This window comes from Pomacea canaliculata, linkage group LG1 (genome assembly GCF_003073045.1).
Source record: "Pomacea canaliculata isolate SZHN2017 linkage group LG1, ASM307304v1, whole genome shotgun sequence".
Classification (NCBI taxonomy): Eukaryota; Metazoa; Mollusca; class Gastropoda; order Architaenioglossa; family Ampullariidae; genus Pomacea; species Pomacea canaliculata.
Genome location: NC_037590.1, coordinates 7,351,835 through 7,485,461, shown reverse-complemented (window position 1 = coordinate 7,485,461; position 133,627 = coordinate 7,351,835). Strand labels below are relative to the sequence as shown.

The following is a 133,627-nucleotide window of genomic DNA, read 5'->3' as shown; positions in this document are numbered from 1 at the left end:
TCATCATCATCATCATCATCATCATCATCATCATCATCATCATCATCATCATCATCATCATCATCATTATACAGTTTTGTAGCAAAATCTTTCTTGTGTCCTGTCCGACACATGCATCCCTCTAACGCCATCTTGATCCTGTGACCATCTACTGTTATGTCGCGCCCTGCAGTTCACCTTACTGTCCTTTGTCGTTTCTTGCACTGTTTGATTCTTGGTGTTACTACTTTTTAAATTAATCACTATATCCTTCCTACTTTCATTGTTATTCTAACGGATACCTTCCTGGGAGACAGGATGTCGCGAGCATACGTGTCTCTTTTGTCATGTACTTGTATGTGTCGTATCTCCACATTCCTTGCTTGTCCCTCAAATTTATGTTGTTACTGTTATTCCCTTAATGTACTTTTATGTTGCTGTGGAAAAAAAGATTTACTGAAATCTGCAGTTGCCTTGGTGGAATAAATTAAATCATTTCTTAGGACGGATGTTCCCCACCCTGATCTTCATTATACATAAGGCGAGATCTTTGTAGCGTCCCTAGCAACGATGATTTACCCAAGTTCGCTAACTCTCAGAATTTTCTGTAAGAGTTGCGGTTCTTGATTCCCAGACTCCCCGGCAACTAACGGACGCACGTTGTTATTTTCACTGGAAGCAGAATGGATGCAATCAATTATAGGAACAGTTTATATGCGTCCGGTTTGGTCATTCTGTTTGCAGTCCTTGGAATCGTAGGGGGTAAATGGCTATCAGTTGCCGGGACTTTAGTTGTATTTTCTGCAATATATTTCTTCAGTTTTCCCCAAGTGTCTCATGAGAGACTGGAGAACTTTCTGCGGATGTTTGAGCCGCCTCCTGAAGAAGAAAGTGCAGACGCTACATTTCTTCGTCGCACTATTTTACATCGTGGGGGCTGTACTGATGCTCCTGAAAATACTTTGCAAGCAATTCATGAAGTAAGATATGTGTCTGCGTGTTTATTCGAGAATATAAGAGTGTGTTTTGGTTGGGGTGCTCTGTGTGTGTGCATGCACTAGAGGGAGGAGTGTTTCTCATCCTCATTTTCTCCAGTTTTCATAAGCATGTGAAAATGCACTGTGCAAAATAGCAAGGTTTGAGTTTATGTTTACTTGAATATATGTAGATCAAAGGGTTTATATAAACTACTAAATCTCTCGTAAAAGGGCTGTTTATATCATTACAGGCATACGTACCCTTTTAATTTCAGAGTAGAGTTGTGGTAATTTTCATAGCAGCTATTATTTCAAGAAACCTCTTTAATTGCATGCCTTCATCTATACTTTCAAAAGGCTGAATTATTTATAAACTAGACACATTCAAAATTACATTGAACACACAGGCAGCCAAGCAAGGGGTAGCAGGAGTAGAGGTTGACTTGCGATTCACTGCAGATGGAATAGGGATTCTGCTTCATGATGACACAGTAGATCGCACAACAAATGGACATGGTAAAGTTCGTCAAATGACTTTTGATGAGATAAGAAGATTGGATGCTTCAGCTCAACATAAAAGCAGGTGATTAGGAAAAAGTTGATAGTTCTCTGTTATCATGCCCAAGATCCATGTTCTGATCCTGATCAATTGTAATAAGGATAGTGTTAATTACTGGCTGCATGTTTGAATGTTGCAAGTGTATGTCTTTGTGTGTGTATTTCTGTTTTCCTCCAAGCATACTACCTTGCATACATGTAAAACGCTATAAAAAAGATTAAAAATTACTCTAGGCTTTTAGCAAGGTTATTTGAGTTTTAAAGGTTATTTAAGAGGGAATGGCAGGGAGAATAGTGCAGCTTCAGAGCAAGGTCATAGGTTTGAGATCTATTCAGGCCTATGGCTGGAAAACTTCCTTCAGCTTCTCAGAAGAAGAAAGGCTATCTGATTTATCATTATATCATTGATATGTTACGCAGCATATTTATACTTATATATTTTTTACGTTTTTTACGCTCTTCGCCCCTCCTGGGGCATAGGCCATCGACTACAGTCTTAACTGTTGTCGATGTTTCGGTAGCAAGGATTTGTTTTACGGGGTGGGGGTGCTGGCCCCACGCCCAACCCTCCTCCTTTTTCAGCCGGGCTTGGGACCGTCCTTGGCAGAGGGCAGCCAGCCCTGTAAACAGATGCCACGTGCAGAGAAAGAACAGCATGCCCGAGATGAGAAATGAACTCAGGGCAGCCAACCTTCACTGTATTGGTGACAGGCGCTAACAGCGCTAACCTTTGCGCCACCGGGCTGCTCTCTGCCCCTGATACTTGAACCATAAACTGCAGAAAGTACAGAACTCCACTGCATGTCTGCTGCTTAGAGCTAGAAAACAGAACCATGTGACTCCAGTCCTTTGCTTCCTGGACTGGCTACTCATCTGCTCTTGTATTCAGTACAAACTGTCCGCACTATATTTTAATTTCTTTGCAGGCTCGTGCCCTGGCTATTTCTCTGAACTTCTCTTCCCCTGCATCCCCGCCAGATGACTATTCTTTTCGTCTAATGACCATATCCTAACTACGGTCACATGAGTTTTAGTTACTATGCAGCAAAACAATGAAACTTTCTCCCTTCCCATATCCACCACCCACCTACAAATCCTTCAAATCTGCACTGAAAATGCACCTCTTCCTTCAGCATTGTTCCTAACACAGTCTACACAATTCTAGTCTGTTTTCACCCAACCCTCCTTTTTTCGCTTATTGCTACTTTCCTACACAATTCTAGTCTGTTTTCACCCAACCCTCCTTTTTTCGCTTATTGCTACTTTCCTACTCATCTTCCTCTGCAAAATAACAATATTCTCAGTTCTTGTTACTTGGTTCCTCTTTGCATTTTGTATATTTGTCATTTATTCATCGTCAGTGTTGTTGTCTATTCTTCCATTCTTTGTATGTTGTCTATGTCTTGTTCTTATTTTAAGAGCTAAGAGCATGCTCCTTATGAGTGTGAGCATGCACTATACAACTCTTCCATTTATTATTATTATTACTGGAATTTTCACAACAATCTTACTTTAAATTCAGATATAAACAACCAGTGACGGTTCCAACCCTAGAAGAGTGTGTTCAGGAATGCCTTAAACACAATCTGCTTCTCTTCATTGACTGCAAGGATTCTGCTTATCAGGTGGGCCTTCTTAATCTGTATAAATGAACAGATTAGTGAATTACTATTCATTATTATAAGTTTTATTGTGCAAATGTTGCATTGTTAACTTGGCTAACATTCTTATTATGATCATTGAGCATCATCTGTCTTGGTGTGAATTAATTTATTAAGTTCATTATCACTACCACGAAAATGCAATAGAGAACAAAATAGCATGTTTGTAAAACAAAGCTAAACAGTGCCATTAATTCCATGAATTTACATCCTTTGCTTATAGTTCCAGGTTGCAGAAGTAAATGTTTATAGACACCATGACCTTTTTTATGCTAGATTTGCTTGTCTTTAAAAATATAAATGCAAGTGTGTCTTCGGCATTATGGAATATATAAATGATTTGATATTTATTATGCATGTTGTAGGTAAGAAAGATCTTCCAGGATATTTATACATGCAGAGATTTTACTTCTCATGATTTTCAGACTGCACGGCTTATAGATGGGCTTTTCAAAAACTATCCGCTTCTGTATGATACAGCTGCTGTTTGTTCATTCAACCCATATGTCATCTACAGGGTGTGTCATATTTAGTAGAATAGCGAAGAGAATTTATTACCTGGTCAGAGGAAGAGGCAGGACATCAAGTAACAGCAAATGACCTCAAATGCACTCATGATTCAAGCTAAGAATTGTTTTGCAGAAACAAAAAATGTTCTTCATTTAAACCTATTTTTTAACATTATTAAAATTTTACAAAAGTTATAATTGTGGTTTCATCACATTTATTTAAAGACTTTTTATGGTAATTTGAAAATTTTAATTCACAAAGAGGACAAATAGTTAAGAGAGATACAAGAGATGCAAGAAACTACTAATAGTATCTTGTGATCTTTCAGGTGAGAGCCATGAACCCAAGAGTGATCACTGGTCTAACCTTTCAAAAGCATTTTATTTCATGTGAGGGGGACTGTATTACACCAAGACGTGCAGGCTTTTTCAGTTATTTTACTCCATATTTGGATTGGATCTTCAACTGGATGACCTATTCTCTAACCTGGCTTATTTGTGGCAACTCATTCTTCTTGATAAACAAACAAAGCCTGAGCAGGTGCTTCTTCATTCTGCATGCTTCTTATTTTCTTTTTAATCATAGAGGAATATGTGAAGGACTAAGATAAAAGAAAAAGAAAGTAGACAACACTGGCTTAAGAGACAATGGATAAGATGATGGTCAAGAAGACACAAACAAGCCCATCTAATTAACTCATTCCTGTAGAGATTATATTTCTCTTTTGAATGCTGTTCCTTGAATCTTTGAGTTTAACTAATATGTCTTGAGGATGTTAACCTTTTTGCAAATCTCTCACACAATGCATTCTTTCAGTCTTGCTAATAGTTTATTTTTTTCCCCAATTTCGGATTGAACCTTCAGTTAATATATATTCTTTTGTAGTGATTATTTTGCTTTAGACTCTTTGCCATTTTGTTCTCTTTACATCTTTCTCTGTACATTGCAATACAATTTTATTGATCCCCATGGGGCAATTCAAAATAGTGCTTGTACTAGCAATTATATAATACATATACAGAATATAAAAGAAATAATGTAAATGTACATATTGAAATAGTGTCTCTCCCACACACACATTCCCAACAACAATAGATACAAATGATGACCTCAGGTTAGTACAAGATGACGGCCAGTAGAGTTTATCAAGTAATTTATCATGTTATTCATAAAACTAATATGTGGCTTTAAAGTTACTGTCATTTATTAAATGTTTTAATCTTTGAGTTGAAGGGAAAATGGATAGTGTAAGTGCTGACAATAATCTTTCTCTATATACACATTGACTTTTTTACATTATCAGAGTGGAAGTGCAATGGTGGAGAAATCTTGGAGTTCATGTCATTCCATGGACAGTGAATTGTGAAGTGGAGATGCGCTACTTCATGGATCATTTTCAAGTGCCTATAATCACCGATGGATTTTAGACGTTTGTTGAATTTTTGCAAATACAGTAAAACCCTTCCTATTAAGACTCACTAAAATTCACCAAAAAACGGGTCAATGTATAGAGAGGTCATATGAAGGAGATCAATCAGTTTTTCTATTATTCCATGAATTATGAATTCAGACACCTATAAATTTATGTTTGTTTATTTAAATGTTGAAATAATGATCTTAAAAACTATAGCATAATGTGTTTGTTATTTTTGCTTTCACTTGGTCATTCTTACTCTGCCATTGTGAGTCTGTATTGAGGATTAATAGGGGAACCAACTCTCCAGACTAGAGCAATCAATTAATACATACATACCCTGGCAAACAAAGATGCTCTCTTAAATGTTCTACTCCTGTTGTTGAAGATCAATTCATCTTTTGAGTCTGGATGGATTTGACTTTTGGTGTTGGGATGATATGGTTGCAAGAACTGAAGCTATATGGTTTGGGTTGAAATGACAGGTGACCCATAAAACACGCAGGTTCTTGTAAAATGTACTCATTTTATATGATTTCTGCAGAAAATCATAATATAGGGTAAGTGGACTGCCAAAAGCAGTATATATATCTATAAAAAAATGTACCTACATTTTTTTTTCAACATGCAACATTCAACATGCTCAAAAAAAGACAATAGAACATAAGCTGTCAGGGTTGGGTATAAGTCGGGTTGGGTCCAACCCTTTCCTTTCATCTCCCTCTCCACTGTTCTTCTCCACGTTTCATTTTCTTCGGCCGTCTTGAGTCTATCGTAGGTCGACTGCAGAGATCTGCCGTCTACTGGCAGAGCACATGTCCAATCCATCGCCAACACCTTTGTTGATCTCCATCTCCGCATCCCCTGTGTTTGACATTTTGGACCGAAAATAGGTGAAACTATCAACTTCCTCAATCTCTTAGGGGTTCCCTTGGTGTGATAAAAAGGATTATACTGGTTTCCTTCTTGTTTCAAAAGTATGATTTTTAAGGTTTTTACTTCTTTACTTTTTTTTAACTTCTAAATGTGTTCAGGTACCCTGAGGAAGATATTTATATTTAATGTGTAATAATAATTATTCAGTTTTCGGGAGGTCATCTGCCCCATGTCAACATCACATGCTGCTGGTTACATGAATGTCAACAGTGGTTGGCTGTAGAAAATCAACATTTCAGTTATGTTTGAGGTTTCAACTTAATAGTAAACAATATAATGGCGTTCATTACGGAGCAAGTATATGTACACTTCTTTACTTTTTTTACTTCTAAATGTGTTCAGGTACCCTGAGGAAGATAATTATATTTTTATGTGTGTGTACACTCGTGAGAGAGAGAGATGAAAGAATGTTGGTGTGTGTGTGTCAGTGGGGGGAGAGGAATAGAGAAGAGAAAGACCAGATGTGCATTCTTCTCCCATCATCCCATTGTAGAGGAATGTTGTAAACTATCTATGGCAAACATCTTTAAGTGTGGGACAGCAATAAATGCTACTTTTTTTTCTCCATAGTAATCTGCAAACAGTACTTAAAATCTGTCTTTCTGTCACTGTTAACATGACGTCTTGGATCTATTTATAGTTTTATAGTGCTGAATGCTTTCGTCGTAGGATATGCAGTGTTTTTGCCACTGAGTTTACTCTTTACTTCTCATTCAGATTTTATCTTTTAAATTAAGTTTTGTTGTCTTTTGGATGGATTGGCCAGCTGGCTGGTAATTAAGCTCTTTTTGCTGCTTTTATCAAATTGAGTAGAATATCACATATTACTCTCAGTATGTACAATTTTTTTTTAAAGCAGCACCAAAGTGTAAAGACACCTTCGCATATCACTGATTAACATATCAAGAAATTTGTGTATTGATAATTTGGTTGAAGAAATTCTGGTCTAGTGTTTCTTTCTTCACCAGTCAAAAAAGAATACCTGGTCAACTTATTTTGCTATATATTATCTCATTCAGTATGGGTGTATCAACACTATTGAGCTATAGTTATGAAGATATTCGCATTCATGGGTATACATTCCTCAATTATTATTGTTGTTTTTGAGAACTGGCAAGACCAGTAATTATTTTTAGTATTTATATACCAATAAATTATATAAAAATAGTTTTTTAAGAGTTGTTGACTGATCCAGGGTGTCAGAAATTCTGCCTCATCTCCTGCTTCTCTTTTTAATACTTTTTTTCTACTTTCATCTTCTCTGAACCCCCAGTCATGTGTAACATGTTCTTGTGGATGTTTTATAAAAGTAATGAATGATTTCCTTCTTCCTGCATGTGGAAGATATAACCCTATGCTGTATTGCTTTGATGAGAAAAAGGTAACCTGGTATGGTTTGGAATTTCAGGAACATGACTTCATGTCAATGCATGTTAGCTGTACATGTGTCCTAACTCTGCATTTACATAAGCAAGACAGTGTTGTAGCCATGCAGACTGTTGGATTTCTAATTAATGGTATGCAAAAACATTTCAATCAAATAAAAACCGTTCTTATAACAAGTTATAAACTGACATAACATTCAAACAATAAAAAGAAAGTATAAATGTCTCAAAAGATGAAATTAGTTTTGGGTGAAACATTCGTCACATTGATCTAGTAATCTGATAAATTTACATGTAGTCTATCCTTACTGTAAGGTGGAGTGAAGGTGTCCTATAACTTTGATGTGGTCAGGATGCATAGAAACTAAATGGTTCACCGTGGCTAGGGTTCAGCATGTTAAATGCAAAACCCAGCCCTCAACTTTCCATGCCTTTCTCTTCTCTGATAACTCAGGTTCTTAGCAGAGTGTTCATGGGTAGTTTGAACCACCGACCTTCTCTACCAGAGCCAAGTACACTTTTCACCTTTTCACATGTGTGCTGCTTTTGGAAGAGAAAGTGCTTCCACCTAGCGGTGATTATGCACTCTGGGGAAAGGGTTCGTCTTGTGCACCTTTATTCTTGAATATTAGATAAAATCTAGAATTAGAAAGGTTTTCCACCATCTTAATCACCAAGTTACGCCAGCTGTGCCGACCTGCTGTGTTTTGGGGGTTTTTTTTAATAAAGGGACGTAACTGTGGATGCACTGGTCTGGTCCTTGAAAAGCGTGGTATCTTCCCTTGAATAAGTTAACGGGGAAAGCGTAATAAAAAGAGGTTAATTAAATGTAACCCTGAAAGTCGATACCGTACATTACTTTCACTGATTTTTTCAGAAATCATGCGGTTGACAAGTTATGCCACTTCGGTTGACTTTTTTCTCCAGAAACAGATTTATTTCAACAAATCCCTCGAGCACTTCCTGTGGCCAGCTTTTTATAAAGGCGATGCCATGCATCTCCTTTCCCTCCATTGTCTTTCCTCAGGTATCGAACCTGCGCGCCTCCGGGTTCGGCCATCACTGCTGTAACCACTTGGTTATTTTCTTTCCCTTTGATAATAATGTGTGGAAAGAATTTCGTTTCGTAAACCAAATCAATTCCAATCAACCCCACCTTCGAATCAAAAGGTCGTAGGAACTGCATCTCAGAGCAAAGTTCACATCTTTCTAGCATAGAACAAAAGTCTCTTGAGGAAATGGTCAGCTATTCATGGTGCAATGACCGCAACAGCTAGGCTTTGTTTACTGTCTGTGGGTGGTTGGCCTGAACGCGGCGCCCCATGACGTTCCAGACTACAGGTGAACATGTTGACTAGTTAACCTGCTGGACATGCCACTGATGCTAGAAGTCCGTCATCACGATCAGCACGATGGTGAATGGAGTTGTTATCGTAGAACCTTGACCCCAAGACCTGACTTGTTGACATCGTGAACCTGAACTCGTCAGTAAATAGCTCTCTGCCCCGCTGCTTACTTCTCCATCAATGATATCTTCATCACTGCAAACTAACCTGGCGGAGTACCTGCATCAGTGGCACACAGACGGCAGCAGTTCTACAGATGACAATGATACAATGATACAGGTTGTTGTGGATGATCTGCAAGCTGACGTGGACATGTGTTACCATGCTCAGCTCTGTTCTCAGACTTTTTATCTGGAGGGATACTAGTGTTTGCAGACCTGTTTTGTCAACAATTAATGCAGTGAGTGATACAACAGCTTTCACATTTTACCAAACCTAGGAGACATAAAAGTCAAGTAAACCATGCTACCATTGGAAGTCAGAATGTCCACTCATCGATGGCATTGATTCGAGCTCCTAAACAAAAAACATGGTCATGTTTTAACAGCCAAGTGATGCAATACCAATTTGGTAGAAATCTGTGGATTCTGGGTTCAGATCTCGCTCAGTCGCATGTGATTTTTTCTCTGTAGCAGCTGTTAACCAATCTTAATCCTGGGGAGACGACCTCAACCGTCTTAAAGGCATTTAGTGCAAGCATGTCACAAGCTGCATGATCCCTTAGGTCAACACTAATAGCTTTCTTCTTGAGTAAATGTTTTATAAGCATGATTTCCCGGCCTTTCAATTGTAGGTTACCATAACTATTGATGTCAATATTAAATTATTTATGTCAACATTTGAAAATTACACTCGCTGTCCTGTGTTCCCTGAAGTAGAAATTAAAGTAGGAATGGTTTTCGCTCTGAGCTAAATGTATTGCAACAACTAATTTACTTAATTAAAGTTTGAAAAGCAATTACAAGTCATTCTCAAAATAATCTGTGACCAAAGTAAAAAGAATTCTGACTTATTTGCACTGGATCAATTCAACATAAATATAAATTTATCTTTTGTTGACAATATTTGTTGTACATTTCTGTTGGGAGATGAAACCAGTCACCACTTTGTCCAACAACAGATTCATATGCCATGTTTACAGTCTTTTATATTTGTTTATAATCACACTATCTTTATTCAAGGAACGAGGTATACTAACATCCATAATGCTTCTCCTCTGGCGGATCAAACTTTTAGTTTGCACCTTCTGTTGTTTTCAGCTTTTATTACAGCTGTCATTATTCGTGAGGGTGGAGTAAGAAAAAAAAATACATGCATCAAATCTTGAATTGGAAAGGTGGACCGGCTGGTTCAAGTTTACATTCTTTAGTCGGAGTGTGGCACCATGCAAAGAAAGGTATTTGCGAGAGAAGATTGTTATCCAGCTCCGTCCATTATTGTGCACCGAGACTACAGGTTCCCCCATCATGCGTGTAGCACCGCAGTCCTCCGTGTTTACTAATGGTAATTTATGGACGATGCAAAAGGGTATCTGGAATCTGAGAAAAGATGCCACGATGTTTGCCGAGATATTATTTCATCTGAAATCCGGGTTACTTGTGTTTACCAAATTTCTTTGCTATATTAATCATTCAGAGGGGTTTAAGTAGTGTTCAGGTAATGATTGTTAGACAGCACGGAGGAGAAAAGGCATCCTCAGACAATTGAAACCAAAAATTAACGAAGTGACCCGATGTTTGGAGAAAACAACAGATGTCGAATGTTTTAATTTTAGAATCAAATCCTACACTAGTGCTTTGATAAACTTATGAAAACATGTTTACCCCCTTTTTTATTTTTAATTGGTCGGGATGTTTCGATTCATCCTTGTTCGTGTGCAGCTACCTTTTCCACCTGTGACTTGATAGTTAACTTTTCATCTCTCTACTTTGGCCTTCTGGTATTTTGGGTATTTTGGGTATTAGATGCACAACATCCTTTGACAGCATAGTTATCCTTCCTATACGCTGATTCATTTCATAATATTTATTTTCCCCTAATTGTGATTTTCCAGTTTAAAAAATGAGATAAAATAGTAGAAGACCAAACCTCCGATTGTCAACCCTGTAAACATATCTCGACCTGTCCCTATATTAGTGACAACAGTTTACTGTGGATATATATTTATATAGCAGGATTTTTGAGTCGAATAATCGTCAGTCATTTTTTTTCAAAAAAATGAGCTGGAATACAGTCGTTTAGTGAATAAATCTTCAAAACAATAAAATAATCGGTAAGCTCAGGTAAAAATCTCAACACCAGCGTACTGCCTTGTAGGCAACCGAGAAGTTTTCCAACTCGCCGCTAGCACTATGCGCACCACCGACTTCCCCCTGTCTCTTCCCCTCCAACCACATCACCACTATTTTTTATTCCTGCGGTTAGTTACCGCGGTTTACATCGGGCTGCTATCCAGATATTTAGAAGGAGAGGGAGGGGATCCTTATCTGTGTCTCCGTTCAGTGTCTGCTCGCCTTGCTAGTTAGCCTCCCACGCCCTCTCGCCTTCATCTGAAAATCTTGCGCGCCGTCAGGGAGCGCTAACAATTGTTTAGATGTTTACAAACGCCGCTGCGTGCCGTGAGGCCAGTTCACTTTCCGCCGGTAGCCGATAGGATCAGCCTCATGCATCGATGCCTTGAATCGATCAATCGGTTCGCCAGGATTTTCGCGGCAAATCAGCCAGAAGGGAGGCTGGGGGAGGAAGGGGAAGGGTGTCAGGTCGGTGATCTAGTCAGTCTCACGGGGCAGGTGAGCACGGAGTGAGATGTCGTCGCTTGCTCCACACCTGCCAGGTAACCGCCAGGCGGGCGTCTCACTGCCGTACATCGCACACCGGGTGCCGCACGTGGATAAACATGAAAGGTTCGAGCGATATGGAGAATTGATGTCTGGCTTGCGTGCGAAGTCTGCGGTCCATACACAGAATTAAGCACCTTTCTGTTTAAAACGTATGGAGTCATCTGACCATGACACTGGCAGTATGTCATTGTCAGACATTGTCTAGGTAGTCTTACTGTTCACTGACAACTAAAACCTTTCAATCTGTCTCAAGAAGTCCCCTGACTGTTACATCATACCCCTACATGACAGTGAATATGTTTGGCAAATGTGAAGAATGTGATATCATATAGTCATGTATCATATAGTCATGTATAGTTTTGGTTAAATAATTTCCTTCAACTATCTTTCTGACAGAAAAGGGTAAAGGCTACAGACAAAAGTGTCAACGATGGAGAGAATTCAAGGACAGACATGAAAGAAAAAAAAATGTCCTTGAAAGTATATGATCGCGTGGGTGCGTGAGTGAGAGAGAGAAAAAAAAAGAGAGTGACCCCGCTTGAGTGCACTCAAGCCAGTCGTGAACATTCAGTTGTCTCCTCTCAAAAAATGCGGTTTGTAGCTGACAGCTAATAAATTATTGCTCTAATTTAACATCGCATTTCCCCGATAAATAATGCAAGCCGCGATCACCATCATCATTCATGGCTGCGCTGGATCCAGCTGACGATCAGTTATATGATGGACCGCCGCTACCTGTCGTCTGCTTCTGGCATTAGAGAAATGGCAACTGGGCAAGTGATGGTATGAAATGTCTCATGAATGTTGTTACATTACGTGTATACACCTTCACAGTATGCATGGCTATCTATGAGTCTATCTATCTGAATGAATTTTGTTACATTACGGATATACACCGTCCTCTCGCTCTCTCTCTCTCGCTATATATATAAAAACAATTTACTCGTAATAAATATTTAACGCAACTTCCTCTATTTATCTTAGACTTCCCTTATCTTTGTAGCAACATGACAGGCATAAACAGTGGTGTTGTATACACTTGGAGTGTCGTGTACGACTGAGCAGCCATTTAAAGGTACAAGACCAGCGCTAACCTGACCGAGGGCATGGGTCGTCTCCATGGCAAAAGCCGCGAGGGTAGAGCTCGGCTGTATCGGTCACTTGTTCGAAACAACAGTTGGGGTTCGAGAAAGCTGTATAACCTCCTCTCACATTGTTCAACATCTTTGAAAGCATCATACAGAAAACATTAGGAAATCTTCAGGTTGCAGTGGACACTGGCAGCAGGACAATCACCAACTTGTAGTTTTTCGATGACGACGACGGATTAGCTCGGAAAGAACAAAATATTAATGAAAGCCTTGAAAATGCACAGCACCATACTCCGTGAAAACTAAGTTGATGAGCAGTAAGCATCGGACTCAATGGTAAGAAATTAGAGTCTCAAAGACTCAACACCAGAGGTATTCTCCAGAAAAGAGAAGACAACCGCATTTATCGGAATGTTGACGTCTCTCTCCCCCTCAAGATCAGACTCATGCGCTTCCTGGTTATCTCCGTATTTCTTTATGTCTGAGAGACTTTCAAAAGAAAGTACAGTCAGTGTCCTTCGGCAGTGAGGAGATACCAAAGAGAAGTAGGGGAAATAATTTGGTCGTATGAAGATTTTATACTTTCAAAGCGAAGAGAGGCCACAAGAAGTGGCACAGACACATCAAGTGATGGTCAGAACTGTAAAGACGACCCTGGCGAGGACAGTGCAGGGAGCTAGAAGAGTCAGACAAAAGAAGAAATGGGCAGACCAGACAACATCCAACAGCTGACCGGCCTCTTCATCTCGCATGTTCCAGTCAAGGGGAGAGAACCGAGACAGCTAGAGAGGGTGATAATAATTATCGTCGTGCCTCTACAGCCAATTAGGACTAAAGGACAAATGATTACGATGATTATTTTTTTAGTAAATGATCAACAATAAGCATAGTCTTAAATCAAATACCTTTCAAAATATTTGTACTGTTGTAAATCGATGGCTGATATCCTAAAGAATATACAAATTATCTCTCTCTCTCCTCGTCCGTGTTTGGGGTGGAGGGAAGCGGTTGTGTGTGTCCCTGTTTCTGTACATTTCTATTCCACTAATTCTTTATTTCGCAATCTGCATCTTTGTCTACATCTTTCTTTACTTAAAACTGTTTACTTACAGGAACGTGCATGGTTGTCAGACTTTGTGATATTCTGTAGTCGAGTACATCTGTAGGAAGCATCACATGATGTTCGCCAGATTAAAAGGTTCCTGAATCCAGAATGTTCCCTGACAGCAACCATCTCCAGCAAATCCTGCCTGCGTGTCTGATGATTGACAGCAATGTTAAACGCAGAGCAAGGCTCATTAATATTTCAAACTTTCTTTCAGACATTTCTTTTTCTTCAATAACCATTATTACAGCTATTATTACTTCCTTAATGAGACTTGAATCACAGACGATAACTTGTCATGATACTAAATATAGTTTTATATATTCATCATACAGAGATCTGCATTTATTTATTTATATATTTCGAAGTAGAAACGCTTAAATTAAGAGGTATTCATTCCGTTTGGTAAATCAGGAAGAAGGACATTATGCAAGGAAGCAAAGAGAGAGAGGTATAAACTGACAAGATTATTAAAATTATTACATTTTAATCGAGAATACAATATTTTACTTGGAAAACATATTTTCTGGCAATAAGATACTTGGCCTAATCTTCTGTGTTTGTGTGTGTGAGAGAGAGTAGGGGGAGAGAGAGAGAGAGATGTAGACTACTTTTGAAAGACACATACAAAAATAAATATCTCTGACACTGGCCAATCATTCCAGACCCTAACAGCACGTGACATTTATCTCACGGCCATTTGTAACTCGCAGCAATTAAAAAAAAGGTTTTGTTTTATGTTTGTACTTTTTTTTTATTTCTGTCGTCTGCGGCCTGCAGGACAGCAGCCAGAACGACCTGGGCGCCATTGTGCGGGAGGACAAAACCCACAATGCGTTGCTGTGGCATCGGAGGCGGCTGCAGCCGGGGCCGGGGATCGATGGTGTAAAGACCTGCCATGGCGGGATGCCGGCGCAGCGGCGTGGGGTGCTGTTCCGGCCGCGATCCGCTCCTTGACTTCTTCGCTTCATGGCGCCTTTCAAAAGCCGCTTACACAACCTGAGGTTTCCCTCCAGCCGCCCTCTCGGGCCTGAGTGCACCAGGAGGAGGCTGCAGGAGGAGGAAGTAGGGCTGAGCTGTGGGAAGAGGACTAACAGCGAAGTGGGTCGAAGGCCATTCACCACTTAGCAAATGAAATGATTGGGGAGCACGGACAATCTGCATAGTTTTGTAGAAGTCCATAATTAGGAGGGCACGCAACTTTTATGTGTATGTGCCTTGACATCATTCTTAAAAATCCATGTTTGTGGGTCTTGACATCTTTCTTAAAGATCTATGTTAAGGGTCCTACACAAACGGTTCTTTGACCACCAGCATTTAGGAGCATCACACCCTTCCTTAGGAGTGTGAGTATGCGCTTTACAAATTTTCCATTTATCATTTATTATTGTCCTGTCTGCAACTGTATGCAGGTCCACGGAAAGGACACGTGATGAATGGTCTCCCTGCACATTTTGTGGAATGTTTTTCGCAATACTTCTCTGATATTTCAGATGGGTCAGCGCTACTCGTCTAACAGCTTCTGAGATTCTGGTATCAAACTTGGACAAAGAAAAAAAAAGAAGAAAACAAGTAATGTCTCCTGATTCCATTTCATTATCGACACGAACGGGCGAGTTCAGGGACTCGTCACGCCACACTAACAAATCAAGACATGCGCACACACTGGTAACAATTCACTTCCGCAGCCAGAACTTCCGCTCACAGACACACGCCACTGATAGCGTCACGACCAACCGTCACACAGGTGCATGGAGGTCTTCACTCGGCAGCTTTCACACGAGAGCACAGTTCACTGCTGCCATCACCTTCACGGTGATCACTCCTCTCTTCACCCCATTCCCCAGCATAAATATAGAACATAAATATATATGATTTGTTTGTTTGTTCGTTCGTTCGTTCGTTTGTTTGTTTGTTTGTTTGTTTGTTTGTTTGTTTGTTTGTTCGTTCGTTCGTTCATTTGTTTGTTTGTTCGTTTGTTTGTTTGTTTGTTTGTTTGTTTGTTTGTTTGTTTGTTTGTTTGTTTGTTTGTTCGTTTGTTTGTTTGTTCGTTCGTTCGTTTGTTTGTTTGTTTGTTTTTTTGTTTGGTTGGTTGGTTGGTTGGATGGTTCAATGATACACAAAAATGGTGGCCAACAAGTCTGTTAATGAGTCTTAACATTTTGTATGCAAAACATATCTAAACTTTTTATTTGTTTGTTTATTTCAATGATAAGCAAATCTTATCACGGAGAAATAAAGACAGCACACAGAATCTGCGTTGATAGTGCCAGCTACACAAAGAAAGCAGAGAAAAAAACAAATTTTTTTTTAGAAATAACAGTTCCACTGCCTTAGTTCTCACATCCCAGTGAAGCTGACGTTGCAAAGGCAACCGTCTTGCTTGAAGTAACAGGCTTCTATTGGAAAAATATCGGTTTACCTGTCCATTTTGCCAACTACCTTTTCCAGTCAACTGCCTGTGGAGAAAGGCTGACAGGAAAATGGCCGGTGGGCACTGATTGCTTTGATAAAACTGCTTTCAATATCTGGGCTTCTCCGTGTGTTGGTCTATACTGGCAGATATGGTGGCTCAGGTTACACTTTTCTTTCATGTACGCTTGAGGGAAGACCTGAAAATGATCTTGTTTATCAGTTCATCTTTCAGTGTACTTCGTGCGACGGTTATTATTAAAGATATAGACAACAACAGGGTTCGGAGTCTTCATTCCACACACTTCACTGATTGTGTGCGTGGATGTTATTTTATACACTCCATCCTGCCATCCTCAGGCAGCATGATTTACAGCTCGTCATGCAGGTGGGCACATAAGCTCCTGATGGGGGAACTGTTTTAGACTCGCTCCGTCCCTCCCCACCACCATCACCCTCCATTTCCCCTTCCCCCGCCCTCGGGTCCCTACTCTCGCCGACTCGCCCACTCGCCGATTGAAGCCTGACTAAGAAGTTTGTAAGATGGCGAGCTTTGTCTCGGGCTGACAGGGCCCTTGCTGCTGCTGTTGGACTTACCCACCACGTGGGGTGCTCAGCTGCGAGCTTTGTCGCCTCTCAAAGAAAGAACGAGCATCCGGGGCTTTCAGCATCGGGACTTTTTCTTTGGCCGGTACAGGCAGGTGTTATTATGGTTTAGCTTCTAACGGCATTCCTTGCAATCGCAAGGTAAAGTACGGCACCTTTATGAGACATTTTTCCGTTTGTTGACGTAAGCATGACGTCACTTATCAACCGGCGATTAGATACAAACGTTTATTTCCATAGAACTGTTCTCCATTTGGAAATCAATCCGCGCCGCGCAGCATGCAGGGATTTTTTTTTTTTTTTTTTTTTTTTTTTTGCGGGGTGAGGAGGCAGGACTCTGGTAAATTGAACTTGTGGCACCATACATCGCCAGTGATGAAGGCTTTTATGAAATGGATGTTTAACAGGACTAGTCTTGTAATGAAAGGTCCGTGCTTGTTCACTCTTTAGAGACGATGTGTCGATATAGATTATTCATAGCCTGTGGCCAATACCAATGGCGAGGTTTTCGCTGTAATTTTATCATTTCTGTGCCTTTTGTTCGTTGTGAGGCTCTGGTTCTCTAGCTTTTTCTAAAAGCTCCTTGGATCAGTTGAATTGTTATTTCGAATTTTAAACAAATTCAGTTCTTAAATGTATTTAATAACAAAGGTTTCATAGACTGCTTATAAAGCACAACATAATTTTAAAATATTAGATCTAAAACTTTGTACCTAAAACGAGCCAAGCTTTAGCTCCCGTCAGAAGATGCTGAATGTAAAATTTAAAAAAAATAGCGGCTAAAAGCATGAAAAGTCAACCGAAAGTGAGCACAGTGGGATGTGAACTCGGCAGAGAGCAAGTTAGATTATCACGTGATGCGACAGGTCAACTCGACCGCTTAAAAAAAAAAAAGCAACATTTGCAACTCGACAACTGCCAAGACGATAGATTTTTTTTTTTAAAGCAAAAATACCATGGTGATGTAGACGAGTACATTATATGTGTTCTACTGTCGGAAGATTTAAAACCTGTTGATGGATGAATATTCAGATCGTCTCTCACCTTGTTATATTTATATCGCGGGGTTAAGCTGTGCTTTTGTCAGTAGTCATTGCGTTCTCTTCAATAATTCTGGCGATATCGGTTAATGACATTCAAACCTCTGAATCAATTTATTATAGGGTCTCTTGTTTGTTTGTCAACACTTCTAGTTCTTCTCTGAAGCTGATTTTGAGAACGGTAATCATCGTCTTCACAACGACGGATGAAAGCTCGGGGTTCGATGCGCGGGGCGGCCGGTGTCGTCGGACTGTTTGCCCCACGGCGCTGTCCTCAGTCTGTCGCCATTTACCGCCACCACAACGACCGGCGATGACTCACGATAATGGATGCTGTGAACCTGGCAGACAGACTGTCAGCAGCTGAGCGATGGCTGTATTATACAGACACGTTAGATTACCAGTCTGATGGATTGATGCAACAAACAGCTGACAGACAGGACTCCAGGCTCTGTTATCGACAGAAAAATAATAAAAAAAACTCATAATAAATTTGAGTAACAGGAGAGAGGAAATCTTGTATGGAGAAGTTTGCTGGCATCGAGCTAAAAAAAAAAGTTATGTTAGAGAAACTTTGCTAAATGTTGTTGATTTATGTCAGGTCTGCTTTAGTGAGGACGCAAATTCCTAACAACACTGTTATGAAAATATTTCGACCTTTTTAGTTAACGAGAAACAGGAATTTTTCTCCAAAACAAGTAGTTGTAACACTAATAACAATCTATTATAAGCGCCATTGAAACACCAAGACCAGGTGTGGGTTTCGAACGTAGGAATCCTACATCCCGACAGGATTCAGGTGTTTTATTTAAACTGAGAATTTTCTGAGATTGTTTTTATCTGATGTACTTTGTCATAGTGCTGTTGTCCCAACTGTCTTAACCGCTGCAATTACCTCTGATACTCACCTGAAAAATGTCATGCTAAGCCTCACCACCAAGCCAACATCCACCCACAGAAATGCCTGTCCTAAACCATTCTTTCTTTTGTAAAACTTGTGCTAATTATTATATTACCCAGAAGCTTGTATCAACATCACAGCAGATCGCACCATCAATTATTTGCACAGCCCACCCTCGGCACCCAGGCAGCCTGCTCAGTGCTGAGATTGTATTCACTTCTCACCCGTAATGTCATCCGTGTCGCAGGTACGTCCTGTGTCTTATGACACACTCTACGTGATCTTTGCTCTGTTCCTTCTCCACTCCATGACATGTGCCCTCGCAAATGTTCTGTCCTTCCTTCTCTCTATCTCTATGATGAGACGACAAGAAAAGTCCACAGGTAAACATTCAATCAACATAATCTCCTGTACCTGCCCCATCCCACCCAGATTAGCATTTAGGACGAGTTGTGTTGTGAGGACATGGAAGGATGTGACCTTTGCTCCCTGACAAGTGCGGTGAGGTCATCTTTATGGTCACGTGCTCAACATCCTGTCCACAAGTATATACTCTTTGGTCCATCAATGGCTTGCTTGGCCGGATTTATTATTTTTCGACTCTTTTCGCCATAAAAATAAACTATTCCATCAATGCAAAGTTTCAGACCTGTACTAATTACAATAATAAAGGTAAAGGTCATCCTCTAACCCTTCCCTGGTCGTTGAGAAGTGAGATGTTAGAGAAAGGTACTGTGTTATCCATTCAACTATCCATCACTATCATCCCCATCTTCGATTTTCTGCCAGGACTGCTCTCAAGGTTTCCAGACTGAAGGAAAGGTGTCAGCGCCCTTAATTAATTATATATGTAGATTGGTCGATGCCACATTTGGTCTTCATATCGTTTGGTGGTATTAGCAGGCTTCACTTACAGACCCTGTTCTTAGGTTTCATACAGGTGAAAGTCCACTCACTGTTTGTAAGGAAAGTTCTCATCCACACACACACACAGAGTAAAAAATACTCGCACACATCCAAAAATTCTGTTATCTCAAGCAGCTTTTCACATTAAAGAAATACAGAGCAGCAGATGGAGACCAAAAGCCTGAAATCATTTAAGGTATAAAATATTTACTGCTCAGCAAACTTGAGAATCAACATCACAGTTTCTCAAAGCTTCTAATTTCAACGAGCAGGGAATAATATATCTCAAGTTTTATTGTGCATTTCGGGGTTTGATAACAGACTTCTCCTCAACCCTCCAAGGATAAAAGACAGAGAGAGGTGATGGTCTTCACTACAATGGTTGAAAGACCATGGCAAGAACGATAATACCAGAAAGCAGCTAGTAAAAGGGGGGTTGGTTGATAGATTGAGAGAAGGACAGTCCTAAAGTCCCCCCATGATCCCTCCATCGGGATTCGATGAAAGAGCAATTAGCGCTTTTAGGTCCGGCTCGACCAAGTACCCGTTGATCGCTCGATCTGTGAATGTCTGTTGAATGACGAGTGCTTGGCTGCTCTTTGTTCTTCCTGGAAAGTGAGTTGTCTTTTCATACAAGTAAAACGTTGAGTAACTTAATCCTCCCCTTTTCTTTTCCTCCCCTCTCTCACTCTCTCTCTCTCCTCTTTCTCCTCTGATACTGTCTTGCTCTCTTTGTTCAAAATCGTTCAGATAGTAACGGTTACTGGTCTTAATGCTGGAAAATATTTCATTCTGTCTTCTTTTCCGCGTGGATGGGACACTGACCGTGACTGACACTCGTACAAACTTTCCCGCTCTTATCCCACGCTCGCACACTCCATGCTGCTTCAAAGGCGGCAAAGTCGAGATCCGATGTGTCTTTAATGATGGAAATGGCGGTGTAGGAACTGTGATAAAAATAATGGAAAATAAAGAAAATAAAACATTTAGTCTTCTGCAATACGAGTCAAAATATTTACTTGCTTATTGTCACTAGTTGGTCGCAAGGACGGGACGCAGGTTGTCCCAGTGACTAATGGCTGACTGTTGTGTCGGCATGGAGCCATTGATGTCATGGTGATGCATGCGTGAGATGGGAGCGGACTGTGACTGACACGCATCACTTGCACGCATGTCATAACAGGTAAACCTGACATGCTTGTGTCTTGTACTTTCACGCATGACGTCACTCCTGGCCACGCTCCGCTGAGCACGACTGTGACCGTCACGTGGTTTACTGACGTGGCGCCCACCTGGTGCACAGGTAGTCAGGTGGTCTCACGAGACGCAGACAGTGTGATGGGGTGTGTGTAGGGTGAGTGAGTGTGGAGGGTGAGTGTGGGTGGGTGAGTGGGTGGATGAGTTGATGGTGGGGTGGGGAGAGTGTGGGGGGTAGGTGGGTCTTTGTGGTTGCTGTTGTGGTTGTTTTGTCTGGTTTGTGGTTTTTCTTTCATTTTTTCTTCCTTTGTCTTCCATTTTTTTACTCTAAGAATTGCTTCTCCTGGCTGCTCTGCTGGGTATTACAATAACAAGAGCCAAGCACCCGTATCTCAGTCTGATGTATAGGCTGTGGTGTCAGTAGAGGGTAGAAGGTGGTGTCAGTCAAAGTGCCGACTTCAATGATGATGCTAAAAAACGATCGGCAAAAGAAAAAAAAAAACAGGAGAAAACAAGGAGAGAAAATTTGACAACAAAAACTATTGCTGTTAAGGCACAACAATGACAATAAAGGAAGACAATGACAGCAAGGTGCATTGAGATAAGCTTCAAACCTTGTTAGTGAAGCGGTGAGTCTTCTTACATTCTGCACTGACACCCGCTCAAACAAATAATATAAAACAATTCAATATAGAAAAAACCAATGTCTGACGCCCATACGTTTCAAGTTATAAGTCGAGATTTGTCGATAAGCCATCATTGTCAACAGTTAAAAATAATTACAAAAATCGAAATCACTTTCCAAAAGCTTACACAAACTGTTTATAGCAAAGCCGGAACCCGGGGTACCTGCCTTCAGTTGACTCCTCATCTGCTGCAGGCGCTGACAGTAAACAAAGGGAGATGGAAATGTTATGGAAGCTGAAGCACTCAATATAAATAAAATTCATTAAGCACCCAATATAAATAAAAGTCATCAAGACAAAAGAGAGACATCAGGGGTCATAGTGATGATGTAGAGGTAACATTACCCCAGGTTAGATATGGACCACAAGTGTTGTATTGTGTTGCAGGTCCTGTAACTGAAAATAGACAACAGACCTATCAGGTCAGGGTAATCCAGAGGTTCCTGCTCTGAGTAAGAGATACAGTGTTTTCACAGTGCATTCTGAAATAAGGGATCATGGGGACTTGCTAAAGTTCCAGGTATACAAGACAACTCCATTGTTTCCTGCTTTTATTTTCCTGACAGACTTTTATAGACAGTGGCGGTCATATTTCAGAAGGGTGTGTTCAGACATGTTTCATATTGAACAGAAATAGATGGTTGCTCTCACTCGCCCCTCACATAATATTTTGTTGGTGGTGGTGATGGTTTTGAAAGGAAAAGTGTTACACCTCGATGTGATTTCGCACTGTTGGATGTTGGGGGAATGTGAGAGATGGGTGATGGGAGGAAGGGAGGAATTGGGGGAGGTGTGGGAGGAGGGTTGCTTTTTTGTGGCGATGCAGGTATTATCTACTCTTGCTCATGCAATTTTTACAAACTTCAAAAGCATGTGTTAGTGTTTTATTGCTAAATTAGGAACGAGAACTGGAAATAAAGAAAGAAGAAAAGAAAGGTAAAAAAGGAATAGTCAGACTCCAAAAATAATTCACACTATTCTGCTGTCGCTAACCCTTATCAAATGGCCATCAAAAGAAGAAACAGAAGGAAGGTCCAGGGGATGGCAGGCCGGCTCAGGAGAGAAAGTCTCACCACGCGCAGAATCCAAGTTTGACGAGGGTTTTGTTTGGACAACGGCAAGAACTTCCTCTGGTGGCGCCGGCCTGGGAAAAGCCGCACGTGGCTGGCGTCACTTTTGACGCTTTGTGACTAATGGAGGCAGAAACGGGAGGCCGTTGACAACATCCTTGTTGACAGCATCCTTGTTGATTACGGGCCCCATGACAACCTCGTCCTACAGAAATCAGGACTTACAACTGGGAACAGAAAAATGAAAAGGACAGACGATGATGACGACGGTGACGAGAAATTTAGCTCCTGACCTGGCGTTGTTGGTGCAGGACATGAAGTCCCTAGCTGGTGTAGGCAACGTCCCAGTTGAGGTGCTTGAGCACAGAGGAGAAGAACTGATGAATGTCCTCAATATTCATGAAATTCTGAAATAAAAAGTTCTCAACAAATTCACACAGAAATGAAACTCTAGGCCTTGCAGAACTACATCGCCATCAGCCTGATAAGCTGGCCCAAGGGAAATGATGATGAGATCCTCAGGTAGGTCAAGACCACCTCTAAGGAAATGACAGAAGAGCAGGCTGGCTTTGGACCATGAAGAAGCATCGCTTGAACACATTGCCTCGACCTGATGGAAATCACCTGCAATTTATTGGAATCTTTTCAACAACTTAATTTATTTGAATAAGGCGTTTAAAGAATCTGGCCCGAGGGACTGCGGCATGTCTTAAGAAAGTTAAATATAGGCAAGGTCTTCATTCAAGTTCTTGAGGACCGGTACAACAGGTCAAACAGGACAGCGATCTTCAACGGGCTTGCTAACCTGAGAAAAAACAATCCAGACATTTGAGACTAAGTATCCGAAGAAACCTCTCGGAATTTCTAACCACAAACACAAAGCGATTGACCCTGTGTGAGCACGGTTACTTTACTGGAAGTCCAGCAAGGATCCTTTCTGGCAACAGCTTTCTGGTGTGACGCGGCGAACCACTCCAAGACAAGTCCTCAAGACACACCTCTAAGTCTCCTTAAATGGCTGAGGACATATGGGAGTGGAGAAATCAAACATGTCGGATCTATCAATACTTATCCCCATTCCATTCAACAAAGGCTTTTCTGGCTTTGTCGGTCGATCGCTGCATCCATACAGACCCTCCTCCCTCCTTGATGACCAGTACGAGTCCATCAATGAAGGTTAACCAATCCCGATCAAGGGACTGACTTTGGAACAAAAAGCTGACTGAAAAAATAAACATAGTCAATTTTAGTTATCCACAGATGACAACGGAATTTCCTACTCTGTTCGTCTACCACAGATAGTGACCAGACCTGTTAGACAAACAATGTTGTTTACAAGACGAGCCACAAAGACAGTAAACAGCAAGTCAACATGGACTATAACGACTGCTATAAGTAACGGTCTGTAATTTTCTCAGCACTTCCTCTCCTTTGATCCGCTGCATTAAAATTTAAGTTTGTATAAAAGCGCGACTGCAGCGCCAACAAACGACTGGTTCCATCGCACCACTTCAACTGCTTCAAACGTGATTTCTGCCTTCGCCGTCACGGGGCGCTCTGGTGGCACAATGAATAATAAATAATGATGCCTCCCTGCCTACTCACACATCTTTGTGCTGCTTTGCCACTCGTTGCTTGGCTGTCCACCGGCGTCTCGCTTACCCACCTTTGTGTCCTGGGTGTCGTCAACATGGCGGCTTTGTCGTCTGGAGGCGCGACACTGCGCGTGGTGGAGGTCAAGCTGCAGTCCTTTGTCCCTCAACAAAGAATAAACAATGCTTCTCAATGGAGAAAACCAAACAGAAATTATCGACTTGCGCGCTACTGTTTCTTTGTTCTACTTTGTCTTCTGCTTGATGTAGTTTTGGCCGATGTTTCTTTTCTTCTCTCAACATTTTTTTTCCCTAACGAGTCGAAGGACTTGCAGAACGACTCACGGAACAAGTATATCGATGAGAACAAATTTTGTGGAAGGCCTTGAGAAATTAGTAATACACAAGGCAAGAGACAGCAGTGTGGATAACTACAATCGTGACTATAGCTGGACGTTGTCATGATTCATGATCGGTCTTTATTTCTTTCTTTCCTTCCTTTCGTGACTTTCTTTTCCCTTCTGGCTTTTGTAAGAAAAAAAGTGTGTAGAAGAAAAAAATTTGAGAAAAAAAGAAACGTTTGACACGCATAATAATAAAAAATAATACTAAAAAAATGATGATGATGATGAGGAGGAGGAGGAGGAGGAGGAGGATGTAAAGTAGTCCAGTTTTAGACCACGTGCCACCCCGTGGCCAGCACCGACCGTGGTTGTTGCTCACACCCGAGATAGTTTGTCAAAAGAGTCCATAAACCAGTTCCACAAAATCCTTGGCCCTGGATAAGGAAACATCTTGTGGTTCTCGCCTCACATCCGGGCTACGAACAATGATGGACATAAAATGAAACCCTGCTCCGTGCATCCAACATTTTTAATGGCAGCAACACGTCCGTTAGGCATGTTTGCACGTGAATGTGTGTGCGTGTGTGCGAGTCTCATGTCCCTTGTAACGAGAGTATACAGTCAGGCGCAAGGTCTTCTGGGTAAAACTAATCAAGAAATGTAGGGTAAGTATACTGTTGACATCAAAGACCTCGGTACAGTCTCTGCTCGCTGTGGCTCCGGATGTTGGGGTCCAAAGGGCTTGCCGAGACTTGAGAAGTTCGCTAGAGGATGTGTTGGTCTCGGCTGGCCGCCAATATTGTTTTATGTAGGGTCCATGGTGAGACCTGCAGCCGACTACAATGACCATCAAGGGATCGATTGGACATTAGATGAGGAGATATATCTCGGCCCCACGCGTGTCTTGATTACATCTCCATGAATTTTCACCTGCGTGTCTCGTTCAGAAAGAGATCAGGCTCGTTCGATGTTATATTACCGCCAGTTTATGGTGGCTGAGGCTCTAAACTTCTGACGAAGTGAAGGAGGACAAAGAGATGGAGATGTGACAACGGATTTTTAAGTATCGCGTTTGCAGGTAATGAAAAATAAACATGTGTACGCCTGTGGCATGTTCATTGTTGGTCCTGTGGTCGTCTGACCTCCTCTGTGGGGACGTGGTGCTGACATGATAACACAGCCATACACATCACGAGAAGAATTTCACTGGGGAAAATAAATTCTCATTTCTTAAAGTCAGTTTTGCAAGCATACCTTGAGTCTGAAGTCCACTTGGGCGATAATGAGACACCTGGTGTGTCATGAGACGGGGATGAGACCGGTCACCTGTCATGGTACCCCTAAATGGATCTTCTACGGTCACTCGAGACACTTTGAACTGCTCAACTATTTCAAGCCCGATAAAATATAAATGTCTGCTTTATATATATATATATAAGAGATCGACTAAAACTTTTCACGGCTTAGACCCCGTTTTCGCCCTCAGACTCATTGATTGGATCGCTGTTCTCAGGACAGGTAGCTGAAAAGAATGGGACAATAGCAGCTCTCACCTTTCATTCAGGTAAACAATGAAACCAAAATGAATGAAAAAAGGAAATACAAATGTATAAACACGAGAAAGAAAACAACAGAACCAGACGAGAAAACAAAACTCAACCGTTGGAAGTGCAGGTGCCGTGGTGTGGTGGGGAGGCGGGGGAGGTCCTGGTGGAGGTGGCACAGGTATCGACTCACCTGTCCAACCAACGTCAGCTGCACGATGGTGCTCAGCGACCGTGACTGTCTCGCTGGTGACCATGGTGTGTGAAGACAGGACTGACAAACTGGTTTCGTGGCACCACGGACCTTCATCCTGGATAAGCCAGTCATCGTAACCACTTGATGACACTTTTATTTTCGATGAAAACAAATATTTTGAGTAGTTTTGAATAAGTAAGCTTGAGGTTGCTAACATCAGTCAACTTTTGCTATCTTGAAAAAATGTTATGAATAAAACAATCGTTTGGAAAATAAACACTCATAAATATGTCTATAGCATTAAAAAGTTTGTAAATATGATGATAGCTTCCTTTATTAAATTGTGTTTTGTGATGAAGCTGTAGCACTGTGAGATGTGAGTTCAACTGCGTTCTGAACATAAAAAAAACACTTTTAAAAATTCTGATGAAATGAATTGTGTATTAAGTTCCAATGGATTAATTTTATTGCAAAATACAAAGCACTGTATATGCAGTTCGTCAAACCTCAGCTGTCTACAAACAAAACTAGTTTAATAAATTTTATGTCACCTGAGTCAGTCCAAATATGTCTTCTATACACAAATATATTGTTCGAAACATTTACATCTACTCTAAAAAAAAGTTATTTACTGCCTCTAAATCGTTCTGGAGATTTGTCATTTTGAAATCCAAACGGAAGTGACTACCCATGACTAAACTTTTCGACTTCAATGATGGAGACAAAGAGACTGCGAATGAGACACTCATCCAGTAAATGAAAGTCTGTTGATGGACAAGGACTAATTGTAGATAAGGCATTAATATATTATAAATAGGCAAAGAGAGGTTGTTTTTTTTTTTTTTTTTTGAAATGCTAAGTGTTAGCAATGGCGTGAAACGAATGTCTAGACATGAATGAATAAACATTCAAAGAAATAAAAATTAAAAAAAATCAACAATAGTGTTTGGTAAACAAACAAAATCGCTAGAAGCGACTCCAGGCCTAACGTTCCTTGAAAGTATTGCAAAGTTTTCTGGGACAAAATAAAACTGAATATTTCTTTTCTTTTTGTCTTTCTCTCTCTCTCTCTCTCTCTCTCTCTTGCGCAATTTTAATATTTCTTTTACTACCTTCCTTCTGTATTTTCTTTTTTCATCCTTCCTTCCCTTTTGTATTTCTTTTTTTTTTTCGTTCTTTCTCACGTTTTCCTATCCTCCCTTATTCCTTTTATTTGCCAATAACTCACGAACATTAATGATTTTTTTCTTCATAGCGCACTTCAGGTTAGACACAGTTTAAATTATTTTTTCTTTGTTTATAACAAAATTTACTTCGGCACTTTCAATGCAATTGTAATTTTAATTAAGTTGTGGTATTAGGCTATTTTTCTGTACCCTTGTATTTTGAACCAGGACAATTAATTTCCCCCTCCTACCCCAGAATCCGTTATGGGCAGGCGCCTGTCGAAATAAAGCAAACATCATTGTCATTGTCATTGTCATTGTCATTGTCATTGTCATTGTCATTGTCGTTGTCATTGCCATTGTCATTGTCATTGTCGTTGTCGTTGTCATCCATTTGTTTCTTCTGATTTGTAGAGAATCGTATAATATCTTGATGTGTTTGAAAGTGTCACCCATGTCATTCGAGACTATTATGAACTCACTGCTCAGATGACATCCAAGTTCCATTTACTCGATTCCCGTGTTTCTGTCTCTTCATCTCCTCCTGCCACTGCTCATGCGTGCAAACTTATCTTCTTATGTTTCTGTCACTTTGAAAAAACTTCGCTAATTTTTTTTCTCTGACCCAGAAAGGATGTTTAAAGTTTCATCCACCGTCGTCCTAACACCTCTGTCACAAACTTCTCCCAGGCTTTGTTGTCCAACAGAATGCTGAATGACAGGAGATTTGGGTTCTGGTGTAAATATTAGGGTAAGAATGATAATATGACTTTTTGTCAATAAAGAAATGATTATAGATTATATTGTCAATGAAGGATTGATTATCGGTTTTACTGTTAAGGAAGGAATAATTATAAGTTCTTTTGTCAAGGAAGGAATAATTAGAAATTCTATTGTTTCGTAATTTGTCAGGACGTGTTTCGCTTCTACCCGACCGATACAATAATGCACTCGCTTCCTTTGATGCATTGTTCTGTCAAGAGTCTTGTAAATATTTTATTCTAGCTATCAGGTTTTTTTTTTCGTTGGGACTGGAAAAAATGTTTGTACTTGTGTGTCTGAAAATATAACGTATATAGTTTGTACTTACACAGATAATACGATACAGGTACAAGCTCGGGATCCATCCAACTCCATCACACACACATATCTTCTCTCTCTGGCTCCTTCTTTCTTTCTCTCTCTCTCTCTCACACATGCACAGGCACGCGCGTACACACATAAAGTGTACAGTAATTCAACCGTTAAAATATGCATGAATACATCCTCCTGACAAAACTCTCTGCTCTCCGAATCCTCCCTCCATCTCTCTCTGTCTTCTGTCTCTCCCCTCCAAAGGAAGGGTATCTTCAAGGCCCACCACTCTAAAGACAGGGGAGGCAAACAACTGCGTCATCGCGGCCGGCAGGGTAGGAGATGGCGATATCAGCTCAATTATCGCCGTTCACGTTTGGTGCAAGATTGCGCGCGTGCCCAGAGCGCTCCAAACATATTGATCTCACGACTTCACAGTGTTGTGCCTGCTGCTAGTGGGGGGAGAGGGGAGGGACACGGGTGTGAGGAGGGAGGGAGCTCGGAGGCCACAGCAGCCACTGTCCCTTTTACAAGCTGAGTTTATAGTTTTATGATCCGCACTGACAGCCATACTTTAGTGGCACTTGTTTCTCGGGACAAGCCAGCCAGGCTGGCCTGTGGCGTCATGCCAGCGCTCAGGATGGCCTCCCTGGTGACACCCAGTCACGTGGCCAGGTGGCAGCCAATGAGAGTGTGAAGAGACGTTCTGCGAACGCCGCAAAGTTGCTGCCAGCCCCCGGTGCGACGAAAGGTCAAAGCCAGAAGCCAGATGAGAGCTGGTCAACATCAAGCACCACACCGGCTCTCTGCTGCAACTTATGGCGACAACAAACTTTACTGGAGTTCTCGCTCTGCTGGTAAGTTTGGCTTCAAGTTTATACATTTACCTGTTTTTACTTCTTTATATGTTACCTGATTTCTACACGAACACCCCCATTTTATTCTTCCACCTACCCACCCATCCTCCTTCTCTTCCACCCCCCCCCTTCCGCTTCTTCCAGTCTGTCTAGTCTTTATCGTTCTGTCTTCATTTCGTCCCTCTTTTATCTCTCCCCTATGTCTTCTTGTTTTTCTTATCAGTTAAAGAACATTTTTTCTCTCTAAACCGATTCTACACTTGAATATGAGTGACAGTCCAGTCAAACTCTTTCTTTCATACATAAAAGTGTCGTATGACCCATTTTTTTCTTAATTTATTTGCCCTTTTATGTCAAGAAAAAAAGTTCTTGGAAGACAAGCTTTTAATTCCCGATGTAGATGTCGGTCACGTGACTATAACAGCATCTCAAACTTTCGATGTGTTGTAAATAATAGATTGAGGATATCTTTCTGCCAAACGCTCAGGATATCTTATTGTATTGCTAACTGCCAATAAGTTTTACTCGATAATAATTAATAGCGCAGGTGAAAGACAAAGATAACTAGAATGTAGTCTCGCCTCACACACACAAGAGTTACTTTTCACATCCTTGCGAACAGGAGTGTTTCGCTAAAAGTACACTCAGTCGTTTGGTTGGAATACTATTGTTGCGAGTAAACATTGATATCGTGTGAAACCAAGCATTTCCACCATTGATTGGGATAAATTTCGTCAGTGGTTTACTCTTACTGATGGCGAGGTCCGCTTGTAAACAAAACCTACATCAGCCTATCACTACATTGGATGGACACCATCACACCTGCTCAGGTATCAGCTCTGACATGCAGGCTCCCAACCACCATAAAAACTTCTGTACTTTATGCTCTCTCATCCGATAACTCAAAAGAAAATAGAAAAATATTGTAAAAGTGTGTTCCGACTAAGAAGTTTCCCGAACTTTTTATATAGAACGCTTCATGTTTATTCGCGAGTGCTGAAGAAAACAAATTGTGTTTTCGGATTTTCGTAATCTCGTTTCCTGACCTAGATGTATCATTTGGTGGTGTTGTTGCACCATCATTTATTCACGATTTTTTTCTTAGTTTGCTCTACTTTGCTTTATGTAAGTCGCTTCTGCTTCTGAAAAAATTAGTTTTGACTTGGATTAGAAATGAACTTGTTAATATTCCTTGTAACATATCAGCAGTCTCGTCACATGTGAAAAATTAGCCATTGTGTTTTGTTGTTAAAATATTATATATGTGAAAATATGATTTTGTCAGACCATGAAATACGAGGATTCAGTGCCGAGAGGATGTTGTAACATTAGTCGGGTGACCTACAGGGGGTAGTTAGGAAGCGAGAGTAAGTAGTTTCCATCGAATGAAATCGGACTCAAGACAAGGTGTCTTGTATTCCAAGTTTTAAATTTTGTCCAGAGCGGTCATTACTCCATGTTTCTTTACCCCCAGAACACCCTTGCCACCGCTTATAAACTACTCTAGAGATAAACAACATCTTGTCCAGATAGTTTTTTTATAACTTCGGAAATAAGACCTTTGTGTTCCCCATGTTGCCCCGGGGCAGCGACTTACCCTCGCTTCATCACCCCGGACCCAGGTAAGGTTTAGAGGGAGAGACTGCATTATATGAGCAATTTATTAAATATATATATATATGAGCAATATATTCATTAGTTATGAGCAATATATTAAAATACTAGATCACTTTGGCCATTGGCTTGGTCTCTGTGAGATATCATAATTGATTTAAACGGATATAGATGACAACTCGTTTTAGACCAAGTGTTCACGAGCAGCATGATTTGTTACAATTCTACAGTTGTATCCTGTGTCAAAGTTAATTTTGCTTCTCGTGTGGCAGGTGGCATTGTTCCAGACTTCACAAGGAAGTGAGTACGATCTGTGTGATGTCAGACATTTTGTGTGAGTGTGACTGAGTGTACAGTGTAAGGATGTGTAATGGTGGTGTGACGTGTAGTGTGGTGTGAGATGTAATGGTGGTGTGACATGTAGAGTGGTGTGACATGTAGAGTGGTGTGACATGTGGTGTGGTGTGACATTTAAAGGTGGTGTGACATGTAATGTGATGTGACATTAGTGGGGTGTGACATGTAGGGTTGTGTGACATGTAATGTGGTGTGACATGCAGGGTGGTGTGACGTTTAAGGCCAGACACCGGTCGAAAAATTGTCAAAAATTTTTCATTTTGGCCATTTTCAGATTACTTCATACTGTCAAAGTTTATCTTTTGTTCTATTCACTCACCAAGTGGTTTTTCATAGAATAATCTAGAAATATGTCTATTTTGTCAATGAAAACATCTACTTCTATCCTATTTACTTTTCCCGAGCGCAGAATTAGCGAGAATAGAGAATGTTTGAGACATAGCAACACACCTCGCCACGTGGGGCAACTGTGTCACATCGTATATCGGTCGAAAGGTCAGGACATGAATTTTCAAACAAAGGCTGAGTCAAAACCCTTAGAAGGCCCCAAGCTATGATACAAGCTCTTTTCTAGACGACACAAAGGGTCGGAACTTCCTTATATGGACGCATGCGTAACATACTTTGCATATAGCCAATCAGAATTCACTAATGCCGACCTAGACGGGGTCATAGGGCACACGAACACGCTTCGGCTGTGCTCGGGTATCCCACAAGGCAACTGTCATGGCCTCCGGATGTATAAACAATGGCGACAGCAAGTCAAAGCTTGTTCTGGGATATTTTCTTTTCTAAGACATTAACGTAATATTAAATGTTTATTGTGACTGTCAGACGCTCATTTCTTCTCACAATACCACGTGCAAAAAAATAAAAACCACGTGGACATTCTTAGACCGTCATAGCAGCTAAAAAAAGTAACTTAGTGAACCGAATTCGGCTGTCGAAAACACCATCAGTCATGTGGTAAGCGAGCTGAAAATAAAGCGAAGTTTTAATTTCTGCTGCAAATCTCGGTAGTAATCAGGACTAGATGCGAACATTTACACATTTGAGTCAACTTGCAATGCTAGTTATTTATGTACTTTGTCAGGAATGTAGGGAAACAGAGCTTACATCATTTGCACAGAAAACAAAGGTTGGGTGGGGGTTGGATGGTCTTACTCCAACCAAATGTAACAAACAGAATGTGAAGACAATTATGTGTAGCATTCTTAACAAACAATGAAAACTGCTATCTAGTCAAGTTTGAAGCCATTCAGTGTCTAGAGAGCACATCATTGTCAGCCCCTAAAAGGCCAGACAGCTATAGTGCTTTTCCCAGAAATCTTTGACAGAAAATAAGATACCCCCTAGCCACAAAAATCAACCATCTTTAATCCATGTGACTACAGAGGTAATTCATAAAATAATCCTAGCATACAGAGGAACAGAACATGAGCAGCTGCTTAAATTCTGGTGCACTCAGTGATGTATCTCTAGATTTCATGAATAGGTTATTCTTATTCCTATTTGCCCCCAGTATAGCATAGGGCTGCAAGAATTGGTTATACTCCCCTATAAGCTGTTGAAATAATTTCTTTAATTGATGTTCATCCCATCACCCTGCAACTGAAGGCTAAGAAAGATGAGAGTGTTTCCTACTAATGCTGCTACTTCAGTAGATGCTCGCAAAATTGAAGCAATATGCGACATCATCACTAAATGTTAGATAGCAAAAGACCAAAGATGGCAAAAACCATGAAGCTAGTGGACACTGAACTTTTATATAACTAACTAAACCTATAACTGTGTTTCTCAATGTTTGCAAACACCATTGTTGTTATTACTGTGCATTTCTCTGAAGCCTGGTCAGCAGTTGGGTAGACAACACAACCATGTTGACTTTTCTAAAAGTGAATAAAATAATTAATTTTATTAGTAATGTTAAAGTTATATGTAGTAACACATTGAAAGATGGTTATATTTTTCATTCAGCAGGTAAATTACATGAAAGGCTTAGATAAAACAAAGTTACTAAGCTTGATATTTCTGCTCGCGCTTTTTCCGTTCATTGTTTTTGTTACAGTTTGTTTACTTAAAATCCCTATAACTTTATATTGACATGTGATACAGGCCTAAAATTTGAATGAAGTTTTCTTCATACATATGTAAACATTTCAGTGAGAGCTTTTTAAAAAATATTTAGTGTTAGTAGTTACTAAGCTTTCACTTTGTTTTCCTTCGCCTTTTCAGTTTCTTGTTTTAGTAAGCTTGTTTAGTTCAAAAGCTTATAACTTTATATTGGCATGTGATACAGGCCTAAAATTGGGTTGAAGTTTCTTTATTCATATTTAAACATTTCTATGAGAGCTTTTAAAAAAATATTGAGTAGTTTAGAAGTTACTAAGCTTTAAGTTTTTCTTTCCGCGATTTCTCAGTTCCTTGTTTTGGTTAGAGACTGTTTACTTCAAAGCTACTCCTTCTTTTGACAAGAGATATAGATCTGCAATTTGGTTGAGCTTTTCTTCATACAAATTTAAACATTTCTATGATAGATTTTTAAAAATTACTTAGTAGTTTGGTAGTTATACCGTTTTACATCAAAATTTTCTTAAAATTTAACACACTTTTTTACAAAAAAAATTATAAAAAAAAAAACTAAGAGGAATTCGCAAATTCTTTATCATAGAAATGTAGATCTGTCTTTTAGGTAACTATTTCAAAAAGAATTTTGAGTCTACTCACAAAATTGAAGAAGTTTTTAGCTTTTAAAATTGTTTGTTTTGGCGCCATTTTGGATTGTTTCCATGGCAACCGATAGCGCGACGAGTGCAGTAAAACCATTTTTTGAAACTTCATTCAAGGGCTAAATAGCTGATACAAAAAAATCCGCGCTATCCCGTGAAACAAAAAAATTTTTTTTTTTTTCGACCGGTGTCTGGCCTTAAGGGGGTTTCAACATGTAACGACAGTGTCAGGGTGGTGTGGCATTTACGATTTACAGGACTGCTAGTTGGCTTCAAATACGAAATGTCTTACGAGTATGATATTCTCTACAGTGAATCCTCAGTGCCTAGGACAGTAGTGTTTCATAGTATGTTTCAGATAAATGAGGGTCGTAACCAAACACCTCTACTCCGATTTGTAACTATTCTCGGCAAAGTTTACAAAATTATTTTCTGAAAAATATACACCTTGGTCACATGTGTGTCTTTTGTTCATGAAGCTCTCCGCCTTGGCTAGCTATTCTCACGATGGGTAGGCTTCAATGTTTAGAAAAGATTCGCGAAGATAACATATCTCGATAAACAAATAACTAAACAAACAAGCAGAGAAGCAAAATGCGCTGCTATACAAATAAACAAAACAACAATATGCCCAGATATGTATGTGTGTGTATGAGAGTTGAAGAAAGACAAATCCGACATATCTATAATAACCACAATAGACAATCGACATTTTGAGTAGTTCTTAGTTCAGATTCACTAAAGGATAAAACACCTACAGGTATCTTTTTTTTGTAGAAATGAACGATTTTTATTTTTCTATTCATTACTTTCGCTTTAAAGTAAAGTTATTTTGCGTCCTTTAGCTAAGTTAACCAACTTCCGAGAACAGAAATTGTCAGTTTGTCCAACACTTTTGACACCTAAGAAAATATGGGGGAATGAAACTCCCCCACTACCAAATCCCTCGGAGAAGAATGATGATCGAGATAAAGAAGAAAGCTAAATAATTACAGATAGTAAAAATTAACAAAAGCAGAAAAAGCTGGCAAAGAGGTTAAGCGCATGTACGATGGAGAAAGAGAAAGTCTTGTCAAAGCTCGTTTGTCGACGAGCACTCTTACAGACTCATTCTCCAAACAATTAGGTTGTTCATCATTCAGCGACAAGTACCCGGGTTGTTGTTATCACAAGAAGAACCCTCCACTTGCCTGGACTCCAGATATCAAGTTGGCCTTTTAAAATGTTTGCGTTACTAACGCACTCGGGTGGCAGACAGAGCGTCTGTGTATCGACATTGTGATGCTCCTACCCTCCACCCCAACCCTTCTATCATCGTCATCCTCTCATCTCTTTGTCCTAAACATTTTAACACTCACCACGTCTGTTTACATTTACTTCAGTTTACTATAAACTGTATTTATATAATAAAAACCACCCATACATTATTACATCTGTCCTTGTATCCCTGTCTGTCATTTTTACATCTCTCTTTCCTTTTCTTTTGTCCGTCCGTCTGACTGTCTGCAAACATTGGCACACTACCCTATTCCAAGCAAAGTCTGTGCGATCGAACTCCGTTCTGTATCATCTTACTTGTGACTAGGACTTTGAAAGCTGTGCCACCGATGAAATCGCCGATAACTTGCGCGGCGAGTTCAAAGACAAAAGACCGAGGCAAATCAATCACGTGAACGAACGCTGATCGATCTCCACTGCACTCGCGTAACTCGTCCTGGCCTGAAGTCGTCGGACCAGTCGCCTCAAGTACCCGTCACACCAACTGTATTCCACATCACCCGTCACCCCGATACCCGGCCTTAAGCACCCGTCACACGATCACAACACTTGGTGAAGAGCGGGCGCTCGGAGTTCAGATCTTGTCTTTGGATGACTGTCGAGGGCTTGCTACGAGTACTTCGGTTTTACCACCCTCCTTGTTATCATTCCTAGCTCCCCCGCTCCCAGAAATCGTTGGCAGGTGGAAGCACTTTCCTGGTAAATAAACCTACCAACCTGGCGGGCGTCGACCCCTGAGCATTCCGTTTGTCGAAGACCCGAGTGGTTCATATTTCTAGAGGAGATTAGCGTGTAAATATGTACACGTGGCAGAATATTATAGTAGCTTTACCTTCACCAAGCTGGGGATGGTGAACTTTTGAATCTGGACAGTCAATAGGATCGAAGATTGAGCTGAACAAGGTGCAGAGATACCCGCTTTTGTTTTACCGCTAGAAGTAGTTAATCATGCACCCAGACAGAGATAGATAGATAGATAGATAGATAGATAGATAGATAGATAGATAGATAGATAGATAGATAGATAGATAGATAGATAGATAGATAGATAGATAGATAATGTTCTCTGCGAGGTTGTTACTGTGAATGAGAGAGGGCCTTTAAGCATTGTCTGTGAAGGTGTCATTAAGCTACCTGGCTTGTAATAATGTCTTTTTATTTCATTTCATTTCTATTATTATTCCCTTGAGGAATAACTTTTAGTAAACAATCCTATTTCTCTTCTCTTTCTCTGCACATCGTGGGGATGTGATGAAAGCCATGAACAGGAACTTTATTCAGGTATTGCCGAGCTTTGATGAGTGCTGCCATTCACATCAGACCACCTCTTGACCAACCGGAGTTATTTACATTTCATTTAGACTACCCAAGTCGCTACAATAGTTTTATTTGTTGTGTAGAAATTCGTGTTATGTATGACACAACTAATGCACGTCCTCTTATGGGAAAATAGTATCTCACTCAATGTTGCACAATCATTAGAAAAATTTTTTTGCATCCCACAAGTTCTGTAGTAAACAAATACGAGGTTCGGAAAAATGTCGGTATGCACCTTTTTTTTTTTTTTTTTTTTTGACTAATGTGATTTTACTTCTAAAACATTTTTTCTTTTCTATTTCAACCAAAAGTTCTTATGGATGTGCAGTTGATATTATTGCACATATACAGCGAAAGTAAGTTTACAAATCGTCTGATGCTAATCTCATCCTTCACTTTTTAACCTCTCAGAAACAGAAGTGTGTCTAAGACTGCAGCAAGTCGTTTAAGAATAATACAAAAATACTGCATTAAATGTTGATGAAAGCATCTCAGTCAGAAATCGATTCAGCAAGTACTAAATTTCCAGAAAGCCATTAGCTTTGTTGTGAATAAATCCGGAACACAGGCCGGTGGCAGTGCGTCCAGCGGTTATATACCTGTGTGTTTACCTGTGTGGCAGCAGTAACGCGATGGAGAGATTTCCTTTGACAGGTGAAATCAATTCCTGCTCGTCACCTATCCGGTGCGAACTTGACTGCGAGAGGAGGAGGAGGAGGAGGAGGGAGCAGGAGAGTAAAATACAGTTTTACAGGGAGGATCATCCAGTATCCCTGTATGTTAATGTCACAGTATGGATGAAAGGATGAACAGAGAAGTTCCTTTCATTAATTCCACTGCTCGCGTGTGCAGGTGCCTGTGTGTGTGTGTTTGCATGATTACACATACTAAAGCATTATTTTGGGTGCATTTGGCGGGAAATGTGGGGATAATGTGTAGGGCGTCTATTTCTACTAATAAAATGAAAATACAAATTAATGTTCTTAAATAAATAAATTTTGGGGTTGGTGGATTTTTGTTTGCTTGTTTGTTTGTTTGGTTGTTTTGCTTTTTTAGTTTTTAGGTTATTTTTTTTTATTTTTGTCTGTTTGGGCTTTTGGTCGAGGTTGTTGTTTTTTTTTTTTGTCGTTGTTGTTGTTGTTGTTTTTGTTGTTGATTTTGTTTTGCTACTTGTTTTGTTTTGGAAATGTTTAGTTGTTTGGTTGTTATTTTTGTTTGGAATTTTATGTTGTTGTTTGCTGTTTTGTTGGCTTTGGTTGTTTTTGTTTGGCTGTATAATTGTTGTTTTGGTTTCGTTTTAGTTTTTTATTGTTTGTTTGTTTGTTTGTTTTGTCCAGATGTTTTGTTATAAGGCAATTTTTGCTTTTGTCGTTTCGTTTTGGTCGCTTTTGCTTGTGAATGTTTTTTTTCACGTTTTTATAATAAATTTACATAATTATTTTGACTTCTGTTCTTTTAAAATAAACTTGCAGTCTGTTTGCCTGCCTGTCTGCCTTTATTTTTCCGCGATTCCGTTCTCTGCCCGTGTCTGTCATCATCTGCGTTTCCTACAAACTGCGTGAACACCTTTCCTCGGCAAGTCACGGCACCGAGCGAAATGTCGGCCAGCAAATGTTTGTAAAATGATAACAGAAGAAAGCAATCATCAACACCATCTTCCTTTAACATTTACTTTGTGACCACATATCATGCTCTTGCGTAGGCCTGTTGACTACTGCACTGATCACGTGACCAGCACGTGACGCAGCAGTTTTGCTGCCACCTTCTGTCCCTGTGACAGCCTCCACATCGCATGTGACTCCGCTTTTGATCAGATTTTCTTCGCTTTCTTCTCTCCTTAGAACCACACTGTTAGCACACAGTAGATATTCAAGATGTGTTTACTCAGTATAATACATCCACGTACGAAGCTCATAATCATTTGTTTTCTTTTGCAACCATGAAAGGATTTTGATTGTCTCCTAGTCTTTGTCAGTATTGTGTACTTGTCACAATGACAGTGACAATGACAATGACTGGACAACTCTGGATTCAAATCTGTGCCATACATTTCCTTATGAAGACATAAAAACTTATTTCAGTTACAAATTAGGTGAGGTGTGTGTGTGCGATATTTGATAATAAGAGAAAGCTGAGGGATTTTGTTTTACTAGCAAAAACCGAAGAGAACTAAAAAAAGTTCGTTTATACTTAAAAAAGCCTCAGAGTGATCTGATTATACTAACATAAAATGAATATTGTTAAAAAAAACTCTGCTGAAAAGAGAAAACTACTTTTAGAGGAATTTGTTTTCTCTAATAAAAGAAAATGATATCCTTCCGGTGTTTTGAAAAACAAATGTCGACCATGAACTAAGAAGAGTTGACATGATTAAATAAACATTTGATCGTGAAGACTAAGGGTATGGACTGTAAAAACACGAAATTAATGTCAGAAGTGGTGTTCAGTTTAAAAAAAAATGTGCCTCGTTTTCTTAAAAGCAATCGCAATGTCGTATGGGAAGGAAGATAACACGCGTTCGTACAAATCAGCCAAGGATCCCACAATGAGGTTCAAATCAGCCAAGGATCCCACAATGAGGTACAAATTAGCCAAGGATCCCACAATGAGGTACAAATCAACCAAGATCCGCACAACTGCTGTGTTTTCTTTGTCCATGAGCACCCCGCTGCACGCTGGGATTTTTAAAGAAGTCTTTTAAATAAAAGTCTTAAAAAGGTTTCCATAAAACCACTCTATGGCAACAGCACAGCCTCAGCCTCAAGCCTTTACCATGTAAAGTGATGCCGATTTACGCCAGGCACACACAAGTTTTCAAAAAAAGATTTCGATTCAATCCCAGAGAATGCAGGAAGCAATATCCTGCCCGGTGTTTCCATTGTCCTCCGGGTTTGTTCATTTCGTGGCTTTCTTCACCTCCAACAGCACGACCTAATGCATCTCGCGTGCTGCTCGCCGTCTCGTCGTTGATGCTGGAGGAAATACCTTAAAATGTGTTCGATGACCGGTTCGATGAGTAGGCTTTAAAGGTGTATTAGGTTGCAATTTTAGCCTACTGCCTAGGTTCACTCTGCAGAAATATCTTCCCTGGGTTATTTAATGCACGCCTATAAACATCATCATGCCCACCAACACACATTAGGGTTGGTTTCATTTGAAGCCTGAAAAATAAGTCTCAAGTCGCCGGTCTCAAGTGCAAGTCGACTTCGTTGTCTGGTTGTAAAAGTTGATTTGAGACCAATGCCTTGTGAGACATTAATGCACACAAGTCAACAAAGATTTCAAATAGTTAAACCGAAAAAACGGTGTTTCTTCTTGCAAACAAACGCAGTTGAGTGTGGGAAGGGCGATAACCTGCGTTCGTGTGTCCGAAGTTCGACTTAAAATGTCACATTGTCCATGGATACCTTGTCAAGACTTCCACCAATACAAGACCTGGGACCATATAACATACCAGTGGACCAACCTAAGGCCATGACCTCTTTCTGTGAATTATAATTTTTGTAGCTATTTAGAACTCAAGTGAGACATTCATTCAAACTTGGGGTAGAAGTATCTTGCATTGAGTTGTACCCAGGGATGAGACAAATTGCACTATACTAGGTCTTTGAGTTTGAAGGTTCGCCGAGACGTGTCCAGGTAGCCGCGCTGCACTCTGCGGTCCAACCTGCTTCTCGCCCAGCGCCAGATGGAGAACAATAGGCGGTAAAACACGCCATGGAAGGGATCGGCGGCTGGACCCCGCTGCTGTGGTAACCCTCCACGCAAATCAATGGCTGGCCATTTTACAAGGCACGGCTGTTGTTTTTTATGGATCATACAGGGCTGCTGTCGGTGGGAAAAATCTTCGCCGATTGATTGGACCTTAGACCTGGCGAGTCGGTCAAACGTGACGTAAATACCGCCACCTCTTCTTGTCCACCCCTCGCCTCAACCCCACCCCTTCTTGTCCCCTCGACCCCACCCCTCCTTGTCCTCCTCAACCCCACCCCTCTTGTCCTCCTTCCCTCAATCCCACCCTTCTTCTGTAAGCAATGGAACTTGGCTTTGAGGGGACGTGTGCGGTTCCCGACGGACAAGAAAATAAAATTAGGTGTGGGTCAGCCGAGAGCTGCTGTAGCCACCCGTTCTTGGTTTGGGACTGGTGATGGAGAGAAAGAAAACTTTAATCTGACAGGTACAAGGGACGGTTTAAATCAGCACCTGGGTGGTGAGCGCGGGCTGAACGATGACTGAGGTGTTCGAACTCGTTGTTGGTACCTGGGTGTTGCCGGCCTCGCATTAATTTTGTTGGTGGGAGGGAGGTTGAAGAGTGGAAAAGGGGATGCGTGGGTGAGGTCAAGCCAAGTAGACAAGGTCGGGTGGTGTAAAGATTCGAAACATTAAGTCTGTTTGCATGTCACTAGTCTTTGCTTCTGACCTTCTTTCTCTTGTTGTCCCACTTCTCTCATTCACCCGCTAACCTTTGTTTGTTTCTCTTTTTCTGTCTCCCCATCACACCTCTCCTTTCTTTCTTTTCTACTCGCCTTTCTCTCTCTCTCTCTCACACACACACATTTTCTTCGTCTATCTAGTGAACTTATCTCTCGCTGCTATTTATTTCATCCTGGTCTCCCATTGCTGTGATCTCACCAGTCACCACCCGACTAAGGTCCAGCATTTCCAAGCCGGCGATGAGGTTTGTGTGTAATGAATAATATTGTTTCTCTTCAAATAAAGGTCGGTAAAAAGATCCGTGTGAATATGCTCGCGCATGTATGTAGATGTAGGGATGTGCATGTCTGGATACGTGTGTGTGTGTGTGTGTGGATTTGTGTGCGTGTGAATGAAAGCATATCTGTGAATGTGTGTGTGTGTGTGTGTGTGTTGTAAGTAAGCCTGTAAATCTTTTCTACCGTTTTAGAAACCTATTAATAGTATCGGTTCTGTGTCGGAAAAGTTTCAATACATACTACAAAAATTGCCTCAATGCCACATTTGTAATTAAAAAAAGCAGTCCAATTGGCAACACATGTTAAACGATCAAAATGTTGCCCTAAATTACAAACCATGGGTCAAGGTTTAAGGTGTTTCTTGAGTTCTAGCATCATAAATGTAACTGAAAGAAAGCCGGCTTCATGTCCTGTCTTCCTTCTTGTCTTCTCATGTTCCTGCTACTCTCCCCGAAACATTCAACTAGTCTCCAACAACCTTGACAATATCACCATAGACCAGCAAAAGGCACCTTTAACTTAAAATACGATTTGCAATGAGGATTATCTCAACAATTTAGAATGCTGGGTAATTGCTAAAGTGATTTGTGATGATAAATTTTACGAAGCGCCAGAGAGGACTAATTCCGGTTTTTTATTTATTTTCTTTTTTATTATTATTTTTTATTTGCTGGAACCTAGCTACCAAGGAGAGCAGCAGCTGGGTCTGTAGGCGGATAATCTTCCCTGATTGCCGTGCAGGCGCCTGGTGCCGAAAGAAAAATAAGCCAAACCTTTTATTTTGCGTTGATTGGCCTCACGATTCTCTCCCTTTGCCCTCCCCCTTCCCCCGCATTCCGCGGTGGTGAAGTTGGTGACGACGACTGATGTGACGACCGCAAGTGCTCTCAGCTCTCCGCAAATTTGGTGCAATTTCCAGGTGAAATCAATAAACCAATAAGTGTTCACCACACGTACGAAACACTCATTCGTCGTTTTCCTCTGTTATCACCATGCGATGAGGTTCACCTCGGACACCCTCGCCTGGCTTCTCGTGACTAGGAAGCAATTAATTGTGAATTTAAAAAGGTGAAACTATAAGTACACAGGTGATGTCAGGTGATGACTTAAGCAGACGTTAGTTTTCTTTTTTTTAATAGTATTTATTGTTATCGTTGAATTTTCCCCCAAACTGAACATATTTTTTTGGGGGGTAGAAGGTGTTGATGTGATGAGATTTTTTCTTAATTTTTGCTGTTGATGTACGAGAAACACAGTTTCGTCGACTATTTGTCAGATCATTCGTGTTCTGAATGGTGTTTATACTTTTGTAATTCACGCTTGTAATTGAAGTACCACTTGGACTGGAAAATGGATTAGCTCGCCAACCACTCCATCAGCTTGTGTTTAATCTGAGCACGTGAGGCCCGAGGTATGAGCAACAAACAACAAGCCAACATTTTATAACAAACAACGCAGTATCAGGACATGTAAACTACAAACCCCACTCTAGGGTATTGTCGTCTGTCAATCATTACTTTAAATGATCAGTCCCATTGTTTCAGTTTGCAAGTTTTTTTAATGTTCCCTGGAGGATAGCTTCCTCCACAAAACACGAATTTCGCAGTGACTAGCTACTAACATGCGAAACTTGATTGTCAGTCTGGTGGCGTTTATTTACTCAGGTGCCAAACACTGGCAAGGGGCTCGTTCTAGCTTAAAATTCCTGTTTGAGTGTGCAAACAAACTTCTTTACAGCACTTGTCAACGATGATTGTTATCCCACAAACATTTTATACAGACTGTATTTACAATAATCACCGTGGAGAGTCCACAACGTCTTGCTACGTCTTTTTTACGGTTGTAAGCCGTTGTACGATTGTTTCAGCTGCCAGGAGGGAATTCATCCTATCCACAACTTTTAGCTAATCGGAGTTAATCACTAATTTAAACCCTCGAAAGAAACAGTGCTACATCATTGGTTTATTAAACTACATACATTATTTATGGCTCAGAACTTCTTTATAAACTTTACTTTCTTTCTAAAGAAACTCTTTTCTTTGCCGTTTTGGAATTCTTTTGTCATTTACATTTTGTTCATTTGATTGGTTCTGGGCTCTGTATCGGGTAGATTCTCTTATTGATGTTTCGATACTTGGCCACGTGCTTTATTGTGAACAGAATTTCCCTCAGACCACGAAAAAAAAAGACCAGTTTATCTCGTTTTACGAGTGTCGGTGCAGTTTATGGTGTTGAACATAGACATGTTCACACCGCCATGTTTCGTTCTGCTCAGTGAAGCAAAGCATTGTCGTCTGACAACATGGTCTGCTTTTGTTGACTGAGCTCCATGAGAGTAAACAAGTGAGGACAACAGTGCACGTGCTTCGTTATGGTTGGGTGAGCGGCGGTCCTTTCATCTGTCAAGTATTGATGATGATGATGATGATGATGATGATGATGATGATGATGATGAGGAGGAGGAGGAGGAGGAGGAGGAGGAGGAGGAGGATGTAATTGCCTCAGATAGCATTCTCTCCTTCACTTCCAAAGACTTCTCTGTTCATGGATGACTTGTTCTACCCCAGGTTCTGGGTTTGGCTTCAGACTCATAAATAAGTCACTGCCTTCTCACATCCATTCATCTAGATTTTCTTTCAACATCTACCTGGTCATTGTTAGGAGCGATAAGCTCTAAACACAATCCAAAACCGTTTGAGTTTCTGATATACAATCCCTAAGGACTATTCAGGGGACAAAATCAATGTGAATATTACTCAGTCATCGTTTACACTTTGTTAACGGCTTTGCTGTGAAAAAATCTCACAGGAACTTTTTTTCACCCTTTCCTGCTCTCTACTAGAATAAATACAATAATATTTTTTGTCGGCGGTTGAGTGCGAGACACAGCGCCTAGAAACTGTTGAATTTAAAACTTATTACTGTCTTTTGTTAGAAGAGGTTCTAGCAACGGCTGAAAGAAAGAAAGGGGGTAGGAGATATATTTATATAACAACACATATTGTGTCACATGATGAAGCTATTCAGTTGCGAGTGTTACAATGTTACCATAGCAACCATACAGCTGTCATCAGTCTGCTTCTGTTCTCAACTCGCTTTCTCTGTATTAGCATCAGGTGGAGTGTTTACAGCAGTCTTGTTTTATGTTTCTGGTTGATTCTATATTAATGGGTTAGCTTTCTTGCTTCTGACTTTTCAACACAGCTACCATATTGATTCGCTTTGTTTGTTGTTTGTCAACATTGTGTGTAGTCATGCTTGCCCGTGTGGAATTTATGGAATATACCCCTTCCTCCACCCGTTTAGTCCTCGTGAGGACGACTGGGGACATCCGACAGTTCTGGTACGAAATGGTGTCCATACTTGTGACAACGACTGTGGATGAAATGCTATCTCGGGGATTGTAATTATTTGTGTACGGATGTCGATGGGACACACTCAGGTAAATGTAAAAAGGAAATCAACATGGCGGCGACATGGTGGGACTGTCATCGCTCAGCAGGACACGGAGAGAACCACTTGCCACTTCGTTTAGCCTGACCGTTATGCTGACATTGAAAGGGTTTGAATTTGAATATTCCAGCTGTGAAAGTGAGAACTTTTCAAACAATAATTGCAGCACATCCCCTAAATAACTGGGACATGTCCGGACTGTCAGGAAACAAAGAGAATCGCTTTGCCACTTCACTCAGCCCCACGATTCATGTTGGTCTCACTATTAAGCTGAGTGACCCTTGATGACAGATTGATTTTAAACTTTATCGATGTCATCCTCAGAACGGACCTAATGGTGCAAAGCGAGAGAGAGCTCACTTTTTAGTTTGTTTCTGTATTTAGAAAGTTTTTAGAAAGCCTTGAGAAGAGGGATTTGAACGCATTCTGTTTTTCTGTCAATGTATAGTTTCTATAGTGTGGTCTGTACATTCTGTCCAGCTCTGTAAGTCAAACAGTAATACAAAAGTACATGACCAAATTTTTATATACTACAGTAGTGAAATAAATAAAATAAAAAGCCAGTCAGGGGGAGAAAAAATGGAGAATACCTTAGTAACCTGTTTTAAAAGTATTTCTCTTTTTCTCTCTCTCTCTCTGCTTGATAATCCAAGACAATTTATCTGGAATTTTAAACAGTTTGAGAAAATGGAGTGTGACTCTATAGCGAGAATATCCTGATGTAGCAAAGAAAATTGTATATAGGTCCAGGAAGTATATTATTCTGAAATAGAGATTTCACGCAGCAATAAAATACGCTGTTGTGGTGCTTATGTATAAAATTCTGTTCTAGTGCTAGAATTCTAATATTTTGCTAAAACTCTGCTTTCACTGGTGTTGATCACGTGCTGTCGGCCATTTGAGAGCCTGGGGTAGCCCCGAGGGCTTAGTGTGTATTGATCAAGTTTGGCGTCGGGTGGACTACAGTAGTCCGTGGCAGCAACCCAGCCACCCGTTCCTACAAGCTACAGCCACGGGGTAGGGTGTCTGAAAACCTAACGAAACATTTCCAGACAATAAATTAAATCAAGATAGCATCTTTGCACACAAATTCATGCCTCCACATACAAGTACACACAAATATAAAACACACACACAAACATACACAATCACACGCTACCTATGAGAGGAGGATATTCAAAGGGGGGGGAGGAGAAAACCTACAGTACCCAGAAAAACTCTTCACCAGCTCCCCATGGTATCTAAACTCAGGACATCATCATTCCCATTCAGGTGACGACTAGCAAGCGCTTCACCGCTGAGCTACTCGGGATCCTCTATCATCGGTGATTAACGACGATCCTCGTGTCTCTCCTCCATGCAGTCGGTTATTCTTGTCTGATGGAGTCTAGAGTTATGTCCTTTTTAATTCTCACCATCGTCGTCAGGTTTCACTACAAGTGCCGACACTTAACGATTAGTTGGGAGGAACTGAGAAACACCCACAAACAGCGCTGACACCTGCAGGGGGCGGGCAGACAACTCCCTCATGTACACACACAGGATCGCACGCAAGGATGCACTCGTTAGCTGACAAGAGTAATGGTGGGAGGCTGGAGGGTACATAGCCAAACAACTATAAACCTCGAGGTGACACATTCATTGGTTACAGAAACACGGAGGTTGGGTCTGTGACGAAAGCAAATGGATTTTTGTAATTTTTTATAAAACTTGAAATGCGACTGGATTGGACGAGAATTCGTTTGTCATCACGTGACAAAGGTAACGTTGGTCCTGTACTACATGTAGTCGCTTGTTGGTGAGGGAGACGATGGAGATCACACTACTCGGAGGCTGCTAGCTCAACCACTCGGCTCTCCACTTTTCCAGCCTCGTCAAACCACAAAAAGCTGACCTACACGTGTACCTGGGGGAGGTTAACGGGGAGTGTGAGAGAAAGAGACAATGACAATTCTTATTAATGAGAGGTAAAATAAGCAAAAACAAACTTTTTTATATTTATCCCTCCCCCTTTACAGGGGAAAAATTAACTACAAAAATGAAATAATTAAATATTATAGAATAATTTGTAGTAAACATAAAGGAAGGTGGATATGTACAAAAGTAGTGGTTAAGAAAATATATGTATACGTATATATTTACAAGGTTTTGTGGAGTTGGGAGGTATCTCTAGAGGCTTCATCTATTTGTCTTGAAAGTATTTAGGTAGATGGCGTCGAAAGGGAGAGAGAAAAAGAAATAAAGTGTATTTTAGTTGTTTGTTGTTAATACCTTCAACGTTTATGTTTTTCATCTCCATCTGGTTCACTATGTCTCTTTAACAGGAAATATAATCGATATAAAGACTTTTATATATATATGTGTGTGACTTTGTATGCATCTATGCCCATGCATGTGTGTATGAGAATGTGTGTTGTTTTTGTTGGTTTTTTTCTCTGCTTTTCACACCTTTTATATTTTCAGGTTTTTCGTCTCCATCTGCTACACCATATTTCTATAAATGGAAAAAAAAGTTACAAACATTTTCTATTTGTGTGCAAGCATTTTTTTATTGTCTGCATCTATGGACATTCATGGGTGTAGAACAATCTGTGTGTATGTGTTTCTTTATTCCTACCGAAATAGATATTCCATCTGACCTTTCAGAACTGACCTCTATTCCGTTTTGTGTGAGTCCTCATAAAACATTTTAATTCCGATTGGTTTCATCTTTTCAAACAGTTCGAGTATTCCGTTATCACAATGCTCTGTATTCAGTCGTTCCGGAACAAAGGTCAGCTCGGTCTGTATTTTGCCGCAGATGAATGAGCTTGCTATCCCGGTTTCACCTCACAGAACACGCGGCGTGAAAGTCGTTGGACTTTTTCTCAGCAATGACAACAGTGGTCCCCCCATCTCACACCTTTGACAAGTTGTCTTTGTTCTCACCGACAGGAAGTACGCGGAGCGAGGATGACAATCAAGTCTTTGTGACCCACGACTAGTGTGGCTGGACGAATCAATGACCCCGGGTGTTGTGCACCCGACTGTTGTTGTGGAGAGTATTTGTGTGCACTGGACTTTGTACATTGTACTGCGGGACTGTCGGCTATGGTTCAGTGCCCTCGTCTGGGCAGTTTTTATCCACCTTTGTTGTCATCATTTATCCTTTTCCTTCTTTCTCTTTCTCAACCTCTCTTTCTCTCTTTTTATCACTCCATCTCAAAGGCACTTAACCTTTTCGTCAGCGTTCGTTCTCTCCTTATTTCTATCATCTTTTGATAAGGGGTAGGAGGTTCAAGTACTTTTATTTTCCTCTTCAAATTGGGACATACTTTCTGTCTTGAGAATACCAATATTTTTTTTTCTTTACCATAGGATAGAGGAAATGGCAGACCTGCCTTCAGCCAAAGTTCGTTCGTAACATTTCAACTCAAAATAACAAATTCCAGGAGCATTTAGCTCTGTGTCCGTCTCACAGAACCACGACAGTTCTTTTACCGACAGTAGACTTCAGTCTGTTGACACTAATGACATGACACACCTTTGTAAATATTTCATTTTAGGATTTGATAACAACAAAGAATGTTCCCATCCGTCTACTTTTAATATGTAAAACTCATGTGACACAGTTGCAAACCATCAGACAAACAGCTGCTTCATGCCAGTCATGTCTCCCGAGCCAGTCAACAGGTGTGTCTGTTTGCAGGCAGGTACGTGGGTTGCTACGAGGAAGACAGAAAAAACAGGTGGTTCTCCTTCAACCCGGGCGACTATGACCCCGAGAGCCTGACCCCGCAGCTCTGTGCCGCCAAGTGCGGCCTCTACAAGAAAAACTACGTGGCGCTGGCATTTGGCAGGTAGGTGAGGCTGTAGAGAGATGATTACAGGTAGGTGAGGCTGTAGAGAGATGATTACAGGTAGGTGAGGCTGTAGAGAGATGATTACAGGTAGGTGAGGCTGTAGAGAGATGATTACAGGTAGGTGAGGGTAGGTGAGGCTGTAGAGAGAGGATTACAGGTAGGCGAGGGTAGGTGAGGCTGCAGAGAGAAAGAGAGGATTACAGGTAGATGAGGCTGTAGAGAGATGATTACAGGTAGGTGAGGGTAGGTGAGGCTGTAGAGAGATGATTACAGGTAGGTGAGGCTGTAGAGAGATGATTTCAGGTAGGTGAGGCTGTAGAGAGATGATTACAGGTAGGTGAGGGTAGGTGAGGCTGTAGAGAGATGATTACAGGTAGGTGAGGGTAGGTGAGGCTGTAGAGCAGACCTGGGCAAACGACGGCCGCGGGCCGGATCCGCTTCCTGTCTCTGACCGGCCCGCTTACAGTAGTATAGGGGTAAAACTGAGCTAACTATATTAGTCCCCTCTAGAACCATTCCAGTTGGCCCCTTGGGAAAATTAATTGCCCACCCCTGCTGTAGAGAGATGATTACAGGTAGGTGAGGGTAGGTGAGGCTGGAGAGAGAGGATTACAGGTAGGCGAGGGTAGGTGAGGCTGCAGAGAGAGAGAGAGAGGATTACAGGTAGATGAGGCTGTAGAGAGAGGATTACAGGTAGGCGAGGGTAGGTGAGGCTGGAGAGAGATGATTACAGGAAGGTGAGGGTAGGTGAGGCTACAGAGAGATGATGACATGTAGGTGAGGCTGGAGAGAGATGATTACAGGAAGGTGAGGGTAGGTGAGGCTACAGAGAGATGATGACATGTAGGTGAGGCTGTAGAGAGATGATTACAGGTAGGCCAGGCTCCAGCTGATAATTGATGACAGTTCAGCTCTATTGCAGCAGGCAGTCAATGATAAATGATGAATTTTCACAGGTTTTGCTTCTGCGCGGATACACTTCCGGCGACGAACGTGTCCAGCAACAGCCAACTGTCAAAGTCTGTGCTCGGGGGATAGCGGGACGAAATGTGGGGGCATCGGGTACGTCAGCGTCTACTCCGCCTCTCAGCCAATCACAGGCCTCAGTCTCACGAGCGACAAACAGGACGTCATAGGGACAGGTGATCTTGTGACCTTTAGCGTCAGGTGAGGAAGTTCATGACATTAAGTTCTGACCCGACAGATTCATAATTCCCTCTTCAGCATCTTGTGTGTCCGTCATCAGCCCTCTCTTTGTCTTGTTGAATCAATGTTGAATTGAATAATTTTGTACTAAACAAATTTAAAAAGTAAACAATTTACTCAAATGTCAAGAACTTTGCTGATCACATCATCAGACATATAAACTGCTTTCATTCTTATTTTCTTTTCTCCTCTCACGGACAGAGCTTGATCTCCGCCCATGTTCTTCCTTCTGTCTCTCCATTCAGCAGTGTTATTTATCTGCTTTATGTCTTTCGTGAAATTCCGTCAAGGCTGGAAGCCTGCATCGAGAATTGAGAATTACAAGAAATACTAACGACATGTCGCCTGTCTCGCAGCATCACTTCCGGTTACGACGTGTACTACCAGATGGACTACGACGACGGAGCTGGTTTCTCTCAGAAGAACGCCACCGGCTTCGATACCCAGACCTTCCACGTGCCGGGTGTCTACAGCGTCATGGTGGACGCCAACGACTTTAACGACACATTGCTGGTGGGCTAGCATTTCTGTTTAGTTCCTTCAAATTGAATTTTGTTTGGAGTTATTAACGTTTTTCGTTCATAAGCTGCCATTGTCTGAAACTTATCTACTTTCTCGCACTTGAACAGACGGCCAATGCCGTTACCACGGTGACGGTGCACGCGCCTGTCGCTGACGTGGATGTCGAGTGCGATGCAATCTTTGCCACGGACGAGGAAGGAGTCTGTTATGTCACCGTCTGGCAGGGCACTGACCTGAACCTCACTGTCCAGGTGCAACCTTCTCTGATGAGACCTTCAGCATTGCAGGTGAGAGCGGCGCGGTCTATGGGTGAAGATAATGTAGATGATAAGAAAAACGACAACAACAAAGAAATGATTATGATCTCTGTAATTAAACACTACGGTTAAGAGAAAAAGGAAGGAAGAAGTTGACGGGAGGAGAACTGAACTCGCCATCTCCGGAAAGGATAACCTAGTGATTCACTCATAGAAAGTTTCTGTTCTTCACAGACCCAGCGATACACCGGGTGGGCGCCGCGATTCCAACAAAGAACTCTTACCTCTCGCGCACCTACACTGGCACCGTGCTTGCACCCACTGCACTAGTGGAGTGGGCTGGACGGGTGGTCGGCTGGGAGATGGCCGTCGAGACACCGGGTACATTCAAAGTTTTGGTAAGTTTTCTTTCTGAACGATTGACTCACATATAGCTACATATCCGTAGACAATGACATTCTATCTATCCCTCCAAACATTATAAATATTTTTAGTAATATTTGAATTTTGCAGAGGGTGAGTTTTGACTTTGTAGGATGGAATGTCTTTTATTCTTGTAAAAGCTCTGCAATGCTTGGCATTCTTCATGGACAACATCTTGACACTTTACCTTTGAGTGTTTTTTGGTGATTCTGTTCAGATTATATCCCCGTCGTGCGGTGGTTCGTACTGTCTGAGGACCAACAAGTGCGGCGCCTCGTGCGTGGGGTCCAGCGTGTCCTGCACCACCACCGCCTTCTGTCCTCGTCGGAGGCTGTGCGACGACGGCGTCTGTACCTCCGCCAACCGCTTCAACGTCACCGGCCCGCTGGTGAGGCCACCACTCAATAGGTTGTTGTTGTCCGCGGTGGTTATTGAAAACAACTTAATTATTTTATAACGTTTACTGTAAGTTTCCGTTAGGGATGGTGGTTACATCAACCGTGCATCCAAACGTCTTGGTCATGAAGGACAGTCACTACCACCAACAGCACTGACGACTAACAAGACGACCACCAGATTTGACTTAAACAGTAGTTGTGTTTTAGACCATATTGGATATTGGTAAAGATTTTGCTTTTGTTTTTGTTTTTTGAAAAAAAAATTCTTCAAGTTAGAAATCATCTTTCAAATAGTAAAATAATCTTGAAAGAGCCGAGTTGTGATCGTACGCGATCCTAAAGGCTTAAATAGTAAGTAGTTGATGTTGTTTACTTCATTCTGCAGATACCATCCTACGTAGTCAAGCAAATAGTCAATGTGGTGGCGACCTCTGTCGGCTACCAGTACATCGGCGAGTCTACCCTTGTTTCCGTGGCTCCAGGTGACATTCTTGGGGTAGATGTGACCAACTCTGCACCCGCTAAGCTTTATTGGTTCGATGTGTCAGCTGATCTGACTAACTTCAAAGTTTCAGGAACGTACTCAACAGGAAGTACGATAACCAGCGGCAGTTCCTCCACAGGTGAGCGGCCATTAACAGACACTACAATGAAAAGGTGTTTCAGGAGCATTCTGTGAGTACATGTACCTCCTGTGGTACTAGAAAGTCAACAGGACTGGCGTCAGCCTTGTACATGAATACGTTTACACTGAGAAGTCCTCATCCAATGGGAGAGCTAGGATCTTTATGTTAATTAGGTGATTGATGTACAAACGTGACGTCATGTTTGACCTCTTCTGTGCATGTTGATGTTTTTCGGTCCCGAGAATGGAAGAGGCCATTCCCTTAGATTTAAGAAAAGGGTATATTGCCCGTACCTTTTCATAATAAAATTTTAATTTAAAAAAAAATTTGTTCTTTTAATGATAACAGAATATTAAATTCTTGATTCTTAGTTCCTCGTCTGCAAGAGCATCTCAGGAGGTTTAGTTTTCTGATGAATCAGAGAACACTCAATCGTTCAATAATGTCCCTTTCATCTTTGTACTCGAATACTGGAATTATTTATTTATAAACAATGATGAGTATTCTTAACATCTTGTCCAAAGTCTTGACACATAAAATTACTGTTTAACCCTTGCATTCCAGGGCCTGGAGATAACATCGCTTTGAGGGCAGTAGTTTCTGAAGGGTCAAAAGTCTACTTACCTCGCGTGTTCAGTACCGAGGATACCTACATCCTGACGGTTACAGCAACCAATAAGAGGCTGGCAGGGATTCCCAGCGCCGTCAACTCCACCACCATCTACGTCCTGCAAGGCGTCAACTTCACCATCATCGATGCCCCAGACTTCGCCAAAACAAACACTCCTGTCATCTTAACCATCGAGCCTCACACAGGTATGAAGCCAACTCTCGGTTCGGAAATGAGGCTTGTCTTGTCCTCTAAAACAAGACTGTATCTCTAGAGAGTATCTGTACTTCTAAAACTAGCTTGTATATAATCTAAAACGATGCCATAATCGAAAATGAGGTTATTTTACTTCTCAAACGAGACACATTGAAAAATTTATTTTTAGTGTCTTATTAAACTTTTATTCAAGTTTGCACACGCTGGTGAAGTGAAACATGCTAAAACTGAGCTCAGAGTTTGGTGAATGTAGGATTTATCAAACATACGGGACCTCTTATGCACATGAGATTTTATTTTTTATCTTTTTATTTATTTTATTTTTTTTTTTTTTTTTTTTGCACATCTTCCGCCATTGAAATCCCTTACAAAAGCATAAGAAATCTTTCAAGGCTCCATCTTGCCAATTATTATTTAAATATTGTGTCGTCTGAGAAAGTTGTTCACCTGAACAGGTGCGCAGGCCTTTTACAACTGGTCCATCTCCGACGGGTTCGTCTTGGACTCCTGCAGCAACCGGAGCATCACCCACGTGTTCACCACTCCCGGGGTGTACAACATCACCGCCGCCACCTTCAACTCCGTCAGCTTCAAGACCAACAGCACCACCATCATCATAGAGGACGAGTTGCTGGGACTGAACTTGACCTCGCCCACAGCGGTGTCCGGCGAGACACACAGCCTGAGTGTGAGTAGAGAGACAGAGAGATGGTGTTGTTTGTTTTTCTCATCCATTCAATAAAATTGTCATAAACACTATATTAATAAAATATTTCTCTGATGGTCGGTAGATGACCTTTCGCACAACGACAGCACAGCAGACATATTAAACGATATAAATAAATGTTGTTTATACATTCATAAATTAATCTCAAGATTTTCTGGATAATTTTATATTTATCAATTCACAAGAAACATTACCTACGAGGCACTACATGACCGTTTTTTCAGATGACACTAACTGGAGGATCAAATTACACCTGCCTGTGGAATTTCGGCGACGGCACAGCGACCAATACTAGCGACCCCGTGTCCACACCTGTGGGGACCACGTCTTACCTGCACACCTTCCCCGCACCTAACGTCTACATCGTCAACGTCACGTGCACCAACCTGGTCAGCGCCCTGTCGGTCAGCCTGGTGCAGAGAGTTCAGGAGCGGATCACGGGGTTAAGGTTGACGAGGGAGGGGCAGGACACCATGCTGGAGGTCATCGTGCCCTGGACGCTAGCCACAGGCTCTCACGTGACCTGGGTGTGTCTGCTGGACGGGGTAGCCATGGGGGTGGACTCCGCTGCCTCCAACGTCCCGCTGAAGCTGTGGCAGTCGGTCAGCATGGGGAAGAAGCCTGGGGGTGCGAAGATTGTCAACATCACCGCCTCCAACGAAGTCAGCAACCTCACCCTGTCCACTACCTACCTGCTGGTGACCAAGATCGTCGGCCCAAGGGCTACCGCCAGCACGAACAAAACGACCACCGGAAATGACATCATCTACACTGTCGGCGTCAGCACAGGTTCTGATGTTGTCGTCATTGTTAACTACAACGATGGGAGCGTGGATAACAAAACTTACTCAGGTGACCAGGGATTCTCTGACACCTTCAAGCACAACTTCTTCAACGGGGGCTTGTACGTCGTCAACGTAAGTAATTCTTTCGATGTTTCTTGTTCTTTCTTCTTTGCTTTGCACTCATTCTCGCTGTTCTTTTCCTTAACCTCACAAGAGCAAAGACTAAGCACACACAGGCTCTCTCTCACACACACACAATATATCTATACAATTTAAAGTAAATGTATTCGTTGCCTCTCCTGTTCTTTGTATTTTTGATTTTTAGTTTGTCTTGTACTTTTTTCTTTGTTGTTGTTTCCTTTTCTTTTTTATTGGTTTGTATTAAATTGTCTGTGTTGTTCTTTATTGTTTCTTTATTCTTTTTTTCTCGTTCTTGTTTTCCCTTTATTTCCGTTTCTGTCTTGTTCTTTTCTGGTTTTTGTTTTGTTCCTTCTTTATTGTTCTTTTTTGTTTCTTGTTGTGTTATCTGTTTTTTATTTCTGTCTTTTATCTATATTTTTTACCTCGATATTTTTGTTGGGCTTTTTTTTTTCTTTGGCTTTTTCTTTTTTACTTCTCTGCGTTGTTATTTTATTTTATTTTTGTGTTTCCTTTGTCTCTTTCTATCTTTGTATCACTAATATTGTGGAAAAATGTCCATCTTTATTCTCTGTTTGGAGTTAAATGCTTGTTGAAAGCTTTAATACCTCAGAGGTTCTCAACGCAGCCATCTTGTCCATACTAGTCAACCCTTGTCTGATTTCATTGTGTTTCTCTTTACTTTATTAAAGAAAATGTTTTTTTCAAAACGCACGTAAAGTGTTGGAGCGAAAAAGAGCAATGTCCACATGAATTTAAGGTTCAGGTCTACAAATATTTAGAGGACTCTATATCTTTCTATTTTAAGCTACATCTTTCCAATGTAGTCTAATCTTTCTAAGATAAAAATGTCTTTATTACCTTTATTAAATGTCGTTTTACTTATTAAAGAAGCTTTGCTGCGCCCAAGCTCCTAGAGTGATTCTCTGTGTTGAGTGATTGGAAAATAAAGTCAATCTGTAAGATTTTTTACAGCACGGAAGAGGAAACAAATATAAAAATATAGCTAGCAAATGTTTTGAACCAGGTTTTAATTACACTTGTAATTATTTAAAAGACCTTTAGATGATGTTAGATATGAGAGATTCTTGTTGAACCCTCGACTCGCGCCTCTGTCGACCATCAGGTGACGATTCAGAACCCTGCTGACACCTACACCTTTGAGTTACCTGTGTTGGTGGCACAAGGTGTGTCGGACATTCGGATGGTGTGCGAGGACTACGCCCTGTACGCTCCTCCTGCCTACGTCAACGTCTTGTTCGAGGTTCCCCCCAACCGCTCGGCGCCCTCGCTACCCAAGCTCATCCTGGACTTCGGGGACGGCGAGGGTCCCAGTGAGTCTCCGCTGGTCCTCGGCAAGAACTACACTCGACGGTTCGACGACACCAACCGCTACACGGTCTTTGCTACCGTCTACAACGACCTGGACGGCAAGGTAATGAATGACAGGTGATGAAGAGCTGTATACAGGTGTGGTATGTCTTGCAGGTGTAGACTGAATGTTAGAACAGTAAGTTCATGGAGAGAGACAGCGGATGAATGGACGTGTGATGATTGAAAGACAAGATTATGGGATGGATGGGTCTAAAGTCTCGTTTTTACTGGCTTTTCTCGGTTCTTCAACATGTACCCTTGGTGGTTACCTCGTGTCCAGAACTTTACCAAGGACGTGGTGATCGTGGAGAAGCTCGTTGACCCCGTCATCGTCCCCGACTTCCCCAAGGCGCCCGTCAACAAAGCCTTGAATGTGACTTTCTTCCTTTTCCGCGGCCCCAGCGCCCCCCTGGCCAACCTCACCTGGGACTTCGGTGACGGGCTGGGGAGTCAGGTCTTCGGAAGGACAGGTATGGAGTTGGGGTTTTGTTTAGACCTACCCTACCTGTGTAGATACCTGTTGTATGGGTTACATTGGCTGGCAAGCTTGGGTGGCCGCCAGACTTGAAACATTTAAATCTCTTCTTTCTTTCTGTGCAACACCTTCACTTGGACACAAAATTTGGTCGGTTTTAAATTTAAACTATCATCACGGTGGGTCTGTGTGTCCAGGGAGTGGTATGAACGGCTCCGATGTGCGGTCAGTGACCTACACGTCCATTGGCACCAAAACTATAACCGTCACGGCCACCACGCCGCTGGAGACTGTGTCCAGGAGCCTGACCCTTGAAGTCATCTACCCTGTCCTTCAGACCGACATCACCATCACCGCCAACCCACTAGCAAGCGACTTCAACAGTGAGTTTGAGAAAATGATAACAGTGAGCGGGACTTTTGATGCCATTGCGTACAAAAAGAGTTCTTTGTATTTTCAAAAATTTTTTTTAATAAATTATACTAATGAGCGTGAAATATTTATTGCGTTGTAACTAATTGTATTTATTTCGGTGTTCTACCGTTGTGTCTAATACATATATCGTGTCTAATGAGTGTGGAATCGTCTATCTGTGTGTCTCTCTTCATATTTTATTTCTAGTTTTTCGTATTTAAATCTTGTTTGCTTTTCTGTGGACTTTGTTTTCCTGCTGAACGAGTGATGATGTGTCATTTTTGAGTATTATTTAATAGAGGGGACTATTTGGGAGCTTGCATTTGTGTGTGTGTTCGTTTAAAGGAGTAAATGGTTCTGATGAGTCTTTGTTGTTTTTGTGTGAGGGAGGATGTAGGGGTGTCGGTGTAGGTGTGTCGGTGTGGGTGTGGGTGTGGGTGCATGCAATTTGCTTTACCATTATTTACCGAATACCCTTGAAATATACATGTAGTGTTGCATTTTGTATACGAAGGTGTTACCTGCCCAGCGTCTGTACCTGATTCTGACATACCTGGAATGTTTCAGGTCCCACAACTTTCACAGTCACCTGGAATGGAGCAGCAGGTCAAGAGCCAAAGAATGTCAGCATCTATGTCACCTACGGCGACGGCCAAGTTGAAACCATAACCTTCAACATCGCAGGTCCCGGAAGTCAGATTTCTCTCAGTCACACATTTGTCACAGACGGCGCCTTTGCCACCAACATCACCGTGGTCAACCCAGCATCTGCTGTCTCCTTTATTTCTTCCGTAGGTATCTTGGTGTGAATGTAGTGCCTAGTCCTCTCCTTGGACATTGGTTTCAGCTTGGTGCAGTACTGTCCTGTAATCTGGTGTTACAACAGGTTCCCCTGTACTGCCCAGTCACCTGGTTTTACAACAGGTTCCCCTGTACTGCCCAGTCACCTGGTGTTACAACAGGTTCCCCTGTACTGCCCAGTAATGGATGTATTAAAATCCATCTTTTCTGAACCCATTTAACACCTCGGTTAACAATCTTCTTTCAGTACTTGGACTAAGGTGGTAGCCATCCAGTCATTTTCAAAACCAAGTTTTGTTTCTTAATTTCCAGCACTGAAGTAATTATTTTTACACACAGGTTGGGTCATTTAAAAACTTTCTCAACCCGACTGTCAGCATGTGTTACAAGCCAGACATCCCCGTCAATGAATTATGCAGAAACGGCGTCAACAACGCTGGTCAGCAGTATCCCCTCGACAAGGACATCACCTTCCTCGTCTACACCTCCAACAATGGTGAGGACCGTTTGGACTGCTTGCGTTTGGTAGGTCCGGATGTAGCTAGGAGGCTGTTGTCTTTTCTGGTTGTATTGTTGTAAGAGAAAGGTGTCCATCTCTCTCTCTCACACACACACACACTCACACTCACACTCTCACTCACACTTATTCCTCACTCTGTGTTTTCTGTGAGGGTGTTTGTAAGTGTAAAAGGTTATGAACATATTATGTGAGGGATGGTATCTATACATGTGCCATTTCTCATTGCTGACAATCCACATTCTCTGTCCTGATAATATTATAGTCTCATGTTCTTACAGCTACTGCATTGTGGTACGAGATCACCGCCACTCAGGGTGTGACGACACACGTGTGCAACCGAACTACCAACCCCTTCATCCTGACAGAACTCAATCAGGTAAGACGAAATCACTCAGACAGCAATGGGTGCCATCAAGCATGTCAGCCCAGAAAAATTATTATGATGAGTCGCACCAAGTGAACAACATACCGAATGAAATGTTTCATGTATACATGTTTAAATTGGGACCACCATTTGTCCTGCTTAGACCCTACTTCAACACACTCGGACTGTAAAAGGGTTCTCTGTGTTCATGACAGAAAATGTGCAAAAACTAAACCACTTTTGGCTTCGATATTGGGGATGTGTTTGTTCCAGACAGGCAACTGGAGTATCACAGTCAAGGCGGTGAACCCGTTGTACCAGGCGACCATTCCGACGAAAATGACGATCGTCCAGTTTGTTGAGGGTTTTAACATAACCCATGACCCCAATCAGGTTGGCAGTGGTCTATGTTCGTGTTGTAAGTTCCACAGTAGCAAGTGTCATAGACTGATTGCCTGACAATAACAAGTAATGTGCAAAGTTTGTTCAGAAGTAGCAAAATTCATGTATGGGATGCTTGGTAGTAGCAAGTGTGACCAGTCTAATAGTCTGTTTGAGGTGAGAGAGTCGACTAACTTTTAGAAGGTAATTACAGAGTTGGAGCCAACGTACTGTGCGCATAATTTAAAAAAAAAAAACAGGGTTAGAGGTTTACCATCAAATGCATTGTTATTAACATTTCTCAAACTCTTTTTTTCTAGAAACGAGGCAATGTACCAAAGAGGTTCAACATTTCTTTCACATCAGTTGGCACCAGCACCTGCCTGTCTGTTGATTTCGGGGATGGCAATAAGGAGTTTTACGCCGACATAGACAGCAGTTGCAGCTTGTTTGGCGCCTCAGGTTGGTTCCAATGGCTTTTGTTTGAAGGTCCACCGAAACCACTTACAATAGAAAAGACAATAAACTGCATCTGAGAGAAGGGTGGCAACAGGACATGTTGACTGAAATCATTTCAGTATGAACTTAAACTCAAGACATGCTTGTAAATGTCGATACCAAAACTGAAAGAAAGGGGGTAAACGAACAAAACTTTTTTATTAGAGCCTGGCATCATGATATAACAAAATTATGCAGAGAAGAATTATGATCGAAATATTGGCTTTGATGTCATATTATGATAATGATCCTTGAATTGATCTTTTATGTTGTGAACTTGTATCAAGCTTCAGACTTTGCATGATGGTCTTGGTGCTGGACATTAGTAACTCTTTTGAGATTGGCTTGGATGACAGCTGACATGTGGACCTGAATAGCTCTAAACACGAAGCTTTAAAAATACTTGACATGATGTTGTCAGGGCAAGAAACAAGATGCCTTGTACTACACACTCAAATGACACAAAATATGCTTCGGAGACATTTAACATGTTTAACCTGACTGTTGTCTGACAGTTGTGCCCAATGGGAGACTGGGCACCTTCATCGAGCACACCTACATACAAGAGAAAACCTTTACTGTCAAGGCCGAGGCCAGGAACCCCGTGTCCAGTGTCACCTCGGAAGTGTCCTTCGAGATCACTGGAATGAACTGCTCTCAGCCACAGGTAGACGACTGTTCTCTGTCAATGAAATCGTTTTACACTCTTAATCCACACACTCCACTCCTCCACACTTTCATTTACCGCATGTAAACACCTACTGACGAGAGCTGTTGGTGCAGGTTCGAATCGACAATGCTACCAGAGACTTCCGAGACCCGATTCTTTTCAAGAAAGGTGACTTCAAGAACCTGCGGGGGATCCCCGTGATTACGTGCACGGTGACCTACGACAACGTCAAGGAGTGGAGGATCGAGACCATCAACCCCAACAACGGAACGGTAGGCCACGAGCTGGGTGGGGAGTGGTTCGAAACCTGCTAGCGCTCGCCATAGTTAAAATACTTAATATAAAAGAGAAAGTTTGCTTGCTTAATTGGTTTTGTTTGTTTGTTTCAAAATATTACAAAAGCATGAAAAAAAAAACTTTTTAATTGTAAAATATTTTTTTAATGAAAACATTATTGGCGATGAAGTTATTGTGCACCTTTTTTGCATTGTTTTTGTTATTCCTATTGTTGTTTTTTTTCTTTTAGTCCTCGGGGTTGGTTTCGTTGCCGGGTGTAAGACTCGACACAGCCGACCTCACCATTGGGCGCTGGCAGCTGGAGTGGGACACCTTGTACAAGGCCACGTTCATCATGTCGATGAACAGTACAGACCCCAGGTTAAAATTTATGGCCTCGGACTACAGGTAATCGCTCTGAAACGATGTTTGTTGCTTTTAGCTTTCGTAGCTCGGATGGTCTTGAGGTCACATTGAGCCTACCACCCAGGTATGATGGCCGGTAATGTCTCTGGACTACCACTCCTTGATTTTCTGTAGGGTTCTTGCGGACAGCTTATCGCATCACTAATAACGATGATGTGTGAGTTAAGGATGCCTTTGATAGTCGCCTTGAATGAATTTCACCTCTCTGTAAAGGTCAAAGGTCGAATGTCTGCACAGCGGTCCTAGTCAGACACTGTTTGGAAGACGTCGATGTGGTTTCATTCACAGAAGATGCTGACTGGCTGATGTCTCTTGTGTTGCAGTTATTTCAAGATCATCAGGTCCGATCTCGTGGGTCTCGTTGTTTATGGAGGAGCCAGCGAGATCGTCAGAGGATCCGCCAGCGGGAACCTGGAACTGCGGCCCTTGAAGTACTCTTACGATCCTGATGTACAAAACAATGATCCAGCATTGTCTGTAAGTTGTCACTGGATTCCTATCCTAGAAAAAAAAAGAGATAAAGCAACAGACTGGGCATTGTAGTGTGATCAATCCTTGGCTACAATAGGTTGTCCTTCATTTTTCGTTCGTTCATTTCAGAATCTTGTTATCGAATCGTGGATTTGCCGCGAAAGAGGAAAACCAACTATCATTCTGGCTGAGTGCACGCAGCTGGAGGACGCTGCCATGAAGGACCCCAAGAGAGAACTCGCGTCTTTCCCAATGGCCAGCCTCACCGTCAACAAAACCTACAATGTGACTGTCTTCCTCACTAAAGACACCCGGCGGGTGGCTGCCTCCGTGGAAATCACCGTCACACCCGGAGATCCCCCACAAATCATTATCTTGTGAGTGAATCCACATCTGTCGTGTTCATGGTCCATTTATTGGTTGCTACAAGAATGCAGAATAATAAACTTCTGGGACCGTAATCACTAAGCGAGGGTAATCCTTGCCCTGGAGGTAACTGTGGAGGAAATCAAGGGCAACCATCTTGTTACCAAGCGGTATCCCTACCCCGCGCGTACTGCTTTAAGTTACTTTACCCCAGGGTATCTTTACCACTAATTTATAGCTAAAACGAGGGTGGTAGAGCAACATCCGCGGGTAATAAATAATTATTTGTATTATTAAATAGTTCAGAAGGTATCTATGAAGAAGCTGTGTGTCGTAGTTACCCATGATGTCTCGGGTGTTGTCAGCTGTGCGGCGGGTAGCGTGTGTTACCAGCAGACCAACGGGTACCTGGTCCTGGAGTCCGAGCGCCTCAGCCTCGATGTGGAGTGCGCCAACTGCGCCAACGACTCCCTCACCTACTCCTGGAACATCTCCGTCTCCGACTACCGGTGGCCCAACTCGTGGCGCCCCCTGCAGCTCAAGGACATGGGCAACACCGTGGGTGAGTAGATGAGCGACTTGTGTGTGTTAACGACGATGTAGATGTTGAGAAAGATGATGTAGTTGATGAGTAGGGTGGAATACAGGGATTCAGCCACCGGCCAGCGACTTTTCGCACTTGCCTATGATGATACGATGAAATAGGTTGTTTTGGTTTTGTTTTATTATTTAAATGTTGTGAAGCCAGTGCAGTAAAGGGTTTCATTATCACCACAATTATCTTTAATTTACTTTTATAACTACTTTTTATTCACTTCATTTTTTTAGATTCTAACTTTTATCATATTTATAGTATTATTTTGATCCCCTCTGTATATTTAGGTTCGAGTTACGGTTAGTTAGGACTATTGATTGGGTTTGAAATGGATGACAGAATGTAAGAAATAAAAAACTATCATATGAGTTTCTCAACACGATAAGAAAAACAAAGTCGTGTTTAGAATACTGAATTCCTGCTAAATGTTTACCTTGCTGTGATGACAGATCGTTGACTACTAAACTGATGGATTTTATCGTCAAACTTATTCAACAATTTTGGTTTTACATAGTTAAAACTCATTCTATTCTTTTGCATTATAAAAAAACTATTTGTTTATATTTTATTTACTTATTTATTTTATTAATCATTATTGCGGAAAACTATAAGTTTATAGATTCGTCATGCTGAAACTTTTTCTTTTAAACTGAAACATACAAATTGTACTCAAGCGTTTTAGTGTTTGTTTGTTTGTTTTTGTTTTGTTGTGTTTTTGTTTTTTTGTTTTTTGTTTTTTTTGGGGGGGGGGTTGTTTGTTTGTTTCTGTTTTGTTTTTTTGTTTTTTTGTTTGTTTGTTTTTTTTTTACTGTTATTTATGTTACTAATTTAGGGACTAAATAGCGTGGCCTGCAAATTATGAGGATTATTAGTTAGTAACTACGAGTCAGAAACTCAGATGATGTCAGTTTTTTTTTATCCCAAATGGCAGCTGCTTAGTCTTCACAAACATTATTCACCTGCACAGTGATGCTAGGACCACACCTGCACCTTGCTCTAACTCGACCATCGCACAATAAAAGCGCTCTCGACCGTTAGAACTGTTCCTAGCTGAGCTGTGTTCAGGCTCTTATTGCCACTAACTAAGATCATACCCCGACAGGAAAAAAACTGGGATGCTGTCATGGGAACAGAATTCCTCCATAATTGAGCCTTGTGTTGTGTGTAATGTGCACGTGATGGCGCCCTTAGTCTCTCTTCCCAAACCTCATTTCTGTGATCATTCAAAATTGTTATGGTTCTGCGAAATAAAATCTGCACCAGCATGCATCAGTGTCGATTTTGCCCACATGGTAATGGGTAATGAGCACAGTGTTAGTATTCACTGGAGGATAATTGTGTGTTGAGGTGAGTGGGAACGAGTGAGAGTAAAACTTGATGGATGCAGTTTTGCATGAGCGTGTCTGACAGAAGGAGAAAAAAATTAATCGACTGAAAAAGTAGTTGCAACCTTTCAGGCTGTGCGTGTCCACGTCCATGTGTGTATGTGTGTTTGTGTGTGTGTGTGCTCGCGCTGGTCTTTCTCTATGCGTGTATGGCTTACTAACAATTTTCTTTGTTTCGATGTATTCGACTAAAATTTTGTCTAAAAATGAAATGCTTGTTACTAACAATTTTTCTTCAGTGCATTTGCTGTAATTTCCTCAGATTGTGACTAACAAACTGTTACTTTGTTTATTTTGCGCGGCATCACATGCTGGTGTCACGTGACTACCCACCTGCTGCGCTTGCGCATTGCCTCATCTCGCTCACGCACATGGCGCGCGCCTGCTGATCAGGAGTTTATGGTAAGACGCGGCTGGCGATGGAGAGTACAGTCCACTACAGCAGCAACACTCTGCTCTAGCGTGTGACAGACTGACCTAGTGTGTGACAGACTGACCCTAGAGTGTGACAGACTGACCCTAGCGTGTGACACTGACCCTAGTGTGTGACAGACTGACCCTAGCGTGTGACAGACTGACCCTAGCGTGTGACACTGACCCTAGTGTGTGACAGACTGACCCTAGCGTTAGCCTGTCTGCTGCCGGAAGTAGTGTGTCCTCGTTAAAGGCTCATCTACATAAAAGACTATAAAGCCGCTAAAAACTCTTTAAACAGCATCAGTCTCCTTACAAATCCAATGGCAGAAGCTCTCCTCATGATCGGACTTTGCTTCAGGATTAGAAACTTAAAATATTCATTACTGCTGCTTCCTTCTGTCTGCATTTTTATCTCATGTTATAGATAGTCAAAACTCTCAGCTCCCCTCTCATCTATTCTCAGCTTCTTCATTCTTTCCACGGTTGAAATAATGGGACAATAAGCCATACTGCGCGCTACTCTCCTCAGTTTAACATATGATGATGATGAATATATTTTTAAATTATTAACATAATCTTCTCATTTTTGCTAAATTTCTAGTCTGATCTGTCCATAACTGGCTTTGTTGTAGTTATCCAATATTGTCATGGCTGTTGTGTCGTTTCTGTAGTTAGTTTTATGGTGTTCCAGGCAGTCTGATTGTTTTTGCTGTTTATCCCACAAGTGTTTTGATTGGTGTTGTTTCTCTTCTTATTTTATATACCAAATGTAGCAAAACACAGAGGCTACTAAATGCTTGTACTTATATCTGAAATCGTTATCAGATTATATACTTTAATATGTACATATATGTGTTAGTGTGCATGCATCCACTTTCTAAACTAAAGTAATGGCGATGATAAAGTGTATCTCTGGCACTTATTGACTTCGATATTTGTACATCTGAAATGTAACACCCGACTCCCACTTCAAGAAAAAAGCACATACCCATTTAAATTCGTTTATTCTCTTTGGGTGTTGATGAGACATTTTCTAAACCTAGCGGCATGAACCAAACAATTTTCATGATCGTTCTGCAGATTTTATATTTCGGACTTCGCATGGTCTGTGTTTATCTATGGATGTGTTGTGTTTGGCATTGAATGTAACTAACACTGAATGTTCTTTATCTTCTGTATCTAAGTGCAAAAAAATCTTATATATGCTCTGGTTATGCCTCATATTTCGCCTTGTTCCTGTTCCTACTATCATTGTCACCCAATGTTGTTTCTATTACAATCAAACTTTAATGTATTTTTCTGATTGAAACCCTCTCCTAGTGTTGTTTAATATAATGAAAACCCCACAGCCAGATGTTTCTTCTGCCTGATCTCCTTTTGATATCTTCTTTGTCTTTTCCCAAAAATCTGCCAAAACTCGGATGACAGTGATTGCACCTCTAAAACTGTTTGTGTGTATAGTCACGAACTATCAGTGTTTCGTCCTATAGTCTACCTGTGTGGAGGTGGTGTCGGCTAAAAAGTCTTCGAGACAAAATGTTAATGATGCTGTGGAAGCAAATGAATTCCAGATCTTTCGGTATTTTTGTCTTTAAAAACAAAAATAATTTTAAAATTATTTAAACAAAGTAAGACAGTTACTTCATGAAGAGGTAAATATGTAACTAACAATGTATTTTCTGTAAACGATGTTTAAGATATTGCACATAAATGTTATTGAAAAAGTTACAGAGGCTGGGTATTCGTTGTACGAGGATGCTGCAGTATTAGTGAAGAAACGGATACTCTGACCTTCTTTCTCTCTCACACACAATATATATTTGATAAAGAGAGAATGTATATAGTGACTCCATCTGCATGCATGTATTTGTATAAAAAGAAAAAAGTAATGAATAAAACAAAAGAAAAAAAGATGAGATGAAACAAAGGTACCAATGAAAGGATAGATAGATAATTAAACCTAGGCACCAAATCTTGAACTTCATCTTCAAATGTTTGTGAGTTTCACCTTCGAAGACATCCTCACATGTGTCACATGCTGCTTCCTTGCAGGATTCCAGTCCAAACAGTTCGCCATCCTGCCCAGCCTGTACCAGGCCTACCGACCCGCCATCGTGTTCAAAGCCGAGTGCTTCGTGTCCCGCGGGGGTCAGACGGGGTGGGCGTCCACCGTGCTGACCCTCAACACCCCGCCCTCGGGGGGCAGGTGCTCCGTGTGGCCGAAGAACGCCACGGTGTCCACCGAAAAGATCTTCACCATCAACTGCACTGGCTGGAGGGACAAGGAGACTAGAGTCGATCTCTACACCTTCTTCAGTAAGTCCTCCTTTTCCTCACCTTCTCCTGTCTTTTTTTCTTTTCTTTTACATCTCATTGTCTATGAACGGATCTTTGCGGATCTGACTGTCCTTGGGTGGGATCACGTGATTGTTCAAGTCAGTGTCCATTAGGAATGCAAGACTTTGTGCCGTGTTTTAAGTTCTGATGCATCCACTTGTGTGAGTGGTTTTAGCAGCTGCTTCTCCACCTGAATGCAAAGGTTTGTGCGTGACTTGTTGTTGTTCCTGTGTGACGTGTTGTTTCTGTGTGACGTGTCGTTGTTGTTCCTGTGTGACGTATGGTGGTTGTTTCTGCTGCTGCAGCGACGTACGACCCAACGATGGTGAGGGTTCAGATCACCTCCATGCAGCCCACGGAGTCGGATGGCAGTGTCGTTGCCCAGGTGACGCTGGCCCAGGGTCTGAGCCAAAGGAACTACAGCAACACCGTCAACGTCTGCGTGCGCGACACCATGGGTGCACAGAACTGCACGGAGATCGAGACCATCCAGGTGAGAGACAGTCCAGGTATGAGACAATGTGGTGGACAGTCTCCGACAGTCCAGGTGTAAGACAGCCCAGGCGAGGGACGGTCCAGGTGTGAGACGGTTTAGTATAAAATTTCATGTGGGTGAGAGTCGAGGGGGGAAACAAGTATACAAACTTCTTACTTTCGATCTTGTCTGACAGAACATGATGATGATGATGACAGGTATATCCGGTACCCGTGGCAGAAGCGCGGGCACTAGTCAGCCTGCTCCTCACCACGAACACAAACCCTCTCACCAAGGTGATCCAGGAGGGCGACTCCATCAGCGCCTCTCTCTTCATCAACACCATCGCCACGGTGATCAACTCGGACAGTAAGAGGAGCAGAACAGGTGCATGCTTCCGGCTTGGCTTCTCACCCTTACTAACACCTGAACCTGGCCCCTCCCCATTGACAGTAAAAGTCCCAGACTTAACTGAAAATATGTTTAGGAACGAAAAAAAAAAAAGTAAACTTTTCATCTTAAGCAATATCTAGAGCATGACAATATTTTGTCAAATATTTTTCCAAGTGCCAGTAATAATGTCAGTAACTGTATATATTAATTTTTAAAAATCTTATAATTTTCTGGACAGTTGTTTGCGTCCGTGTTTACTATGTTTACTCAATTTTTAGATTTATCGAATATTTACCATTGTTTTCAGGCAATTAAAACTAATTAGTACTTGTTTGTACTGTGTCAGAGAAGAGTTAACCGTGATAAACAAACACAAATTTCCCCCAAAGTATGATAGTGATTGATACTTTTTTCGGTACTTTGGACACATTTCTGTTGATAATCGGGTACGTTTGTGGCGATAACAATGACGAAGATAATGACAATAATAACGATGACTTAAAAGCCCCACGGTGATGACTATACGATGAAGGTAATTAAGATAAGAGGTGTCAGTGCCAGATGTCTTTCAAGGAGATGCATTGTCTGAAATCACACACCGACTCCCGAGAGATAAGTACCCTGTTCTTTGTTCCCTCCGCTCACCGTCGCATGCTGCTTGATGTACAGCCGTGACGTGCACACCACGTGATCTCAGTGGCTCGCGCCGCGCGTCACCAGCTAACCACATTATTTATCGACACTAACAGCAGTGGAAATGACGTATTCACACTAACACCTGCTCACATTGCCTGTCTGCGCTAACACCCACTAACGTACTAACTGCCCCCGCATGACCGCCAGCTGACGTGTACTAACAGCATGAGTTGTGTCGAGGGCCTGACTAACGGTTTGTGGTGTTGACACTTGCACTAACCTGATGCATGTAAAGTTTTTGTGTACCTTGATGAGCCTGTATTGTGACGACCGAGAACTTTCTGAGTTATATCAATCACAACTTCATTTATGCGTATAGGTGTGAGCACCTGTAATGGTTGGTATCGTATCTCCTCTTTATAAAGCAGCAGGAATTAAAATAAAACTTTATAATCACTTTTAATGTATCCTTTACAGCTGTAAAGAAAATTCCAATGAGATAATTAGCGGGTGATCGAAGAATTGAGATGGTGATGTCCAGAATGCGTGGTCATAAAGATTCTCTCTAGACCTCGTTTGAAATTATTTATGCAGAAGAATTATTCCCAACTTAAAATCAGGATTTGGGGGAATATTTGTAGTCACATTTCACATCATGGTGATCGCCTTGTCTGACACTTTCACAGAATTCCAGAGTCAAGGAATTTCCAGCATGCAAACTGCCTCTGGTCTCAGCAGTTATGATGCAGACAGAACCAAGGCATTCCAACAGGTGAGTCTTCCTCCTTTTTCCTCCTTCTGTCCACTGACTGTGTGACATCATTCTTACTCTTCAGAAGTTGATATATAAATAGATGATAAATAAAGACAGGTGATAGATAACAGAATAGCTAGATGGGTGGGAATGGTAGATGAACTTGTGCACATTTGTGTTATTTAATTCAAGACCTCTTTAATGTAGGTATATATATATACACACAAACATGCTGAGAGAGAGAAGGGAAGGGAAGGCTGTTGTGTATGTGTTTGTTTAACAAGCAGGTAAGCATGATGAGTACGTGCTTGTAAATTAATCTCTGTGTATGTGTTCACTGACTGAATGATGTTAAAGGTTATAAACAAAAAAATAAGAAAAAGGAAGACGAAAGAGAGAAGAACACTCGTTTTTTTGTGTTACAGGCAACTAATGATTCAGTGGAAGCGAAAGCTGAAATGGAGGCACTGAGAGACAATCGAGCTCAGGTATCACCGCAGATATTTTCCATGACATTGTTGTTGTTGTTGTTGTTGATGAGGCTGTATCCTTTATTTAATTAGCACCACGTGAATTGTTGTCAACGTATATTTGTTTGTGAGCAGCTTCATACAAACACGAGCTGCAGTTCATATAAGGTTTCTTGTGGAGGGAGGGATCAGACATGTACTCCAGACATCGTATCTTCTTTAAGATGTTTTGTTTGATGTTTTCTTGCTACATTGAAAAGCACTCTTTCGTCTGTGTATATATATATATATGTGTGTGTGTGTATAACAGTTGCGAGAGATGGCAGCAGTCAACATGCTTTCACTACCCCGCAACTCCCCGCGTGTCGTCAAGGAGGTGTTGTCTGCACTCGATGGTCTGGCCAAGTACCCGGATGAAATAACGTCCGACTTCCAGGTGAGAGACAGCTACAAGCAGACAGAAATAAGTAGAATATGTATATGTGCGTGTGTATGTGCGTGTGTGTTTTGCTTTTTTTCAATGAAACGTGTCGAAGAACTACAATGCTGAAATAAAATGAATGAAATGTTCGGCCTGGCAGTGATTTAGACTTGGAGAACGATTCTGACTTTACAGAAGTAAATGTCCATGAAGTCAGCCATCACCTGACATCACATCAGTTGATGATTGTGGTGTAGCATTATATGTATATATTTTAATAATAACATGGATATCAGTTACTAGTCAACTCAAACGAAAATACAAAGTGATGATGATGATGATGATGATTGAGGATTGATGATTGAGGATTGATGATAACGACGATGATGATTATTATTATTATTATTTCGTAAAGGGGACAGTGCTTAGCGGACTGAACGACATGGCGAGCCAGGTGGACATCGGGCCCGAGGTGCCTCGCGAGGAGAAGATGCAGATACTGTCCTACATGCTCTCCGTCGCCTCTTCCGTCTCTGATGTAAGAACCTACAACCTCAATACCTGACTCCAACATTCCTCCTGATAGTTGACTGAATTTTCTATTCTTTCTTCTTCTTTTTTTTTTATTGTATCATATTGAATCACGTTCTTCAACAACAACAACAAAAATTAAAAAATAAAACACAGAGACACACGCACTCTCCTACAACTCATGAAGCTGAGACATGATCAGAGCTTTACAATGGAGCCCCGTCCAAACCTTAAAGCACAAGACAACCGTTACACGCCTGCAGACGAGCTAGTCACGTGACCTGTGTTTCCTCCTCCCAGGGCGTGGGGCTGAGCGGCCTGTTCCCCACCAACACTGCCAGGAACAATGCCAGAAAGTCAGAGGAGTTCAAAGACTACGATTCCGAAAATACAGCGCCATCAGATGATTGTTGTAAGTGGATGCCCTTCTTCCTGCAGAATACAATTAAATTTACTCGGCAGATGTTAGAAATGAAACTTAAGTAGACATTAGAGAATCCCTTTGACAACACACAGAAGATATGAAATAAATACAAACAGCAGATATTATAGACTATAAAATAAATATACACAGATGGTACGGAATACACTTAAATATGTGTAACGCGCATAGGATACATTGCAAAATATATTTAAATTATGATAAAGTACACTTAAATATACATAAAATATTATGAAATGATTTAAATGCAAACAACATGTAGACTACCTTTAATGTACGTATACAAACTTTTCTGGAACGCACTTAAATTTACCTCACACGTGCTTTATACATATATGTATATTCACAGTAGATACAATGTGGTTGACATAATAAACACAACAGAATACATGGCAGTTAATAAAGAATATCATCATTATGAGTTTGTCACGTGGATTCAGTTAGCTGTTGTATATCACGAGGTCGCCATGTTGTTCCAGTGCTGTCCGTGCAGTATCCCAGAACTCTGGAGGAGGCGGACGTGTACTGGAGTTCTGTCACCAGCTGCCAGGCTCAGAAAAAGAAGGTGAGTGTTCTCGGGTGGTTAGTCAAGGGTGGTCGTGATGGTGTCTCCATGGTTACAATGAAGACGTCATGCTACAGGTATTGACCGTGATGACGACACGTGGCACGTGGCACGCCTGTCATCAGGATGGACACGGGTCAGGTACTTTCACCTGGTCACGTCCTCCTTCCTCCTCCTGTACTTACTCCCTTTCCTTCTGCTTTTCAATCTTCTTCTCTTTTCTCGTTACTTCTACTTTTTCTTCCTTGTCTGTTGTTGTTGTTGTTGTTGTTGTTGTTGTTGTTGTTCTTCTTCTTCTTCTTCTTCTTCTTCTTCTTCTTCTTCTTCTTCTTCTTCTTCTTTTCCTTCTACGTTTTTCCTTTTATTTTCTCCATTTCCTTATCCTTTTCTATTTTAATCGCCTTATCTTCTTTATCTAATTTTCTTCTCTTCCTTCGTTTTCTTTCTTTTCTCTTCTCTTTTTCCTTTTCACGTTTCTCTTTTTGCTTAGTCTTATTCTTGTCCTCCTTCTTTAACCTCTTTTTTCTTCTCCTGCTCTTCCTCTAATTTCTTCTTTCCAGTGAATGGTTTTCTGATCGTCTTCACAGGCCCAGGAGATGGAGAGACAGGTGAATGAAATTCGGAACAAGGTGATTCTGAGTTTCTCCAACAACTCCATCCCTGGAGAAAGCCAAACCTTTGCTTCTGATCGCTCCATCACCACGTTGAACAAAACTGAGGCAGGCAAACTCTTCGGGTGAGGAGACTTTGATGGCGTTTGTTGGATGTGTGAATGGTGAATGGTGAGTGGTGAATGGTGAGTGCACTGATACCTGTGTCAGTGTGGTGTGACTATTGTCTGTCTAGCATGACTAGTACAGCAAATGTATGTGACCTCACCTCAAGCACCATGTAAGTATTTTATTGACCATGTCTGATTATTGTCTAAAGACTAAAATGAGCACAAAGTTCCAGACTTGGATTCTGCTTTGTCCTCTGTTCTTTGCCACTCGTATCGTAGCAACAGAATAAACAACATTTTTGACTATTTTCTCTAAAGACTCCTTACTGAATTGTCAACACCTTCTACATGTTTGCTGTTTGACAGTAGCGAGAGATTATTTGTTGTGTGCAGGGAAACACAAAGGGTGGGTAACTCCACGGCGAATGTGAAGTTCCCGTCCCTGGGTAACCTCTTCCCTAACAACTCTGTCGGCGAGAACGACACGTTTGTTTGTGCGGTAAGCGACACTTTTACCTGTCTACTTTATGTGAATAGGAATGGTCATTGAAAGCCTGTATGTGTGTGTGTGTGGACGTACAAGTGCGTTTGTGTGTCTGTACACATGAGTGGCGCGTTCGTGGTCACGTGATATGTATGTGGTCACGTGAATGTCTGGAGCGCAGCAAAGTCTGGTGACAAATAACGACTAAACGTTATTTACACTGGCACTTAAGAGTTCAAGGACTATAGTTACTCATCTCTCTCTCTCTCACACACACACAACCTCTCAACTTGCCACGTGCAGATATCAGAAAACACTTTCCTCCCTGACTCGTACTCTGAGGGGGCCAAGGACATCCGTGATGCCAAGACTCGTTTCGTGACCATCAGCCTGTATGACAAGAACAACAAGCCAATCACAGTCGACAACCTGAAGGAGCCAATCAAAGTGACCATACCTCGTGACCCCAACATCCCTCGCATATCTGCTGCCAATGTCGAGTAAGCTTTCTACTTCCTGTTGCCTCCCTGACTGCTGCCAGTCTTGTCCACGTGTCTGTCTTTATTCCCAGTCCACTCTAACCCAAAGTATTCCTTTTCCGAACACTTTTCTGTTACAAAGACAACCATATAAAACACCCTGAATGTGTTTTAGAATTTCAATCAAATAAATATCCTCAAAGTATGATGATGATGATGATGGCAAGAAAATGTGCAAAAGATGTTTCTGTTTCCGGCAGCCCCAAGCTGGCTTACTGGAACGCGTTTCAATACCACAAGACCAACATCACCAAAAATTTCTCGTCCCTGCACTGGGAGATCTGCATCAACAGGACCGACCTCCAGATGGTGGTCGTCGTCAGCCTCGGGGCTCTGCCGGACATCAAGAACCAGACTTGCTCCGCCGCATACCTTGTCCCTCCCAGAATGGATGGTCAGTGAAGGTCTTTGAGTTGGTGACGAGTACACTATGATGATGAAGCAAACAGTGCTATTAAAGCGAAAATATTATGAAAAAAATGTAAAAATTATATACAAAATGTTATAAACCATGAAAAGCCTGATAGTTTGTTTACCTCTTCCAGTCCCAACCATCGACCGCCCCTTTTGCACCAGAGGGATGCTGGACAACCTGCAAGTAAACAACTTCAAAGGCACCGCCTACCTGGGCGTGAGGCAGCTGAAGGAGAGCGAACACGACCTGAACGTGACTGACTGCCGCGCTCTGCCCAGGTGGGAGGCAGGTGCAAACGAGACCGAGTTCACCACCACCTACAGCCTCAAGATCTACACGTCCAGCTGCCTGGCCAAGAACGAGGCCAGCAACACCAGTGACTGGAGCGCCTACGGACTGAGGGTGAGCTTGTTGACTTGTTTGTGAAAATACTCTCCCTTTGACTTCACTATGACACGTTGCTAAATATTAAAAAATAAATGTTCAAATATTTCTATCAACAGGTGAGTCCTGAGACGGACGAGAACAAAACGGTTTGTCTAGCCACGCACATGACAACGTTCGCTGGAGGCTGGGTTGTGGTTCCAAACACCATCGACTGGAACTTCGTCTTCAGTAACATGGACTTCTACAAGAACCCGACTCTTTACATCACAGAAATCGTCATCGCCCTCGTCTACATCCTCGCCGTTGTCTGGGCCCGTCGAAAGGACAAGAAAGATCTGGAAAAGGTAGCCGAGACTTAAAACTGGCTCAGAGCTTTACCTGAGTAATCTGATTAGGAAACAATGAGCAAGTAGTTTATCTACTTCTTTCGGGTGTCAGTATTCCGGTTGTGAGCCTGTATGTTTTGTAAGGCTTGTTTTTTTGGGGGGTTCTCTGTGATATCTGGTTAAACGGTTGGTTAATGAGTGGATAGATTCTTTGATAGCTGGGAGTGTTTTGAATGAATATGACAGTGGTGGGTAAGCAGGTTGGTATCCAGGATCACCTGACTGATAAACCTTCAAACCCACTTGGTTGCAATTTCATTATTCGCGATTTTTTTCAGAAGTTACAATTCGGTTTCAAAAAAATAAACCATAGTTCATGACTTTGAGAATTTCCTTTTTTGCCTTCTTTAGTTGGGCATCGCACCTCTGATGGACAACGACGCTGCAGATAACTATTATTATGAGATTGTCACAGTCACGGGCATGCGCAAGAACGCCGGAACTGACTCCAAGGTAGGAATGTAGTCTTAGACAGCATCACTATTGTCTCCGCTGTCTTTGTCACTGGACCTTCTTAATTAGTCACAGTGTCCTCAATCTTCACAAGCAAAGGTCCCTTAGTTACGTTTACACTGACAGACCAGAGACATGAGGGACTGAGACAAGGCAGACTTGTTGTCATGTTGTGCTTGTCGCAGAAACATTGGCCAAGCTACAACTGCTTGAAATGTGGTTTTTAATCATGACAGTTGAAAATGAGCAATTAAGAAGATTAGGACAGATATACTTGTGTTTTATTTATTTTGCTTCCTAAAATAATCTACGATTTAAGCGTCCTTTGGAATGTTACTGGGCTGTACAGTAGTCGCTCTTAAAGCTGTCAGCTATGATGTTTTGCTGTGGCAATTAGTCACAGAGAAATGTCGTCTTTTTTAGTCCATGAAGTTGCCTGTCTTATGTGTTCTATAAGCTACAAAATGAAACACATCATTACAATCTTAATGTTCCTGCTGTCCTCCCCATCAGGTGTTCTTCATCCTGTCAGGTGAGGAGGATGAGACAGACGTACGACAGTTCAGTGACAGCAAAAGGAAGATCTTCCGCCGCGGGGACACCAACGGGTTCCTCATGGCAGTTCCTCGGTCAGTTTCTCTTTCTTCATCTCCCTGTTGACTCAGTTCTCTTATATCCTCGTATGTAATTATTGTTTGACCCGCTAATCATCTTTGTTTCGTGTGCAGGCCGCTAGGCTACCTGAACTATGCCCGTGTGTGGCACGACAACTCCGGTAAAGGTAATTTCGGCAGCTGGTATCTCAACTACATGATCGTCCGGGATGTGCAGACGGATCAGAAGTGGGTCTTCATCGCCGACAAGTGGTTCGCTGTGGAAGAGGATGATGGCCAGGTAAGAATGTTGTGTGCATGTTTTTGTGGAGTGTATGTGTGAGGTCTAAGATACAGACAATAAAATAAAATCCAATCTTCAGCTACTACTAGAACAAGGCTAAATTTGTGGATTGAACGCACGTGCAAGAGAAAACAGGTTTGTCCTTTGACCGACATCCAAGAATGTCTTCGAGTCTGTGCTGGCTTCGTGTTTTTTCAAAGAGATTAGAAATGGGGAGGAGAAGAGGGAAAAACTGTTACATCTTTTCTTTAAACTTTTCTCTCTATCATTTTTTCCCCTGTGCAGGTGGACCGCATCATTCCCGCTGCCACGCACGAGCAGATGACGCAGTTCGGTCACGTGTTCGCGGAGCGGACGCGGCGCGACCTGGCGGACGGTCACCTGTGGTTCTCGGTGCTGGCGCGGCCTCCGCAGTCTCGCTTCACGTGCGTTCAGCGCGTGTCCTGCTGCCTGTGTCTGCTGTACGCCACCATGTTGGCCAACGCCATGTTCTACAGGACCTCCTCCAAGAGCTCGGAGACGTCGAGTGGCTTCAGCGTGGGACCTTTCACCCTCACACCTGAACAGGTGATGATGCCTGCTCAGTCTGTTTGTGCGTGGGTGTACGAGTGTGTGTGTGAGAGAGAGAGAGTTTGTGTGTGTGCACGTGCTAGTGTTTTTTTGCGAGGGGTTGGTTATGTTCGCAAACGATAGAACAGTGCACCTGTGTACCGTTAGATTCCCCATAATACCGTCGTCACTCACCTGCTCATAATCTTCATGTCGCTCCGCTGCTCATCGTCTTTATGTCTTTCACTTGTCCGCAGGTCTTCATCGGCGTCGTCAGCAACCTCATCGTGTTTCCTGTCAACTTCCTCGTCGTTTACCTCTTCCGCAAAGCCCGGCCACGCCGAAAGAGGCCCTCGCGTGTCGACGAGGCCATCAAGCACGCCTACGACAACCGCCAGGAAGCTTCTATCGTTGACGTCAAGCCGGAGGTGATGTGTTCGTCGATGTGCTTAACGTCTGCTCGCGCCTCAGCCTTTGTGTTTTGCAAGTGTGGACTCGCAACATGTCTGTTTGTCTGTTTTGTGATCTCACAGGTCGGGAGCATCTTTACCATGAGCCGCGGGGCCACAATGATTGACGAGCCCAGACGTCCTGACTCTGCAGCCTCCCGCCCTGGTACCTCCATGTCTGCACGTGCTGACCCCAGCCTGCCCACGTGAGTGTTTTGACGCTGGTCCCGTTAACACCTTGTTTGTTTTTCCAGCTGTCTGTCTACACCTGTCTCTTGGACATTCTGTTGACAGTTTCCGTTACATTTTTCTGCTTGCCACGCGCACTCTGGCTGTAGTTCCCATCCATCATTTTGTACTAAAAATAGTTTCTTGTTTTAATCTGAGTTACTCTCTTTTTTTTAACCTACTTTCCGTCTCTTTCTTTCTCTTTTTTCCCATCTTTGTGTGTGTGTGATTCTTTGACACTCTGTGTGTACCTTTGATTCTCACTCGCTGCATCTTTGACTCTTTGCCTTCCATTCTCTTTCGACCTGATTCGCTTTTCTTGCTTAGCCTCATCTCTCCACCGTTTTGTTGAAATAATGTTTTTTCCATATCTGGTTTTTAACATTGTCTTTCTCTAAAAGAAAATCTTTTTCTTTTTAATTTGTACCTATTATCATCTACCGACATCTGGCGACAGGAAGAAGAAAAGCAAGAGCCTGCCCTGGTGGTGTCGGATCTTGGCGTGGGTCGTGCTGTGGGTCGCCACCATCGTCTCGGCCGCCTTTGTCACCTTCTACGGCATCAGCTTCTCGGAAGACGCTTGCCGCAAGTGGATCACCTCTCTGCTCATCTCCTTCTTCATGTCTGTCCTCGTCACACAGCCCATAAAGGTGTGTAGACCATGATTTCTGGGACTGGGTGCCTTCATGGTCTCATTGGCTAACCAACCTAGTAGAGTGGATGGAGGGTGTTATTATGATGTTGGTGTAAATATGTTCCCTTTCAAGATTGAAAGATGTAAACTAACATACCTACAGGCCTGGAAACCATTTTGAAGCCAGAGCTGTGGTGATTATCGAACATTATTATTTGTTGCTTTTATTGTTTTTAATTTATTTTTCTAAATTTAGGACCAGTATCCAACACCTCTGTCTATAGTTAACTCTGGGGTAACGTACACACACTCTCACACAAACACACTTAGACACACACAGAGATACACACACACACATACGTGTACTTACATAAATATACAGACGCATGGAAATACACGTGCACTCTCTCGTTTCTCTTGTCGCAGGTTTTCCTGATGGCTATCTTCATGTCACTCATCATCAAAAACCCAGGCGACGATGAAGATGAAGAGGAAATAGACGAGGAGACAACCAAGCTGGCGAGCGATGAGATTCCCTTGCACCCCATGAACAGCGAAAGTGAGGCTTTGCTAGACAAAACACACTTCTTTCTCTTGACACTCTGATCGTCCAGCATGTTCTTTGACAGAGTTTATCATTGTTCCTGTATCCTCCTCATGTTCTCCTCATGCCTCCTTATTTTCTACAGCCTGTCTCTGTGACTATCGCGGCACTTTAAACGCAAAGCTTGATTTTATTTATTGCTATTATTTTTATTTATAAATATATATTTGACTTGTATATTTTTCTGATGTATAAACCAATAATGTGATAGATGCAGATAGGATTCGAATTAAGATTGTTCTTCAAAAAGATTGTTCTGCCGATGTTTTGCAACCTGTTTTGCCCCTGTTTTGCCGCCTGTTTTGTCGCCTGTTTTGCCGCCTGTTGTGCCGCCTGTTTGCCGCCTGCTCTCAGGTCATCGTCTTGTGCAGGCTATGGCGCGGCGAGGCCGCGGAAGATCGGCTACAAGCCGCCAGACCGACGCGAACTGGAGGCGGCTCGCGACCGCCGCATGAAGGAAATTCAGATGTGGTCCGTGGTGAGGGAAGTAATCATCTACTCTTTCTTCCTCTGGATCCTCATGCTCATCAGCTACCGCACCAGCAACTCCAACACCTTCCTGTACAAGGACACGATGGAGCGCATCTTCATCACCAACGTTGACACCGACGTTGACTTCAGCTCGGTGAGGCAGACGTGTCGAGTCACCTTTCCTTCTTTAATCTTCATTATTTTTACCTATTACAATATTTACAGTGAACTTCTTTAAATGCATGTCTGTTGTCAGAAAAATTCGTGTATAAACACAATAAACGCCTCGTTTTATGAAAGTCGTTTCTGCAACTGAAACTTGGCCCGCGAAATCATTTGGATCATTTCCTTGGTTCTGGCATGGCAACAGCAGACGGGACTCAGAATTCACTTAAAATTCTAGAAGTGTTTTTTCCTGTCAGCAAATATTTATACTAAGTGAATCATGAACAACATAAATTTTGAGAGACAAGCTAGGAGCGTCTATTGCGGGATAGACAGGACACATCGGAGTTCATAACAGGACAGAAAGACTTTCTTGACTAAAGAAGAGAACTGTTCTTTATCGTTAGCTCCCTTCATGTCTGCAGATCAAAAACGCTGACGATTTCTGGAACTGGACGCAGTCAGGGCTTGTGAACGGGATCCGAGCCGGCCCCTACTACAACAACTACCCGCCTCTCCTGCTGCGCGGCTACGTCAACGACAAAGTCTCCAAAATCTTAGGTTACGCCGTCATGAGGCAGCTGAGGGTCCGCCCCAGTACGTACCCTGATGACGTCATCGCGATGTCATCGCCCTCCTCCTCCTCTTCCTTCTCCTCCTCCTCCGTCTCCTCCTTGTCTTGTTTCTAGACTTTTTTCTCGATCAGTCGGTCTGTCGGTCGGTTTCTGTTTGTTTTGATTTTTTTCTGTTATGAGGAAGGGGGAAAACGGCTCCTGTGACCGACAATGTAGAAATTGGAATTCTCCTCAATTATTTCATATTTATTTCTCATTCATCTTCATGACTACAAATCGAGCTGATAGACGCGTAATTGGGAAATCATAAAAACTAAAAGGAAAACCGCAGAGTCGTAACATCAGAGAATCTGACAAAATATCTGGCTGATGTTACTAATTTGATCGAAATTACTGATTGATTTTTAAAAAAGAAAATATCTTAGTAATAATAAAAGTCATATATACGTGTGTATTCATTGTGTGTGTGTGTGTGTGTGTGTCCGCATGCAGATTTGTGCGAACTGGACGATCGAATGATGGAAGTCATCAGGGAGTGCAACATCGGCTATGAAATACTGAAGCAGGAGGAGGCAGACTTCGATGTGGGTTGGCAGCCCAAGACCTCCAGCAGCAGCTCCAACAGCACCGAGTCCTGGTACCATTACACCCCAGCCTCCGATATTAACGGCTACCCGTACTACGGAAAGCTGGCTATTTACTCGGGTGGCGGGTATTTAGCCCCTCTCAAGGGCTCCAAGGATGAACTCAAGACCTTCATGAAGAAGCTTGAAAATGAGAAATGGATTGATCGCTACACCAGAGCGGTGTTCGTAGAATTCACCACCTACAATGCACAGGTATGTATGTAGAATTTATCATCTACAACTTTTGAATTTTTTTTGTAAAAATATGGTGGACTCCACCCTCTCCACACGCTCACCCCTCATTCTCTCTACCTTGCGTTCTGTTGAAGTTAGTATAATGTATTATTAATCTTCATTTGAATTTTATTTCTCCGCCACTCCTTCTGCTCAGACTGCTTATATATATTTTTTACAGGTGAACCTGTTTGGAATAGCCACGATTTTGGCAGAATTCCACGCAACAGGCGGCGCTGTGACCAGCTACCGGCTGGAGCCGGCCATGTTGCTGCCCTACATGTCGTCCGCCATGCTGTTCCAGCTCGTCTGTGAAGGTGTCTTCTGCCTTTTCATCCTCTTCTTCGCCGTCAACCTCATCCGAGCGTTCATCAAGGAGAAGCTAGCCTTCTTCACAGGCTTCTGGAACCTGGTGGAGCTGGGCATCGTGTGCATGTCTCTGACAGCCATCGTCATCTACTTCTATCGGCTGATCGAGACCAACAAGCTGACGGCCCGGTTCAAGGAGACCCAAGGCCTGGACTACATCAAGTTTCAGTACGTGGGCTACTGGAATGAGCTGTTCACCTACATGGTGGGCTGGACGGTCTTCTTCGCCACGCTCAAGTTCCTCCGACTGCTCCGCTTCAACCGCCGAATGTCCATGCTGGCCTCCACGCTGAGGATGGGGAGAAAGAGCATGCTGCACTTCGGCATCATCTTCGGCATCGTCTTCCTGGCCTTCTCTCAGCTCTTCTTCCTCAACTACATGACCGTCGACATTCAGTACTCCACTTTTGTCGGCTCCGTCGTCAGCGGAATCCTCATGATGATGGGCAAGTACGACATCTACACCCTCATCATGGCCGAGCCCGTCTGGTCGCAGGTGAGACGCGCAGCAGTCATGTGACATCTTTCGGATGAGGAAGTTGGGGTCTATGTGCAGAATGACTAGGTTGATGAAGACTGAAAGTTATTCTTGGATTTTAGGTTTCACCTGCTGGACCTTTTTTTGTTTAATCTATATTCTGCACTTAATTTTATTCATTTTTTTTTCCTTTCCTTTCTGTTTCTGACCACCGTTTACTTTCATCCAGATCTTCGTGATTCTCTTCGTGGTCTCGGTGGCCTTCATCCTGGCCAACATGTTCGTTACTATCCTGGAGGAGACGTTCGGAGCGGTTCGTGACGACATCCAGAAGCAGAGCAACGACTATGAGATCGTCGACTTCATGTTGTCGCGCTTCAAGCAGTGGACCGGCCTGGCCTCCAACAGGCCCACCACCCTGACCCCGGACGACCTGAATGAAATGCGTCACCGCCAGGTAGGCCCTCCATAGCCGTTAGCCATGCACCGGAGGTTCAAATACCTAGAGCAGACCTGGGCAAACGCCGGCCCGCGGGCCGGATCCGGCCCGCCTCCTGTCTCTGACCGGCCCGCCCGCTGGCTCGCCCACCAGTAAATATACTATATATACAGTATTGGGTAAAACTGAGTTAACTATATTAGTCCGGCCCTCTAGAACCATCCCAGTTTCTCATCCGGCCCTCTAGAACCATCCCAGTTTCTCATCCGGCCCCTTGGGAAAATTAATTGCCCACCCCTGACCTAGAGAGTAACTAGGTTTTTGTATCTCATTACATTCAACTTATAAAAGGTTTCATCATCTGCTATTGCTGTTCTTAGAACGTGGAAAAATGTTTAGAACTTCTGTGCGCGTGCGTACGTGCGTGCGATCGAGTGAGTGAGTGAGTCTAAACGAAGGAAGATTTTCATAAGTCATTTTTCCCCCACAGTACGCCAAAGAGGGAGCTCTAGCGGGAGGCGACTCTAACGTGGACAACTTCCCGAGGCGCATCGACCGTCTGCTGAACTCCATCTCCAATGTGTACATGAGCGACCAGGAGTCGCTTGGCGCGCTGCTCGACAAGAAGACCTTCCGGGGCAGCTCGGTGGCGCCCTCTGGCACGACCTTTGTGCGGTCCGGTGCCTTGCCTGACCCCGGGGCACCACCAGGTGGAGCGAAGCCTCGATCTGGGAGCCTGGCTAAGGTGCACACCCACTGAGCTGCCAATGAATCCTGCAAGCCACTCCTGAGCCAGTCAAGCGGATCTTACATGTCCCGCGCTTCTGGACAGTGGAAGATGCTGTCCCTGTACACTAATAAATGCTGAGGACTGTTCAACACTGAATACTACTGGATCCTGTCAGATGCACACTGAACACTGCTTACCATTGAACACTTTACTGGACACTAATTGACTCTGACACTGCTAATCACTTGACCGTTAACTGGACACTGCATACTGCTCCTCTCTCTCTTAAGCAAGGGTGGGGAACTGCGGTCCGCTAAATAATTTTATTCGGCCCGGCCAAGGCAGCAAGTTTAGGAAGTCTATGAACTTTTTCATAGTAACATAAATTTATATTAAGGTAAACATAATTAAAACGTAAAGTTTGATGGGCAAGAAAGGAACATCTATTATGGGATAGACAGGACACATTTGAGTACAGACACCGGTGTTTCTAGTCGGGTGTCCACGCCCGATATGGACGACATTGGAGAATTATGGATGTATTTTCACTGCACAACCACAAACAGAAAACTGTGCTTTAGGAAAGAAAGATTTTGTTATTATATACTCTGTTTCCTCTGGGCACTTTCTAATTATAAACGCGTATTGACAGACTCCAAACAGTTGTTTCGATGTAATTTTCATTTGAGTAGAGCATTTTTTTATCACACATAATTACAAAAGTCAGATTGTGGTGATTCAGAGGACAGCAGTGCCAGGCAGGGTGGGATTGTATACGTTATAGAAGTCTTAGCACACTATGACAAAACTACAGAAATATAACCAAACGTAGCAGGATAATATTTAAGTAATTTTGTATGGTCTACTAATGATATTATAAATATAAAAATATCCCTTTGATGAAGAAAGGTTCCCCACCCCTGCTCTAAGGACACATAATTCTGCATGGCTCTCTTCTCTGCCTACTAACAGACATTTTAACGGACACAGCAGGACCCTTCGACTACTGGACTCAGATTGTCAAAGACCCAAGGACAGCTTCTCTTGTTATTGTAGGCGCGGTTCTTACACAGTGGATTGACATAGATGTATAAATAAAAATTAGATAAAGTAGACTCACTGCAGGCGGTAATTGTTGTATCATAAGCGAAGAAGAATGAACCTTGTCTTTTTATTCCTCTCCTTTCCACCTCCCCAGTAGATGTAAATAGACTCTTCCTTCTCAAATCCTCATCAGCAAGAACCATATCCGCCATATTGATACGTGCCGGCACTGCGCATGACAATGATTACGTCACACAAGTACTTAAGTTGTCAGCACAGACCACACTGACAGGTGGTTCGTACCTCCACACTGACAGGTGGTTCATAAAACGGGTAGCAGGCCAGGTGTACGCCGAACTGGGGTATTGTCAGGCAGAAAACGGAGTCGACCCTCGACTGCCGACAACAGATTACTTACTCTGTATTCCGACTAACTAACGGTCTCTCAACGTCTCAGAGGCAAAATCTGCTTGCAGGCTTGGACAAAGCAAGCTTTTATTCCTGCCGATATTACCGCCAACCCATCTCCTATAAACTCACATGTACATGTTTATGAAGTTTGAAACATATCACGCTTATAAAGCAATGTATAAGGTTTACAAAAGTTGCAGTTATAAAAAAATTCATATAAAGTTTGTAAAAAAAAAATATATGTGTTAAGTTTACGACATATCGAGCGTCTAAAAATATTTGTGAAGTTTACAACATATCGAGCTGATAATGATATTTTTAGGCGCTTGCAAGATTAACAGATAGTCAAATGGATGAGTGGACTGACATATAGGAATATTCCTCTCTGCAGGACCTATGTTTTAATTAGTATTTTTTTTCTTATCGTGTGGTAAATTTAATTTATTGTCATTCGTTACACCAGACAGACATTTAACTTCATCTTGAATGAAGATTCAATAGGGGTTTCAAACTTTTGGGTTTTTCTCCTTTAGTCTTCAACAACGAAAGGTGCAATCCTGGATATCGTTTGTATTAGTTACCACAAGTTAGAGACTAGTTGGCCAGTTTGAGTTGTATGTGTCAAATTGTATTCAATGCTTCTGTATCCTGAAACTACTTCTCTCCGTCCGCTCCTTTAATGACCAGACCATTGAAGACGAGTTCAACATCTGTGCAATCTCTCCGCCGTCCATGTTCTTGAGCCACACACTACTAATTTCTATATGACTTTTTGACTTTTGGAATTTATATTTCTGAAATATTTTACGACCTGTATTTGAAATTACAGTGTACCTGCCTTGACAAGATCTGTCCAAAATATTTTGAATATCGTGTCATCATGACTTAGGAGTATGTGGTGTATTTTCGAGAAAGATTCCTCTTATGGGCATACTACATACAAAAAACGGATTTCTATGAAAACTTTCTGGTTATTCAAATGTAAAATGCACAAAAGCATCATATATGCTGGTAGGCTGTATAATAAAGAAGCTGTTTTGTTTAAGTTATATTTTCCCAAATTTCGGTTTTCCGTAAATCCAGTCTCATAAACACCGCAAGCATGCATATACACATCTGTCAAATCGCTGTTATTCACGTGTAACTAGGTGGGTACATTTACAGTCACACCCGGTCACACTAACGGGCTCACTCAAATACACACAAATCTCAAATCACAAAACCAAACACACGCACACGCGTACGTATATAAAAAAAATTATAATGCATCGGAAATTATATTTTTCCTGAATTCCTATTTTATTTATTTATTTGCTTTTTCTTCTTTGCAAGATGGTTATTTCCTGTTCCTTCAAATTATAAACAATGTCTTCACAAATAAGTTGTTACTTATGTAATTCTATTCGCTGTTTGATTTTAATTTTAATGTTTTGTTTTTTTTTTTGGTAATCTTTAGTCTTGATTGCATTAAAATAGCGCATAACTTGAAAAAAAAGCAACTAAATGTGTGACCATAGGGTCAGTATCTGTAGTATATGCTTTCCTGCTTGTTATCAAGACTATAAAGGTTTTGTTTGTTGTGATCGGATTATTATTTTCCTTAGAAAAACTTCGCGACAGTTGTAGTGGTCTGTTTGAAATCGTGAGATAATGAAGAAGTGACCTTTATCGCTCCGTCCAGTTTGTGTACAGAAAACTGACAATGTATGTAAAGATTGCTCTATGTGTGACCTACGCGCAGACTTGATTGTTCTCGTCTAGCCGTTAGTTCGTTGATTGATTTCCCTCCACTTGCATGTGCATTACCTGCACGATGTGCACAAGTCATTCACAACCTGCCCAACGCAACGAGGTATTGCCCTCTTTTTTTAGTTTGTTGTCTCACTCCGCCAGCTGCAAAAAAAGTTGTGGCGGAAGTCGAATCACGACAGGTGTGAAGCGACCAGAATTTTCTCTTCAAAAAGTAGTTCTACGCCATGTTGGCAAATGCATTTATGAACTCTGCTGTCTGAGTCCACCTTGGTTGTTTGTTTTTGTTGTTGGGGTTGCGGTTTATTTTATGTGTCTGTTCAATTCAGGCATCTCAATTAAAATGCGTTCCAGCTTTTGAATGACATTGTGCAGATGAGTAGAACATCACTTGATAGTTGTCTTTGTGTTCACCTGCATCTTGTTATTGTACCACCACCCATGGACCTCCTACCCCTCGAACAGTGGTCTGTCTGCTGCAGATGTACATTTAGGAACAAATATATATATAACTGTATATGTTGTGTGATTTATGTATACTGTGTACACTGTGTTACTGCTGTGTAGGAACACGTAAGAAAAGTGTTTAAAAACCATGTAAAATAGTACATAAAGAAACAGTACATGTTAAGATTCTCACTTATTGATTGTTGAACTGCTGAAATAAAGCAGCAATATAAAGAACCCAGTTATGTTTCTACTAGTCATGTCAAAACAGGTTTCTTTTGCTCTTGCATGTGTATGTGTGCGTGCTTGTGTGAAAGTGTGTGCGTTCGTGTTTCTGTGTTGCGCGCGCGAACAAAAAGCGTTTGTGAGTTTTTAATATTCCTTGTTGGTTAAAACTCTGACGATTTATGAAGAATAATTTGGAGGAAGGATGGGAAACGAGGAAAGGGGAGAAACGAGTGAAATGCTGTTCGGAAATGCCTCACCGTCACCTCGTGTCGACAGGTAGCCAGTCTCAATGACAGCCATAGGTAAAGGGGAGGTAAGGACATGCTGGAAAATACTCGCTGGGATTGAAGGAGTGCATTCCCTTGGCTAATCATTTCCATCAACTGACGGAAACCATCTGCCAAGTGTGAAAAATCATCCCATCTCTTAGGTCGCATCCAGGGCAGATATACCTCACATTTAATGGCTTGGTATGCCTGTCTGTTTCATTCATTGCACAATCACCAACGTTCCACAAACAGTGAAGGTTCAAAATAAACATTTTATTTTCAATAAATACATGTATAAAGAACAAAAAAGTCGTAAAAATAGAACAATGCTACTTTAAAAAAACGGACGTAAGGCAAAGGGAGAAGATCTTTTGTTTATCATTAAAAGTGGTGTAACAAAAGCACTCTTCTTGCCAGTGAAAAAAGTCTGGGTGAGTGAAAACCGTAACATTATCAACAAAATCTTGCACCTCAAACACAAAGATGGTCATTGTCAGCAGAAGACTGCTATGCTCAATTAAAGCCTCTGGGTCGCTATTATTATCTCTTTCTGAAGTTAAAGGTTTACAGTCACGTGCAATTTCACCCCTCAGGCCATTGACTTTGGAACATTGGGACTTTGGCGGGAGGTGGGGAGGAAATTCGGTGTTTCAATCCTATCGCTTCCCTTTAGGGGCGCTAGCTAATCTGTGGTTTCGTTACAAATTTATTGCAGAAAAAAACACTTTGCAATAAATAAAACATATCTTCTCTAATTTCGCAAGAAATAAACAAATGCACCCATATAAGAATTAACTAACGCACTGACGTCTTTCATCATTGAAAACCGCTGTTTTATTCATTGCTTGGACCTAATTCTGATAACAAGTAATTCTAAATAGGTCTAAATCCACGTAAACATGTCAAAATATGCACAAACATTTTATCTGAGAATTATGACAAAAAATCACTAAGGACGACATATAACTGAAACATTGTAGGGCTAGCGTCCTGCATTCACATGGCCGAGTAACGAAAAGCCTTCAGACCAAAAGATCTTTTTCAACTTCAGGAATTCGTTTTCAAAATGGGACGATGTGGTCTAATTGTACTCTGGGGTAGAAGGATTGGTCATGGCTGTAAGTACACGTTTGCCGAATGTTACAGTTAGTAGAATGTGAATTATTTGGGTTTATCTTGACTCTTTTCGTGGTTGCGAACAAGCTTGCTATTTGGGGAATGTAGAGCGAGCCACTCATGGCTCTCAAGCATTTCAGAATCAGAGGTTGTTTACCTGTACACTTTAATAATACATGTGCCTATACGTTGGTTCTAATACCTAAGACGATGTACACCACTGACGCAAAGGTTTTGTACTAAAAATACTAATTATGTTCTGTTGACACCATAGCAGCTATGAACTAACAGGTGCTAACATTTTAAGCACAGTGCAGTTAGGTGGTACAAACACAAGAACACTATCTCCCCTGCAGTGACATCCATCCTTTCTACGGGTCTATACTGTCAAAGGTCACCGAGGAAACTCCATCGCAGCCACTGTCAACCTGGACTCTCACCTGACCACATTTTGACCAGGGCTTTCCTATCTCAACAAGATTTTCTGCAAAACAGCAGACTTAGCTGCCCTAAGTTTCGTATCATACCTAGTGAGGATTGCATATGTTGACTGTCTTGTTGCTGGAAATAAATACGTATAAAATGTCTACAAGATAGTAAACGGTTCTTGGCACAAACCTTTGCCAAACCCCTCCCGCAGTGCCATGCCCTGCTGTTAGAGACTGATTATAAGATCACAAAGCTCCTCGTTTTCCCTTAACCCGCTGACTTGTTCTGTGCTAGTTCTTGTGTGCCTTATCGTAGGTACCCGCGTTCTTGTAGTCCCCGACATACCCGGAGCTGTCTACAATGTCCTTGCGGCCTTCAATGCCCTTGCCCTTGCCGGATTCGTCAAAACGGCTTTTGTGTGAACCGGTGTACTGACTGGAATCAGTCAGCCGTTTGACCACATCAGCATCGCCGCCACCCTGGAATCATTCAAAAGGGAGGGTTAATAAGGTACTGTACCGACTAACCACAGTCAGAACACCCTTTTATCCAATAGGTCTTTACATACCCAAAATAGTTCATGAACGCTAATCAAATTAAGAAAAATAAACCTCTCACAAATATACAGATCTGAAAGTTGTTTCCCATACCGGTGTATTCATGAGCTTGTAGTGCATGCTCAGTGCGTTTTTAATGTTGATCGATACTAAAAATAGCAACTAGAGGATCTGAAGGAAGAGGGAAAAGAATGAAAGGAGGATGAAGGGTCGACAAGCCGTGGAAGAACTCACTGTAGGAGCGCTTTCCCATTCCTTGCACTTGGCGGCCATCTTGCTCTTGAACTGAGCGAGCTTCTCCTGCACTGCGGGGTCGCTGTGTTCTTTCTTCTTCCCGCCTTTCTTGGCCAGGGCCTCCGCCGCCATTTCCGGCAACATCTTGGTCATGAAGGTCTCCAGGTCTATGTCCTTCCTGTGACCACAATCAACTGAATTATGGGACTGGTGTGACACGGCATTCATTGCGCCCTGTCGTCTGACAACATCCCTTTTGTGCCCTTTATGAGTAAAGCATCATTTTAACTAAACTCTAAAGTCCAAAACAAATGAATGTTGTAAAATATGATACGTAATTACGGACAAGTCCTTGATGTAATTAAACTCTAACGAGTAACATAAGCGAGAAGATCGAGGGTGTCGCGAGGTTGTAAGACTTACTTGCCCTTGGGGCAATACTTGGAGAAGGCAATATCGGCGGCGCGACAGTCGTCCTTGCTCATTCCCAGCGTGTCCTGGAACACCTTGGTGGCCGCCTTGTTGTTAACCTGCTTCTTCTCTGCCTCTGACAATTTCTTGCCGCCAGCGGCCTTTTCCACGCACATCTGAACTACTTTCCTGGACAGCTGCTCCACATCACCGTCTGAGGAAGCCATTTTGCCGGGATGTCTCTAGAAACTGCAATAAGTCAAACCCAAAATACGATTGTTCATTAACAAATCTCTGCATTTTCTTCATTTGTATAATCGAGCCGGCTTAACGAGTGCCATTTTGCCTGATGTCTTTCGTAACTGCGAGAAATAATACCAACAACACGACCGCTCACTCGCGAATCTCAATGAATTATGGACTATGTTAACCATGCTCATTTATTCACGAGGTCAAGGTCACAAAGGGTCAACAAACGTCCCAGGAGAGGTCGTTCCCTTCTGAGTGCCAGTCCTGTTCACTCTATGTCACATATCGATTGTCCGGTACATTATACAGTCGCGATCCGTCTGCCAAGCACTCTCTCCAAAATCCATTTCCCGCTGACAGATATAATCACGAGTGAGGGATGACTGACAAAAATATGTCTCACTGATGCCGCCTCGGTACAGCCTACGTGACTTCTTCCAGTCGAAAGAAAGTCAGATTAATCGAGAGGATCATTGATGTGATTGGATGGAGGAGGAATGGCGCATGTGTGCAACGACCTGCACATCACTGCCTACATTCTGTAGTCTGAAACAACGACCCTAGAACTGAAAAAAAAATTAAGTATACATTGGAAAAAGAAGAAGAAACTACGTGTCTTTATATCTTTGAGTGAAAAGGTCGTCTTTTAATCTTTTCTTTTTTTCTTCTTTTTTTTATGTTACTTGGCAGTAAGGCTTTTCTTGGAGCCAGCTATTTTGCGAGGGCGGTGCCCACTTCCTCTCCTCGTTGTGTGGCACTTCAGCACTTCACTGTGCCCGTAGCAAGCGAGCCACAAAGCCAACAATGCCAGCAACAGAATAAGCAACAAAGCCAGCAACACGTACAAACATATTCTGCACCGTGTGGAAGGTACCCGTTCATTCACGTCTGTCGGCGCTCATTCTTCAGGCGGCAGCCTGATCTTTCAGCGGCCCGCGGTGAACATTCCTGAGAATAAACTGCCACATGTTATTCCTCCTGCGGATGAACACACGCTCGCGTGCATTCCTACCGAGTGCAGTTGCCGGCCCACGCCCACGCCCACGCCCACAAGGTGAGGCTGCCCTGTCAGATGCTGTTGGACAGGCTGCATGGTTGTGGCGGCAGATATCGGAGCATGCGCGCTGCTGCATGGCTGCCAAGGTCGTCTCTGTTTCAACTGATAAAGGCACTGCTTTTTGGCTGGCTTGAGGTTTTCTGATTGTATCAACCTCCTCCAAAGCTACCGACAGTCTACATTGCTGCCATGTTTTCCTGTTCCTTTTCGTGCATCGCTTTTTAATTTTTGCTGTCATTATTTGTTTGTTATTGTTTTCGTTGTTTGGATTTTAATCATATCTGAACGCTATTGGTCCAGATCTTTTCTGTAATTATTAAATTACACGGTGTTTAAATCAAATGCATTAATGGTTTGTTTACGCCAGTCATTATCTTCATAAGGAATCTGGATAACCAGTGAAGCGAGGGTAAGTTGTTGCCCTGACAACCTGAATAATTCAAGGACAAGTGTCCTATTTCCAAAATTATAAAGCGGTGTCCAAACCCTGCAGATACTGTTTTACCCCTGGATCCGTCGTTTTAAGGTGGAGGCAGAGAATCCCAGGGGTAAGGAAACCTGAAGTTATGCCTGCAGGGTCTAGACACCGCGTTTAACTTCAGAAACAACTGAACCAGCTGTGAGAAAAGGTACCTGGCCCTCTACAGGGCTGGAGAACTGGGCACCACCCTCACGAAAAGGCTGACCCTGAGGACTGTGCGGTCTCCAACATCTCCATTCCAACGCAGAATGTTTATTGAAAATCTTTGTCTGCTATACAAATGTATACATATTGTTCCAAACTCTTGCATATTTATTTAAATATTTGTCTAGAAATAGGAAGGTGTGCGTTATACAAACAGAATGGAAAGTGTTGGCAAGATCGTGTCTGAATCATTACATCACGTTTCAACCCTTACCACCTTCGTTAATGTTAATTCTGGATAGACCCTACATTTAATTTTTTTTTTTTTTTTTTTTGTACCGAAAATGTTTAATGCATTTTGCTTATAACTGGAATCCCAACTAAAACTTCGCCGCGCGACTGCAGTCTGTTTACTCATGTGTTAGACACGGCCGCCCTCCAGCAAGTTGTAGCCGGAAGTAAGCCATTCAACATTCCACACATGTAATGAAAGCGGAGAGTGTACTCAACAAGCATACTCCACGCCTTGCTTAGACAAATGCTGGTAAATTGTGGTGAGCTATATAAACTGTGCTGTCGTCACACTTCGAAAATCAACAACGACATTAGGCAGATGAGGTGTTGTGGAAAGTTCGCCATTCTCGTGTACATGCTGTCATCGACACCCTCTCACACATGCTTAGGGTCTGCTACATGAAGAGCAGGTTAAGTAGCCCCAGCACCCGGCTGTTTGCCAACAACCATCTTCACCCCTACTCGTGTAGAATCTGTGCTTTTTTCTTATCTGCCACGACGGCCTAGTTGAAAACATCTCCTTGAATATTCTAATTACATTCGTGTTTGGTTTCTAAAAATAGCGCGGCCTTCGCGCGCAAACACTTCCCCGAGCACAGCTCGATCAATAAAAGTTGATTATTAAGGGATATCACAGCGTGCGTGATATATATACAGCTAAATCCCTGTTCGGTCTGCCAGAATCCTTCATAAAGATGTTTATCTACTACATTATTATGGGGCTTTTAATTAATATGGTTTCAATTTTGTATCTTTGCGCCCTGCGAATGGACAAGAGATGTGCAGCGGACTTGAGCGGCAGACGACCGTTTACCGAGTGTGTGACGTAGTGAAAATACCAAGTTGCTGTCAAACAACACGGATTCTCGCTGTTATTTTTGTTTACGCACGCGCACATGAAGGGTAAGTAAGCAAAGACCGCACACGACTTACCTCAGTGATGTTAGCGTCGACGATGTAGTAAAGGCACACACACAATCTCTTGCCACACGCACAGACCACGGCCGACAGACACCAACTGTCCGCTTGGCGCTCAGCTTGAGTGCCGGGTGCAAAAAGTCGTCTGCACGCTCTGTCGCCAACGAAAACAATCCTTCCTGCAACTTTGTTTACAAGCGTTGCCACGCTGGAAACACCACGTGATAGGTTGTAATTTTTGTTCCTCTCTCCCCCTCCCCACTAACTTCAGGGTTCACACCCTCGAGAATATTTTTATTAATACTTGCTATCGAACGGTGCTGTTTTTAGGAAGGCAAGATGGTGGAATACTATCAGATTGTCAGATAGCAGGGAGGTAGTGTGTACTGAGAGGGACCCTCGAGCTTAGTATTTGTCAACTGTGTCCAAAGTTATGGATTATATCAGCTCATTTAAAGCGAGTTGGTCACACAGTGGACATAGAAGTTTAAAATGCTACAACCCTTTCGCATGCAAGTGATATTCGGCCAAGTGACTATGATTTGGCTAATCGACAGATGATTTCTGTTCATGCCACAGTTCACAGCCGTTGAGGCTGGCCTTCTCCCTCCTTTGTGTCGGTGCTGTCCGCTACACGTCCTGGCAGTGGGTGGGGCATGTGGGGACTTGCTCACAGTTGTTTACATCGGGCGTTGGCGGAAAAATACTCTATTGTAGCCCAGTCGACTATGTCTATACAGCTCCCCGTGTTATGCTCAGATACGTGTGTTTTGGCACATACCCCTTGCTATTGTGACTCATGTAAATTGTATGTAGAACTTTGGCTGACATGGGAGAATTGCTAGTTTGCATTTCGCTGTTTTATTTTTTGCATAAAAAGTCAGAGCTAGAAACGACTGGTGCCAACAACAACACAGTATTTACAGCTGTTTATTTAAAATGGTTTTGACAACGAGAACACTTGTTGTGGGTGATAAATCCCTAATCTAGCAAATTGTAATTGCCTCTAGAATGGTTTGTGTGACTGATAATTGCCATTACAAATTAAAGCTTAAAGTTTGGAATCATAATATTGGAAGATGCGTAGAAATGCGACATGGTTTGGGTTAGGGTTAGGGTTAATACAGTGGATCCCTGACTCATGTGAATGTCTGTCTGATGTCCGGTTTCTGACATCTTTAAGTCCCTCCAGTAAATGTTAGAATGGGTGCCTATGTCCATACTGTATGGCTGTGCGGGACGTACCCTAGCTGTGTTTACCCACTGTATGGTTACACAGGGTGCTTGCCTGTAACGACTGCCTGCACATTCAGGGAACTTTCAATCTGTTGTTTACTTTAGCTACGTCACATCTTATGAAAATACGACTGGTCCAGATCCCCTCAAATTATTCTCTCACAAAGAGAAAGGTATCAGCGAAAGGGGAAAGCACACTAGCAAGTCAAACTCACACGACTGCCCCACCCACATTCCGAAAAGTATGCTTTTGCGCTAGAGCGCGCGCGCGCGTGCCCAAACAGAGAGAAAAGTAGATGATGAACAGTGATAGATAAGTGATGAGCAGAAAGAGACAGAAGGATATAGGGAAGATATATATATATGAGTTGTTGAAGTGAAGTCGGTACAGAACTGTCTATGGAAGTCACATCTCTCCTTGCACCTTAAGACCTGGGCAGGGTCTGTTCGTAGCCCAGCTGGCGACAGCTCAGATTCTTCTGAGTCATACTTCGAACCACTGACGTCATGGTTCACACGCCCAAGTCTGCACCGGTCGACGAATGGATAAATAATAATCTGCTCTGTGTTCCTGCCATCTGTGAAGAAAATGCGAAGGAAAACAGATCTCTCTCCTCCTCGTTCTGGGTTTTCAGATGTGTGTATTTTTTTACAGATATGATATCTACAGTTTGTTCCATTTTTCTTTCAAGAACTGCTCTGTTATCACCTAAACATTTTGCATTATACTCTCACGATCCAGGCTGGTGAGACTTTGTCACTCAAATCCTGCTAATAACCTACTACCGAGATTACCCCATTGTATCCCTCGCGCGAGACAGCTGTAGCTGAGAAGCGTGTAAGTGTCAGAGGTCACACAACATCAAACAGCATGGGAGCAGATGGTTCTTGTTTCTAAAGCTTCGGCGTAGTTCTTTCCCTTCACAGTCGTGAACACGTTAGATAGCGAGTATAGCAAGTTTTTATCAGGAAATTACTGATATACAATCATATATCCATATGTATGACGATTGTATTTGTATCTGTGTGTTATATCTAGATATCTATATAATCAGTATCGTTTGAGGTTTTTTAGAGCATTTCCTCTGATAAGTACAAACAATACGTGAAATGTTCTCGTAATCCCGAAGGGTGTGGAGGGTCTCTTTGTCATCAAAAACAGCATGCATTAAATAAAGTCAACATATGCTGAGGTTGTCTCTCAATGTGACGGTTATCACCCAGTAATCTCTGCGTGGACAGCAGCTGATACAGTAAACAGCTCAGTGGATCGTTGCTTAGTTTCCCGTTGCCTTCATCAAAGATTCATGTTGTGTGCGTCCTGCGCATACACTCTCAGGATGACTACCAGAGTAGCAGACAACTGATACAGTGACAGTGTAATGACAGGTAATGCCGCGCTGCATACAGCAACAAGACTGGGTCCTTAAAAATGTCATTTCGTTTGAGGTGGTGTTATGTGTTCTCCACCTCTCAAGTGCTTAAAGATTAGAGTGAAAGGAGAAAGTAAACTTTCTTGCAGTGGACAAGTACCCAAGAGAGAGGCAAGTTCAGACCGAGCACTGCCGAATTGTTTGCTTTGGCTGAATTAATGCCTTATCAGATTTCTCGTTTAAAGAGATGAGTAAACTAATTCTTTTTAAACTGTTGATTTCTGCATTTAACTGGCTTTTGTTGTGTAAGTTGTGAGATAACCTTTTAGTACAGTTTTCGGCCTGAACTTAAAGGACAAGCCTCTCATCCACCCACCCACAAACCAAACAAATAAGTTGTATTTCTTTGCACACGTTCAATAGAGTCGCATTTTCTTTATAGGCATGTTTAAAATTTGCAGTGTTGTCCATAGGAATGGGAATCCCATGGGAATCCCATGGGAAACGTCCCATGGGATGGGATGGGATGGGACAGCACACATTTGTATTTCCCATGGTAGTCGATACTTCATATTGTAAAATAAATTTACGCTGAAATTTGCATTGTCAGACTTTTTAATCACAGGAAAAATACTTTTTTATTCCAGTTTCATTATGCCATGACTTTGTTAACATGTGTGCAATGCGCAGTGTTGTCCATAGGAATGTTATTACCATGGGAATCCCATGGGAAACGTCCCATGGGATTGGCAGGGTTGTCCATGGGACATATTTTTCTATCCCGTCCCATGGCAATTTATGCCTGTCCCATCCCGTCCCATCCCACGGGATGTTTCCCATGGGATTCCCATGGTATTAACAATCCTATGGACAACACTGAAAACCACTTTTCGGCTTTTGTTCTATAATTCCTGCTACTTCACATACAATAGATGATTCAGAGGAAAGATTTAAATCCTTGATGGATGAAATAACAGTAAATTTATTTTGCAATATCAAGTATCGACTACCATGGGAAATACAAACGTGTGCTGTCCCATCCCATCCCATCCCATGGACGTTTCCCATGGGATTCCCATGGGATTCCCATTCCTATGGACAACACTGGGGATTGGATGGGATGGGACAGGCATAAATTGCCATGGGATGGGATGGGATAGAAAAATATGTCCCATGGACAACCCTGAAAATTTGTAACCCATGTGCTATGTGTTTGTGCTTGAGAATTTTGTATACAACATAATTTAACTGTACATAAAAATTTGATAGAAAAAAGAGTGTGTGAGTGTTAGATCAACCTGTTTGTGCGAGAGAGCGTTTGGGAGGGAAGAGTGTCTCAAAGAAACACACACACATATGCATGCCTTGTGAAGCGAGACAACAGCACTGTGATCCACACATAAAAATCTGCTGTTTCATGCCGGCACTACACACCAGTAGGTTGTACCGGACCACGCCTACACACCCGCCTGCTGTTTTGACTGAGCCATGTTATTCTGGGGTCACGGCATGAAAAATATCTGTCATATCAGTTCATATCGACGAACAGGCCCTGGCTTCTATTTACCATCTCGGGTGCTGGTGAAAGCCATGGCTTGGACCTTGTAGCAGAGCTTTGAACGATGTCGCAGAGACTCTGTGGCATATTGTTTTGCTTGTGTGTCTGTGTGTTCTTGTTTATAGACGAACGTATTTGCTTTGTACAGGTATGTAAGGGAGATAAGTAGGGCGGGGTCTGGTGGGCAACGTTGGCAAAATATTTTTAAAAATCCGGATGTATATAAAATTTGAGATGGTTTGCTATAAATTCACTAACGCCAGCGTAATTGTCTCCAGCATAAGGCCTCTCTTTCTGTCTGTCTGTCTGTCTGTCTGTCTGTCTGTCTGTCTGTCTGTCTTTCGTTCTCTCTTTCACTAAATGACATATTATCATGCTCCTTTTTTTATTTCAAGTTGCTGCAGACGTTGCAGACCCTCTTTTAGCCGTATAAGTAGCTGAGAATAAGCATCATCGTTCGCACGACCGGTATGCCCATCAGAGGGAGGAACATGGCGAGACACTGCAGCAGACTCAGTGTCCACACCGTAGTCAAAACCGGAAGCGGCAACCACTTGATGAGGAGCTCGAACCATTCAGGCAAGAACACGGGCATCATCAACAGAAACAGTGCCAACACTGCCATGGTGGTGGTGGTGGCGGTGGTATGTGTGAAATCTTCAAAGTTGTCAGCGGACTTCTGGATCGACAAGCTGGTCGGCTCAAACTATAACTGTGCGCGTGACGGCGACTAAGCAGGTGAGTATTGGAGTGTTGGAAGGATCTGGGCATTAAGAGTTCCTCGACGGTTGATGATGACAGCAGAAGACGCAGCGAGGTGGTTGGGGTCTGAGGAGGATGGCAAGAAAGGGGTGGTGCGTGACGTGACTTGGCGCTCACTCAGTGTGTCTTGTCATAGGTGCCTGCTCCTTTATAGCCACCCACGTAGCCCGTGTTGTCGGCGCGGTCCTCCCGTCCCTCCGCCCCCTTACCTTTTCCCGTCTCGGCATCGAATCTCTCCTTGTGGGCACCTGTATAACCCTTGACGTCCGTCAGCCGCTGAACCACCGCTGAATCTTTAGGTTTCTGCAAACGACGGGGGTGGGGGGTGAGGGGTTGTTGCGGTCCTTGAGCAGTGAGAAAATCTTAACATAAGTCAAAGTCAGTGTTTTGCCTCTAGAACATAATTATGGTCAGACGGGAGAGGGGAGTGAGGGTGTAACGGGATGAAACTTCCAAGCAGGACTAAACGTCTCGGTATAGTCTGCGCATGCGCATGAAGCGAAACTTCACTTCGTTATAGTTGCTCTAACTGCATAGCCATTTTTTTCTGTTCTTTTCTTCGCCGATTTACTATAACATTTTTACTTTTACTATTTTACTTGTTAACTCGGCGAAGAAAAGAAAAAAAATGGCTATGCAGTGATAACGAAGTGAAGTTTCGCTTCATGCGCATGCGCAGACTGTACCGAGACGTTTAGTCCTGCTAGGAAGTTTCATCCCGTTGCAAGGGTAGAGTCCTTCTTCTCTCCCTCGCTGCCTTACCTCCCATCTGTAGTCAGGCAGCCACACTCCACAGTTGGATAAACTGCGGGAAGTAGCTCTGCGTCATACGGGTATCTAATAGGATAGCGTGAGATAGGATAGTGCCCTAACCTCTAGGCCATCTATTGGCCTGTCCCCTTATTAGCAAGGTAGAAGCTATTGAAAACTCATAGAAACAGTAGCTACCATAGCTACCATATCATAGAAAAACTCTATAACACAGAGGCTGCGGAATATTAATGACACCACAGCTGTATAAAAATAAAGAAAAAGAAATGGCACCTGTTGAAAAAAACCAACTGGAGTGTGGGTCAGTTGAGGAAACGAGGAACATAAAAAAGGAATATAAGGAACATAACCAGGGTCATGCAGCGCGAAGCTTCTCTACTGAACCTTCAGCCCACATGAAATATTTACTTCTTTCGTCTCTAACTAATTTTTAAACAAATGGACTTGGTAATTATAGATCTGGTGAGGATAGGTAGCCCTTCTGGCAGCGTCGGTGTGCCTTTCCGATTCCAATGCATGACCAAAAGTGTGGAACTAAAGTTAGGTTTTGAGTATACGTAATCTTCGTGCCTATGCTTGCCTATGCTGGCCATGCGATGGACCGGAACCTTAAAGTTGGTTTTGACATAGGTTTCCTACAGAACTCACGTTATCAGCAGATATCCACTCCCGGTACTTGGTGCTGATCTTAGTTTTGAGAAGGTTCAGCTCCTCTTGCACAGCAGGGTCATCTGGTGTGGGGCTTTTGCTCTTCTTCTTCTCTATAACCTGATTGATGGCCAAGTCAGGAAGGACGTTGTTCAGAAACTGATCAACCGTGAGTTTCTTCCTGAATCACACAGCCCGAGCGGTACATGGACATCACACACAGAACGAGTGGAGCATGAACAAGTCACACATATCACCAGTGAAGCATGAAAAAGTCACATCACCAGTGAAACATGAACAAGTCGCACACATCACATACACCCACTGCGCCCCCACCCCTCACACACACAGCAGGAGGGTCACAGAAAAATGTCCTACAGAAGCGTAGATCCATGGACTTGGTACGGCGTGGCATTCGCTTAATCTGTACGCAGCATCAATCTCACGCTAAATAATACTGAACAACGGCTAGTTACAATGACGACTTCAACGATCGTTCTTGTATCTTTCTGCGATTAAATGAAGCGATTTTGTTGACAGAGATGTTGAGATTGTCACATACAAAACAATGCAGGTACATCGCAGTAACACCTCCCTTGATGGATAGTTGGTCAGACGGTCAGTCAGTCGGTCGGTCATTCGGCTGGCAGGTTTGATATGGTTTTTCGGTCGATTCGTCATATATGCCACTTGCACTGTATTGAGTGTGTGGGCGCACATTTATTCATGCTCTTTTTGTTTTTCGTGTTTGTGTTATGAATTTTTTGAATGCGAGTGTTGTATTTGTTTGTCTACAGTATTGTTTTCATGACTCGCCTGTTGCTGTCAAAAGCTCCTCTCACTCTCACCCCTCGCTCCTTCTGACCTTTCAAGTACTTACGTTTTCTTATCGCAGTACTTGCAGAAGATGGTAGCGTCGACGATGTTGGCGATCTTGGGGTCGAAGGTCTCCTTCAGCAGCTTGTTGACGACATTAGATTTGCCCTCCGATTTTTCAGCGTTAGGCAGTTCCTTGCCAGCGCACTTCTCCGCGCACAGCATGAACATCTTCTTGCAGTCGCCGTTCAAGTCTTCCGAGCTGCCGGACGCCATGATGAGTAGTGATGTTGGGGATACCACGGCGTCACGACAGGAGGGAAGACGCTTGCGACTTGCTGGATCGTGGCACAGAGACTAGGGATAGAGAAAACAGGAGAACTGGACGCAGAGCGACACAATGACTAAAAGCACTAAGAGAGAGGAAAAAAAGAAACAAACAAAAAAAGACCGAAATGAGTCTATGTGAATCATAATAATAGAATTTGTATAGCGGATTTACCCCTCATGGAAGCGAGCTCAATGCGCCTCACGAGACAAATGGGGGCTCGTGGCCTCGATTGAATGTTTAGGTTGAATATCTCGAAGTCAGGTCCTAAGAAGAGATCGGAAGTGCGAGTGTGTTGCCTTGCGTCTAATGCCGTGTCGCTGTTTATGCATGACATGTTTTTGCTGTGAATATTTCCATGTGCATTGATGCATTTTATAATTTGAATCTATGTTTGCTTACTTTTTGATGACCAGAAGGTATAATTATTGTTTACATAATAATTGCTGATTGTGCATCAGTGAACACCTATTATTGCCATTGTAAACAGATTGCAAGTGCCCACACAGACTTCTCGCTTATCGGCTTCTGCAGATGATAATTGGTGGTTAATAAGCCTCTGGCTCTGCTCGGCTTTTTTTTTTTTTTTTAAAGAGAATTTTCGCTTCCTCGGTTTAATTACTTTCGCTTTTGGGTTGCTCCCCTCTTGCATCAACAATACTGATAAGCTTATTTATAAAGTGCCTTTCTCCAGCATCATCAGCCCTTTACACTAATAAGAGTACAGTTGTACAGCGCGCTTCCCCATCAAAACGACGAGCTCAGTGCGCTGCACAATCTCATGAAGAAACAAAACTCGAAGATGGGTCGGTAATGTGACAATGCGGTGATTAATCATAGCTCTCGGGAAGAATGCATTAAGAAGATCAAGCCAGGTGGAGGTCATCTTGAAGAATACGATGTAGAAAAAATAAATTTTCAACCTGAAAAAGGGAGATCACCCTAATCAACGACAATAGACTTTAGATCTAAATATCATCGTTTGTTGTTCAATCGTTTGATCAGGACATCCAAACAAAAAAGAGGAAGCGGGACTGAAGCATTACGTCGTTGAAACATCGTCGTGTGAGGCTTAACACCGACCACAGATACAGTCACCGCGGTTACAGGAACTGTTTTCTACCTCATTTAGCTCTCATGTTCTATGAAAACATCGCAGTCGTCTCTCGAGCTGCTTATCACAGTTGCCATCAAACAGCATACCCTCCTGTCAATGTTAATTTAAAAGAAAAATGCCTTTCAAACCTAGAAAAGGTTTGGGCGTGTGTTGTTGTTGTTGTTGTTGTTGTGTTGTTGTTGTTGTTGTTGTTGTCTAGCCCGTCTCAGAAAATTTCGGAATCTAAGGGCTGCGCTTTTTAAATGCTCCGGGAAGAAGAAAGGGGGAAAAATAACGAATGCAAAGATAAACAAAAGCGCCAATTAATGAAAAACAGTCTGATATTCATTTTGTTATCGTCACTTTGAAGAATAATGCAGACGCCAAATACAGTCGTTTAAATCTCGCTTACTACTCTCTTCATTTTTCTTTTCTCGCCATCATGAAAAATATCAGTAAGAAAAAAGTTTTGATTCACTCACGGTGTAACTAGGTAAAGAAACTCCTATTACGGGGGATGGTCATGAGAGGGGGGAGAGACCGTTGGGTCTCCAGGTTTCCAGGTGAAAGGTGGTGTTATTCACTTCTTCTTCATCCGACGAACTGAAAAGGCTGTTTGACAGAACTCGGTTTCCATGGAGCGTCTCGCGTCACGCGTCACATCGCGATAGGTGCGGTGCGTATTGCGATACGATGCTTGACGACATCAGTGAGAATCTTCACAAGGAGCAAGAGAGGAGCACCAACTTGTACTAGCACATCCGTGGAAGGAGTATATTCAAAATCCACTGAAGAACTGATGGGAGCTGGAGAAGGGGCTTGGTTGTTTCTTGATTCTCCGTTAAACCTCCTCAATGCAGACTCTTGTCAGACATATTGTGGTTTCGGCTATTTCCGTCACCAAATAAATCTATTTCGAAAACAGACTACATCCAGATATATTTAGTTCTTATTTGGGGCTTTTTACGGTTCAATTTCAAAATTTTCTACAGTTGTCTGTTGTTGTTCTTTTTGTTTTGTTGTTGTTTTTGTTTTTTTGTTTTATTTTGGGTTGTTGTTTTTTTTTTTTTGGGGGGGGGGTTGCTTGTTTTGTTTTGTTGTTGTTGTTGTTGTTTTTAATTTTATTTTACTGCGGGAAAGGCCTGTTAAAGGGGAGGAAACTCGCAAATCGATACGAGAAACAGCTATGATAATGTACCCTTTGTTGCAAAATCTTATTTTCGTGGTGAACGATATAGCCAACTGGAACCAAAAAACTACAAACTTTTTAGCCGTTAGAAGAGGAAAAAAATTGACAGTAACAATGTTTTAAACAGCAGCTCAATGGCACATGTTTGAGTTTTGACTCAACTCGTCTGCGCTGACAGGTCAAAATTAACTCCCTAGCAACTTGAAGTGGCCCCTGCACTGCTATCGCAGAAGTAATAGAGCGTTGTGAAGGGTAATCTAAACAAGAAATATCGATTTGGCCATCGGCAACTACTCCGCCCTGTCAGTGGTGTCCTTGTGTTGACCAGGGGAGGGAGTAATTGAGGAGTATGGGAGGGGGGTTAAAAGTTTCTCACTACCCTACCGAACTTCTAGGGTTTCGTGGATGTAGAGTGAAGGGTACTTCATTGCCATGGCCAACGGGTCAGTGACGGAGCCACGCACCCACAGCACGTCCACGGATTGCTCTTCCTCATAAGGCACCGTGTTTGTATCTTTCAGTGTAATGTAACAACCAATGTAATGTGTATCAGAACGGTGTTATCATCTTAATGGTGTCACCATTTACTGTACAACAACGGTGTCGACATTTTATCTTTAGTCTACTACCCTTTCTTAGGGCACAGGGCGTTCTCCAGTTATCTCTATTTTGTGCTTTTCTCTCTTTCTATATCTAGTTGTAATCCATCTGTTTCATGATTGTTTCTAGGTCCCAGAGCCAGGTGTTTCCTAAACTTTCTCTTTCCTTAAGGATTTCAAGTGAGGCCTGTCTTATTGTGCTAGATTCTACCTTTCGTAAAGTAATACCAACCCTGTTTCCGTTTGTATATTTCTACGTTGTGCATATGATAACGCATATTCCCCGATGTAAACTGCAGCAATAATAAACTTCAGCTACGTCAGATGTCCCTCCTGCTCCCCATTTCCGTACAAAGATTTCGAAAGTGTGGTCACCTTCCACATTTTAGGTGCATTTGACGATAAGCTCGAGATCCTAACTCTCATTAAGCCCGACTATAGATGTCACTGTAGCTGTTGTAAATATAAGTGCTAACAAAATGGATGCTTGAGTGTATGTATTATATACTTTGCAGTAATGATGTATGCAGCGGCGGCGTTAGGGGGTGGCAAATGGGGCGGCCGCCCCAGGCCCCGCTCTCGAAGGGGCCCCGCGCTTCAGCCCCGAGGTCATCTTTATGACTTATTGCTAGCTGTGTTAAACAAGTTGTGACAAAAAAATTGACGTTCAGAAAACACTTCTAAGTTCTAATTAAGCAAATTATTTAACCCATGCATGTCTTCACGTTAAGCCCGACAATAATAACAAGCAGTTTATTAAGTTGTCGTCACCATATTATTTCGCTTTAAGAAAAAACCGCTTCTGTCACAAACGGTTACGAACAATTAAAACGCTAAATTCATTCGTTATTTCGCGAAATTGATCCAGCCTATCTAACTGTATATAAATCAGTGCTTCCGGCATCACATTAATAGGGATGTTGATACACCTACTCCATTACCCCGGCCCCGCGCGGATGGTCGGCCCCAGGCCCCGCGTGTTCCTAACGGTTCCTAACGCCGCCTCTGGATGTATGGTTACGGTTAGCAGCAATTGTAGTTGTAGCCTGGATTTAGCAACTGTAACTGTTGCTTAACGGATCTGGCTACAACTGTTACAGTGACGAACCCTGGATTTCTAACTGACGGAACCCCGGATTGTTACAGTAATAGACCCCAGCATATGGCCCGAACACTCTCAGCAAGCCGTAAAAGAGTCGTGGCACTTCAGAGTCATAACTCGTTGTATTTTTACAAATGGCAGGTAACACAATCGATGATCTTGCGATAAGATGTGGTCCATTAGCAGCGACGGTGATAAAAAGCATGGCTATGACGAAACAGTTGTTGTTGTCATGATTTCCACACTGAGCTTTAGTAGAGGTGGGCAAGGAGTAATGGTAGGGGTAGGAGTCGTTTGTGGCAGAAGCGATGATATTGGTGAGTGAGAAAATAAATGTTACTAATCCCCTTCTCTCTCCCACTCTCATCTCAAAACACACACACACGCGCTGCCTTATTCAAGACAATGTTTTTGGCGCCTTCAAGATTGTGACATCACTCACGAGTGCTTCCCGTCGTAAAACTCATAATGTAATGTAATAAAGCACCATAGAAAGCAAGGTCGGGTCCAAGTTCTTGTCATGCTGCCTGTTAGTCATTTTCTGGCGGTCGAGTTCATACAGGCACAAAGCATGGCCTTGAACGTGTCTCAACTTTGTGCTATGGTGTTCCGTACACACCTGCACTCACAAGTATGCACGTCACACACACTGTGCCTTTTGCGGGAAAGTAAATTTTGCCCCCTAAAATACAGTCCCAACTTGAAAAGAAAAAACAAACAAACAGCTAAGTACCAATACTTAACATCAGAGAGCGGGATAGCTGTCTAGCAAGTACAACAAGCTGATACTCGTCCTGTGCTCCCAGACAGCGGTAGGGTGTGCTTGGAATCTGCCAGTGACTACAGCAGTAATTAGTTCCGTGATCACGCAAATCCCAACAGTTAAAGTGGCGCGTAACTAAGTCGAACTTCGCTTTGATCCCCGCGAGCAAGTGTCAACAGCTCTGCCTGCCTCCTCCACTCGTCCAACGCCAGAGACACTGTGTTGTAAGAGACTGCAACTCTCATTGTCATGTCAACACCGATTGATTTGTAAGGGGATATGCTGGGACTGCCATTCTTTATGTCAGGTTGATACAGTCGGAGTAGTTGCCGGTTCTCCGAGAAGGACTAAAGCGATAAAGGCCGTGGTCTGTATCGAAATAGGATAAGTGGGCAATAATTCGACATATCGAGATTATCGAGGATCATACGTTGCTTTGTATTCTTGGTGATAGTTTATCCTACTCTTGCTCTCCTTCCACCCCCACCACGCAACTCCGTTGGGAAAAAGGGATTAGGGGTGGGGGTCGGAAAAAAGAGTTAAAATTTTTGAGCAATGATATTAACCAAATAGACATAGACTCTTAATAAATATTTCTTAGTCACATGTGAAACTAAATTTTGTTAATCATATATATTGGAAATATTATAATAGTTAAAACAAATATAGGTGAAAACAGTACAGTGCTATCAATCAAAGCTACTTGAGACTTTTTTTTATACATTAAAACAAAAAACGGAAGACTGTCAGAAGCCATTTGAAGCTATCGAATTTCTGAGGACGTTCACATCCGAATTCCCATCAGGATTATCACTGAACACGCCTCAAAAAAGTATCCCAACGTTTCATACGTTTATTAATTACCCTACTTCATATTTGTAGGATAGAACGAAACGACCTCGTGGTCCACCTGGGCGATAGTTTTGACATTTGGATTTATTACCCTACTGATGTAGGGCTGAGAAAAATTAGTCTATAGACTCATTAAATTGTTCCTCTCCACGGAAATCTTTAGTAAAAGGCGAAAGATTTTCTCGTGAGTTGAAGAGAAACCAGAGTAACCGAATATGGCGAACGACCGGACGGTTGTAAGAGATTTGTTCTGTATTAATAGGTGTCTTTTGAATAATAAGAAGAAAATACAGATAGTTACCTAATATTTTTAATCGTTGCATGAGTTTGTTTAATCAAAGGCTTTCAAGAATTTTCTTAAAATACATATCTACTTTGCTGACATTTTATATTTCAAAACAGGTTACTTATTGTTTAAATTGTTATTTTCAAAAAGGGATGTTACTCTGTTGCAAATCTTTTAGCACAATTACACAAAAGATAATACTCGAAGAGAAGAACAGAAACAGTGCATAGTCTGTGAAAACAATACGGGTTTTTTTTTTATAGTTTAAAAAGAAAAGTATTCGAGATTGTAAAAGTTCTAGAATTTTATTCCAGATAATAACCGCTCGTTTCACTTCACTCCCTTGACCTAAACTGATCATATCGAGTTTGGGACCGGGCCCGACTAAAAGCCTAGTCTTTGTCTTAATAGAAATATTTTACTACAAAGGTGTGCCAGCTTAAGATTCACCAATACTTCATTTGTTTAAAAAAAAAACAAAACTGATGGTCCAGCCTAATTAATCATGTCCAGTCTGTCACTTTGGCCAGCCAATTCCTCCCCTATCGATCTCGGCGTTGGTCTCCCTTTAACGTGCCCTGTATAATCGGTTGTTTCACTGAATTACTGCCTGGTCCAAAAAAATTTAAGCAGTTGCTCTCTCTTGAATGCCTCAACTCCCGCACCTTTTCACAGCTAGCACCGTCCACGTTTCGTACTAGTTAAGCAGGATAGAGAATTCTAGGAACTTGTGCAGAACTTGTCGGTTAAAAAATAGAACTTATTTCACATCTGGGAAACTTATCATTCATTTATGTAATGCAGTCAGGATAATTTGTGGACTTTAAAACGATGAGCAGCATAGTTCCGACAGGGGTTAACTTAAGTGGGAATTGGAATTGACATTTTGGTTTATTACCCTACTGATGTAGGGCTGAGAAAAATTAGTCTATAGACTCATTAAATTGTTCCTCTCCACGGAAATCTTTAGTAAAAGGCGAAAGATTTTCTCGTGAGTTGAAGAGAAACCAGAGTAACACACATTGGCGAACGACCGGACCCGTGTAAGAGATTTGTTCTGTATTCGTAGGTGTCTTTAGATTAATAGAAAGAAAAAAAGAAATACTCTTAAGTTTGTCATGTATTGTAAATCTTTGCTTTCTTATAGCTTTTAAAATATTATGTTAAAATATTTGTTCCATATTCTTAAAGATTTTATCCAAAAGTATTATTTATTGATTAAATTATTATTTTGTAAAGGGGTATAACTCTGTTGCAAACCGTTTCGCAAAATAACATCTAAAATGATAACACTCGGAGAGAAGAACAGAAATATGAACATGTCTATTCTACTTTTTTCATTGATGAGGTAGACAAACGGATATTATATTAATGCTCTGTTCTTTTATTCTAAATAATACAGCATATCCATGTGTGTCGTTTTTACATTATACCCGCTAATCCAAGTAACTTCTCAGTTCGCTTAACTCCCTTACTCTACACTTACCTCTTCGAGTGAAGGGAGTGATCGGGGAGCGAGCTGAACTAGAAGCCTAGTCTAACATCGATCTTTCTGTCGTCACAGAAATGTTCTAATGACAGGGTTCGGCAGCTTATAAGATTCGCCAAAACGACCTTTGTTTTTTTTTGTTTTTTTAAGTGCTTGTCGAGTCTAATTAGTGCTGTCCACTATGTCACGCTGCCCAGCCTATTCCTCCTCTATCGATCTCGGCGTTGGTCTACCTAAAGGATGCCCTGTATAACTGATTGTTTTACTAGTTTATCTCGCATATGGGAGGAAACCTTTTAATCATTCATATATTACTCCTTAAGACAATGTGCACAGACAAGAGTCTTGGAAACGACCTAGTAGTTCACCTGGGCGGTAGTTTTGACATTTTGGTTTGTTACCCTACTGATGTAGGGCTGAGAAAAAATAGTCTATAGACTCATTAAATTGTTCCTCTCCACGGAAATCTTTAGTAAAAGGCGAAAGATTTTCTCGTGAGTTGAAGAGAAACCAGAGTAACCGAAGATGGCGAATGACCGGACGGTTGTAAGAGATTTGTTCTGTATTCATAGGTGTCTTTAGAAGAATATCTAGACTATCACAATCCAAAGAGTGTACGATATAAATATATTTGTTTATATTCGTATAAATGTGTATTAAAATTTATTGTTTTATATGATTCAATGTTTTTGCAGTCTTTCGCTACGAGTAAATAAATTATTGAATGAATTATTTACACAAGGGGCATAACTCTATAGTCAATTACTCTATAGTTCATTACCAACGAGAGAGATTCTTTTTTGCCTAAAAACACATAGGTGTAGTTTAGGCTGTGATATTATTCTAATTGATGTAGTTAATTACACGAGAACATCATCACTCAATGTATGTAGTAGTTCATCTCCCTTTAATTTTGCATCCATACGCAAGCAATAATCGTGGGGTGTGAACTTGTCCTTTTAACAGACTACTACACCTTTTAACAGATAATGTCCTCTTTGCTAATGATAAGCACAAAGACATCTTATTTATTAGATATTGAGAATGACTCAGGCTTTCGATCTCCATCTCTGTCTACATATAATTTTGAGTTTGTTTTTTTTTTTGTTTTGTTTTGTTGTTGTTTTTAACTGCATTTTAAGGTCTTATTAAATATTACTGCGTTCAGTAAACATTTAGGTGTGTTTCTATATGTGGAATGTGGGTAATATGTCTGTTCTGGATCATACTTTCAAGACATTTTTATGAGTGTATAGTCAGAAAGGTCTAAAATGGGAAGAAAGCCTAATATAGCCAAACTGTAACTTCACTTCATGAGGGATAATTTTATCAATGCAAATTATCATTACTAGGCAGTTACCTGTACTTAAACAAGAAATACTTCCATTGAACGTTTTGACACCAGCAAGCTGTACTCCTTACACTCCATCACAAAATGAACGAAAGAAACAAACTATTTTAGAAGGCAACAAAGATTTTATTTAGATAAAAATATGTTGATTACTGTTTTATTTTAAGTATTTTGAAATCTTGTTTTGTAAGGAGTTTGCTTATTCTCATTTGACTAAAATTCATGGGGAGGTCCAAATGTTTGATGACTTTCAATAAATGTGTTATAAAGGTTTTGGGAGGGAAGGGTTTGGAAAACTGAACCCAAAGGTTTACTTCATTTTAACTTCACATCACCACCTATTGCAAAGCAGTTTTAATGCAATTAATTTAAAGCAATTCTCAAAATGCTTTTTCTTTCAAGGTTAGAACATTTAAATGTCTAGTCCAAGACAACTTCATCAAAGTTACTTCCACTTTCATTTCTCATCTTCAATGTTTTTGTTCTGAGGGATGAAATGCTTTTTATATACAGTATTAAGATTCAAAACAAAACAAAAAAATCACGTCGACAAAGTTCTGAAGCAGAAATTCTTCAAACATTTTGACCTTCCAACCTATTTCCCCAGCTCTCTTTCCTTTTGCATAAAAACAAAATTAATCCAGATATTAACATTTTTGGAAAGTATTTCTTTTTTGTCAGCATTATGTTGCAAATACAAAATAATATATTTGGTACATAAAAGTTACTGCATTTAATGTAAATTTGTTTATCTCCACTGTTTATTTTTTAGGAAGCATATTTTAAGATAACAAACTGAAAATATGATTTAATGACTAGAAACATTTTCAGTGACCTTTACTATTATGGCTATCATTCCTATATTTCTATCTGTATCAAAACATCAATACCAGTGAGATTATTATAAAACAAAAATATAACAAAGTACAGTATTCAAGTGGCAAAAAAAGTAATGTTTACATCAGGTTTCAAGCAAATGAATGAGGCAAATTTATTTTGAATATGCAAAGTTGTGCTTTTCTAAGCTGTCTTAAAATTTCACCAAAAGAAAAATAAATGAGACATCTGATGCTCTGTTAAAGCAGTTCATGATGTAATAATGCATTTAAGTTTTTGGAGGTGAAATCTTTTTGGAAAATGTTGCCCTAAAATTCTTGTGCCACATATATTCACTTGTATATATGTAATTCACTTGTGATAACCAAAGCTTTGCTGTATTTTTAGCCCTACAATAAGGGCTTTTCATAAATGTTGCAATGGCAGTATTACCTTTATTTTGTTTAGCCTCTTCCATGCAGAAGGTATGGTAACCAACCATATTTTGCGACTTATATTTACCAAATATAACATTGTCTTTCAGTCTGACAAATTTCTTGACAGTGGAATCTGGGCTCACAACAAGCTAACCCATAAAACTGAATCATCACAGTTTCATAACGATAGTATGTTAGATGTTTGAGCAAAGCAGCAGCTCCACACAAATTAAATGCTGATGCTGAAAATTTGCTGTCAGTGGTGTGCTGATCTACAATCATCAAGGATTATCAGAGAGATTGCATTTGCTTCATGAGTTCCTCTATACTCAGGTCATTATCTTGAATAGTGGCACTGTTGTCTCCATCCTGCAGAAATATTAAGCAGAAATGTCTTTTGTGAAATCAGTAAATATCTTTCATGAAATAGTTTTATTGAAGTTTACACTAAGATAACACTTCATTCCTCATCCTGCATTAAGTTTCACCTGCAATGTGCAGTGTTTATCTTACTGATCCAACTATCAATAGGTAATGCATCAATTTTTCTAAATCTGTGGTTTCTAAAGTCCCCTAAAAGAGGTAATATTTCAGAGATTAGTTGCCTGACCCCACAGTAAGCATTTTGTAAAGATTTTCAGGTCAGATGATGCCACTAACTTGTCAACATTCGATGAATGCCAAAGTGTTTTACAATTAACATGCATAATGATTGCCAGTCTCTGAAACAACCTAATTCTGTAAGCAAGAAAACCCACAGGTGATGAAGCTGGCTTGGTGTATGCTACTGTCACTCCCTTTGTCAGGACTGGCTTATCTCCTTCTGCAGCCTGAAGCTCCTCTGCTGTTGTCTCAGACACCAGTTCAATTTCTAGCACAATAAAAATATTTTTTCTTCAACTTTACCAGATAAGTTGTTGACCAGTGTCACTTCTAACTAGAATTTAATCATAGTAGCTACTCTAAGAAAGACCAACAGCTATCTTCAAGAAAATGTTTTTCTCAGTGAATGCTTCCCACCTAAAAGCACAAAGATAATATATTTTAAATTAGTAGTTAGTAAGGTCCTTTTCTTTTTGAAAATCTCTCACCCCAAGGATTTTCATCATGTACAATCTCTTCTTCTTTCTTGACCTCAGATTTTTCTTCCTTAGGTCGAGTTGCCTCTCTGGCCTACATAAAGCAAAAACCATAAACCATGATATCTGAAGAAATTTAATAAACTTGTCATTTCACTTATACTTTTTATTGTGTAACAAATGGAGATGGTTTACTGTGATGCAGTTTTATAAATGGGTCACAAGATAAAATAAACAATTAGTTACTGTCTCCTAAAAACCATAAAACAGATTGCATCTACATAGATAAAAGTGACAGTTCGTTCCTTTCAGCATCATACACTACCTACCTGGTATTCCTCCTGCCGCGTCCGACAAAATCTGTCATCACATTGTGGATTGGGCTTCAATGCCATCGTTGGAAAAAAGTCTTGCAGAGCATTGTAACCCAAATAGTAAGAAACGTCTCCAAAACCTAGGAGATATCTGAGAAAAAGATCTTACAGTACTTGAGTCATGTAAAAAGTATGTGAATCGTGTAATACCAGTTTAATATCCAGTTCCCAGTATTTTCTTATGAAGACTTTAAAACAATCTTTTCTCTCGAGTCACAGTTAACAACACAAATATAACTTTCATAGTATTTAGCAAAAAAGGGGACACAGACAATAGTATGCATGATGTAAAGAAAAAATTGAGCTTTTGTTACAAATCATTGATTGTCCAGCATTTATTATTTATTAACTTATAAAATATGTATAATGACTGAAATGGCACGTAATGTAGTAGAAATCCATACAATCAACTGAAAATTTCTCTTCAGAGTCAATCATCTTCTTGTAATTGAATCTATTTCTGTGCTTGTGCAGGGGAGAGAAGGTTCCTACACTATAAATTTTTTAAAACCTTTCTGTCAGTAAGCCACTCGCTCTCTGCACTGAACGGTACTCACTTCAGGACAATCTTCCCTAAAATACTTTAAGAAATTCTGCAGTAGGATACTCACTTTAGGACATTCTGCACTAAGAAGCCAGCCACAACTCCCATGGTTGTGGGCAGACTGGCTGCACACACTCCTTCTCTCTTCAATGTTTTTTCATCTGTGTTTGTTGCCACCACTAGTGGAGGAGCACACTATCAACAATAGTCAAAGGATAATATATGTTCATGTTCATCTTGTTCTATCTGACCTACGCTTTAGGACAAGTCAACCACTAAATGAATATATTATTTCCATTTGTATTATTTTTCACAATGTCCGAAGAATATTGTTTCTGAAAAAACTGTCAATGACTGCTTCAAGGTGAAAAGCAAAAGTCAACTGATTCACCTACAATAAGGAACAAAATTTCAGTGTGATTTTTCAATCTAGACCACATCTATGGTAAAAGGGGGGGAGGGAAGGAATGGCAATCTTTTCAATTACATAAAACTAGTGAACAATGAGGAAGGGAGTGGGGCATTGGTGTTTGGTGTTTGGTGTTTTATGCTGAGCCAGCAACTGTATCAAGCCAAGGCATCAAGCCCTGTAAAGCGATGTCACATACAGAGAAAGAACAGCGTGCCCGAAATAAGAGCTGATAGGACAGTGAACCTTCACTGTATTGGTTACAGATGCTAACCATTACACCATTGGACCACCCCAGTCAATAATGACAGACAAAAAAATTAAAATATAAGACAGAATTCTCTTTATGACCTACTCTGAAGATATGACAACTGATGGTGATTTCAATTTTATCTTAGGTGAACAAAACAAAAAATTCCAGATAGCATGTATAGTGAAGATAATAATGCAATACCAACACGTTTAACTTCCCATTTTTATTTCTTTCATCTGCTTCCTTTGGATAAAATCTTCAAGCAGAGCACACTTTGAACTTAATTTAGCACAAGTTTTATTTTTCTCCAAAATAAGGAGGATCCTTTCATTTTATATAACATCTACTATACTCACGGCAAAACATGATGTTTCTCCAGGAATAATGAACTGTATGTGACCTGACACAGCATTCTCACTGACTCCAGACTCAAACCACTTCTGACATTGCTCATTGCATGCCTGAAAGTACACAATAAGTAGAACAGCAGGCGTTCCATTTATATTCTGTGGCTTCCCTGTCATAACTCCTGCTTGCTGTATTAAATATTTCTCAACAAGTATTGCTTTTCATTCTCAGTGTTTTAATCCATTGACATATCTTAAAGGATTATATATAGATATAATGCATAAGGATTTGTTCTGTGAATGGAGTAAGCTAAATTATTAGTTAGCTACGAGCTATAAAATGAAAATGTTTCATAGCACAAGTCAAAAATATTTTGTTTTAAAAAAATCTGCAAAATATAGCAGACAAGCTTAAAATAAAACAAAGACATGAAAAGTTGCAAATGGTGAAATGTATGGCAACTTTAATAACAACAATAAAGAATCCCACTCAAAGCTTTTACATGACAAATAAACACTTAAAAAAAAAAACGAAACATAGCTTCGCTCAAATTGTGTCCTCCAGTGCTAGTTTATGCATCAACAAGCTCAAAGGATTTCCTATTCAATTCATAAACTGCCCACGAATTCAAAACTGCCCTTGTAAATTTACATATACTATTAAGAATAGAAACTTTATATGATTGTCATTTGGTTTGAAGAAGTGCTAATCTAAACAATGATCCCAGAAGTTTGGAATAAATGCGAAAAAAATTAAAATACAAAAGTCAATAGTTTTTCAAATATTTAAGATAACTGCTTACTGTGTTGATAGCCATGCGTGCTTCAAAGTTGTCCACACAACTCAGCACTAGGTCAACAGGTTTAGCTCCTCCTATACCACCATTCCTGCAAAAAGATAACAGATACATAGACATTGGCTTATACATCATCACAGCATGGGGCCAAGTTTTCCATCCTTTATACCCCTGGAACTAACATGCAAGTTCATCCACACTTTAACCCCAGTTTACACAAGATAACATTTTCAGACTAGAGCAGAAGTAAGTCTCTGTTAACCTGATTCGATCCATAAAATGCTGGAAGTTGTCCACTGTGGTGATGTTGTAGTTATACACTTCAAACTCCACATCTGGGTTGATCTCCCTAATAAATATACACTTCTTCTTTTATCATAACCACCATCAGGATGGCTGGGAAATAAATCATAAAATACAACTTTCTAATGTGTAATATCGAATAGTTAAACTTAAACCAACAGCTATCTAAAAGCAAGGCTAAGTGAATCAATAATACATCAACTATAGAAAGAAAAATAACTGATCTCTTGCAAGTTGATTTTCTTTTTTGTTTTTTGCTTCTGTATTTTGGTCATAGTTCAATTGGATATCAGTATTAGATCTCCATGCTTGTGTGTATCTTGGCTGCATTTTGCTTAGTATTTTTTTTTTTGCAGTTGGATTGTATAAGATGTTCTCTACTAAATAAAGCGCAAACTGATTGGACAATTGGCCACATTACCACTCTGGCATACTTCATTCCTTTCAGCAGTGAACTTAATTGAGCTGCAGTAAATAAACTCATCTTTTTGCTGTTTTAAATGATGTCACTAGTAAATATTCTCTGACGTCACTAACCTTGGCTTTCTGGAGATTTTCAGCAATGCATCATCACTGTTAAATTTGCAGTGATCACCTTTACTACCAGAACGCAGAAAGTCTTTGCATTGGTTTTTTTGGTTTTGTTTTATATTGTCATTGTTTCATGGATGCTGTCAATACTGTTTAGTGAACCTGCCTGTTGGCCTGGACACTACGCTATATAAATCAACTTTATTATTATTTATTATTAAAATTTTTTAAAAGAATAACACACAGAGATTATCCTGACCATTCATAGATTCTCTGTTTGGGGATGATGCCACAGATGCTCAATATAACTAAAAAAAAAAAAAAAAAAAAGGCAATCAACAAAACAATTACTAAAATCCAAAAAGAAAACAAAAGAAGAAGCAAAAGTCCACAGACCTTAGTGTTCTCTCAGCAGCCTCTACTTTGCTCATGCCAGCTTGGTGTGGTTGGTAGAATAATCGATTCATGTTGGCAAGTTCAACTTTGTCGTAGTCAAAGAGTATCAGCTACAAAAGGCAAACATCTGCATCAGTTGTGTCCTTTCTTCTGTCGGTCAAATCAAGAAATATAAACAATAACACTGCTTTCATTTATAGAAAAAAGTGGAGATCCAGCCGGAGGAAGTAAACATACATTAAGTCTGCTCATAAGCAGGGCACAAAGTATAATATTTAAATGCTCTGCTCTTGGTAATGCATAATGTAGGTTTTCATTGATAAGGATAGCAGACAAACAGTTTGTACAAAGAACATGATGTGTGCCACAGAAGTACTGCACATTCAAGTGCAGGCCACTAGTCTGAAACTAGAGACAGATACTAGCTGGCTTTAAGTCAACTAGCCTCTATTTTACTACTTGTAAGGCAATACTCTCTCTGTGTATTAAGCTTGCCCTCCCACTATAATTTCATATTTTTTATCAACTATCAACACAGCATGCTTTTTGCTTTCTTGAACTGCTTTAGTTATTTTTTAAGGAGGTATGTATCGATATGTTCATTTTTCATGCTGGCGTGGTGGCCTCGTGGTGGCTTCAGCAAGTTCTGTTAAAGTGTGCAAGTGTGTGTGGTAAGAACATAGCGCTCATTTGTACAGTGGAAATATATGCTCGATAAATCCTGCTGTTGTTATCATTGCTACTTTCTGAATCTGTAACCTATAATGTTGACTAATATATTTATATAATAGTATATGAAATAATATACTATTGATAATAATCTATGATGAATGATATATTTTAAGTCATCACATTCAGAAAATTGCTGGATTACCCAAAGATATTACTAATCACCTACCTTTCCTATACCACACCTGGTTAACATTTCAGCAGTAACACTGCCCACTCCACCTACTCCTACAACTGCCACAGAAAATTCTCGAATCCGCTGCAATAAAAACACATTATAAACTTATCTTGCAAAATGCTTCATTTCACTTATACCACACCATATTTATGCAGCATGTGTGTGTGTGTGTGATTCTCTCTCACTGTGTGTTTGTGTGTATATGAGTGTGTTCTCACAACAGCAGTAAATCTTGCCACGCAATTCATCTTCTTTTAGAAACAGATTCTTGCTCTTCACAGATTTTTAACAGCTTTTGATACAACTTATGTGATGAACCAACCAATAATAACAATTTTAAGTATAGCTGATGCAGAGAGAAATTACTTTTAGTTTACCTCATAATTGTCAACTATACCCATCCTCTTCAGTGCCATCAATCGGCTGAAAAAAGAATACACAGAGTCTAAAATAAACACTCCTCAACATTCTTGGCTTCTAAAATAAAGTAGTTCAGGTCTAAATATTATCAGAATGCATATTTAATATGATATAATTACTCAATCTTTAAGCTTTCTTGTTCACCCTTTTACAAAGATTTTGTTAATAAAGTATGCAAGGGTAAGATGTGTGAACGAATGATAGATAATCAATTAAAAAAGTGAAATGCGTTTAAAGTAACGAAAGATTGGAGAAATAACGCAATGTAAGCTTTGAATGCGTTTTTGTCTAGTAGTATATAACATGGAACACTACTAAACAAAGTCCGTATGGCATATGGCTTCACAGCCGATGGAAGAGGAGCAATAAATATCAAACATTAGAATAGGCATGCTATGTAATAAATTATTAAATGCGTACAGAAAATATATTTCTTCTAAGTGTGAGCAAAAAGTAGTACCTGTACGGGTTAGAATCAACGACTTCAGCGCTCATCGCAGAGATCTTTCCTCTGGATGAGACATTTTTCGTCTGCAATGACTCTGCCAGCTGTTTTTCCAAGTTTGCTATTCTCTTCTTCAATTCTTCTACTGTCTCCATTCCGCTACGTTATAGCTTTTAAAGAGATTAACAGTGTGTTTATTTTGAAAACTTCGTATGATCCAGAGGTTAGAATATGAATGCAGCAGACTGAATTCACAAACTCGACGTGTAAAACAGAGTAATCATACCGTTCAAGGGGATGTCAATCTAATCAATGAAGGGAGACAAGTGAAATTAACTAAGCCTCAAAAATATTATATATATAAACTTAATTACATTTTAATTTAATCTAGTCGATTAGGATAGAAAACGTTCTGTTATAGGTAACAAAACATTGCTTTTCTTCTAGAAATAAAGCAAATCATGGAGTAAATTGTATATATATACTTATATGACATAATCGCCAACATCTGAGGCTCGTTGGTCTAGGGGTATGATTCTCGCTTTGGGTGCGAGAGGTCCCGGGTTCGAATCCCGGACGAGCCCTGATATTTTCTTTTAACTAACAGTTTTTAACATTCTGCAACAAATAACAAAAAATAATATGAGAAACTGCCCAAAATTAACATCTTTTGACGACTTTCTTTCGGTCTGCGGCCAATATCTTTTAAATAATCTTTGGGTGGTCTACAGTGTCGCATAACAAAAAAAAAAAAAACCCTGTATGAGACGCATGCTTCAGGATAAACCAAGGAGAAAGTGTCACTTTGCAAATAAAGATCATGTCTTGGTGCTGTGTTCATGATCTCGTTTTTATGTTTAAAAAAAAAAAAAGGAACACTCACGATATTGTAATACGTGCACCATATGGTTATTATGGCGACCAAGAAATTTTCTAGTGTTAAAGGGAAGGAAAGGAGCAAGCAGTAAAAGCAACAAATGAATGAAAAAATGAACTTACTGTCATTAAGTGTCACAATGGTATGCTATACTTAAGTCGAGGATATCCACAATACCAATACTGAACATAGAAAGTCCGATAAAACTGCTGATGCAGACGAAGCAAAGGTCTCAAATAATGAAAAACATGGAGAAGGTTAGTGTGAATAAATGAAAAAAATCCGGAAATAAATCCATCTTAACATATGTCGTGCTATAAAATACTATGAATATTTCAAAGTAGCTATAGTGGGTGCTGGAGCCTATTAAACCAGTTAAATGCATTTGCAAGGGCTCGGCATCGTACTGATCGGCCCTCGACTAACTTTCCAAAACGAATTGTGGCGATACGTACCACTGTGCTGTTATGTTGTTGTTGTAGTTTTTTTGGGAGGGGGGTTAGGAATTTGGCTTTTGCTTTTGTTTTTGTTTTGTTTTTTGTTGGGTTTTTTTTTTATTGTTTTGGTTTGGGTTTGTTTTTGTCATCAGCGCCCAATAAAGCCAGACAAACTGTAAATAACATCGAAATCTTTCTCTGCTATCTAACTGAAAAATAAGTGCAAAACTTTTAAAATATCAATTATATAGCGAGTGGTATGGAGGAAACAAACTGTACTGTTAACACTACTGTTCATAAGAATGTGTCTTCTCGTATAAATAAGATCCGAGCTTGGCGTTGTCGTCGCGCTGGTCTGTGCACGGTCCAGTGCATGTGAGTGTGACGTCAATGCCATCTCAAGTGGTTGTGAATGAACTCTTGAGTTCACCAACTGTGAAACTGTAATCCGAATGACGACGGTTATCTCCCTATCGTATAACCTGTCGTGCTTCGTTCAGTCGTCTTTAGTAAATGAGCAAGATGTAATTCCAAAGACTGTCAACATGGCATTATAAGTACGGTCTGTGGCAAGATTAACCCAGGCACGTGTAAAACACAAGTTTCTCATTAACCGAAAGTCATCAAAAAGGTCATCTATAGATGCTGTATTTTCATCTAAAGCACGCCGAGACAGACTTGGAAAAACAACTTAATTTGTCTGTACCCACCTACTCAGAAAAGCTGTGTATTTGAGTAACAGACAATGAAGAAAGGATCTTTTCTCTAGTAGCTGTATTTCATAACATGAGTGTTCTGTCTTAAAAGCTGCAAACAGCCTTTCCGCTTGTCATCTCAAATCAGCTCTAAACTAAGCAAAGCGGCAGAAGTATGGTGCTATAATTTCTCTCTCTGTCCCTTTGTGTGTCAGGTTTTATTGCACGAAAAAGCTCATCTGTGTTTAAAAAGTAAGCTCCTTCACAAGAAGAGGTTATTTGTTTCAGCAGATTGTCTAGAGCACGCGCATATTTTTGTGAAAATTTTTCTTTTTAATTTGTTGTTTACAGTTTTGACTTGTCTCGGTATGTTTTACCAACACTAGTATTATTATACATTCAGGCGAAAAATACAGTTGGAAACCCTGTGTTAGCTTACACTGTGGTTTTCATAACATCTTTAAGAAAAAAATCACTTCAAGTGCACATAAAGGATGGTCATAACATTTAGAAACAATATAAATCTGCATAGCACATATTTTATTGAGGTTACACTGTTCATTATGGGTGTGTTCGTGCGTTGTTTCTATAGTAACCCATAACTAAACAGGATGCAACGCCTTGACACAGCATGTCAAAAGTCATCTTCAGCCTAAAATAAAGCAAACAATGTAATTATCTGTGTTTCCACAAGTCGTCGCTGCACTGTAATTTCATCAGGTTCTGTGGGCGCAGAAGTTTACATCCAACAGGAACACTAAATTAAAATGGGGAGAAAAAAAATGTAAAGTAACTTTAGGGTATGTTAGAAACAGGTTGGGCAGGTTTATCATGGCCGAATCTTCTTCTCAAGAGAGCGGGGTGATCTAGCTAAGTTATTTCAAGCAAACTATACGACCGTGCATTTTATGGCAGTCGTAAATAAGATGTTTTAGAGTGTGGCCTGCGGCATGGAGTCTGTCAGGGATGTTTGGCGTCGTGATTTCTGTGACAGATTTCCACATACCGGTGAGGGGCGAGGGGAGGGGGTGAAGATATTAACTGTTAATGCACGTAAATGCACATGCATGCATTGTGTCGGTCTATGCATACGGTTTTACAGGTGTGGGTTTCTCCCAGTTCATGCATATTTCCATGTGTTCTTTATTGCCCCTGGATGTGCCAGGGGGAGGGGGATTGAGAGAAAGAAAAATAGCAAGGCTTTTTGTGAGTATGCTATATTTTTAATTGCATAGCTTTTGTTCGAATACAAAAAAATGTGATTATATTTCATTTCTGTGCACAATCGTGCAAAACTGCTAACGCATAGAAATACTGTATATTCAGGCGAGTATAACTCCTTTAGTATCACTGGCGGTTTGGTTTTTTTTTATTATTTATTTATTCGGTGTGTTTGTGTGGACGTCAATAAATATGTGCTTGTGCCCGTGTGTGTGTTTTTTTAGTTTCTCTTGTCGGCACCATTTGTGAATGTGCTCAGATGGACAGAGGATTAGACTGGCGCGTTCCCATGGATTTCGTCGACGTCAGGACTGAGAGAAACAACTATAAGCCCTTTGCCGAGCTGTAGCTACCCGCTTTCTCTAAAACACCCTGTTGTTATCACCTACCCACATCTATACAATCGTGTCACTGAAGGCGAACTTCTTGCCCCCACTAACCGCGGACTTCGATTCCAAAAGCCACTTGTGTCACCACGGCGTCAAGGGGCAGGTTGCATGACAACACAAAGCCACAACACGATAAACACCTGGCTTTTCTGTGAGCCCGTCCATTGCTTTTACATCCTGCTCAATGAGACTTTGTAAACCTTTGTGTACAGGCAGTGGAGGGTGGCAGTTAGCAGTTAGATGGATGTCAGGTTCTGCCGAGAATTTCACTAGTTGGGGAGTAGGGAGGGGAGAATGCCAGATCCTGACTTATTTCTAAACGTGTCATCTACATCCCCAGTGGGCTTTCCTCCCCTCTACCGACACCGCTTTTGAGAGGTCTCTTTTCTCTCCCTATTAGCATTAGCATATCTGTATATTTTTATATACTTATGGTTTGGATCTTGCGTCAGGCTTTCATACAGAGCTGTCATTCAGTGCAGCCGACTGTTAAGCCATCAATTTCTCTCTGAGTAGGTGGTGCACGGACGCATAGAAAATATATATATATCGCTCGCTAATGGTTTTTTACTTCTTCTGGGCTTGGATGTTTTCTGCTTTTGGTTAACTCTCCTCTTATCAATTGCAAGATGTGTCATTTTCACAGAATTTGTGCACTCTGCTTCGCTTAATCTTAGCCGACAAAGTATATTGTGTTTTTGCGTTGTTGGTGATCCGACCGTTTTACAGAAGTCATCAGCTGCACTTAATTCCAGAAGTTAATCAAAGAAGTGTAATTTTAAGTTGGACTTTGTGAAAACTGAATAGTTTTCCTTATTAAAGCCTACTTATATTGTTTTAACATATTTTCCTTTAAATTATCGCATTTTGTTAAAGTAACGTTTTTAGTTATGTTTTGAAGACTTGCTGTGCACAGACATTGAAATAAACGATAATCTACCCGTAACGCTGGACTATAGTACTTATAGCCACACCTTTGATGTAAAATAAGACTGCAACCTATTTCGATCATTCTTTGTTCTCTTTGTTGTGCCAGAGGATGGAGCTTAGTGTGTTGGAGGGGAAAACGGAGAATAACAATGTGGAAGGGGAGACAATTCTTGTGCGACACCTGCACAAAGAAAGGTGGTTTTTTTTTTTTTTTCGTCAGAGTTCCCACGACCATGTAAGGGTTAACGAGGTAAAAGATACCTTTAGGACTACCCGTACAGGCGACTTATCTTCGAGGATAATGTCTCGGTTGAAATTCCTTCTGGTTCTGCGTTATGCAAATTCGGTGGAGAATGTGAGTCAACCCCAGTTTTTATGTTTTTCAGTCTCTTTTTTTCTTTCTCTCTCTCCTCCTCCTCCTCTGCGCTTCATTTACTCCTCTATTTTGTTTGCATGATTCCTTCTCTCGCTCTCTTTCTCTCCTTTGTTATTTCTTTCGATGGAAATCCTTAAATGTCTCGCTGTTTTGCAGGCGGGCAATCTCTTTAGCAGTTTAACATATTGTTCCTTCTTTAAATTGAGGATATGTGGACAAGTGCATAGTTTAGCTGATCCTCTCAACTATATAAAGAAATTCCAGTGTCACTCTTACGGCCACTGCCCCTGCCTTGTTAGGTATGCATATTTTAGTGTTTAGTGGCGCTATAGTATATAGTCCATTGTGCTATAGAAATTTAATTGTAGACTTCCACCATACACACTTCTGTCCCGGTCACAATGGACACAGTTGACGTCTTCATGAATAAGACCATTGATTAAAGTTTAGGCTAAAAGCATTTATAATGTAGCATGAGATTTTTCTTTGTAATGTAATAATACCATGACCCGAGTGGTTGTTCATTCATTCATTGACATTGTCGATTAGTTTTTGTTTCTGCGTCTTTGCTTTTTCCTAACACACTTACACACACACACACGCACACTCATATTCACAGACATGCAGGTCGCACGGATTACAACTAGTTAAGCCATCATTGAAAGTTTCCTTTCGAACCCGATGCAACTGGATTAGACACATTAGCTGTAGAGCCTACAGTGATGTAGGGACTACGCCGGAGAAGCTAATGAGGCGAGGCCAAAACCCTCGCTAAAATGGCACGTGCAATCGATGGCAGCAACCCGGGTTGCGTGCTCGTGCAACAGGACGTTGCCAGCCATTTTCTCGTAAAGGCACGCTCGCCCGATGGACGTCGCGTGAGTTGATGACATGTTTAGGCCCCAATCTCAACAACCGTGAAAGGCTGTGATTTCAGTACTGCAGAAATGGCGAGCACATGCGATTCGCCGCGGAAGATTTTCGAGGAGAATACCGCTTTGCTTCCGATGTAAAAAAAAAAAACAAAAAAAACAAAGGATGACTTATTGTCTCACAAAAAACAATCCGTTGTATTATTAACTGTGGCTAAAGATCGGTATAGAGAAAACATTTATTTATTAAGCTTTTTATTTTACTTTCGTTCTTAAATGGAAAAAATCTTTGTGCCTCACGGGCGTTCTGTCCATTCAAATTCCCATGGATCATAACTTTTTTCTTCTCTCTCTCTCTCTCTTTTGATCTTTTATTTCTCCTCTTCTTACGTGGATAGATCTTGGTATCCAAATGCAGAGGAATCTTTTCCATTCTTATGTGTGCTTTCTATTTATATTATTTTTATTACATCAGTATTGTTTGTCAACTTTATATTTCCCCTCACTGATACTTATAGAAGCATAAATAGTACGTGCTCGGCAAACGTTTGACTTTCGCGTTTGTCTGTTTGTGTGCTACAACTTCACAGAAAAGCAGTCAACCCTATAAACAGATGCCACATGCAGAGAAAGAACAGTGTGTCTGAGACGAGAACCGAACCCAGGTTAGCCAACTCTCACTGTCTTGGTGACAGGCGCTACCCGCTGCGCCACCGGACCGCCCTATTGAGACGAGAACGAGGCTTGAAGGTCGAGCGTAGGAAGATGGCGCCCTGGGGCTGTTTGTTTCGCATGGATAGCTAGAGACAATAAACTGTTTTATTGGTCGACTACCGCTCGAGGTGTGCAGATAAATTCCTGTGAAATACCTGGCAGATTTCTCGATCATGCTACAAGTAATCTTCTCACATTTGAGAATACAATTTATAATCTGATCGTCTTTACATTCTTCAGACGCAAATAAAAAAAAAACAGCATTTATTCTGCTCGGTGAAAGAAAATGCTGCAGTTGCCGGGATTTAGCTGTCGTAATCTGATTACAGTTTGTTTTATGGTAATGGTGGTGCGGTTGTGGTATTGACAGCGATTTATGTAGTCGATATTGTCGATATCCAAGACGAACTAATTCGTTCTATGAATAAAATATGGAGTAGCCACTTAAAGAATTTCAACAACTTATTTCTCGATTTTTCATTCTCTCCCCGCAGCATCCCGTATCTCAATTTTTTTTTAAAAAAAGCTATAAAGGAAGCTTTAGGACATTAAAAGGAAAGACTGACAGAGCGACATTAAGCGCTTCTTTGCGTGTTCAGAAACATTTTTTTATCGAGTCCGATGCCAGACGATTTCCCGGTGGATGACTGGCGGTCATTGCGATGTAGGGCTGGCGCTGTCTGACGCTGCTGATGGGCCGGGGAGGAACCACCAGCAGCACGCCATCAGGGCTGAGTGGTTCCACGTCACGTCAGGTCCACTGTGATGTGTACCTGAGACGGCCCTCGCAATTACATCGTTCTTCCTCTCGTTATTTCGTCGTTTTCAAAATCACATCATCTCTGCGAATAATAGGAATAGCTTAGCACCTGGATTGTAAGGGAGGGGGATATCTGGGGTCTGTTTGTCTGTCTGCGTGTATGTCAGTGTGCGTTGGTCAGCTTGTATGTATTATGATGAAGATGATTTTTTTAAAGACCCCGGCCACAGAACACTGGACAAAAATAATAGTGGCAGATTTTCGATAGGCGTAATCTTTTAGCAGGTATGAAATGTGTTTCAGCGTCACTCAAGCCATGATGCATTGTTTCCACTATGTAATTATTTGTTGTTACATTTGTTTTGCAGGACCAAAACTTCATTTGTCCACGATACTGGCGTCTCTGAGATTGAGAAGGCGCCATCTGTTAAAGAGGATTGCCATCAGAACTTTTGAATGATGAAAAGTAAAGCAGAGATACTCGTGGGACGTTGCGGTGTATAAACAAGCGAAGATTGCAATAGAGATAAACAAAATTGCATACAATCATCCAGGCTCTTTCCTTCTCTCTCTCACACACGCAAACGCCTACAGACTTTCTCTTCATATGCACCGGTCCTTAGACTTGAACTATTGAAAGATTTATCGCCAAACATCTGATCATCTCTATTTAATGTTTCATGGCTTTCATTTTAGAAGTCTAATAGTTAAGTACATCCTACGTAGGTTGAGGATTATAATTATGTTTTAAAAGCACTATGGCTTGATTTTTTTTTAATCATCGTGAACAGAGAATAAAAAAGAAAAAGAATCTAGCATTTTTTTTCTCTCTCTCTCTATCTCCACTCCGAATTGGGAAAGGGAGGTTACCAGGACGTTCCAACGTGCAGGGGCAAGACCAAGAGACGCGAGAGGAGCCGGCAAGTCGCGATGCATTGTGGGTAAGATAATGTTAGGTCGCGAACCTCTCCCTCCCTACCTGTGTCGCTGTGTGCAACGTCACGTGGCCTGACCCGACTACAGTCAAACGACCTTGACATTTTATCTACGTTTGTGCCCCAAAGTTTGCTTTCAGCCTGCCCTTCCCCTTCTCCCCTCCACCACCCCTCCACACACACCTTTGAAGGCAGGGAAGTGGTAAATACGTCAGGTAAAATTGATCGAGAAAGCTGTAGGTGTGAGGGCTATGGTAATAGTAGTACTGGTTTCAATTTGAAAACATGTTTGGTTGGAGAGCAACTTGTTTATGGAAAAGGAGCAGAGTTGTTGCGAATTTGCAAATAAAAAAAAAAGAAAAGCTATAACCGCATTAACCGGTATACTTGAGGGAGAGGGGGGGTCTCGTGTCGGGTGTTTATGAAATGTCGCGACTTGCCTGCTCGTGAGCGCGTGTGTGCGTGCATGCAGGATCACGCTCGTGTGACAAAGATTAGAGGCGAAAATCGGAAGGGGGCAGTGGACCAAGCTGACCGTACAGAAGCAAGGAAGTGTTTATCTGTACCGGGTGAACCTCTATGAAACGTCCGATCGTGTATTTGTCCCCACTGCATGAGCAGAGATGAAGGTGGGATCAGGAAGCAGGTGAAGGTAATGAGGGAGTGAGATGAGGAGGGAGGCAGCGGGAGGAGACGATGAGGGACACGGTACACACACAGAGTCTCTCTCCCCTCATTACATACCCACACACCCATTCTTACACTGGTACACACTTTTACAAGCTAAATCAATGTAAATGAATGTTGTACTGGAATGTACGTGTTCGTGAGTTGTGAATGAACGTATCACTCACCACACACACACAGAGATAAATAAACAGATTGACAAGTACAGGACCATTCAAGATTCTCTTAACCTTAAACAAAGAATCATATCTACCCTAGCTTGTCCGCAGTAATGGGAGTGTTTGTTTACACCTTCTGACACATTCTTGCTTGATGATTGGTCAGCCATGTGATGAGCAATAGGAACTTTGCTATCAACGTTTCGGTAAATTTCTGACATTCGTCAAATTCTTTTGCTTGTGTTGGAGATTAATGACCTATTCACTCATGAACTGACCACCCAACACAATCTATAAACATGTGTTTTTCGTGAAATATATGTTGTACACGTTTGAATGAGCTCATGCTAGTACAGCCATTTGATTGACTCATTCATTCATGGATTCTTTTATTGACTTCTGCCTGCCTTTAGCTTAGTACTGCCATCCAGACACCAAACAGCTGTTGTAACATAACAATAGAGCTGGAGTGGCTAGTTCGCTAAATGGAAAACACTGTTCTTACAAAAATTGTATTTGCGCATGCGTATTGGAAGCTAATGTAAAAAGCAGAGAAAGAAACTGGAAAATCCAGCTGGTAAAACAAAATAAAAGTCAGGGGTAGGGTGGCCCACTTGATTCCTTGACCCGGATGTTGTACCTGAAAGGCTTTCAACAGCTGGTTTTCTGCATACGGTAGTATCGCTGACACTTACAGCCGGCAATAAATAAATACAGTTACATGGACGGTTGGACCTACCAGCTGTTACGCGTTGATTCTTCGGGACTAGTGAAATACTGGAATGAAATACTTCCCGTTACCCTGTTACACAGACATTCCTACGTACGTATGTGCACATATACACACATATGCCCCATCCCATTTACAGTCTCAGTAATTCTCTGAGATTATTTTTAAGTTTTGCTCTCTTTGGAATCAATGATAGACACTCAGGGGAGCCGAGATGCCAATAGCCTTAATGTAAAACGTATCTCGACTTCCGTATGTTTTGTTCACACATGCCCAAAGATGGTCTTCATTTTCAAACCCAAATCATTCTGTTTCTTCAAATAACGTTTCGTGTTTGAAAACAGACATTTCAACCTATCGCGCGATGGGAGTATGCGTGTGTTTACACTGAAACGATTGATAGAGGAAGAGGAGAGGGAAACCAGAAACACGGCTACAGTGAATGTTTGTATATCTCTTTATCCCGAAACTAGACTGAAAGGGCTTTACATACACGAACATGCACACGCACAGAGGAAAGAATACCCGGCGAAAACAACCGGCAGTCCACCCTGTAAACAGGTGAGAGGGGTATGTCACAGCTAAGGTATAGAACATGATCCCCAAGTCTCACGTTCTGTCTTGGTGACAGGAGTTCTAGTCACTCTAAAAGAATGAGTTCCCCCCACACACACACCACTTATAATCTTTTTGGCTTGAATGGAGAGGGGCAGGCTCCATGCTGACAGTGAACGACGCTCATACTCGTATTTTACGAACAAGGAATACGTGAGTGTGGCCATCCAGACACTGAGACACACATACATACACACGTGCACACAGTGGTAGCATCATAACATACACTGCTTTCAGTGTTAAACTACAGAGCAACAGACAGAAGCAACACTCACTGAAAAATAACTCACCCGGTTATCGAAAGTATCTACTATTCTGAATAAGATAAAGTTTACAATCATATTAATCACATGCAAGGTTAGTGTGCCCCAAAAAACCGTTGCGTTATCCATGATGTGATGATGGATGGATGTCTTGCCCCTCCTCCCTCAATCCCCCTCCCCTCGGGTGTGGACCACTGACCGCAGTGACGCTGACGTCCACAGACCACTTGACATAATTTCTTTGTCGGTGGTCAGCGACCTGTGTTTGTTTGTTTGCCACCTGTTTAGGCAAGTGGACCGATCAGTTATTTCATACTGAACCACTCCCGAGGTGGCTTTGTACACACCTGCACGAACAAAGCACAGCCTTTAGTGTCTAGCTACAACGAGGATGTTTTTATTTTATATACAGAGTAATATTTATATCCTATATACTAGTAAGTTACTGACAAGTACGGTCGATTCGAGGAAAACAGATCAGTAAAAGTATCAACTAAAACCCTCCTAAGGAGATGTTTGTAGATAAAAACTGTAGAGACAGTAGGACCACTAATAATAATAATAGGACAAAGTAGATGATGAATTAGGGTCTAAGATTATTTTACCCTGCACCCATCTGCCCATCCCACGTGACCTCACAGCCAAGGGAAGCAACTGTCAACGATCTATCAGAGTGATCTCCCCGTGCGTACGTGAAGTGCCAGGGATGGCGTCTGCCCGGTGGGGGTCGTTCACGTCCGGGACTGTCAAGTCGTATCGACCGCATGACGGCTACAACCCTGTCACTCATCTAGACATCTCCAGTGAGGATTGTAGAGCTCAACGACTTAAGCCGAAATTGTGCTCGAACGGAAACTGGTAATTAACTGTTTTTGAGATGAAAGAAGTTTGCCGGCTTATGTCGTAGTGGAAACCAGGACAGCCACAGAGAGAGAAAGATTATAGAAGTCTGTGGACAGCCATCTTATACATGGAAACAAATAACTGACGAAGCCCACGTGCTGGATTAAGCTGTGCACTTGTCTTTGGAGGTTTTCATTTGCACGAAGTGTTCTAGAGTTACTGTTCTTATTTTGGGCCTTTACTAGGGGGAAGAAATTCGAGCTGTTCCGCGCACAAAGGTCGACACAGAGAAAACTATTCCCGTGCGAATTAGGGTGGGTTTGGGATAAATCCCATTAGTTTTAATGCATTTCTCTACGGTCATAAACTCCATGAGATAAATGTTGCTAATAAAACAAATTGGACATGATCTCAGTACCTACTATCTTCACTACATGACGAGCGATGAAGTGAAAAGACCATGTAAACGTACAACTTTATTTGTCCATCACATTGTACAGTCAAAGTTTCCACTGTAGCTAGCAAATTCCTTTACAAACAATTTTACATTTAAATCACCAAGTTGACCAAAATTTCAGTGAACGTTTACTCCCCAAATCATGGATTTACTGTGACCTTCACAAACAACTTTCCCAAACCAGTTAAACTTTAGACATTTACAATTGCCTTCAGGGAAATTTCAGGCTTTGAGACGACAGCTGAATTTTCACGCAATGTCTGTAACCCTGACTTCAAAGCCAGGGACGTGGACGCAGAAACCTGATAATATAATGTCCCCCAGGCAAAGATATTAACTCTATATATATAAAAACAGCAATGTCTTGTCGACATTTTAAGCTTTTGTTTCCCTGGAGACTTGTACAGTTATTGCCGTGCAGTCCACAGACCAACTTTTAAACATCCAGATAAAATTTGTTGTCGGTGAACGTTATCGGTAAGCGCACTCGACGAACGCTTGATAGATAAACTTTGACCTCTAGTGTCTAGTGTCTAGTTTACTGTCGTGTGCAGTGCAGTTTATCATGAGAGTTGACTGCATCCTGGTGAGTGTCTCCTGAGGTAGGAAGGTAGGAAAAAGTGAGTCATCGTGTTCTCAGTGTATACAGGTGTATACATACAGATGTAGGTTACAATGTGGTTGAATCGTGCAAACGTGATGAGCATAAAGATATGAATGACATAAACTGGGGTATTCTTTCACTTTTCCTATATCCTACCCTGATCAAACCAGGTAGCACAACAAAGTTTGTTTTTTCAAGTGCATAAACGCACTGTAACTGCTGCAGGTTTTTGACTATTAAAATTAAGCTTACAGGACAACAGGTCGGGTGTAAATGTGAAACTTAGAACCGCGAGGCAGGTGCATAGCGAGGGTTTATGTCCACGTGGAGCGTGCAATTTGCGGTCGTTTCGTTTCTTTAGAGAGAATATCATTACTAAAGAAGGATGGTGGAACGAAAGACAGATAACAAATTACGGACTTGTTTAAGGTGCATGACAGTTCTTCCAACAACAAAAAAAATAATAATGTTTGTACATATCTACATCTGTGCAAATGTATGTGTTATGCGTGCGCTCGCATGTGTGTGTGCGTGTGTGTGTGTGTGCGCGTGTGCGTTTATTCCCTCAATCTCAAGTACTAGGCTATCTTATCTGCAGTGGGGTATGTGGTGTAGGCTGCAGTGGGTACCACGGACTTGTATGAAGCCCGAGATGAGTTCGCTTGTACTTCAGAAACTTTTGTTTCTGGACACACAAGCTTCGAGATATGTTCCTCTCTGTTTGAAGTATCTATAACTACAGTCTTCTGACAGTTATCCTTCCAGTTCACCCCAATTCTCAGGTCATGTTCTACTCTTGGAACTGGTGATAATCAGACTGTATTAGGTAAATTGTAAGAGATTTAAGCGCATGTAAATGATTTTTGGAGATGGTAAAATTCCTCATAGAAAGACAATGTAACATTTATTTTAGGAGACTCAGAAATAACTCTCAAGTATAGTATATGACTTTATGTCTTCCTTCACTCTCCTACTTCTCTTTCATTCCTCTCTCTCTCTCACACACAGGGACCGGGGTGAGGAGTTAGAAGGAGGGTAGAGTACCTAAACGTACACATGCAATTTATCTGAGAATCGATTTCTACCCCTGAGGTACATCACACCATTGTTTGCTATTCACTTTATTATTTTAGTGTTCATTAAGTGATCAGTGCAGCTGTTGCCGGTGACTGTGTACAGCTGACACAGCTGTTGCCCATTATTTCGTTATTCCAGAGCGCACCACATTTCTGTCTAAGCGTTTTCAGGAAAAAGGAGGCAGCTGTTGTTTCAACAAGTGAGACATTGAAAACCTGGTACTAATAGTTAAACTACACAAAGAGACAGGCAAGACCATGAATGACTCATGACCTTAACATAGCAAGCTGCTGTGGACACTGTTACACCTGACTCATTTCCGATCAAATATTTAAGGAGTGGGTGGGCAAAGTGTTTGTTAACGAAGAACGAGTTGTGATCTTCTTCCTTGTGTATTTCCAATACTTTTCAAAAATGAACTGCTTGTCCATTGCAACCAGGAAGGTGTTGTCATCATAGATGGCGATAGGATTCGACACGTCAGTAGAAGGTCCATCAGCTGGACAGTGCTCTTCAGTAGAAGGTCCATCATCTGGACAGTGCTCTACCCTGACCTCCTGAAGAAAATGGCGATGGTGGAAGGCTTCCTAGAAATACCACGTGACTGACAGTAGACCTGGGCGAAATATATCGAAGACAGAAGTGAAGAACTTACTGCTAGCACCATGACCCATTGGGTATTAACTGTGCAATTTTCAGTATTGAGATTTTCCTTGTGTCTTGTTCTCTGCGATAAAAGACAGTTGACTCTAAGAGAAACTCAGTGCAGCGGTGTGATGGCTGAGAAAGGATCTACAATGGTTCCTGTTGTCAGGCCTGACGAGAGTGGGGGACAGGGGGTCTGGTGTACCCGGGCCCGCGGCTGTCAAGGGGGCCCGGCCTTGGTCAGTGGATTTTTTTTTTTTCTTCTCCTTTTCTTTTTCTTTTAAAGAAAGGTCTAAGGACAAAATACCCAAGCATTACACATGCAGAAGTTGAGTTTCAAGTCTGTAGAATACAATTTCGGGGTACTGGGGCCTGTCGTGAGAAGTGTAGTCAGCGGAATTTACAAGTACAAGGGGCCCGGAGAGGTCGTCTGTCCCGGGGCCCGGGCTGGCTCTCGGCGGCCCTGCCTGTTAATTGTCTTTAATGATAAAAAGTATTCAATTCACTGAGTAAACCTTACCTGATTCCCACCACGAGTTAAAAATAGTAATGGAGTAGGAAACTTGAAAGAGGCATTCTGATTTCTGAAGGAAGAAGCCACGGTGAACTATAATTACATATACTCAAGCATTACCTTTACGTGAGGTTACTTAAAAAGAGTCCTCCAGCACTCGGTTGTTGGTGATGGGGATAGTTCAGAAAGGGGTGCAAGGTTACCGCCTACTGAATAGCTGTAAAGCCATCCTGGGGAAAGAAGTATGAAAGGCTGGTGGTTCTGCCCTCTACACAATAAAGCCCTCGGGAAGCCCATACAATCTTTCTCCGCCCGGTCCCGCTGTCCCCGGAGGACACTCAACCATCTTCAGCGAAGCTCTCGGCTCCGATTTCCCTCCGTTTCCCAGGCACTACTTTTGGAGACGAGGCCATGTCCAGCGTGGGAAAATGTGGTCTTCGTCTTAATGTCAACGATGGTGACAATAATACTCCGACATCTCTCTTGCCATGATATAGCCTTAGTTGCTGGCATGGCATAAAACACCAATAAACAAACAAACCGACATCTCTCACTCCGGGATGGGAACTTTAGATGTGTTACAAGCGCGGAGTAGCTGCCTATGAGATGACCGGGTCAATGATCTTCAGCACAAAAAAGTCAACAAAAGTTTGTTTATTGCTAACGGTCACTTTATGTGATTTGAAACGAGTGAAGCTGCAACTTGGTTGGCAGGGCAGGGCAGGGGCAGCTTGTAGAACTTGTGAAGTCACTGCATCCAGGGGTAGGAGCTACTTAGTATGATGGTAGTACTCTTGGACTATCATCACTATATATATTTTATTAGTATTTTCTTCTTCCTTCCTTTTATTATTATTATATCGTCGTCGACGTCTTTCTTTGTTTCTTACTATCGTCCTATTACTATTTCATGCTTTGCTGGTCGTCAGACACTGCATCGAGACACTGGAGTTGTTAGTGAAGATCACTACCTTCACGTACTCGCCATTTTGAATCGTTACATATACATTAGAAGGGTCGAGCAACGGACTGTCTGCTTTGAAAGATGTTTTTTCCAGCTATCGCCCACTGTGTTTGCATGAAAGCTTTTATCAGCCCCACCTACCGACAGACAGCAGCACTCGAGAGAAAAAAATAAATGGTGTGCATGTGACACTCGCTGTCAGCAGATAGCAGCAAAATGTTGACACTCGTTTTCATTGTGGTGCACTTCTTTTCGTTAGATGTAGGTTAAAAATTACAAACTACAACTACAAGTACACTCCAGCATGCGGAGTAAACAAGTCAACACTCAACCGACTGCATCCCCATTCGGGACACCTCAACGACAACTAGTCACGACTGGTAAGTGTTGGGGCAAACCAGCTCCCCACCCTCCCCCTTCTTCAAACAGGTAGTGACCCACTTACCCAGCGACACCCTCCCACTTTCAGCTGTATACCTGTGCAACTTTTCCTCCTCTACTTGTAGACGCACGCACGCACGCACCTCTAGTATTGCTTCACGGTGAGTGGGTTTGTCTGGGGCACAGCAAAAATGCAGGGAAAATTTTTTATTGAAGAGAAGAGGTCATGTGAGACGTGTTATAATCATGTGTCTTTTTGCAGGTGAACCTATTAGGATGACAGTTCAAAAATGTTTCAAGGAAGAGTAGTAACCAGGCTATTTATTTTCAATAAGACATTTTTTACCTCGCCAATACATTTTTTGTGTGTATAGTATGATACAAAATAAAAGAGGCAAATGTGAAGGCCTGGATGTCACCAAGGCTACCAAATGTAAGTCTAGGACAAAGCCAAATACTCTAACTCACATTAGTTACAACAGTAATTCTTGGATCTTTTAGAATGTTTAAGGGGGCAGCACGAAATCTTTGGTTGGGGAAAGGCAAGAAAAGTCTCTTCTGAATTAACAACAAAATTTATGGTCTGGCCGAGAACCCTATACCCCTGTGCATCGTCTTCAGTCGTCACCTTACACCATCTTTGAAGTGTGTAAGATTCAGCGCCTGCAGGTAACAAGAGGTGAGGGGTGAGGGCTGGAGGCGGGGCGTGGCTACACCTGACGTAGCTCGATGGACGACAGGTGACCTCGGTAGTAGAAATGTAGGTTGCGCCACAATGGGTGGCTCACTTTTCTTCTTCTGACGTCACTTGCATAAGTCTCAGCGTACAAACACAGTAGGTCAAAGGTCAAAGCGCACACATAGACGTATGTACCTAAACACACACACCGACAGGTTAATAGCAAAAAAGCAAAAGCAATAATAATACAAAAATGAAGCACGCATGTAAACAATTACAAAAGATCATAAAGTAGTTGACTTTGCGTTGTTGTTGTTGTTGTTGTTGTTGTTGTTGTTGTTGTTGTTGTTGTTGTTGTTCACTCGTTACTGGTGCAGAAGTTACCGAGTAGCGAAGGATCCGTAAAAACAAACATTTCAGAGCCACTAATGTAGTAGCTTTGGTAGTCTATTTATTTGTAAATCGTAATGTTGTCGTCGTTGTTGCTGCTGCTCCTCGTCTTCAATCTTCAGCCATGACCGTGTATCGTGTGTGGCGAACACGACATTCAGTGAATTCTTCTCATTCTTACACCTGTGGTAATAACTTTCCTGACG

The 133,627-nt window shown here is 41.5% G+C and overlaps 5 protein-coding genes and 4 non-coding genes across 14 annotated transcripts; 3 read left to right on the top strand and 6 right to left on the bottom strand.

Annotated features, from left to right (window-relative positions):
- Nucleotides 1-589: 589 nt before the first annotated feature.
- On the top strand, nucleotides 590-7,202 carry LOC112571396 (glycerophosphodiester phosphodiesterase 1-like). 2 transcript variants are annotated; one of them, XM_025250333.1, is made up of 6 exons: nucleotides 590-959; nucleotides 1,364-1,539; nucleotides 3,037-3,139; nucleotides 3,601-3,693; nucleotides 4,014-4,225; nucleotides 4,989-7,202. In XM_025250333.1, the coding sequence occupies exons 1-6, from the start codon at nucleotides 663-665 to the stop codon at nucleotides 5,110-5,112; spliced, it is 1,005 nt and encodes a 334-aa protein (XP_025106118.1). In that variant the 5' UTR covers nucleotides 590-662; the 3' UTR covers nucleotides 5,113-7,202. The 2 variants fall into 2 exon arrangements, with proteins under 2 accessions (XP_025106118.1, XP_025106122.1); XM_025250337.1 differs by lacking the exon at nucleotides 3,601-3,693.
- A 21,369-nt stretch (nucleotides 7,203-28,571) lies between these two features.
- Nucleotides 28,572-83,012, top strand: LOC112567446. Of its 5 annotated transcripts, none has more exons than XM_025244163.1 (56): nucleotides 28,572-29,393; nucleotides 31,280-31,307; nucleotides 48,542-48,692; nucleotides 49,652-49,862; nucleotides 50,258-50,414; nucleotides 50,531-50,710; nucleotides 50,915-51,078; nucleotides 51,321-51,491; nucleotides 51,887-52,124; nucleotides 52,692-52,943; nucleotides 53,409-53,641; nucleotides 53,905-54,597; nucleotides 55,730-56,038; nucleotides 56,258-56,447; nucleotides 56,650-56,835; nucleotides 57,434-57,657; nucleotides 58,007-58,163; nucleotides 58,466-58,563; nucleotides 58,825-58,944; nucleotides 59,253-59,394; nucleotides 59,946-60,097; nucleotides 60,214-60,372; nucleotides 60,627-60,784; nucleotides 61,126-61,279; nucleotides 61,403-61,650; nucleotides 62,005-62,201; nucleotides 64,013-64,021; nucleotides 66,089-66,352; nucleotides 66,679-66,866; nucleotides 67,067-67,217; nucleotides 68,564-68,649; nucleotides 69,057-69,119; nucleotides 69,412-69,537; nucleotides 69,938-70,060; nucleotides 70,354-70,465; nucleotides 70,975-71,060; nucleotides 71,648-71,796; nucleotides 72,175-72,280; nucleotides 72,569-72,765; nucleotides 73,005-73,198; nucleotides 73,350-73,621; nucleotides 73,723-73,950; nucleotides 74,344-74,445; nucleotides 74,959-75,074; nucleotides 75,174-75,339; nucleotides 75,628-75,909; nucleotides 76,149-76,319; nucleotides 76,425-76,546; nucleotides 77,026-77,218; nucleotides 77,629-77,761; nucleotides 78,178-78,431; nucleotides 78,868-79,039; nucleotides 79,510-79,856; nucleotides 80,059-80,742; nucleotides 80,954-81,181; nucleotides 81,654-83,012. In XM_025244163.1, exons 7-56 carry the CDS (start codon nucleotides 51,043-51,045, stop codon nucleotides 81,921-81,923), a joined length of 9,711 nt encoding a protein of 3,236 aa, XP_025099948.1. In that variant the 5' UTR covers nucleotides 28,572-29,393; nucleotides 31,280-31,307; nucleotides 48,542-48,692; nucleotides 49,652-49,862; nucleotides 50,258-50,414; nucleotides 50,531-50,710; nucleotides 50,915-51,042; the 3' UTR covers nucleotides 81,924-83,012. The 5 variants fall into 5 exon arrangements, with proteins under 5 accessions (XP_025099948.1, XP_025099924.1, XP_025099941.1 ...); XM_025244139.1 differs by having other exon boundaries at nucleotides 67,067-67,235; XM_025244156.1 differs by lacking the exon at nucleotides 64,013-64,021 and having other exon boundaries at nucleotides 28,573-29,393; nucleotides 67,067-67,235.
- A 3,281-nt stretch (nucleotides 83,013-86,293) lies between these two features.
- LOC112565812 (tubulin polymerization-promoting protein family member 2-like) lies at nucleotides 86,294-92,104 on the bottom strand. Its single transcript, XM_025241617.1, has 4 exons — nucleotides 91,947-92,104; nucleotides 88,801-89,037; nucleotides 88,378-88,555; nucleotides 86,294-88,065 (listed from the first exon to the last, which is right to left on the bottom strand). The coding sequence occupies exons 2-4, from the start codon at nucleotides 89,013-89,015 to the stop codon at nucleotides 87,877-87,879; spliced, it is 582 nt and encodes a 193-aa protein (XP_025097402.1). The 5' UTR covers nucleotides 89,016-89,037; nucleotides 91,947-92,104; the 3' UTR covers nucleotides 86,294-87,876.
- Nucleotides 92,105-96,466: 4,362 nt separating this feature from the next.
- Nucleotides 96,467-101,186, bottom strand: LOC112574689 (tubulin polymerization-promoting protein family member 2-like). The gene is made up of 4 exons (XM_025255921.1): nucleotides 101,002-101,186; nucleotides 99,160-99,452; nucleotides 98,280-98,460; nucleotides 96,467-97,163 (listed from the first exon to the last, which is right to left on the bottom strand). The coding sequence occupies exons 2-4, from the start codon at nucleotides 99,369-99,371 to the stop codon at nucleotides 96,978-96,980; spliced, it is 579 nt and encodes a 192-aa protein (XP_025111706.1). The 5' UTR covers nucleotides 99,372-99,452; nucleotides 101,002-101,186; the 3' UTR covers nucleotides 96,467-96,977.
- Nucleotides 101,187-105,112: 3,926 nt separating this feature from the next.
- On the bottom strand, nucleotides 105,113-105,233 carry LOC112553803. Its single transcript, XR_003097112.1, has one exon. It is a non-coding gene; the product is annotated as a U5 spliceosomal RNA (small nuclear RNA).
- Nucleotides 105,234-106,205: 972 nt separating this feature from the next.
- Nucleotides 106,206-106,326, bottom strand: LOC112553798. Its single transcript, XR_003097110.1, has one exon. It is a non-coding gene; the product is annotated as a U5 spliceosomal RNA (small nuclear RNA).
- Nucleotides 106,327-107,197: 871 nt separating this feature from the next.
- LOC112553813 lies at nucleotides 107,198-107,318 on the bottom strand. Its single transcript, XR_003097115.1, has one exon. It is a non-coding gene; the product is annotated as a U5 spliceosomal RNA (small nuclear RNA).
- Nucleotides 107,319-108,255: 937 nt separating this feature from the next.
- LOC112571761 (ubiquitin-like modifier-activating enzyme 5) lies at nucleotides 108,256-116,521 on the bottom strand. The gene is made up of 12 exons (XM_025251038.1): nucleotides 116,224-116,521; nucleotides 115,721-115,766; nucleotides 115,335-115,424; nucleotides 114,437-114,546; nucleotides 113,469-113,555; nucleotides 113,213-113,297; nucleotides 112,419-112,523; nucleotides 111,468-111,595; nucleotides 110,812-110,947; nucleotides 110,495-110,576; nucleotides 110,162-110,274; nucleotides 108,256-109,772 (listed from the first exon to the last, which is right to left on the bottom strand). The coding sequence occupies exons 1-12, from the start codon at nucleotides 116,361-116,363 to the stop codon at nucleotides 109,695-109,697; spliced, it is 1,200 nt and encodes a 399-aa protein (XP_025106823.1). The 5' UTR covers nucleotides 116,364-116,521; the 3' UTR covers nucleotides 108,256-109,694.
- Nucleotides 116,522-116,720: 199 nt separating this feature from the next.
- On the top strand, nucleotides 116,721-116,792 carry Trnap-ugg. Its single transcript has one exon. It is a non-coding gene; the product is annotated as a tRNA-Pro (tRNA).
- Nucleotides 116,793-133,627: the final 16,835 nt, after the last annotated feature.

What these genes read in the sequence shown, in the direction of transcription:
- LOC112571396 (XM_025250333.1), top strand. Translation starts at nt 663, where the DNA reads ATGGATGCAATCAATTATAGGAACAGTTTATATGCGTCCGGTTTGGTC. An exon ending in CTTTGCAAGCAATTCATGAA is followed by an intron (nt 960 to 1,363) that starts GTAAGATATGTG and finishes TTGAACACACAG; the next exon opens with GCAGCCAAGCAAGGGGTAGC. An exon ending in AACAAACAAAGCCTGAGCAG is followed by an intron (nt 4,226 to 4,988) that starts GTGCTTCTTCAT and finishes TTACATTATCAG; the next exon opens with AGTGGAAGTGCAATGGTGGA.
- LOC112567446 (XM_025244139.1), top strand. Translation starts at nt 51,043, where the DNA reads ATGGCCGTCGAGACACCGGGTACATTCAAAGTTTTG. An exon ending in TCGCCTCTTCCGTCTCTGAT is followed by an intron (nt 70,061 to 70,353) that starts GTAAGAACCTAC and finishes TCCTCCTCCCAG; the next exon opens with GGCGTGGGGCTGAGCGGCCT. An exon ending in GAGGCAGGCAAACTCTTCGG is followed by an intron (nt 71,797 to 72,174) that starts GTGAGGAGACTT and finishes TGTTGTGTGCAG; the next exon opens with GGAAACACAAAGGGTGGGTA.
- LOC112565812 (XM_025241617.1), bottom strand. Translation starts at nt 89,015, where the DNA reads ATGGCTTCCTCAGACGGTGATGTGGAGCAGCTGTCCAGGAAAGTAGTT. An exon ending in AAGTATTGCCCCAAGGGCAA is followed by an intron (nt 88,556 to 88,800) that starts GTAAGTCTTACA and finishes TTGTGGTCACAG; the next exon opens with GAAGGACATAGACCTGGAGA. An exon ending in AATGGGAAAGCGCTCCTACA is followed by an intron (nt 88,066 to 88,377) that starts GTGAGTTCTTCC and finishes GAATGATTCCAG; the next exon opens with GGTGGCGGCGATGCTGATGT.
- LOC112574689 (XM_025255921.1), bottom strand. Translation starts at nt 99,371, where the DNA reads ATGGCGTCCGGCAGCTCGGAAGACTTGAACGGCGACTGCAAGAAGATG. An exon ending in AAGTACTGCGATAAGAAAAC is followed by an intron (nt 98,461 to 99,159) that starts GTAAGTACTTGA and finishes TGTGTGATTCAG; the next exon opens with GAAGAAACTCACGGTTGATC. An exon ending in AGTGGATATCTGCTGATAAC is followed by an intron (nt 97,164 to 98,279) that starts GTGAGTTCTGTA and finishes CGTCGTTTGCAG; the next exon opens with AAACCTAAAGATTCAGCGGT.
- LOC112571761 (XM_025251038.1), bottom strand. Translation starts at nt 116,363, where the DNA reads ATGGAGACAGTAGAAGAATTGAAGAAGAGAATAGCAAACTTGGAAAAA. An exon ending in CCAGGTGTGGTATAGGAAAG is followed by an intron (nt 114,547 to 115,334) that starts GTAGGTGATTAG and finishes TGCCTTTTGTAG; the next exon opens with CTGATACTCTTTGACTACGA. An exon ending in ACATGATGAAAATCCTTGGG is followed by an intron (nt 110,275 to 110,494) that starts GTGAGAGATTTT and finishes TTATTGTGCTAG; the next exon opens with AAATTGAACTGGTGTCTGAG.